Source organism: Eretmochelys imbricata, chromosome 12 (assembly GCF_965152235.1).
Source record: "Eretmochelys imbricata isolate rEreImb1 chromosome 12, rEreImb1.hap1, whole genome shotgun sequence".
Classification (NCBI taxonomy): domain Eukaryota; kingdom Metazoa; phylum Chordata; order Testudines; family Cheloniidae; genus Eretmochelys; species Eretmochelys imbricata.
This window is the reverse complement of record NC_135583.1, coordinates 1,890,239-2,017,762: the sequence shown is the minus strand read 5'-3', so window position 1 is coordinate 2,017,762 and position 127,524 is coordinate 1,890,239. Positions and strand designations below refer to the sequence as shown.

The following is a 127,524-nucleotide window of genomic DNA, read 5'->3' as shown; positions in this document are numbered from 1 at the left end:
GCATTTTTGCCACAGTAGGGGCACAAGTAGGGGTGACCTGATTTAACTGTCGGTAATCGATGGTGAAACGCCAAGAACCATCTGGTTTCTTAATGGGCCAAAGTGGGGAATTGGCTGTAGAAGTGCATCTACGCAGGACTCCCTGTGCCAGTAATGATTTGATCCCCTTGGATATGTAAGGCGTGGCCTGGTCTGGATAGGAATGTTTTGGGGCAGGCACATCTCCCCCATCCACATCAACAGTTACTGACATGCATCCGCAATCATATTTGTGATTAGCAAAGGCATCAACATGTTTGTGAAGTATTGCCTGTAACTCTGGATAGAGTGCATATTTGGCTATTAATGTGTCCAGGTGGTATTCGTCTGGTTCTGGTCCGTCTTGTCCTACAGTAAGACACAACAACTGACTAGCCAAATCAATAACGCATTCCTGCCTACCTAGGAAATCAGACCCCAACAGATTACTTTTCGGGTCTGACAATGTGAGCAATGCGAAGACATGGGTCTTGCGCAGCTGACCAATTTGTACTTCGTTAGGTTTAGATAGCATGGCCATAACTTGGTAGTTTACAAATGTTGATAGCATCTTTGTTTTTCCCCGATGCCAAAACAGAGGATCTAGGATCCTTCACATGAACGATACTGATTGCTGCTCCAGTATCTACAACAAAATGTAGGTGGCGGTTCACTACAACTAAATACACTGTGGGTCTTCCACTTGCGTCTCTTCCCAAAGGGGTTGTGACGCTCCTTGGGGCCAACTGGCATCATGCAGAGTAATCTATGGGATAGACAGGCGGGTAGCCTTCAGGCTCTTCCATCTCCAACTCTCAGGGTAGCCGACCTTGCTTGAGAATAGGTCACCCAATCAGGAGGAAGGGTTGAGTCCACAGAGGCCACTGGTTGGTTGAAAGGATTTGGACGTTGATCTCCCAACACCAACTCGTTCAGACGTGTCTGGAGTTCTTGGATATCCTGGTGTTGGGTCTCCAGTGTTTGCTGCACTGCCTTGAACATCAACACCACTGAGAGGTCCTCCTCCTGACGAGGCGGTGGTGATCTACAACCCTGAGGATAAGACGAGTTCTGTGCAGCACCTGTAAGAAAAGGAACAGGATCTCGAGGCCTCCTTCGGGGTCCAAATGTATATCCTTGTCGATTGTCTTGTGAATTGAAATTATTGGCCCAGCGCTGAGATCGAGGGGACCTGGGATTTGTTCAGTTCTGCCCTTAAGGTGCCTGGTAGGACCCTCAACCCTTACTATAGGAGCATCCTGTGGCTCTTGTAAGGTTGCAACGGGGGCTCCACATCGACCTAGTTTAGGGTTTCCCTGGATATGGCCTTTGGCCAGCACATCCAGAGCCTCCTCCAGAGAGGTCTCATCATGGATAAGCAAGTTAACCTTTTCCCTGAAGTAGGGAAGAGAATTAACCAACAAGCTAACATACTGTGTATTCTCTGTGTCTTTTTTCATGTGACTGCGTCAGGCTGCACTTAACCGTCGATGAAATTGGTGAGGAGACTCATTTGGCTTTTGCTTCAAGTTAGACAAGATAGCCACTCCAGCTTGTCCAGGATGCTGATTATGCTGAAGCATGGCCACTGTTTCTGAAAAAGACTTTTTACCCTTCCTGAACTCTGGTGACAAAGTGCTCCATTAGGCTCGATTTACTGTAAGTTGTAAGATTTTAACCCAATCATCACTTGGCAAACCAAATATTTGTGCTGTTTCCCGAATCCACTGTGCCTGTACTGCAACTGAAGAATCTGCCATCATTCCTACTTGTTTAGCTACCAAATCCAGACTTTTAAAATCTGTAACCACTACTGTGGGACAGTCAGGAGTTACTGAAGAGTTTGGTCGACTCCCACTGTAATCAGTATCTGAAGTGTCTCCCACAAAACCTGGACGCCGTCTCCTTACCCAAGTCAGTATTTCCTTCATCAGAACTATCTGATATTTCCCGTGAGTGGAACCTGGGAAATATATGGTTAGTGTAGTGTTCTGGATAACTCCTATGGAAGGTACTTATATACTGTACTGACACTTCCCCTGGTACACGTGCTGACGTTAACACATACCATTTAGTCGGAGTTCCCAGGTATTCCATGAGCCTTGGTGGTGCTGGTGACTGGCCTGGTTGCCAGGGCAAAAGACCACCCCCTTCAGGTAATCCTGAAAAACCTCCTGAACTGGATGGTGCCACCACATTAGGTGGGGGAACGACATCCCTAGGCTGCTCTCTCTCTCCTGAATCTTGGTGATGATTGTATCAAACACATTAGATACCTGAACCACTTCTGTTACAGCACACTCCATTTCCTGAGCAATTTGAACCTCCAAAAGGTGCTTCTTCTGCTCCACTAAGAGCTGAGACAGTCTTTTCAGAATCATCTTCTCTCTCTCCCTCTGCAACATCTACTTGCTTTTCTAAGATGACAGTGTCTGGTTCACTTAACTCCTCCTCTTCGGGCACTATAGCTGGAGGACTTCCCTTTTCTGCTGGCAAACTGGCCTCCTGTACCTTCACTGTCAACTTCCTCTTCTAACTCACCAGGTTGTTCCACTGCGTTCTCTGCTTCAGAAGCTAGTTCTCTCGCTCTCCTTCTTGTCACTGGCCGCATGGGCCAATCAGTTTCTGTTGGTTCCCCTAACCCTATAGGGATAGGAACCACTGCTGACTCAACTCCTGTCTCTCCCAGCTCCTTGGCCATAATCCGTGGGGACTCTTCCTTATCTACAATCTGTCTGGACCAGGTGCTTACGGTTACAGGAGCTCCTGTGGTCTCTCCCATACACCTTGCCTTATCCTTTCTTAGTGAATCACAAATGCCTTCTAACTTTCTGATCCAATCCAATAACCGGCCACGCTCTAGTTTATAACCTTTCAGTGACTTTAAACTGGCAGCTGCTCGTTTCTGACATCCGTACCCTTCCTCACGCAACTCATGGTTGTGATGCTGACTCCGTTCTAACTTTCTTTCCAAATCTTTTCCTTTACAGAAAAGAGAAAAACGCTCTTCAGAAGCAGTGTATAACTGCTCCTTTAACTCCTGAATTTTCTTATCCTTCTTCTCTACAACTTTGTGTCTTATTGAGCAGCTCCACTTTTGCATTTAATTTCTGTTCTAGAAGACCACACGCTGTCAACAAATACTCCATTGCAATCCCTCTCATTTCACTATATTTTCTTTTCCTCTCAGTTTCAATTTCAAATACCCGACTCATGAGACTCCACGGGTTACTATGCTTGAAGAGAACTTCTCCATCTTTCAATTGCTCCAGTCCTCCTCCATATTCCCTAATGTAACTTTTGACAAAAAGTTTTTAAGGCTATATCGCAGGCAGTCCCTACAGGCTCTGCTGCCTTTCTCTCACTCATTTTTGCTTTTACACTGAATATACTTAACCTTTAAAATAACAAAGGAAGGAAACTTAACACTATAATTTAACTTAATCTTAAATCTAAATTAAGAAATCTAAAGGCACCTTACAAAACTAATAGTAATAAAAAATATACCCCAGACCGGTCCAACAATACTTTAAACAAGTCCCTGAAGAAAGGATGGGGGTAGGATCCTTCTCTTCCCTCGATGGCCAACGTGTATTAGCAAAATCGAGAGGTAAAACCCGTGGCGGGACCTACTGAACAGAGGGGCAAATACTGCTCAGGAACAGCTCAAGGGGGGCAATCCAGGGGAGCTGAGGGGACTTCCAAGGGGCAACTGGAACCGTACAAGTTCTGAGCTAACCACGTTAATCAACTCCACAGCCACCACGAGTGTGGGTCATTGGGCCCAATGCAATTGCCTAATCAATACTCAATACTAAAACAAAAAACCACCCCTTATCTCACGTGTACTACTATTACTCCTAATATTTGGCCACATAAAAACAAACAGACATAAAACAGTTAAACCATTTAACCCAAAAGCTGCAAGGAGAGAGAGAGAGAGAGAAAGAAAAAAGGAAGTTCTCTGGGATCGATGCCCAGAATTTGTCTGTTACAAAGGAAACTTACCACACTATGCCCAGTGACTAGGTCACAGAGTTTTGCTTTTTAAGCTCTTAAGTAAGTGCTTGCCACGCACACCTCGAGACTCCTGCCAGCTCGCCAATCTGTTGACCTGAATTTGATGGGTTAGTTGTTATGGCTCGCCACTGATCGCATCTGACCAGAAGATTTATAGGTTCTTATCCAATTCAGACTACGGAGTTCAAGAACTCAGAGTTCTATATCGGGAGAGGATTCTTGGGGTGGTTGGCAAGAACATGTACACTGAGGACAATATCAAAAATCAAACCTTTATTGAAATTAACAAAAATAAGAAATGCAATGATGCTTATAACAGCAAAACAGTAAAAGAATTCCAAAACTCCTGGTGGTACCATTTCTATTGTTAGGTTAAGGTTAACATACTCACACCCTTCCTTGAGGACCCGGTAATGGGAGGTGAAGGACCAGCCTCACTCCTGGCATGCCCGATTACGTGATGGTGCTGGCTTCCCCAATGGTTAGGAATGTTAAGTAGTTATACTATACGGAACAAGCTGAGCTGATAGCGTGATAGAAGATAGAATAGATAGATGAAAAGATCTAAGAGGTAGAACTTTGTTTAAGAGCTTAAGACCCTAAGAAGTCTAAGAAGAAGAAGTTAAGTAGAAGAAACCTAGCAGAGCTTAAGAGCTCTCTCTTACAAGGTATTTTATACGATCCTGACCTATGTAATTCAGGCCCAACCTACTATACCCAAAATCTTATTTCCATACCCTAAGAAATTTATGGGTACCCTTCTCCCATAGAAAAGGAGTACTTGTGGCACCTTAGAGACTAACCAATTTATTTGAGCATAAGCTTTCGTGAGCGATAGCTCACTTCATCGGATGCATAAAGTGGAAAATGCAGTGAGGATGTTTTATACACACAGACCATGAAAAAATGGGTGTTTATCACTTCAGAAGGTTTTCTCTCCCCCCACCCCACTCTTCTGCTGGTAATAGCTTATCTAAAGTGATCACTCTCCTTACAATGTGTATGATAATCAAGGTGGGCCATTTCCAGCACAAATCCAGGGTTTAACAAGAACGTCTGAGGAACAGTGGGGGGGCGGGGAGGGGGGGTTAAAAAAACAAGGGGAAATAGGTTACCTTGCATAATGACTTAGCCACTCCCAGTCTCTATTCAAGCCTAACTTAATTGTATCCAATTACATAGAGACTGTCCAGTTTGACCAATGTACATGGCAGAGAGGCATTGCTGGCACATGATGGCATATATCACATTGGTGGATGTGCAGGTGAACGAGCCTCTGATAGTGTGGCTGATGTGATTACGCCCTGTGATGGTGTCACCTGAATAGAGATATGTGGGCACAATTGGCAACGGGCTTTGTTGCAAGGATAGGTTCCTGGGTTAGTGGGTCTGTTGTGTGATATGTAGTTGCTGGTGAGTATTTGCTTCAGGTTGGGGGGCTGTCTGTAGGCAAGGACTGGCCTGTCTCCCAAGATTTGTGAGAGTGATGGGTCGTCCTTCAGGATAGGTTGTAGATCCTTGATAATGCGTTGGAGAGGTTTTAGTTGGGGGCTGAAGGTGATGGCTAGTGGCGTTCTGTTATTTTCTTTCTTAGGCCTGTTCTGTAGTAGGTGACTTCTGGGTACTCTTCTGGCTCTGTCAATCTGTTTCTTCACTTCAAGCAGGTGGGTATTGTAGTTGTAAGAATGCTTGATAGAGATCTTGTAGGTGTTTGTCTCTGTCTGAGGGGTTGGAGCAAATGCGGTTGTATCGTAGAGCTTGGCTGTAGACAATGGACCGTGTGGTGTGGTCTGGGTGAAAGCTGGAGGCATGTAGGTAGGAATAGCGGTCAGTAGGTTTCCGGTATAGGGTGATGGTTATGTGACCATTGCTTATGGTCATGTGTTATTGGTTATATGACCGGAAACCTACTGACCGCTATTCCTACCTACAACCTCCAGCTTTCACCCAGACCACACCACATGGTCCACTGTCTACAGCCAAGCTCTACGATACAACCGCATTTGCTCCAACCTCTCAGACAGAGACAAACACCTACAAGATCTCTATCAAACATTCTTACAAATACAATACCCACCTGCTTGAAGTGAAGAAACAGATTGACAGAGCCAGAAGAATACCCAGAAGTCACCTACTACAGGACAGGCCTAACAAAGAAAATAACAGAACGTCACTAGCCATCACCTTCAGCCCCCAACTAAAACCTCTCCAACGCATTATCAAGGATCTACAACCTATCCTGAAGGACTACCCATCACTCTCACAAATCTTGGGAGACAGGCTAGTCCTTGCCTACAGACAGCCCCTCAACCTGAAGGAAATACTCACCAGCAACCACATACCACACAACAGACCCACTAACCCAGGAACCTATCCATGCAACAAAGCCCGTTGCCAATTGTGCCCACATATCTCTGTTCAGGGGATATCATCACAGGGCGTAATCACATCAGCCACACTATCAGAGGCTCTTTCACCTGCACATCCACCAATGTGATATATGCCATCATGTGCCAGCAATGCCCCTCTGCCATGTACATTGGTCAAACTGGACAGTCTCTATGTAAAAGAATAAATGGACACAAATCAGATGTCAAGAATTATAACATTCATAAACCAGTCGGAGAACACTTCAATCTCTCTGGTCACGCGATTATAGACATGAAAGTTGCGATATTACAACAGAAAAAGTTCAAAACCAGACTCCAGCGAGAGACTGCTGAATTGGAATTCATTTGCAAATTGGATACAATTAACTTAGGCTTGAATAGAGACTGGGAGTGGCTAAGTCATTATGCAAGGTAACCTATTTCCCCTTTTTTTTTTCCTATTTCCCCCCCCGTTCCTCAGACGTTCTTGTTAAACCCTGGATTTGTGCTGGAAATGGCCCACCTTGATTATCATACACATTGTAAGGAGAGTGATCACTTTAGATAAGCTATTACCAGCAGGAGAGTGTGGTGGAGGGAGAGAAAACCTTTTGAAGTGATAAACACCCATTTTTTCATGGTCTGTGTGTATAAAACATCCTCACTGCATTTTCCACTTTATGCATCTGATGAAGTGAGCGGTCGCTCACGAAAGCTTATGCTCAAATAAATTGGTTAGTCTCTAAGGTGCCACAAGTACTCCTTTTCTTTCTGAGAGAGTAGTTGTTGTTACAAAGTATTGCTTTGAGAACAGACTGTCTTAGGATGTACTAACACAATTAGCAGCCAAAAACTAAGAGACCTCCCTCTTAATTAGTAATACCCTGGAATTTAAACTATGGGGAATCAAACTCATGTGATTTTAATACAGAACTTCTTTAATATGATCCAACATAATCCCCCTTTTGACACTAAGATTTATAAATCGTCAGTGTCACTTTCTATGTAGCCTATTCAAAAGAAGGTACTATGAGGCAATTTGAGTTTGTGATTCCAATTCATCCCACATACATGATCCTAGTGATGTATCTTTACTACAAGGTTCTGGGGAAACAGGCAAGGTGAGGCACACCCACTTTTGAGGAGTCCATTCGATACAACCTCTAGTGTCCAATAGCTTCCCTCCCTCCCCAGCCCACTGGCTCGAGGTCCGGGGTAGCCAGAAGGATCCCATGTGTAATATGGGGGGAGGGCTAACCTTCCATACCTCTGCCTCCAGAGTCTGTTGGTGTGCAATTTTGACAATTTCCCCAATTAACAGGTCTGGTTTTACAATGCTAGGAACATACTGCATCCATTTGTACTGATAAGTATCGAACAGTGTTTCTTCCTCTTCCTCTTCGTTTTTGTATTAGGCTGTCCTGTAGCTGAGCTTAATTCGGGAGATGGTTGCGGCAATGGAATTTGGAGGGCTCTCATGCCCTCAACCAGCACTTCAAAATGTCTGTCTAGAAGTAGAGGGATGGGACGTGGTGGATTACCCCGGTGTCTGTCGTCGTCTTGGCTGACCTTCCCAAGGTTTACAGCGTGGCACAGGAGTCCTTGAGCGTATGCAAGGCTGCATCCGTGTGTTTACAAAGAGTTTGTCCTCAAAAGGTAAGTCCTCGGTCATGGCCTGGATTTCCTTGGGGAAGCCAGAAAGGTGGAACCAAGAGGCCCTCCACATGACTACTGATGTGGCGATGGAGTGAGCCGCCGTGTCTGCAGAATCCAATGACACCTGCAAGGCAGTTCTGGCAATCAGGCAACCTTCTGAGATGCTTGTTTTGTATTGTTCTTTTTTGTCTGTTGGGAGATGCTCAATAAATATAGGCATCTGTGCAAAAATGTTGTCAGTGTATTTGGCTAATAGCGTGGAGTAGTTAGCAATGCATAACTGAAGAGTCACTGAGGAATAGGCTTTTCTACCAAAACAGGTCAAGGCGTTTCCAGTCTTTGTTGTAAGGGGTGGTATGAGCCAGGTGTTTTTCCCTTTGATAAACTGCTTCCACAACTAGTGAGTTTGGGCTAGGGTGAGTGAAGAGGAACTCAGCCCCTTTTGCTGGCACATAATACTTCTTGTCTGAATGTTTACAAGAAGGTGGGGCCATGGTCAGTGTCTGCCAGACCGTTTTTGCCAGGTCCATAATGCAATCTTGGCCATAGAAGAGGAATGGAGAATGTCAGTGAGCTTATGCTGTGTCTCTGGCAGCTCTTCTATGCAGATGCCTAGGGAATCAGCCATATGCTTGAATAGGTCTTGGAAAGATTTAAAGTTGTCCCTGGTGTGGGGGGAGGCATGATTGTGTCCTCCGGGGATGATGAAGAAATATGGGTAGGAGGTAGGATGTCACCCTCTATTAAGTCCTCATTGCCCTCATGCTCCACCCCAGCAACTTCAGGGGAGGCTGGGGCAACCAGTGAGGTAGATTTAGCTGATCTTGGTGTTCTGGACCTGGATTGCATGGAAGGGCTGAATATTATGAGCCCTGTACAGTGCCCATGGGTCCCAGTATGGCCAGTTTGGAGGGAGGGCCATTGGGGGGGCATCCACTGGGGGGGTTGCCACACTGTGGGCTGTAGCCCTGAGGTTCCAGGTTTGGGCGATGAATGACATGGGGTCCCCATCCCTACAGCCACTTCACCCCCCTCATCACTTGAGGGAGGAGGGGCTGAGCCAGCAGGTGTAACTGAGACTCATGGCTGGTCTACCTGGGGTGCCATCTGTGCTGAAGAGAGGCATGCCCGGGGTGGAGGCAACGAAAAAGGTCTGCCTGGCTAACTAAATGCTGCAGCAGCGGAAAGCCAGGTGCAGGCACAGGAGGCAGGCAGCGGTTAGTCAGCATGGGTGCTGCGGGCTTGCCGTAATGTACAGGAACAGCAGGCGGCGCCACAGCACTGCTCCGTGCCGAGGACTTCAGCTCTCTAGGCTCTGAGGGAACAGGCAGCCACGGCAAAACTAAGCCTGTCTAGAGCTAGACTGCACCAGGTCTTTTGCTCCTCGGGTTGCCTCTGCACTGGACGGACCCAGTGTCACGTGGTCCAAGACTCTGCATGCTGATGGTACCACGGCAGATTTAGTGGTCAGAGATTGCTTTTTGCATGGCGATTCTCCCTGTGGGGAGGAGTGAGACCGCTTCTTTGTTTTCATGGGGGCTGGATCCTTTGTGCTCATCTTAGAGGAGGATCCCATGTCCGACATGGCAGTTGGTGAGTGAGCGAGCTGGTGGGGAGGGGTCCCCTGCTCAGGGTCAGAGGCAGGACGCAGGGATTCTCCCTAAGCATCAGTTTGAGCTGGAGTTCCCTAGCCTTTCTGGTCCTTGCCATTAATTTTTTGCAGCGGTGGCACTTCTGCGTAACGTGAATCTCCTCCAGGCAGTGAACACACTGGGAGTGACCATCAGAGACTGGTATTGATAGTCTACAGGCGAGGCAACATTTAAAGCCTGGGGAGCCAGGCATAACCACTTGAAGAGAGTGATTGGTTTTTTTTTTTGTTTTAACCAGGAAAGGGAAGAGACAGTAACCTTGCAGGGAACAGGAAGAGGTAATTTCAGGCAAAAAAGGAAGAGAAAAAGTATTCTGAGGAAGATTATTCTGAGGTACTGCTGTTGTTCCGACCGAAGCCAACAGCGGCAAAGAAGGAACTGGGGGATGGTTGGCTGCAGGCGATACCCACTCAGAGCAGCGCGTGCATAGCCAAGCAGGGCACTGATACCTTAAATCTCCAACTAGAAGCACAGGGGTGCTCGAATACCTAAAAGTGGAGCACCCACAGGGACATTCCTCGAAGAAGACTATCATCAATTGTCCCTCTAGGCAGCTGTCCATGCCTTCAGATTTTCCTGTACAATCCCCAATCATTTCTAAGATATCGTTTTGCTTTGTCAATATAAAAATCTGCAGCAAAATTGAAAGATGGAGGTCAGCGTAAGACAAATTGAATTGATATTGAAGCCACCACAGGGGACTCAATTTTCATATTACATTCACTAGAAGCCTCTATTAGTAAATATACTTGAAACTCCCACATCCAACCTGGAAGTCCTATCAGATGTAGGGATCCTTGCCAGAGTACACGGAGCCTTGTTTATATTCATCTAGATGGAAGCACATCTCTGTACCACACATTTCACAAGGTCAGACAGTTACATCAGCAGAAGCAGGGTTCTATAATGATAAATGCTTTATTTTTCACATCACATAAAAAGAGAGGAACAAAATATCACACAAAAATAGATACAATTAAATGGAGATGTGTATATTTTACATTATCTTGTTTTTAAAGAGAAGACTCAAAGAAAATTCATATCCCTGCAAGTTTTAGAAAGGAAAGTTGTTCTGTGGATTTAATTAGCGACACCCTGGATCTGGTAACAGAAAAGATGCCGTTTACACAGGTTTCATGCAAGGAACAGTGCCCAGGGACAGGCTCCCCATGCAGGGAAACTGTCTTGCAACCTGTGTAACATTCTTGATAGTCTGTCTTTGGCAAATACAAACATGAAATGTAAATCATGTTCATCCCCAAGTCAGAAAATGAAATGTCCTTACTCACAGGAACACATGTGGGCTGAGAATCAGTCTGCATACTTGGCACTCAAACCCTTGGCTCACCCCCCACCCACCAACTCTTTATGGGGAATTCTGGTTCAGACTCACATCTAGGATGTGAAGAATTGTGCCACAGACAAGGATGACTGGGACCATTCTGTGACCCTCTGGTGAATCAAACCTCAGGAAATCCAACAGTTTTTATTACATTTGGTACAAAGCAGCCAACATTTTCTCTTTCTTCCTTTTCAATTCAAATGCTGTTCAGCCACCTGAGCCTTAGGCAAGGTTAACATGAATTGCAACTAGTATCAAACAGCACAAAAGTCTCCCCACCCCACCCTATTGCCAACTTTCTCCAGACAAAAGACAGTTCTACGATGTTTGGACTGGGCTGCGCCTAAAGAGGAGGCAAGGTTCATACTATATGCATATGAAAATGCAGAAGAGAAGTGTTCTCACTCCAGTCCCAAAACTATCTTCTCCATGGCAAAGACTAATGGCATAGAGTTGGCTTTACCTGATTGATGGAAAAGCCCCACCAAGCTTGTTTTGCCCAGAAGCCTCAAAAAGCGCATAGGAACAGCTGAGTAAGTCCTTTACAGGACATGTCCACAACATTCCTGGGAAAATGCCCATCTAAGTACAAGGTAGCAGCCAAACTGCTACTTGAAGCCCCTTTCATCATGGAGCAAGGGGAGGAGGACTGCAAAGTACAGGGGGAGTCTCAGAAATTCCTTTCCTTTGGGTCATTCTATGAAGTGGTTTGCAAGTCCCAGCACTGTGTTAATGCTGGGTGGGGGTGCGGGTGGGGAAGAGAGAGAGAGTTATAACACTGTGCAGCTGGAGACAGGCCAAGAGTGAGCACTGCATTGAGGCAGGCTGCCAGTTTGCCTGAGAATAGAAAAAACTGACCTTGGGATCAACTGAAGGAATAAGGACAGATACAAATTAGGGTGGGGAGAAAAGACAAAACACCAGTGCTCCAGTTCCTGAATGCACCAACATGAGAGATGCTGTGGCAGTTCCTGTCCCATAAACAATTCAGGCAGGAAAGCAGAGCCTGGGGTTGTGCTGTGGTGGTGGGACAGCAGAGAATTTGTTGGAATTGGTAGTTTGTTAACAGCACATTTTGGAAGCTCCTCTCTGCAGAAGGCTTACAGAGCCTTTTTCAATCCCACTTGTAGAGCTTCACCATCTTCTCAGTGAGAGTGGCCAGGAAGTTATTGTGGTTCACCGTGAAAGGGCAGATGTCCAGCACAGGTAGGTCAGTTTGTAGCTTCTGCCGTAAGGAGCCACTTCCAGCATCCCATACCTGTGAAGTACAAAGGGTCAGGCACCATGGTGCTCTCCTCCCACTCAGTCTTGGTTCTAATGCTGTTGGTGGGAAGGAGCCCCTCCTCAAAGAAACATCCCAGCTAGCTCAGCCATTTTCCAACACCTTCTCCAGCCAGGAAAGACTCACTTCTGAGCCACTAAACTTGCCATTAGTCTCCTCTCGGGAAGGTCAGATAATCAGGGACATAGAATCATAGAATATCAGGGTTGGAAGGGACCTCAGGAGGTCATCTAGTCCAACCCCCTGCTCAAAGCAAGACCAATCCCCAACTAAATCATCCCAGCCAGAGCTTTGACAAGCCTGACCTTAAAAATTTCTAAGGAAGAAGATTCTACCACCTCCCTAGGTAACGCATTCCAGTGTTTCACCACTCTCCTAGTGAAAAAGATTTTCCTAATATCCAACCTAAACCTCCCCCACTGCAACTTGAGACCATTACTCCTTGTTCTGTCATCAGCTACCATTGAGAACAGTCTAGATCCATCCTCTTTGGAACCCCTTTCAGGTAGTTAACAGCAGCTATCAAATCCCCCCTCATTCTTCTCTTCCGCAGACTAAACAACTAACTCAGGGAAAATGGAAAGTGGGCAAGGCTGGTCATTTGTGATGAGGCAGTCTGAATTCCGCTTTTAAAAGTTTTTCTTAAAACATGTCCCATGGCTCAGTAACCCTGTACAAAGTTCCTTTAGCTTGCATATATAAATGCAACACTTACTATTGCAAAAGTCATCTTCCAGACATGAACCAAATATGGCCAGTACTGCCTAAGTCCTACCAAAAAACCTTGTGCTTCTCTAGAGTATTCCTGTTCTTTGATATAGGATTATGTGTACAGGTAACAGAAGATCTATAAACCCATGTAATTTAGGAATATTACATGCTTCATTAAGAAAAGATCTCTATTTATCAATAGCGTGTGTGTGTTCTGGTTACTCTTATTGGAAAGAATTTTAGTAATACTATTTAATGCATTAAAAAAAGCTTGTGCACAGATTTTGCAAGGGGAGGGGATTTACGTTAAAACTGATTTTTCCTAACCCCCACCACTGCTTTAATAATAGGATATGCAGCCTCTTACTTCTGTGACTAGTTTAATTTCAGCCTGGGTTCACTGTGACTATGAGCTACCAACTAGCAGCTCTTCCTTCCAAAGAGGATGGATCTAGACTGTCATCTGGTACCAGTGAGAACAGAACGAGGAGTAATGGTCTCAAGTTGCAGTGGGGGAGGTTTAGGTTGGGTATTAGGAAAAACTTTCACTAGGAGGTGGTGAAGCACTGGAAAGCGTTACCTAGGGAGCTGGTGGAATCGCCTTCCTTTGAAGTTTTTAAGGTCAGGCTTGACAAAGCCCTGGCTGGGATAATTTAGTTGGGGATTGGTCGTGCTTTGAGCAGGGGGTTGGACTAGATGACCTCCTGAGGTCTCTTCCAACCCTGATATTCTATGATTCAGCCTGTGGGAGATAATGGATTGAGATGTACCAATTTCCCACCTGGCTGGGATCTACAAAGCCACCTGGCAGCAGTAAGAACCCTTGTTGTTTGTTTCATAGATATTAAGGTCAGAAGGGACCATTATGATCATCTAATCTGACCTCCTGCACAATGCAGGCCACAGAATCTCACCCACTCACTCCTGCAATAAACCTCTCACCTATGTCTGAGCTATTGAAGTCCTCAAATCATGGTTTAAAGACTTCCAGGTGCAGAGAATCCTCCAGCAAGTGACCCGTGCCCCATGCTGCGGAGGAAGGCGAAAAACCCCCAGGGCCTCTTCCAATCTGCCCTGGAGGAAAATTCCTTCCCGACCCCAAATATGGCGATCAGCTGAACTCTGAGCATATAGGCAAGATTCACCAGCCAGATACCCAGGAAAGAATTCTCTGTAGTAACTCAGATCCCACCCCATCTAACATCCCATCACAGGCCATTGGGCCTATTTACCATGAATATTTAAAGATCAATTAATTGCCAAAATCATGTTTCAGAGAAGACATGGAGAATGAACCATCTTCACTCCTAGAGATGATCCCTGCAAGTCAGTGTTTAGAAACAGTGGCAGGGCAATGTGGATGAAGCACTATAGCTTCTTGTGCTGTAACTGTTCTGTGGCTCGAGAACAGTCGTCTCCAACACCTGTTAAGCCAGTTTTCCTCATTATTTTACTGCTCCCAAGGAAGGCTGGATGGACCAATTCTCTATCACACCCCTTATGTAACAAGAGGTTTGCTTTGGGGCTGTAGCCATAGCATTTTAACCATAGCTAAATGCCAAGGTACACTCTTACCTTGGAGGCTGAAGTCCTCCTTCGACCTCAGAACAGACACCGCACAGATGGCAGCAGTACAAGTCTTCCTCCACTGTCCCCTGCCAACCTGTCTCAACCCTAACCTGAAGAGACCACCTCTAGGAGGGAAGTTCACTCCCTGGTTTCCATAGACCAGATCATAAGAAGTGATGTTGCGACTCAACAGGCTTGAACTCTTCCCTGTGAGTTGGTATTGAGCTAGTGTGCCAGCATGCTGCTCCTGTAAGTGGCACTGTACTGGCCAGGTACCATTTGTACAACAGGACATTTTCTTTGGAGGAAAGTGTTAATTCCTAGGCCCTGGACAGAGTCTATCATGGCTAATTACATTCTGCCTACCTATATTCCTCAGGTAGGAAGCAGGCACAAGTTCACTACAGGGGCAACCTGCCTATATTTAAATTACCTTAAGGACACAGTATCTAGTTTTGTGCATTACTGGTTTACAGCCTGAAGCAGTATCTCTAAGTTGCCAGGGAGTTAGCCAGTCCCACAAGCAAAGTATGGAAAGTTAATGTACACACACAAACACCTCCCGGCCCACTCACATGTTACCTACGATGCAAATTCCATCACACTGGATTTAACAACATGGGACAGATAAGGTTTCTCTCCTAAGCACTGCAATAAAACGCTGCCTGATGAAAATGAAAGGAAAAAAGAAATACCATGGCAGAGTTTGAGGCCTCATCGCCAGCGCACACCAAGATGCTGCCATCCTCTTCTGGACTCTGAAAGATGGCATTTTTGGTCAGCAGTTTGCAGGTGGGCCCAGCACTGAATGTCTGAACTGGGTGACAGGAGCAGACCATGTCGACAGATGCATCCGTCAGTTGGCTACAGGACAGTTCCATCACTACACAATGCAGGCAATTGTTGCTCTTATCTGTGGGATGTAGAGAAAGGGTAACTCCACTGACAAGCTGAGTCACTTGCCAAATACAGGTTTCAGAGTGGTAGCTGTGTTAATCTGTATCAGCAAAAAGAACGAGGCGTACTTGTGGTACCTTAGAGACTAACAAATTTATTTGACCATAAGCTTTCCTGGCTAAAACCCACTTCATCGGACGCATGCAGTGAAAAATACAGTAGGAAGATGTATATATACACAGAGAACATGAAAAAATGGGTGTTGCCATACACGCTATAATGAGAGCGATCAATTAAGGTGAGCTATTATCAGCAGGAGAAAAAAACAAAACAAAAACCTTTTGTAGTGATAATCAGGATGGCCCATTTCCAACAGTTAACAAGAAGGTGAGAGTAACAGTGGGGGGCGGAAATAAACATGGGGAAATAGTTATACTTTGTGTAATGACACATCCACTCCCAGTCTTTATTCAAGCCTAATTTAACGGTGTCCAGTTTGCAAATTAATTCCAATTCAGCAGTCTCTCACTGGAGTCTGTTTTTGAAGTTTTTTTGTTGTAATATTGCCACTTTTAGGTCTGTAATCGAGTTACCAGAGAGATTGAAGTGTTCTCCGACTGGTTTTTGAATGTTATAATTCTTGATGTCTGATTTGTGTCCATTTATTCTTTTACGTAGAGATTGTCCGGTTTGGCCAATGTACATGGCAGAGGGGCATTGCTGGCACATGATGGCATATATCCCATCGGTAGATGTGCAGGTGAACGAGCCTCTGATAGTGTGGCTGATGTGATTAGGTCCTATGATTGTGTCTCCTGAATAGACATGTGGACAGAGTTGGCAACGGGCTTCGTTGCGATGATAGGTTCCTGGGTTAGTGTTTTTGTTGTATGGTGTGGTTGCTGGTGAGTATTTGCTTCAGGTTGGGGGGGCTGTCTGTAAGCAAGGACTGACCTGTCTCCCAAGATCTGTGAGAGCGAGGGACTGTCCTTCAGGATAGGTTGTAGATTCCTGACGATGCGCTGGAGAGGTTTTAGTTGGGGACTGAAGGTGATGGCTAGTGGCGTTCTGTTACTTTATTTGTTGGGCCTGTCCTGTAGTAGGTGACTTCAGGGTACTCTTCTGGCTCTGTCAATCTGTTTCTTCACTTCAGCAGGTGGTACTGTAGTTGTAAGAATGCTTGATAGAGATCTTGTAGGTGTTTGTCTCTGTCTGAGGGGTTCTCGTCCCCTAACGCCCCTACTCTACTTGCGCTACACTGATGACGACTTCATCATCTGGACCTATGGAAAAAAGCTCTTGAGGAATTCCACCATGATTTCAACAATTTCCACCCCACCTCAGCCTGGACCAGTCCACACAAGAGATCCACTTCCTGGACACTACCATGCAAATAAGCGATGGTCACATAAACACCACCCTATACCAGAAACCTACTGACCGCTATACTTACCTACATGGCTCCAGCTTTCAACCAGACCACACCACATGATCCGTTGTCTACAGCCAAGCTTTAAAATACAACCGCATTTGCTCCAACCCCTCAGACAGAGACAAACAACTATAAGATCTCTATCAACTTATCCTTACAACAAAGCCCGTTGCCAACTCTGTCCACATATCTATTCAGGAGACACCATCATAGGACCTAATCACATCAGCCACACTATCAGAGGCTCATACACCTGCACATCTACCTATGGGATATATGCCATCATGTGCCAGCAATGCCCCTCTGCCATGTACATTGGCCAAACCGGACAGTCTCTACGTAAAAGAATAAATGGACACAAATCAGACGTCAAGAATTATAACATTCAAAAACCAGTCGGAGAACACTTCAATCTCTCTGGTAACTCGATTACAGACCTAAAAGTTGCAATATTACAACAAAAAAACTTCAAAAACAGACTCCAGTGAGAGACTGCTGAATTGGAATTAATTGGCAAACTGGACACCATTAACTTAGGCTTGAATAAAGACTGGGAGTGGATGTGTCATTACACAAAGTAAAACTATTTCCCCATGCTTATTTCCCCCCCACATACTATTACTCTCACCTTCTTGTTAACTGTTGGAAATGGGCCATCCTGATTATCACTAGAAAAGGTTTTTTTCTCCTGCTGATAATAGCTCACCTTAACCGATCACTCTCATTATAGTGGGTACAGCAACACGCATTTTTTCATGTTCTCTGTGTGTGTGTATATATATATAAACACACACACACACCCCTACCTTCCTACTGTATTTTCCACTGCATGCATCCGATGAAGTGGGTTTTAGCCCATGAAAGCTTATGCTCAAATTTGTTAGTCTCTAAGGTGCCACAAGTCCTCCTCGTTCTTTTCGCCAAACACAATTTTTCCCCACTGTACAATAGCCTCTTCAGGAAAGGGCCAGAACTAAGCTGCAAAGAGACTAGAATCCTAATACAAACCCACTCAGGGTCCCCACAGGGATGGAAGCCCTAGGCAAGAGGCATTGTGAGGCAAAAGGAACGGTCCATTTGCAGCCAGGCATACCAGGCTTCTCCTCCCAACCCCACTCTCAGCAGCATCTCTTTTGTATATGTGCAGCCACACAAAAAGCTTTACTGTGTCCAAGGGGAAGCATGGTACTAGTGTGTTATCCAGGCCTTCGCCTCTGAAAAGTAAAAGCATGATTTCTGCTATGCTCTCAATTCCCTGAGGCGCCAGCTTTCCAAAGCTACCACCAAACCCTGGCACCTCGCAGGGGCTTAGGTGGCAGGGCAGAATTACGGCAAACTGATAAAAGCACTGCATAAAGGGTGTTGTACTTGCACAAAATTACTTACTAGGCCTGTAAGTTGCAAGGCAGTGCCGAGTGCTGATTTCAGTCTGAATATCGATGCAGCCTCCAGACTCTAGAGGCAGATGGTGAGGCCGGTAGGAGTTGGTGGCCTTCTGTTCCCAAAAGCAGCCTCCTTCTAAGGTCCCAGCTATTACCCCACCGTATGGCAGTGTGGTGGAGGCCATTCGGGGCAGGTAGGACAGGGAAACCACAGGACACCTGAAAGGAGAATTTGCAAGAGCGTAACGCCAGCACTTATAACAATAGAATACCAATTTAAATTTATTAAATATTTATGGATGTTCTTCTACATTTTTAATATTGATTTCAATTCCACAGAATACAAAGTGCATAGTGCTCACTTTATATTGCTATTTTTGATTACACATATATATGCACTGTAAAGTGATGAACCAAAAAATAGCATTTTTCATTTCACCTCATACAAGTACTGAAGTGCACTCTCTTTATCGTGAAAGTGTAACTTACAAATGCAGATTTTTTTTGGTTAAATAACTGCACTCAAAAACAAAACAGAGTAAAACTTTAGAGCCTGAAAGTCCACTCAGTCCTACTTCTTATTCTGCCAATCTCTAAGACAAACAAACAAGTTTGTTTACATTGACAGGAGATACTGGTGCCTGCTTATTTACAATGGCACCTGAAAGTGAGAACAGGCGTTCGCATGGCACTTTTGTAGCCAGCGTTGCAAGGTATTTACATGTCAGAAATGCTAAACATTCATATGCCCCTTCATGCTTCAGCCACCATTCCAGAAGACACTTCCACGCTGACTATGCTTGTTAAAAAAATAATGCATTGAATTTGTGACTGTACTCCTTGGGGGGAGAATTGTATGTCTCCTGCTCTGTTTTACCCATATTCTGCATAGATTACATATTACAGCAGTCTCGGATGATGACCCAGCACATGTTCGTTTTAAGAACACTTTCACAGCAGATTTGACAAAACACAAAGAAGGTACCAATGTGAGATTTCTAAAAATAACTACATCACTCAACCCAAGGTTTAAGAATCATAGAATATCAGGGTTGGAAGGGACCTCAGGAGGTCATCTAGTCCAACCCCCTGCTCAAAGCAAGGCCAATCCCCAATTAAATCATCCCAGCCAGGGCTTTGTCAAGCCTGACCTTAAAAACTTCTAAGGAAGGAGATTCCACCACCTCCTTAGGTAACGCATTCCAGTGTTTCACCACCCTCCTAGTGAAAAAGCTTTTCCTAATATGCAACCTAAATCTCCCCCACTGCAACTTGAGACCATTACTCCTTGTTCTGTCATCTGCTACCACTGAGAACAGTCTAGAGCCATCCTCTTTGGAACCCCCTTTCAGGTAGTTGAAAGCAGCTATCAAATCCCCCCTCATTCTTCTCTTCTGTAGACTAAACATCCTCAGTTCCCTCAGCCTTTCCTCATAAGTCATGTATTCCAGTCCCCTCATCATTTTTGTTGCCCTCTGCTGGACTCTTTCCAATTTTTCCACATCCTTCTTGTGGTGTGGGGCCCAAAACTGGACACAGTACTCCAGATGAGGCCTCACCAATGTCGAATAGAGGGGGACAATCACATCCCTCGATCTGCTGGCAATGCCCCTACTTATACATCCCAAAATGCCATTGGCCTTCTTGGCAACAAGGACACACTGTTGACTCATATCCAGCTTCTCGTCCACTGTAACCCCTAGGTCCTTTTCTGCAGAACTGCTGCCGAGCCATTCGGTCCCTAGTCTGTAGCGATGCATGGGATTCTTCCGTCCTAAGTGCAGGACTCTGCACTTGTCTTTGTTGAACCTCAGATTTCTTTTGGCCCAATCCTCCAATTTGTCTAGGGCCCTCTGTATCCTATCCCTACCCTCTAGCGTTTCTACCTCTCCTCCAGGTTTAGTGTCATCTGCAAACTTGCTGAAGGTGCAATCCACACCATCCTCCAGATCATTTATGAAGATATTAAACAAAACCGGCCCCAGGACCGACCCTTGGGGCACTCTGCTTGATATTGGCTGCCAACTAGAAATGGAGCCATTGATCACCACCCGTTGAGCCCGACAATCTAGCCAGCTTTCTATCCACCTTATAGTCCATTTATCCAGCCCATACTTCTTTAACTTGCTGGCAAGAATACTGTGGGAGACCGTGTCAAAAGCTTTGCTGAAGTCAAGGAACAACACGTCCACTGCTTTCCCTTCATCCACAGAACCAGTTATCTCGTCATAGAAGGCAATTAGATTAGACAGGCATGACTTGCCCTTGGTGAATCCATGCTGACTGTTCCTGATCACTTTTCTCTCCTCTAAGTGCTTCAGAATTGATTCCTTGAGGATCTGCTCCATGATTTTTCCAAGGACTGAGGCGAGGCTGATTGGCCTGAAGTTCCCAGGATCCTCCTTCTTCCCTTTTTTAAAAAGATGGGCACAACATTAGCCTTTTTCCAGACATCCGGGACTTCCCCCAATCGAATCTGAAGTGCCCTCCAAAATCTGAGAGGGACAAGGTATGGAGCATACTTTTAGAAGTCTTAAAAGAGCAAAATTCTGATGCGGAAACTATGGAACCCGAACCACCAAAAAAGAAAATCAATCTTCTGCTGGTTACATCTGACTCAGATGATGAAAATGAACAGGCGTCGGTCCACTCTGCTTTGGATCATTATCGAGCAGAACCCGTCATCAGCATGGAAGCATGTCCTCTGGAATGGTTTCTGAAGCATGAAGGGACATATGAATCTTTAGTGCATTTGGCATGTAAATATCTTGCAACACCAGCTACAACCGTGCCTTGTGAAGACCCATTCTCACTTTCAGGTGACATCGTAAATAAGAAGCAGACAGCATTATCTCCTGCAAATTGCAATCAGCTTTGTCTAAGTGATTGGCTGACCAAGAAGTAGGACTGAGTGGACTTGTAGACTCTAAAGTTTTACACTGTTTTATTTTTGAATGCAGGTTTGTTTGTTTTTTTAAACCACATAATTCTACATTTGTAAGTTCAACTTTCATGGTAAAGAGACTGCACTACAGTACTTGTATGAGGTGAATTGAAAAACACAATTTTGTTTTTTACAGTGCAAATATTTGTAATAAAAAATATAAAATGAGCACTGTACACTTTGTATTCTGTGTTGTAACTGAAATTAATATATTTGAAAATGTAGTAAACATCCAAAAATATTTAAAATAAATGATATTCTATTGTTGCTTAACATCACGATTAATTGAACAATTAATTTTTTAAATCGCTTGACAGCCCTACAATTTATTCCAGTGCTTAAACCACCCTGACACAGTTAGGAAATTTTTCCTAATGTCCAACCTAAACCTCCCCTGCTGCAATTTAAGCCCAGTGCTTCTTGTCCTAGCCAAAGAGGTTAAGGAGACCAATTTTTCTCCCTCTTCCTTGTAACATCCTTTGTACTTGAAAATGGTTATGTCCCCACTCAGTCTTCTCTTTTCCAGAGTAAACAAACCCAATTTTTTTTCAATCTTCCCTCGTAGATTGTTTTCCAGATCTTTAATCATTTTTGTTGCTCTTCTCTGGACTTTCTCAAATTTGTCCATATCTTTCATGAAATGTGCGGCCAGAACTGGACAATACTTCAGTTGAGGCCTAATCAGTGCAGAGTAGAGCAGAAGAATTCTTGTGTCTTTCTTATAACACTCATGCTAATACATCCCAGAACGATGTTTGCTTTTTTTTGCAACAGTGTTACACTGTTGACTCATATTTAGCTTGTGGTCCAATATGACCCCCAGATCCCTTTTTGCAGTACTCTTTCCTAGGCAGTCACTTCCCGTTTTGTATGCGTGCAACTGATTCGTCACACTAAGGGGAGTACTTTACATTTGTCCTTATTGAATTTCATCCTATTTACTTCATAGTATTTCTCCAGTTTGTCCAGATCATTTTGAATTTTAATCCTATCCTCCAAAGCACTTGCAACCCCTCCCCGCTTGATATCGTCCACTATCTTCATAAGTGTACTCGCTGCGAAATCTAAATCACAGATGAAATATTGAACAGAACCAGACCTAGAACTGATCCCTGCAGGACCCCACTTGATATGCCCTTCCAGCTTGACTTTGAACCACTGATGATTACTCTCTGGGAACAGTTTTCCAACAAGATATGCACCTATCTTATAGTAGCTCCATTTAGGTTGTATTTCCCTGGTTTGTTTATGAGAAGGTTACGTGAGACAGTATCAAAATCCTTACTAGAGTCAAGATATACCACATCTACCGCTTCTCCCCATCCACAAGCCTTGTTACCCTGCCAAAGAAAGCTATTAGGTTGGTTTGACATGCTGTTACTTATCACCTTATTATCTTCAAGGTGTTTGCAAACTGATTGCTTAATTATTTGCTCCATTATCTTTCCAGGTATTGAAGTTAAGCTGAGAGGTTTGTAATCCCCTGATTTGTCCTTTTCCCCTTTTTATAGATGGGTACTACTTTGCCCTTTTCCAGTGCTCTGGAATCTCTCCAGTTTTCATGAGTTTTCAAAGATAAGATAAATCGCTAATGGCTCAGATATCTCCTCAGTCAGCTCCTGAACAAGTGAGACACTTGGCACTGATCACAGCACTAATCCCCAGGACCTAAGCACAAGAATAGCAGCCTCTGGAAGTCATTTACACAATACTACTCAACCTTTCTCGGTTATCCAATGCTAATTTTGGCTAAGATTCCTGTACTTCCCCACATCTGAACTAGCAAGGGTGAAAAAATCCAGAGAGGTAATGATCTTAGTGTTTCAGGGCCTTATGCAACAACTTTACTCTATCAAAAAAAAGAAAAAGTAGTCCCATAATTAGGGCCCTACCAATTTTACAGCCGTGAAATACATGTCACTTCCCTGTGAAATCTATCTCCCCAAAATCAGCTGGATTGGTTAGGGACAGGACTTGTCCTTCCCCTGCACGCCTGTTATCTGAGGGAGATCGGATGAACCTCCACAGGCAGCGCAGAAGTGAGGGTGTATCACCCTCACTTCTGTGCTGCAGTAGCTCCAGAGCTGGGCTCCAGGCTTCTACCCGCGTGCCCCACCCCCATGGCTCTGGTCGAGGCTGGGGGCTGCAAGGGCTCCGGCTGGGACTTGGGGCTTCCACCCCTGGGGCTCCTGCCCGGGCTCAGGGACCTGGGCTGGGGGCTACCACCCCCCACAGCTCCAGCCCCCGCAGCTCCTGCCTGGGCTCTGGGTGCTTGAGCTCCGGGACCTCTGCTCCCTCTTACCCCCCCGCCCCCGCCACGCCATGTCTCCAGCCCAGGGTCAGGGACCTGAGCTGGGGGCTGCCACCCCCTGAAGATCCAGCTCAGCTTGTGGGGCTTCACCCCGGCCTGACTCCTTTCCGAGCTCCAGGGCTGCTGCTGCCACAGTCTGTCCCCACCCCACCTCTTGACGCTCAAGCTCCGGGGCTTCCACTCCCTCCTCCCCAGGGCGGCTGCCTGCCCCCGCATGGCTCTTCCCTGGGCTTAGGAAGCTTAGCTGGGAGCTGCCACCCAGGACTTGGGGCTTTTGCCCCACACAGCTCCTTCCCTGACTCCGGGCCACCCAGGTTCAGGGCTTCTGTCCCCTCTTGGGGCTCCTGCCGGGGCTTGGGGCTTCAGCCCCCGTAGCACCTGCTGGGGTTCGGGGCTTCCATCCTTGGCTCCTGCCAGGGCTGGGGCACCCGTTTTTCAAATTATCCGGGGCCCTGGGCATGGGCCCCATGGACCCATGCGTTAATCCAGTACTGGTCCTGACTAGCAGCTAGGAGCCCCTAGTTGGGGTGATCCCAGAAGCACTGGGGAGATCAGACCTACCTCCACCTCTGGGAGTCTCCTCCAGATGCAGGAAACTCAACAGCAGCTGCCTTCAGAACTGGGCTTTGAAGGCAGCACAGACGTGCGTATAGTAATCCTGTAACCCCTCTACAACAGCTTTGGGATCCCCCCACAATCCTCTTTTAGACCAGGACCCCACAGTTACAACACCCTGAAATTTCAGATGTAAACATCTGAAATTGTGAAATTGACTAATTTTAAGACCCTGTGGCCATGAAATTGACCAAAGTGAACCCAGAATTTGGTAGGGCCTACCCATAATGACGGACATGTAGACACGCTATGTTCCAGGACTATGGGTAACAATTTACTAATCCTTGAAGAGGTGATCACAAATCAAAAGGCTGCAATGCCCAAAGAAGAACTTGCAAACACTTTAAAAAGACCTGCTCCACCATGGAACTTACGGGAGCAGAAGAGCCAAAACACTAAGGGAACCCTGAAGAAAACTATTTGTAGTTTGGCACTATTCCTGTGTGCTGGCTCTCCCTGGGAAAACCTTTTGTATGCCACTACGCATACACTCAGAACATGTCTCTTAACGTGCTTAGGAACCGAACAACTTGTCCCTGCTACCTATGAAAGAACAAAGTAGGGAGGAAGAACGTAATTAGTCACATTAACCCTATGCCCTTCCCAGAGTCTAATATCTTACACCAGTAGAAGTGCAATGTTGTGAAAAACATCTAATAGCACTCAGAGGCTCAAACTCAAGTTTCCTGGTATAAGACTTCTCAGCATGCTCCAGCCATTGGCAAGCATGGCCTATTTTAGTGTCCAAACTACACCACACAGCTCCCAGGGAATCCTGACCAGACATCTGTACTAACGTTTAATTCTCAGATGCAGAACTGCAGAGGTGACAGTATCTCAGATTGTTCCATCCCTGCTCCTAGTTCTGAATCTGCCCTGGTTAAGCCACGAGCCAATATTTTTACAGCTTACCGTTAACGTGCACAAAAGATGCTCTTTAATCAGGCAATTATACTCATCTGTTTAAGACGCTACATTTAACTGGCAGTACACTTGTGAAATTCTGGGATACAGACTGTGAAATCATACCTGGACTTCTGAGGGGCTAGTTCCTGGACATGAGAGCTTGTGTCCCTTAGATCATACACCAGGATAGAGCCATTGACAAGCCCAGCATAGATATAGTTGGTATCATCAAGGCACCAGCAGCAGCTCCAGACAGGGCGGCCGGCATTGTACGTCTGGACCACGGTATTTGTTGTCAAACTGTGGAGGGAAAGGAATATAGTGACAATGCAAACTTATACTGTGGGATGAGAAGACTCAGTGTAACACACCCAGCTAACAAGTCTAGAATAAATCTCTGCCTAAGGAACTGAATAGGAGGCTGTTCCCCACTACAGATTTTAATCCCCATAGTCCAGAAAAGAATCTGAAGAATATAGATAGTATATCACTGTGAAACTGTCAAGATCTAGCATTCCACCAAAGCATATACAGATGCTGAAAAAGGTAAAATAACTCCTTCTCTCCGACTTTTTGGTCTGATCCTGGGGAATAAAAATCACTTTATATTGGCTGCAGGGATAGGAGTATCAGACTGAGCTCCTAATTGCTTTGTTGGGAGAGCAGGGTTAAATTACTTGTCTGGAAATAGTTAGGAGGAGAACGCATTGCACTGTGGTCCCAGAATACTGTATTTTCCAGAAATTAGGAGCCTCATTCATTAAGATTCTTCTCCCTGCTTAGTTATTCTCTTCTGCCTGTTTATCTGAGAGGGCTCAAGTTCTGAGAAACAGCATTTAACACCTAAAGGAACTGATTTAAGCAAGTGTTAGAGAGCAAATAGGGTAAACAAAACAGTATACGTATACACACACACACACACACACACACAAATATGAATGTCAAAAAATTCTTAACAGTTTGCAGAACGCTGTCATTGGGGGAAGTGTATGCTGTGTTTGGGACAAGGCAGAGGAGCTGAAACAGCAGCTGAGGCTGGAGTCACTGAAGAAACTGGAAATTAAAAATGGATTTTGCATGGAGGGACGTATCAGAGACATGTGGCAAATTGAGATTCAGTAGGGATGAAAGATAGAGATGATATCAAAAAAGGGAATCTGTAGAGTCATTTCACCCAAGACACCCACAACAAGTATTTTGCACAGAAGGAACCACCCAGGGGCGGGCGGGGCGGGGCAGGAGGTCAGGTGACCCTGATGAAGATTCTAATAGTTAGGAACCAGAAAACAGTGATTTATGCAGAGAACAATGTGTTATGTTTTCTTCCATGTACCAGAACAGGAGATGTAACAAAGGACAAAACACATCCTGGAGAATTATTAGGGATATGCAAATGGCAATAAGTGATTAGAAAAGGGAGGTTGACACAGTCAAGCAACCTCAGGGACCAATGCAGGGAAAGCGAAGAGTAGGTTGAAGCAGGCAATCTTCTGAGAGAACATTCTGGTATCAAGCAAAAGTGAAGACTGGATACAACTTGTTAGAGACCAACTGATGGAAGTATCAGTAGTGTAAAGAGGAAGGTTTGCGTATCAAGCATTGGTATAAATTCTGTGATGAGTGGCAACTACTTGCATTAAACTGTCTCCATTTATGCAAGAGTACCAACCTTACAGGCTCAGAACTTACACACTGGCTTTAAAGTAGGCAGGAAGGAGTAACTTGTTTAACTCAAAAATATCTGACATATTCCACCATATAGACAATAGGAATGGGAAAATTAGAATTAAATTAATCTTATTGCAAAACAACTCTACTTTTTTAATTATGTATATAGGTACGCCATGAGCACGAAGAACTGGAAGAGACATCAACCTCACAACCTAGAGGGCATAACTGTAGCCTGTCCTAACTGAAAAGAGAAACATAAGTCGAGTAGCACTGGATCTCAAGATGTTTAGTCAGCCAGTGAGAAATACCAATATAGGTAGTATGGAGTAAGGAGATAAGGAGTGACAAAAACCCCCAACACCACAATACTCAATGGGCATCTGCTACAGACCAGGACTGGAGGAATCCCACCTATCCTGTGGGATTCCTCTACCGCAGGGGTGGGCAAACTTTTTGGCCTGAGGGCCACATTGGGGTTCCAAAACTGTATGGAAGGCTGGGTAGGGAAGGCCGTGCCTCCCCAAACAGCCTGGCCCCCACACCCTATTTGCACCCTCCCTCCCACTTCCCGTCCCCTGACTGCCCCCCTCAGAACCCCTGACCCATCCAAACCACCCTGCTCCTCGTCCCCTGACCACCCACTCCCAGGTCCCCTGTCCCTAACCCCCCCCATCCAACCCCGCGCCCCGCTCCCTGTCCCCTGACTGCTCCAACCCCTATCCACACCCCCGCCCCCTGGGATTCACACCTATCCAACCACCCCTTGCTCCCTGTCTCCTGACTGGCCCCTGGGTCCCCTCTGCCCCTTATCCAACCCTCCCGCTCCCCACCCCGTTACCATGCTGCTCAGAGCACCAGGACTGGCAGCCATGCCGCCACGCAGTCTAGGGCACTGGGGCAGGCTGGAGGATCTTGCAGCCCTGCCATCCAGAGTGCTGGCGGCACAGTGAGCTGAGGCTGCGGAGGATGGGGGGACAGCAGGGAAGGGGCCGAGGGCTAGCCTTCCCCAGCTGGGAGATCAAGGGCCAGGCAGGACAGTTCTGTGGGCTGGATGTGGCCCGCGGGCTGTAGTTTGCCCACCTCTGCTCTACCCCAACATGTCCTTTTAAGTCTCCCAGCACAGCTGTAGAGATGTATTGTTCCTACATTAGTGGAACAGCAGTTCTCAGGAGTGCTGCTTAGCGCTCTTTCCATATACTTCAGCTGTGTGCAGTTCAACCTTGATTAGAAGTTTCAAATCAGAGCAACCTTCTGAGGAGTAGGGAACAGACAGAGGAAAACAGTAAAAACCCTGATCCTAGATCAAAGAGAATCAAGCAGGTAGTAAAAGTCACACTAGCAGATAACGCTACATCTGTGCCACAAGATACAGCGGATTTGTGCTGGCTTACTTTCAAAGCTGTACCCAACAGAGATGCCACTGAGAGGCGGCACCAGGAAAAGGTAGGGACATAATCCCTCCTTCATTAAAGGGACTAGGAAGTGAGAACAATTCATCACGATAATGCACACATTCCAGAGGACGGATGAAGTTCAAACTGAGATCTGTTCTCAACTCCCTGCGAGAAAGAAAAAATGGGTGCTCCAAAGCGCACACAGAGGTGAGCTAGAGATAAAGCCAAACCTGGAAAATGTGAAGGGCAGATAGGGCTGGCTGCCCTTGTTTAGCAGCACACACCTGGTAAGTTTGAGCGTATGGTCCAAAGCAGCAGACAGCAGCAAGCCATCTGTCCGATTACTGAAGGCCAGTCCCCGGATCTGCTTACTGTGGATGGGAATGTACTGACTGCTCTTCAGGTTGGCAGCACTTATCATCTTAAAGCCACAACCTGTCATGAAGAAAGGACAAAGCTGATCAGATACTATGTATGCTGGTGACCACATCAAGTTATTGGGGTGTCTGATTTTAAGCTATGGTCTCACTTCAGTATTTATGCTGAACTTGTGGACTTGTGAAGTGTGCACAGAAAGGGTAGGTATCTTGTTCTGGAGATCAATCACTACAGAACTCCTTTTTCTGCTCCTCCACGCGTTCTGGTCAGTGTGACAGAACTCATGAGAATTTCAGCATTAGTATCATAATCTGTCAGTTGCTCTCGACCCAGGTCCTAGACATTCTAGCCAAATTAAACAAATCCCAATGTTCAGTGTGGCTGGAGCGCTATACAGGATGATAATGTACTTTCAAAGAATAGTTACAGGTTACAGGTAAACTGTTCACTTGTACTCTAGAAATGTCACTATACAGAGCTGCATTCCGATATTACTGAGCCAGAGAGCTGTCCCTATATAGAAGCTAAGATGACTAAGGTGAACTGAGAAGTTGTTCAGAAAGAGGAGGAAGTTACTCACCTTGTCCAGTAACTGACTTTCTTCGAGATGAGTGTCCTTGTGGGTGCTCCACTCCAGGTCAAAGTGCATCCCTGTGCCTTCAATCAGAGATTTTCACAGCAGTTCCCATATGGGCCTCATGCACTGTCAGTGCTGGAACAGCACGTGCATGGCCCAGACTCCTCAGTTCCTTCTCTACAATGGAGCCTGCTCCAAACTCCGAAGTAGAGGGGAAGAGGGTGGGTAGTGGAGCATGCCACAGGGATGCTCATCTTGAAGAGCATCAGTTACTGCACAAGGTGAGTAACCTCTTCTCCTTTGAGAGACGTCCCTGTGGGTGCTCCACTCCAGATGACTGAAAAGCAGTATCTCTTATGATGGTCGGGACTGCGGATCTGGTAAGAAAGTGGTTGATAAGACAGCTCGACCCAGTTGGGTGTCTGATGAAGGACCATGCATGAGAGCATAACGTTTAGCAAACAAAGGTCCGACGCCTGAGTGGCCACCTTGCATATGTTGGAAAGCAGGACGTTGCGGAGAAATGCTATGGAAGTGGACCGGATCTAGTAGAGCAGTGGTTTTCAAACTTTTTTCCTGGTGACCCAGTTGAAGAAAAGTGTTGATGCCCGAGACCCAACAGAGCTGGGGATAAGGGGTTTGGAGTGTAGGGGTGAGGGGTAGGGGGTTTGGGGTGCAGGAGGGGGTCAGAGCTCTGAAGTGCAGAAAGGGGCTCTGGGTTTAGGGGGAGCTCAGGGCTGGGGCAGGGGATTGGTGCGGGGGCAGCTCCCGGTCAGTGGGGTGCTAAGGCATATTTCCTGCCCATCCTGGCACCGTGGACCACACTGCGCCCTGGAAGTGGCCAGCAAGAGGCCCGGCTCCAAGGCGGAGGTGCGCAAGTGGCTCCATGCAGCTCTCGCCTGCTGGCACAGCCCCTCCTCCCCCCACTCCCATTGGCCAGGAGCCAGTGCTTGGGGTGGGGGTGGCGTGTGGAGCCCTGTGGCCCCCCTCCTGCCTAGCAGCCGGACCTGCTGCTGGCTGCTTCCAGGGCACAGCGCAGTGTCAGAACAATTAGGGACTAGCCTGCCTTAGCTGGGCAGCACCACCAATGGAACTTTTAATGGCCTGGTCGGCGGTGTTGAGGGGAGCCGCCGTGACCCAATGCCTTACAGTACTGGGTTGCGACCCGCGCTTTGAAAACCACTGTAGTACAGTGAGCCTTGATTGCCACAGGAGGTTGGACTTATTTCAATTGGTAACTGATGTATGCAGTATGATATCCATTTGGATAGTCTCTGGGTGGAGATCGCTTTGCCCTGAGATTGTTGAGCGATAAAGAGCCTAAGGATCTGTCTAAATGGCTTTGTTCTATCATGATAGAAGGATAATGCTCTATGAACGTCAAGCATGTGCATTGCTGCCTCAAATACATTAGCATGTGTCTTTGGGAAGAATGTTAGTAGGTGAATAGGTTCATACAGGTGAAAAGATGAATGCATCTTAGGAAGGAATTTAGGATGTGTACAAAAGTGTAACTGTCTCTGAAGAAGGTAGTATACAGAGGTTCGGCCATCATTGCTCCGAGTTCCCCCATGCGTCTGCCAGATGTAAATGCCACTAAGAAAGCGGTTTTCATGGATAGGTGTAGAAGGGAGCAGATAGCCAAGGGTTCAAAGGGTTTGTACATCAAAGCTGTGAAGACCAGGTGTAGATCCCATGGCTCAGCCGGTGGTCTTATGTCCGGGTAGAGCGTTTGGATACCTCTGAGGAATCTTTTGGTGACAGGATGGGAAAAAAACAGTGGTGTTCTCTACCTTGTGGTGAAATGTTGTGTTTGCAACTCAGTGAATCTTTACCGAGCTAAGAGAAAGGCCGGCTACTTTGAGTTCTAGAAGGTAGTCTAGTATCGGTGGAAGCTGGAGGGGTGTGTCTGGCAGAACATCAAGTGATGAGCCATTTCCATTTCTGCAGAGAGGTAGTGAGCGTGGAATGTAATAAAACTGCATGCTTAGAACAAGTCCAGGCTAGTTTCTCATTAGAGAACCATTGAGTAGCCATGCTTTGAGGTGGAGCATCGCTATGTTGGGGCGATATAACTAGCCCCTGCATTGTGATAGTAGGTTGGGGAGTGGGAGAAGCAACATTGGGGGACGGATGGACATCCTTGTTAGAAAGGGGTACCACGGTTGCCTGGGCCATGTCGGAGGTATTAGAATGACCTGGGACTTGTCTTTCCTTATTTTCTGTACCACTCTGTACAGAGGTATTGGTGGGAATGCATACAGCAGTGTCGAACCAAGTGATCATGAATGTCTCTCCCAGAGAATGCTTTTCCAGACCTGCTCTGGAACAGAATGTTGGACACTTCTTGTTGACTGCAGTTGCGAAGAGATCCAGTTGGGGATAGCCCCAGCTCTGGAAAATGTCGTGAAGAGTGGTGTCATTTAGCTTCCACTTGTGATGGAGGGCGAAGGATCGACTGAGCTCATCCGCTGGGTGTTCTGAGAACCTGGGACGTGTGAGGCCGAGATGTGAATATTGTGTTGGAGGCACCAGTTCCAAAGTTTTATAGCCTTAGTGCACAGGAAGTGGGATCGAGCTCCCCCTTGACTGTTTATGTAAAACATACATTAGATGTTGTCGGTCATGACTGATCTTGTAGTTCTTGATGAGGGGAAGAAAATGGAGGCAGCCATTGCAGACAGCTTGGAGCTCTAGGTTTATATGAAGTGTGATTTCTTTAGAAGACCGGAGGCCTTGAGTTATGAGATGGTCCATGTGTGCTCCCCAGCCAGTGAGGGATGAATCTGTCGTGATGATAATAATGGAGGCAGGATCCTGCTGGAAGGGGACCCCAGAACACAATTTGAGAGGAAGGGTCCACCATATGAGCAAATCTTATACTTTTGAGGGGATAGTTAGCAGTCTGCTTAGTCTGTGCACTTTGGGTTTGTAAACTGTGGCTAGCCAGCCCTGTAGGCATCGCATGTACAGGTGTGTGTTCATGACAATGAATGTGCATGCAGCCATGTGGCCTAAAAGTTGTAGGTAGTCTTGAGGGGTGACCTGTGGGCTGCTCCTTACCCTCATGATGAAGGTTGCTCAGTGTGCAAAATCTGTCCTTTGGAAGTGATGTGAGACCTGTGGTGGAATCATGAGGAGCTCCTATGAAGTCTAGCTGCAGGGTAGTATGTAAAGTAGATTTGTTTATGTTTATTTGCAGGCCAAGGCTGTGGAAGCAATGTACGGGTGTGTAGGTCGTTCGAATGTCTCCTGAACACACGGTTGGAAGCCAGTCATTCAGGTAAGGAAAAATAATTATTCTCTTTTTTCTGAGGTGTGCCATTACAACAGCTAGAATTTTGGAAAAAACTTGGGGAGCAGTTGAAAGACCAAAGGGCAAAACTTGTACTGGTAATGATCCATGCCCAACACAAATCTGAGAAAGTGTCTCTGGGGAGGGTGTATAGTGACATGAAAATACGCATCCTGCAGGTCGAGGGCTGAAAACCGATTTCCCTGCCCCAACACTGGAATCATCGTTGACAGGGTAACCACCCTGAATTTCAGGATGAACATGTTTAGTTGTCAAATATCGAGAATAGGTCGCCATCCCCCACTTTGCTTTTTGGTCAAGGAATAGTGGGGAATAAAATCCCTTCCCCCGTTGTGGAGTGGGTACCTGCTCCACTGCTCCTGGTTGTAGAAGATGGTGCACCTCTTGACAGAGCAAGTGGTTGTGAGAAGGGTCCCTGATGAGTGATGGGGAGCGAGGGTGGGTAGGGGGCATGGAGAGGAAGGGGATGGCATAACCCGATCGGATGATTTCTAGGACCCATTTGTCCGTAGCGATAGCTTCCCAGTTGGTGAGGTATAGGAGCAGACGGCGTCCAAAAGGATGGATGGTTGCAGTAGGCGCTGGAGTGGGTGGGAGGTCTTCTATACCCGCAACCAAAGCCTCAGATCTGCTGGTTTGATGGAGGGGGTTGAGGCTTCATTGGGTTCTAGGTCTATGGCGTTACTGTTGTTGTGGATCGTAATGTCTTTTCTGTTGCTGAGTGTAGGAGGGATATTCTGGGCCTTGGCAAGGCTGATAGCTGTTTTGTCTCATCCTTGTCCCTCTGCAACATATGCCTGCCACCTTAGTGTGGCACACGAGTCCTTCATGGTATGGAAGGCCTCATTCGTTTTTGCTGCAAACAGCTTCTCGCCATCGAAAGGGACATCGTCAACAATGTTTTGGTTAGGGTTAGGAAGGAGGAGGAGGTGAACCATGAGGATCACCGTGTGACAACAGCCGTGGCGGTGGATCTGATGGCTGTGTCAGCAGCATCAAGGGGAGCCTGAAGAGCCATACGGGATATTATCTGTCCCTCAGAGACCCCAGCTTTAAATTGTTGTCGCTTGTCCTCAGGAATGTCATTAATAAATTGCACGAATTTAGCATAGTTCCTGTGGTCATACTTTGACAAAAGAGCCACATAGTTCACCACCCTAATTGTAAGGTGGAAGATTAATACACTTTGTGGCCAAATAAGTCCATCCTCTTGCTCTCCTTATCAGGTGGGGTAGCCCGGAAATGTTGCTGGTTTTTTTTCTGGTCGGCTGCCTCAACCACCACCAAATTGGGCGACGGGTGTGTACAGAGAAACTCAGAACCTTTGGAGGGGACGTAATATTTGCAGTCTGCTTTCCCGGAGGTTGGGGGTATAGTCGCGGGAGTCTGCATTATGGTTTTAGCTGGTCCCATGATGGCCCCATTGATTGGGGATGCTATTTTGGAAGAGGTGGTGGGTTATAAAATGTCAGTAAGCGCGTCTTGGTGTTCAGACACTTCCTCAAGAGTAATCTTGAGCTCATCCGCAACTCTTTTAAATAAGTCCTGGACATGTGTGAAACAGTCAGCTGTTGGTGGTGGCAGAGGCATAATAGCCTTCTTGGGCGAGACAGATGAGTGTTTATTAGTTAGAGAGGTGTCAGGTGTGATATCCTCTGCTGGCTGAGCTGCTGGTTCATCTTGTAGCTTGGCATCATTGTTTGTGGCTGGGGGAGGAGATCTAAGATCCTCTCTGCATGAGGTAGGTAGAGTGCTACAACGTCTCTTATAAGATTCCCAGGGATTCCAGTATGGCCAATGGCTGGGGAAATGTATGAGTGGTCCCACTCAAGGGTGGCCATACTAGGGTGGGAATTCCCTGGAATATGAGGAGCAAGATCTAAGATGTCCCCCAGTCACAGGTGTCTTAATGGGAAGAATAGCATGGAGAAAAAATGCCGTCAATGTCCTCCTCACTCAAGAGGTGTGAAGGGGCAGGAGACAGTTGCGAGATAGTCCCGGTGAGAGGTCAGTGCCTAGTAGAGGAGAGACTGGAGTGGGAGCGATAGCTAGGTCTCTGTGGTGGAGAAACTGGGGCTGTGCAGTGGCTGGCAATGCTGAATGGTGAGGCACTATAGGCAGGTGAGGCGCCATGTATTGAGACTGTGCCGATGCAGGAGGCGCAGTCCATGCCGGCGGCGCTTTGGGCTGAGCTGATGTAGCTGCCAATGATGAAGGTGCTATAGACTCAGCGAGTGTCGTGCGCGAAGTCGGCGATGAGAAGTATGACACAGGGAGCATGGTCGGTGGAGCTTGTGGTGTCGGCACCGCAGCAGTAGTTGGTGACATCAGTGCCATCACACTAGTCGGTACCAGGTTCTTGTTGGTGACCAACTGTGCTGCATTGGAGGCAGGCAACTCAAAGCCTTGAGCCTCGGCACCAGAGCGCGTGGCTGCCGACGTGTGGTTGGTGCCAGAGATGCCTGGAGAAGTGTATGTGCTAAGCCATGGAACGGCCAGCACTGACAGAGCCGAAGTAGTCAGCGATTGCTTAGAAGAGGTGTGCCTCCTGAGACGGGAGGAAGCTGGTCATTTCTTTGCCATTTTTTTATCCTGTGAGGATTTTGGTGGTGAATTCTATCAGGAGGAAGACTGCTGGCCTGAGTCCGATGAGGATCTGAGGGACTTTTCCAGGAGGATGAGCTTCAGTCTGAGGTCGCTGTCCTTGTGGGTCCGAACTTTAAGTTTACTACAGTACGCATTTTTGGAGTACGTGGGATTTCCCCAAACATTGTATGCACTGAGAATGGTCATCAGAGATGGCGTCTTTGCATTATAGGCATCTCTAGAAGCCTGGTGAACCAGACATATTGGGAGTCACTAACTCTGAAGTAAAGAATTTTTTAAAATTTTTTTTATAGGAGGTAAGTAATAAACATCTAAATAAGTAACAAAAACTAATTAACTACTAGAACTGTATCTAAACAATGGCTATGAAGAGTGAAACTGCTAAACTCTATCTCTGGACGGGGATGGTGGAGAAGGAACTGAGGAGTCTGGGCCATGCACACACTGTTCAAGCACTGTTGAGAGCATGCAAGGCAGGCACTGTGTGTGCACGGCCCATACAGAAACTGCTGCAAAAAAATCTGGGATTGAAGGTGCAAGGACGCACCTTCACCTAGAGTGGAGCACCCACAGGGACATCTCTTGAAAGAGAAGTTTAAGATCCCAAATCATTAACCACATAAAATAATTTGTACTTCAAGTGTCAGAGAATGTCAAAGCTCTTTGCAGTGAAAGCCGGTATGACTGTGTACCTATTTTACAGACAGGAAATAGCTCAGAGAAGACAAGCAACTTGTCCAAGGTCACACAGCAAGTCAGAAGCAGAGTTGTGACTACAATGCAAAGGGGTTCCCAGTCCTCTTCACCCACAGGGTAATACTGCCTCTGTACATATATGCACTTAGTTACAAACGCATTCAAAAACAATATTTGTTTGTTCCCACATTTACTGGCCAATCCACGCTTCCGAATCTGATGTTTTCTATATGAGAGATTGCATTTAAATCTTTTACCTGATTCCCTTAGGTGCTTGTCTACAGCTCTTGCAAGGGTGCAATAGTCTCTGTGAGAGGCATCACACAGATCTTTCTGCACCCCTCCCAAGGGGATGGGATTTCATAACGAAGAGGCAGAGCTGTAAAAATTAATTACTGGGAGAGTACAATTACCAGCTGCCAATGGGGAGGTAAATTACACTACTGGGAAAAAGCGGAGTTGGGGTCAGGTGGAATGTGGTAGTTGTATTAGTGAGGGAGCACCCCTAATCCACAGGGAGGTTGTGTGGGTGGGGTAGAGGAAGAAAGAGCAGAGAACATATTTAACTTTTTTAAGCCTGCAGATAAAATTTTTTTGATTCTTTCTATAAAACCCAGAATGTCTTTAGTTATTTGCTGATTTACCAGGAATAAGTGTGGCCTGCGGAGAGGGCTGTGACACCACTAGACAGCTCAGTGAGTCACAGTAAGCCATAACCCGGCAGCTCCCTGACTGAGAAACCAGGAAGGCCTTCTCAAAGTGGTATTTGTGCTGGCTCTGACTGGAGGAGACGCAGCCTGGGAAACAGGAACGGGAGCTGCCAGGTTGCTGAGAGGCGCTAGTGCTGTGCTGGGCCATCAGTGCTTTCAGCTCCTGAAAAGAAAGAGGACAGTTTTATTACTCCCTTAAAGTTGTAACTCAGTGTGCTGTGTATTAGGGCTAGTCTACACTAGAAGTGCTGCAGCTGTGCCACTGTAGCGCATCTGGTGAAAAAACTTGATGCGGATGGGACAGAGCTCTCTCGTTGGCATAATAAATGCACCTCCAAGAGAGGCAGTAGCTATGTCAGTGGGAGGTCTCCCACCGACAGAGCTGTCCACACTGGTGTGTAGGTCGGTGTAATTTCCTTCACTCAGGGAGGTGGCTTATTAACACTTGAGTGACACAAGTTATTAGTGTAAACCTGGCCTTTGTTACTGCTTGCAGATACAGGAGTCTGATACGCCTCAAAGGCAGGGATGTGGGAACATGGGCTGTTCCATAACAATGAAAACTACTGTACTCCATTTCCATGCTATTACTGGAGTGCTAGATTTCCAGTTTACTCTGACTGTAAGTACAATAGAAATCTGCAGACTACTCCAGCAAGCTCTGTTGAAATCTTTAGTCAAAATCTCTTAATATTATGTGTATTAGAACCAGTAAGAAAAGGGACCCATGGGCACCACACAAAATCCAGTCACCACCAGGTCAACAATGTTTAGAAAAGAATGGAGTCACCATTAAAAAAAAACCACAACCAATTAGAACCATTTTCAAGAGTTTCTAGAACATCCCAGATGGAATGAAAATCCTTGGTTTCAAGGTTAGAAGCGTCACAGGAATTCACCACCATGAAGATAGTGCAGATTAAAGGAACTGACCTACACAATGGTTTTTATAATCCTGGCCAGCAGAGATTCCAGGAATGATTGAATTTTGTAAGAACCCAAGACTTGTTCACTTTCTCCAAAGCCGAAGAACTATGGTTCAAAATGTTCAGTACTGTAGCTCTCAAAAGAGTGACTTTTAATCCAACAAAGGAAGAGCCACTTTCACACTACTGAAAGGCAAAGACTCACAGTGTGTTAACAGATGTTCACTGGATAATTTTCCTCCCCACAAAAGATCATCCACAGAAAGTATGAGGGTATGGCAATTTTGAACATTATAACTCTGACAAGAATTCTGCCCAAATGGTTATAACCCAACCCAAAGTCATGACCACCAGCACTAATCCCATGATTCTATACTATTACATAGATATTTACAAATACCTAAAGCAGACAGATAAAGAGAGATGGGGCCTGCTTTCCACAGCTTGGATAACTTAAGATATACTCCAAATACAGTATACTGTCTGCAAAACAATTAAGCACCATAGAAATGATATTATAGATTTAAGATCTCCAAGCTCCTAACGTATGCATAAACTAGCTTTAATAATTGCACCAACTAATCTTGCTCAAACCAGAAATAGTCAACAGCAACAGTTCTAAAAAGACAAACATTAAAAGAAAATAGGAGTTTCAAGGTCAAACTAATTTATAACGATCCTCAAGCCAAAACACAACAAACAAACAAAAAAAACCAAAATAAAACAAAAAACCCTTTTAGGAAAAAGGGTTTGAGAGCTTAAATATAGGTTTCACTTCACATCTCCCAAAAACCTTCTCTGATTTGCCTCAAAAGCCCAGATTCTACCCCAGCATAAGACCAAACATGTGATGTTTCAAGGGGATTGGAGTAGCAATAGGCAAAGACAGAAGGATTTGGGGAGGGAAAGGAGGCCATAATGATGTTAATGGAATTTCATCCTTAACTAGAGAGAGTGGTGTCTTTCAGGGAAAGATGCAGGTAATTAAAAAACAAAAAAACAGAAGTGACAAATTTTCACCACATTAAAGACTTTATTCAAAAGCCTCACCAGTTAATTTTTTAAAGACAGGAAGATAAGGCAACTGGGGAGGAGAGGGGATTCAACAGATTTTCCACAACAAGCAGCTACCAGACCCTGCCTATCACCTGAGTTTAGCGGAGTGAAAAAGTAGATACTGCTGTCAAACAGGAAGGGACCCCTGTAAATGAGCTGCAAACACAGTTGGGGTAGTGGAGAACAGAGGGACCAGGATAATCTCCCCGTGGCAGAGGCCGGGGTTGGAGAGGTTGTGGAATGAATAGAGGCGGAGGAATGAACTGAGAGCGCAAAGGAGTGTCATCTGGAGTGCTGAAGCAGAAGAATCAAGATCTTAAAGGAGAGAATGAGAAGTTAGGGCGCAGCTGCAGGCATGAATGATTAGCAAAGAGTGTCAGAAGAAAGAAAATAAGGCTGTAACAAAGGTTGCTAAAGCGACTGTTTTGGCTTCTGGATTGAACGATCCTGTGGTTAGCGACCAGCTAGCATAGGACAGCCCTCCCAGAGACTCTGAATGTGTTTTTCAGCAACCCATGACAATAGATGTCAGGGGGCACCCGCTCTTAAGCATCCGAGTTGGGGATGGGCTTGTAAATTTTCTACTGGACATGGGGGCAGGAATCCCCATAGTAGAAGACATATGTAGTGCATACCCAGTTACAGACTGTACAAATACAGGCAATATCAGGAAACAAGCAAAAAATGTAAAAACACCTTCTCTACAGTTTGGTGCTCATGCCATTCAGGAGAAGTGTGCTATCACAGGGAGAGAACATTTAGTGGAGCGGAAACAATAGAGCGATTGGGAAATTTTCCATCAAATAATTGATATGTTAAAGTAGTGGTCACCAACCAGTCGATCGTGATCGACTGGTCGATCCTGGAAACTCTCCCAGTCAATCGCGATCTCCAGTGGTGCAATGGGGTTGCCAGCTGCTGCTAAGGCAGGGTCCCCGCCTATCCCGGCCCCACGCCGCTCCCAGAAGTGGCCTGTGGGCTGGGGGTGGGGGCTCAGGTTTCAACATGCTGCTCCTGCCTGCAAGCACTGCCCCCAAGGCTCCCATTGGCCGGGAACAGGGAACTGTGGCCAATGGGAGCTGCGGGGGTGATGCCTGTATAGGGGGGCAGCGCAAGGAGCCATATGCCCCCCCCAGGGAGAAGCATGGAGCAGGGGCTGCCCAAGTTAAGTATCGCTCCCTTCAATGGGCAGGTGCTGAATGGCTCTGCAGCATTAAGACCAGAAGTAGCATGAATACAGCAGGCCCAACTATGCTGGATCAGCACTTCTCTTCTACCAGCCAACCTGCATCCTCCCATACTTCCTTCTGCACCCCAAGACCCAGCCCTGAGCCCCCTCCCAGAGCCAGCACCTCATACCCCCTCCTACACTCCATACCCCCTGCACCAGCCCTGCCTCCCTTTTCAGAGGCAGCACTCTGTACCCCCTCCTGCACCCCAACACTCTGCCCCAGCCTAGAGCTCTTTCCTGCACCCAAACTCCCTCCCAGAGTCCACCCCCTGCACTCCCTCCTGCACCCCAACGCACTGCCCCAGTCTCAGGCTAGAGCTCCCTCCCACACTGTGAACCCCTTGGCCCCAGCGCAGAGCCTGCACTCCCTCCTGAACCCCAACCCCCTGCCTGGTGAAAGCAAGCGACAGAGTGGGGGGAGAGAGTGAGTGGGGCAGGGCTTCGGGGGAAGGGGCAAGGTACCTCGTTGGTTGCCCTTAAATTCAAAAAGTTATCTTGAGCGTAAAAAGGCTGGAGACCACTGCGTTAAAAGTGTCATCATTGGGCTTAGCATTAACAGACCAATGTGATAAATAGGGACAGAATTCACATCTGTTAGAGCTATTGTTGCAATCTCTGTTTGCAGACTCAGGAAGACAGCACTGCATCAGTTCATATTTGGTTCACTGCTGGAAGGTGTCCCCCCCCTCTCCCCAGGACATCTAGAAACTTTCAGCAGAATATTTTAAAAACTCAAATCTCAATCTGTCATGTGAGGCACAACATATATACCCAGAAGGTTGGCATTTGACACCACTGTTTTAGATGTACATAAGCAAGGTGCTGTATACTCTGTCTTGCGCATTGTTCGTGGGATCTACCCCTTGCTACAGAACTGTACTCCACAACTTAAATTTTCATTAAAAACCTCCACGCATTTCCAGCCCTTACAGGTATGACAGTAACTCTGAAAATATAAATGAAGCAAGGCCATCGTTGTGAGCCTGAAACAATAGCTTGAGAAGTGTGAGCTGCCCCGTTCATCTCAAAGGACTGAAAGCGCTGAAATCTTGGGATGACAATTTAAAATGTTAACACTAATTATTATTAGTGCTGATTATTTTAGCAAAACTATCCAGATGCATGCTTAGTTTCACACTCCCACATACACATTTCCTGATTTGCAAATGAAATTGCTGCACAATTTTCAGTCCGTCTCAGAATGCCACAGAATCCAGGGACCTTGCTAAAGAATTAAGTTTCAGCTTGCCACAGTGAACAAGGGGCTATGCACTTAAGGTAGCCTTTTCTGACTATAAATGCGCAAGCAGCTAATTAATATGCTTTTAATGAGAATGCCACAAAATTTTATTATATACAGTGGTTAAACTACAATAAAAGCCAAGATACATTGCACATATGCACTCAGTAGCTCAATTTTAATACCAGAAGTATGACTTTATAAAAACTGAAATGCTTAAGAATTTCTGTTTAAAGCAAGAGTACTATTTAATCTTAGAAAATTCTAATACCAAATGTACATCTATTACTGCATAGGGTTTCAACACTGATTTTGATAATGCAGTTTAAAATTATGGATATTAGCAACAAAAAAACTAGCTTACACAGTAATTTTAATAAGGGGAAATTTACATTAGTTTCCATTAAGATTCCTAGAAGTATATGACATTGTTCTATATCTACTGGTTTTGTACCATATCCCCCAAGAAACTTCTATGCAATTAGAGAATTTGCTATTATTGAATATATTCTTCATATTTTTAAATAGATTCATAAGAGCTTGTGTTTACATTATACTTAATTTTATAAGCTTAATTACTTCATAGCTTTTTATGTCATTTAGATACATCTAAGTGTTCAGTAACACTATTCTTATTAAAATATAAATTGCATATTTCACTATATAATCTCAAATTAAACATGTAGCACTCTTATTCCATATACTTCTAGTATAAGGCTACACAAATCACATAGGACTCCACTTCTGAACTTTCCGCCAAATGTTAATTTGTTAGTGACATTATCCTTCACTTCATTCGGAATGTAAAGTACGTACAGTACTGCACTTTAATGTTGGTGTGTAATTTTAGTCACTTTGATGCCCCACTGAGGAATACAGTATAAATACGAAGATATGGCTGGAGTATGTGTGGTAATAAACCTGTATAGTATTTCTGACTTATCCTATTGGCACTGTTAGTCTGTATACTTCATCAATGTAAAAACTCAACAGAACTGCAGAAAGACATTACACTGTGGAATCTAAGATTTATTGCATCCATGATTTTCCTTGATCAATGTCCATGGTGAACCAGATCCTCTCATTAGCTCATGTGACATGCAATCTGACATAGGAAGTCAGCCAATTAATTTGTGAAGCCTTGTGTCATGGTCTTGCTGGCAGACTGTAGCACAGCAGGTGCCACCTAACCCCACAGACAAGGAGAACATAAAAACAGGAGAAATTCAAAAAGCAAAGAACAAAAACAAAAGTGAAACTAAGTGGAAGGCTGAATAAAATATTTGTATCCCTTGATACATCAAGAAATGAGTTGACAATGGAACAGATAACCTTTTTTTCCCTCTCCTGCTGGTAATAGCTCACCTTAACTGATCACTCTTGTTATAGTGTGCACGGTACCACCTATTGTTTCATGTTCTCTGCGTATATAAAATGGTCCTACTGTATTTTCCACTGCATGCATCTGATGAAGTGAGCTGTAGCCCACGAAAGCTTATGCTCAAATAAATTTGTTAATCTCTAAGGTGCCACAAGTACTCCTGGAAGCTGTGTGTTTGTGTTGACAAAGATTTTTTCTTGCTTGGAAGAACACACACAAGCTCGCTCAGACGACACATGGGAGGAAGGCAGGCACATCATGAGGCAGGGGCTGGAGAGAAGGAGGGCAATGAAGAGCCCATCATCAACAGGCAGCAGCTGAACTTACCTGGACCTGCTTGCGAAGTTTACTGCATTCATCTGTCAAGACCTGCAACTGGAGACGGCTCTGTGCGGATTCCAATTCCGCCTGTCTCCGCAACAACTGCTCCTTTTCTAAAGAACTAAATAGAGGAGGAAAAAAAAGAAATGATCATGGGTGGAGACAACTTAGGATGTTCCTCCCGGTTGCAGCTCTATCACCAGTGTAGGTTAAAACACAGCCACGCTCAGGTAAACTTAACAGTTTCAGTAAATCCCACTTAATGGTCTTGCACTCTATCTCCTTGCCCTGCCTCCTGGCCATTAGCAGGTAGCCAGTGTGACACTGCACCCCATAATGCTTTATAGAAATATGCTTATGAATATAAATATGACATAACTGGAATATGTTTTATGCTACATATGCCATGTAACGTAACTTTTCAAAAGTTATGTTCTACTGTATTCATCCTATTCGTATGCATGTATCATTTTTATATCTGAAGTTATGAGCATTGGCTCTATGCTTGTATTTAAAGTGTTTGCTGTAGGAAGCACAAGAGACAGATTTGGTCAACATAGTGTGAAGGGGTTATTCAAGTAATTGGGAGTACTTAACTAAATGAACATTGAAAGATGCCAATCCACATCTAAGCTTTCCTGGGGACGTTCAAACTAACATGTAGACAATGTAAAGAACTGAGTCATGCATGGACATGTGACTTTCCCATGTGACTCCAAAACTCCATCTTGTAGCTGACAGGTTTCAGAGTAACAGCCATGTTAGTCTGTATTCGCAAAAAGAAAAGGAGTACTTGTGGCACCTTAGAGACTAACCAATTTATTTGAGCATAAGCTTTCGTGAGCTACAGCTCACTTCATAGTCTCTAAGGTGCCACAAGTACTCCTTTTCATCTTGTAGCTGTGATTCTACACAGGAGAAAGAGGGGTTTCCACCCACAAGAGAGACTATAAGAGCCCCTGGAAACCCCTCCATTTATCTTCAGCTGGCTCAAGAGATAGCCTCTCCACCCCAAAGAGACGCCTGAAAAACTGGAACAAAGGACAGTAGCTACAGGGGTGAGAGTGATTGCTGGAAGGAATCTAGTCTAGTCTGTCAAAGAAGCTTATTGGAACACCTCTGTGGATGAGATTTACCTGCATTTAGTTTCCTATTGTATTAGGTTTAGACTTGCGTGTTTTTGTTTTATTTTGCTTGGTAATTTACTTTGTTCTGTCTATTACTTGGAACCACTTAAATCCTACTTTTTATATTTAATAAAAATCACTTTTTACTTATTAATTAACCCAGAGCAAGTATTAATACCTGGGGAAGCAAACTGCTGTGCATATCAGTGTTATAGAGGGCGAACAATTTATGAGTTTACCCTGTATAAGCTTTATACAGAGTAAAAGCTATTTGGGGCGTTTGGATCCCATTGGGAACTGGGTACCTGGGTGCTGGAGACAGGAGCACTTCTTAAGCGGTTTTCAGTTAAGCTTGCAGCTTTTGGGGGATGTGGTTCAGACCTGGGTCTGTGTTTGTAGCAGGCTAGCATGTCTGGCACAACCAGACAAGGTACTGCAGTCCCAAGCTGCTAGGGAAAAACAGGCTCAAAGGTAGTCCCAGCACATCAGGTGGCAGTCCCAAGGGGGTTTCTGTGACCAAAGCGTAACAGCGAGTTGGGTTTATTTTTTGGGGGGTGCATAAACAACTCTCTCATCCGAGTTGCCCTCCTAATGATTTATTGGAGGGGAATAGCAGAGGGGCCTTAGTTATGCTCTCAGTTATGCACAACAGTAACTGTGACCTTTTATCTAGTGGTTCACAAGGACTGTTTGATTACTTTTCTAAAGCAGACGAGCCCTTTCCATCAATCCCAAAATAAAGCGAATACGGAGGAAAAAAATATTCTGTACATTTTCTATGTAAGAATTCAACAGGTACTGAATATTAACAAGCCTACAATACAGCCAGACACTCACTTGTAATAATACTGTGAGCCTCGGGTCCTTTTTTCTATTACAAGTGACCCTAATACTAAACAGCAGGAAGATGTTACTAATACAGCTACATCAGAAAGTAGATACTGTTGTGATGCCTAAGACATTGTCCAGAGATATCATAAACCACCTCTCAGACTAATCTATGCCATGTTGTATATTTAGTGATAAGTTTTTGACAGTAACACATTTGTAACTTTTCTTTTAAGTGTCCTTTACATAAAGGGGGAACAAGTATGTAGCATATAGGAATAGAGTAGTAACACTTTAAATAATTTGGGAGTTTTTAGTGCTACTGTGTTCTGTTTCAGAAGCTGCTGCAAACCAGTCAGAGCAGCAGCATGTGCATACGTAGGCTTTCATGTTTGCGTCTGTTTAGTAAACACTACTATGTGGGACCTAACTGCACCTCTGTGATTTTGTCACATGATTTTTGTTGTGTAAAAAGCAAAATACAACTGCATTTGTTTTAGTATCGGGGCTGATATTAAGGAAGTTTCCATTACAAACATCTATAGCGAATATCTATATTGATGATATTATGAATTACATATCATAGAATCACAGAAGATTAGAGTTGGAAGAGATCTCAGGAGGTCATCTAGTCCAACCCCCTGCTCAAAAGCAGGACCAACCCCAACTAAATCATCCCAGCCAGGGCTTTGTCAAGCCAGGCCTTAAAAACCTCTGAGCCCCTAATCATTTTTGTTGCCCTCTGCTGGACTCTCTCCAATTTCTCCACATCCTTTCTGTAGTGGGGGGGCCCAAAACTGGACACAGTACTCCAGATGTGGCATCAGTGCCAAATAGACGGGAATTATCACTTCCCTTGATCTGCTGGCAAGGCTCTTAACAATGCAGCCCAATGTGCAGTTAGTCTTCTTGGCAACTGTTGACTCATATCCAGCTTCTTGTCCATCATAACCCCGAGATCCTTTTCTGCAGAACTGCTGCTTAGCCAGTCAGTCCCTAGTCTGTAGCAGTGCATGGGATTCTTCCGTCCTAAGTGCAGGACTCTGCATTTGTCCTCTTTGAACCTCATCAGATTTCTTTTGTCCCAATCCTCCAATTTGACTAGGTCACTCCTGACCCTATGCCGACCTTCCAGCATATCTACCTCTCCCCCCAGCATAGTGTCATCTGCAAACTTGCTGAGGGTGCAATCCATCCCATCCTCTAGACCGTTAATGAAGATATTGAACAAATCTGGCCCAAGAACTGACCCCTCAGGCACTCCACTTGATACTGGCTGCCAACTAGACATGAAGCCATTGATCACTACCCATTGAGCCCGACGATCTAGCTAGCTTTCTAGCCACCTTATAGACAATTCATCCCCCATATTGTGCTTTGCAACATCACATCCAGTGTTCACAATGAATTGTAACATTACAGAGATCAAAAACACAGCATCAGGCAATGGCATGTGTGACACATGGCCAGAAAGGGTTAAGCATTCTGCAGGATAAATTACCCAAATTCAACCTTTCGGGACATACTGGTAGATAATGTTTGTGTTTTTACACAATATATTGTTAGAGGTTTACAATGTAACCCAAGAGTTCCTATCTATGCTGTATTCTGTTACTTCAGAGATCAAAAGAAGATCTTAGCATTTAAATGAACTGTAAATAGTGATATCACTTTATTGATCTCTTTGAAATGCATAGAGAATCACCTGCTAATGGTGGAAAACAGGCAACTGCTTTATATTAATTCATGTAGCTAATTACCAGTGATACTTAGGAAATAGGTCTACTTTAAAAGCTCGATGATTGCCTATTGTTCGCCTAAGGACTCTGCTGTCAAGAGAAGGCCTGGAACTGTATAAAGGTCTCTTGGGTCCTGATCCTTTTTATCTCAGATTTGCTTGATGCTTAATGCAGGGGAAGCTTGAGTTAGAAGACCACGATCTCCAGTCCCACCCGGATCACCCTGAACATGAACACTGGACTATAACCTGTGGACTAATTCTGAAAGAACTCTTTGCAACTACAAAATTCATTTTCTCCACTATGAAACTAATCTCAGAACTGTACTCATGTCTACGTATACTGATCTTTTAACCAATACTCACTCTCATTTCTTTTAATAAATTTTAGTTTAGTTAATAAGAATTGGCTGTAGCTTGTATTTGGGTAAGATCTGAAATATTCATTAACTTGGGAGGTAATGTGTCCAATCCTTTGGGATTGCAGAACTTTCTTATATGATTAATAAGATTTTCAGTAATCCTGATCGATTTGGGTGTCAAGGCTGGGTTGCTATAAGGAAACTGTGTTTTGGCTTCTGTGAAGCAAGTAAGGTACTGTAGAAGCTGGTTTGTGCTGGCTTGGTAAACCTAAGTATTGGAATATCCACCAGCTTTGGACATTGGCTGCCCCATTCTTTGCAGTTTGCCCTAATTGAGTACCCTCAGTGTGGCCCTCCCAGGACCTCGGTCACAGAATGCCAGTTAAAATTCCTTCCTCACCCATTTCTGATTGGCAATTAGGGTAACGCAGGAAAGCTATATTAGGAGATAATGAGCTCACTTGGACGTTTCACCATGGTAGTGGTATTTTAAATAAGTACTGAGTTGAAAAAAAGAGTTTGAAAGTTTCCTGAAAGGGGAAATGATCTAAGGAAGCTGAAATGATGTTTTGCTCAGCAATACTAAGATTTAGGAAGGACCTGGGATTCTGTAACCTTTAACCTTTATTGGATTTTACTATACTAGTTGTAGTTGCGTATAACAGAAATTTAACACTGTACGTGAACTTACACCATAGAAATTACAATGGCTAATTTTGTCCTGGTTTTTGGTTTATAATGAATTCTAAATGTTCAGCTTAGATGTCGTCAGACTGACTTCAAAATATCAGTTTCCATATCATAATACATTTCTGACAATGAGATGAGACCACTTTTTAATTCGTATCTAAAGAGATAAAGTTAAAGTCTACTGTTCACCCTCACTGCATTTCTGGACAAGGTGCTTCATATCACATTTAAAGATGAATTAGCAGTTAGTTTGTTTGGGATTTTTTGGAAGGACTTGGCACATTCTTCAGCTGTGGTGTTTTAACATACACTACCTAAGCTTGCTTTAGTCAGCTCTCAATAACATGTGCAAGGACACAAAACCCAAGAATTCAATTATAATAGGGATCCTTTGTTCCTGATAACAAATGCTGAACCCAGCATGATCTCCATATTTAAGGCAATCCATAATACTGGTACTCGCAGTTAAGACAAAGTGCATAGCCAGTTTCAGGGAGCATAGCTGAAAAAAGGCTTCGGTAAGAGTCACGCTGCATGAAATCAGTTTTCTTTCTTAGGCATTGTGAGGGAAATTGCTATTAACCTTGCTGTTGAAACTGACTCCATCCCATTCTGCAGCAAAATCTATGCACTATATGCAACATATGCAAGAGCTGTAACGCAAGAGGCCTATAGGCCTGTATCCTGTAAGACTTGGCTTAAGCTAAAGCATTTACGTATACTAGGCTGTGGCATTTGACCCAGATAATGGACTAGGCCAATCTCTAACTAGAAAAGAGCCAAAGGGCCTCCGGAAAAGTCCCTAGCTGTCCATTATATGTACCCTCCACCCTGCAGAAGTCCCTAGTCAAAACGCTGCCATAGCAAACCGTAGATCCTGATAACAACACGGTGCGTCAACACTATGCTAATTATGAAACTGCCCTTCCATTAATTCCTTATAAGGCTTTATTAAGAATGCCTGAGTGGTAAGGAAATGTATCATTTGGCTTGAATTTGGACCTACATAAGTCTGGTATTATAGGGGCAGAGCAGAGAGACCAGGGTGGCACCCGTGTGTGACCATCTCTATCTCCCTCTCCCTGCATGCTTGTATTCAATAAAAGACCTCAGGCTGTTTGAGCCAAGCAGATGGTCTAACTTGTTTTCTACAACAGCATGTACATGTGGGACAGAGATGGTACATCTGAGGTGTATGCTCCATACCTTTTCATGCGTTCCTGTTCGCTGGTGTCCAGTGCTTTCAAAGTACGGGCATACAGGACCACAACGTCTGAGCGCTTTGCCTTCTTATTGCACTAAAATAAAAAGTGGGTTCAGTTTATCCCTGGGAAATTAACATTCAATTCAAACCCAAATTAAATATTCCCCACTCTGTTAAACCCAGATGTTAAATATTTTGAAATTCCCCTTCAAACATTGCTATCCATGGGTCATTAGAATCTTAATCAGGATTGCTATTTTGAAATTTTAGATCTGATTTCCCAGTGCAGCATTCACCTTTCAGAAAGCATCCCTCTGCTGCCCCGGGTCTTGTGATTCAAAACCACCAAGTACCCAGGACTGCCAGACAATCCTGTGATCAATTCAAATGCTCATGCAAACAGACAGTCCCCACCTCTACTTTGAGAGCAGCACAAATCAGGTACTCCTTGAGTCTATTCACAACTTTATCTTGTACGTGCTATGTGGTGTTGGCAAAGTCACTTAACCTCTCTGTACTTCAGTTTCCCCATCTGTAAAATTGGATTAATACCACCCTGATGTGGGGATTGCAAGGCTTAGTGTTTAGAAAATGTGTTGTTGGCATCAGATAAAGGGGATTAGAGACAGACCATATCAAGCAGCCTTTGGGGAATCCCACATTACTTCATGTCTTTTAAATGCAAGTATATTTACTGTTTAGTAGTATAAAGACATACATCATGGTCACGGTTTCCATGTCTGGCAAAAGATTGAGTGTGAAGAGTAGTAAATGCTTACGATTGCTTCTCTAGCACCCAACAGAGGTCACTAGTAGGATCTAGAATGTTAAAACTATAATAGTAACTTGCACTCAAACCACCTTTTCTACAAAGCCACATGCACAGCAATGATGTACAAATCAGTTAAAGAATATAGCAACTGGGACTGCAGAGTAAAAACCCCCAAGGCTAGCTCATCTCTTCTTTAGAGCGAGAAGCCCATCTCAGACACTTCTCAGGTAGCTGTGTCACTAGAAGACACTCACCAGCCAGCCTTAGGCATCCTTAAGATCATCACACAAAAACACATAATGCACCACTAGAATGTTTAGCAGAAATATATAAGAGACACCAAAAGTCTAATCACTCAGGATATCAACTACTGTGTTTCCTAGAGCATCTCTCCTCCTCCCTTTGAGAGAGAAGTAAGTGATAGCAAGAATGAGAAATCACAGAAGTTTAAGAACAGAAGTCCAAGTCTGAGGAATGCTCTGAGGATTTTGTTCTGAAAAAAGTTACACAGATTTGACAAGGATGAGAAGCGAGAGGCAGATCTGAAGAATGAATCCTTTTGTTTAACTACAGTGTAAAACACCAGACTGCTTCAGCAGGAATCCCACTCAAAAGCAAGCAAATCTAAAAAACTATACAATGGCTTTTTCATTTGAGAGCTAATGAAACCTTGGCCCTCAGGTAAGAAGGCTAGGAAGTGACAGTTGGCTCTTTGCATTGTAAATTGAACACTATTCTTGATCTAAAAAAATAGTTTTAACAGAGTTAGGAGTGAAACTATGTTTCAGAGGAGTGCAGCTAACACCGACACAACATTACACTCTGCAAAATCATAACAAACCCCCCAAACTCAACCAACTTTACAGCTTTATAAAACCTCAAAACATTAGGACCACCAGAAATGAACAGTTAAATGATCCAGCCTGTTTCCCAATACCACGTAACTTCATTCACTTAGAGTACTATGTCTACTGTGCAACTAAAAACCTGCTGCTGGCCCACACTAGCTGACTCAGGCTAAGGAGCTGTTTAATTGTGGTGTAGATGTTCGTGCTTGGGCTGCAGCCTGGGCTCTAGGACCATGCAAGGAGGGAGGGTTCCAGAGCTCAGGCTGCAATCTAATCCTGAATTTTTACACCACAATTAGACAGCTCCTCAGCTTGAGCCCCACAAGCCCAAATCAGCGGGCATGGGCCAGCCACAGGGTTTTTTTATTGCAGCATAGACATACCCTTAGGTTATGCCTACACTTAACACACTATAGCAGTGCAGCTGCAGCGCTTCAGTGTAGATACTACCTATGCTGATGGGAGGGGTGGGGTAGGTAATCTACCTCCCCAACAGGTGGTAGGTAGGTCGATGGAAGAATCTGTCTACCAATGTCTACACCAGGGGTTAGATCAGTATAGCTACATCTCACAGGAGTATGCATTTTTCACACTCTCAAGGTGTAGCTATACTAATGTAAAATGTCTAGTGTAGACCAGGGCTAAATCCCACACAACTTAATCCTGCCCAAACTTAATACTGCCCTGTTAAAAACTGGAAAAATATATGTTAAGGTCAAAATAAATCAGATATTGGAAATGATCTCTCAAATGGGTGGGGAGAGAGTATAAGGAATGAGTGAGTGAAAGGCTAGTGAATAGTAGGGAACAGGCTGAATCCCTTAATTGTTAATTTACAAGCATCCAATCACAAGACATTAATGGTTTAAGAAGTTGATGGTTATGTTTTAACCTCTCTCTGGTATCTGATAGCTCAAATGCTATCAAATATCTGAGGCTATTTGACACCGCATTTCTAAGGAAGCAAAAGCTGAGGTGGTTTGTTTTTTTACTTACAATTAGGTTGACTAAAGTACTTTTTCACCCTTTGAAGCAGTGATGGATATTGGAGTGCAGCAGCAATCCTGAACTTAGCAGTGATTCTCGCACAGCCTTGAACCTTAGAACCTCCTTTAGGTGCCTGACCAGGAAACCAGAGCTCTCAGCCATTAATTTAAAACACTGCCAGACATTTCCATTAAGGGTAATTAATCTTATCCGACAAATGGCACCAAACTGGGCAGTCCCCTCCACTACTGCACCGGAGTGTCCTGACACCAAGTTGTTGAACAGGACTTGAACTCTGCCATTTGCCCCACGTGATGCTGCTACCCACTGAGCAACACTAATGCTCTAACTCATTTCAGCAAAATTGTGCTGAATTAGGTTAAGAATTTAAGTTCTCCTTCAGATGAACAGAGCGAGCTGAACCTGGTGAAAATCACTTCAAAGCAGTGGAGATTTTATTCATAGAATATCAGGGTTGGAAGGGACCTCAGCAGGTCATCTAGTCCACCCCCTGCTCAAAGCAGGACCAATCCCCAACTAAATCATCCCAGCCAGGACTTTGTCAAGCCTGACCTTAAAAATATCTAAGGAAGGAGATTCCACCACCTCCCTAGGTAACGCATTCCAGTGTTTCACCACCCTCCTAGTGAAAAAGTTTTTCCTAATATCCAACCTAAGCCTCCCCCACTGCAACTTGAGACCATTACTCCTCGTTCTGTCATCTGCTACTACTGAGAACAGTCTAGAGCCATCCTCTTTGGAACCCCCTTTCAGGTAGTTGAAAGCAGCTATCAAATCCCCCCTCATTCTTCTCTTCTGCAGACTAAACAATCCCAGTTCCCTCAGCCTCTCCTCATAAGTCATGTGTTCCAGTCCCCCATCATTTTTGTTGCCCTCCGCTGGGCTCTTTCCAATTTTTCCACATCCTTCTTGTGGTGTGGGGCCCAAAACTGGACACAGTACTCCAGATGAGGCCTCACCAATGTCGAATAGAGGGGAACGATCACATCCCTCGATCTGCTGGCAATGCCCCTACTTATACATCCCAACATGCCATTGGCCTTCTTGGCAACAAGGGCACACTGGTGACTCATATCCAGCTTCTCCACCACTGTAACCCCTAGGTCCTTTTCTGCAGAACTGCTGCCGAGCCATTCAACCCCTAGTCTGTAGCAGTGCATGGAATTCTTCCGTCCTAAGTGCAGGACTCTGCACTTTTCCTTGTTGAACCTCAGATTTCTTTTGGCCCAGTCCTCTAATTTGTCTGGAGCCCTCTGTATCCTATTCCTACCCTCCAGCGTATCTACCTCTCCTCCCACTTTAGTGTCATCTGCAAACTGCTGAGGGTGCAACCCACACCATCATCCAGATCATTTATGAAGATATTGAACAAAACTGGCCCCAGGACCAACCCTTGGGGCACTCCACTTGATACCGGCTGCCAACTAGACATGGAGCTATTGATCACTATCCATTGAGCCCGACAATCTAGCCAACTTTCTATCCACCTTATCGTCCATTCATCCAGCCCATACTACTTTAACTTGCTGGCAAGAATACTGTGGGAGACCATGTCAAAAGCTTTGCTAAAGTCAAGGAATCATAGAATCATAGAATATCAGGGTTGGAAGGGACCCCTGAAGGTCATCTAGTCCAACCCCCTGCTCGAAGCAGGACCAATTCCCAGTTAAATCATCCCAGCCAGGGCTTTGTCAAGCCTGACCTTAAAAACCTCTAAGGAAGGCGATTCTGCCACCTCCCTAGGTAACGCATTCCAGTGTTTCACCACCCTCTTAGTGAAAAAGTTTTTCCTAATACCCAATCTAAACCTCCCCTACTGCAACTTGAGACCATTACTCCTCGTTCTGTCATCTGCTACCATTGAGAACAGTCTAGAGCCATCCTCTTTGGAACCCCCTTTCAGGTAGTTGAAAGCAGCTATCAAATCCCCCCTCATTCTTCTCTTCTGCAGGCTAAACAATCCCAGCTCCCTCAGCCTCTCCTCATAAGTCATGTGTTCTGGACCCCTAATCATTTTTGTTGCCCTTCGCTGGACTCTCTCCAATTTATCCACATCCTTCTTGTAGTGTGGGGCCCAAAACTGGACACAGTACTCCAGATGAGGCCTCACCAATGTCGAATAGAGGGGAACGATCACGTCCCTCGATCTGCTCGCTATGCCCCTACTTATACATCCCAAAATGCCATTGGCCTTCTTGGCAACAAGGGCACACTGCTGACTCATATCCAGCTTCTCGTCCACTGTCACCCCTAGGTCCTTTTCCGCAGAACTGCTGCCTAGCCATTCGGTCCCTAGTCTGTAGCGGTGCATTGGGTTCTTCCATCCTAAGTGCAGGACCCTGCACTTATCCTTATTGAACCTCATCAGATTTCTTTTGGCCCAATCCTCCAATTTGTCTAGGTCCTTCTGTATCCTATCCCTCCCCTCCAGCGTATCTACCTCTCCTCCCAGTTTAGTATCATCCGCAAATTTGCTGAGAGTGCAATCCACACCATCCTCCAGATCATTTATGAAGATATTGAACAAAACCGGCCCCAGGACCGACCCTTGGGGCACTCCACTTGATACCGGCTGCCAACTAGACATGGAGCCATTGATCACTACCCGTTGAGACCGACAATCTAGCCAGCTTTCTACCCACCTTATAGTGCATTCATCCAGCCCATACTTCCTTAACTTGCTGACAAGAATACTGTGGGAGACCGTGTCAAAAGCTTTGCTAAAGTCAAGAAACAATACATCCACTGCTTTCCCCTCATCCACAGAACCAGTTATCTCGTCACAGAAGGCAATTGGATTAGTCAGGCATGACCTTCCCTTGGTGAATCCATGCTGGCTGTTCCTGATCACTTTCCTCTCATACAAGTGCTTCAGGATTGATTCCTTGAGGACCTGCTCCATGATTTTTCCAGGGACTGAGGTGAGGCTGACTGGCCTGTAGTTCCCAGGATCCTCCTCTTTCCCTTTTTTAAAGATGGGCACTACATTAGCCTTTTTCCAGTCGTCCGGGACTTCCCCCGATCACCATGAGTTTTCAAAGATAATGGCTAATGGCTCTGCAATCACATCCGCCAACTCCTTTAGCACTCTCGGATGCAGCGCATCCGGCCCCATGGACTTGTGCTCGTCCAGCTTTTCTAAATAGTCCCAAACCACCTCTTTCTCCACAGAGGACTGGTCACCTCCTCCCCATGCTGTGCTGCCCAGCGTAGTAGTCTGGGAGCTGACCTTGCTCGTGAAGACAGAAGCAAAAAAAAGCATTGAATACATTAGCTTTTTCCACATCCTCTGTCACTAGGTTGCCTCCCTCATTCAGTAAGGGGCCCACGCTTTCCTTGACTTTCTTCTTGTTGCTAACATACCTGAAGAAACCCTTCTTGTTACTCTTAACATCTCTTGCTAGCTGCAACTCCAGTTGTGATTTGGCCTTCCCGATTTCAATCCTGCATGCCCAAGCAATATTTTTATACTCTTCCCTGGTCATTTGTCCAATCTTCCACTTCTTGTAAGCTTCTTTTTTGTGTTTAAGATCAGCAAGGATTTCACTGTGAAGCCAAGCTGGTCGCCTGCCATATTTACTATTGTTTCTACACATCGGGATGGTTTGTCCCTGTAACCTCAATAAGGATTCTTTAAAATACAGCCAGCTCTCCTGGACTCCTTTCCCCCTCATGTTATTCTCCCAGGGGATCCTGCCCATCACTTCCCTGAGGGAGTCAAGCTCTGCTTTTCTGAAGTCCAGGGTCCGTATTCTGCTGCTCTCCTTTCTTCCCTGTGTCAGGATCCTGAACGTGACCATCTCATGGTCACTGCCTCCCAGGTTCTCATTCACTTTTGCTTCCCCTACTAATTCTTCCCGGTTTGTGAGCAGCAGGTCAAGAAGAGCTCTGCCCCTCGTTGGTTCCTCCAGCATTTGCACCAGGAAATTGTCCCCTACACTTTCCAAAAACTTCCTGGATTGTCTGTGCACCGCTGTATTGCTCTCCCAGCAGATATCGGGGTGATTGAAGTCTCCCATGAGAACCAGGGCCTGCGATCTAGTAACTTCCGTGAGTTGCCAGAAGAAAGCCTCGTCCACCTCATCTCCCTGGTCCGGTGGTCTATAGCAGACTCCCACCACGACATCACCCTTGTTGCTCACACTTCTAAACTTAATCCCGAGACTCGGGTTTTTCTGCAGTTTCATACCGGAGCTCTGAGCAGTCATACTGCTCCCTTACATACAGTGCAACTCCCCCACCTTTTCTGCCCTGTCTGTCCTTCCTGAACAGTTTATATCCATCCATGACAGTACTCCAGTCATGTGAGTTATCCACCAAGTCTCTGTTATTCCAATCACATCCTAATTCCTTGACTGTGCCAGGACTTCCAGTTCTCTCTGCTTTTTTCTCAGGCTTCTTGCATTTGTGTACAGGCACTTGAGGTAACTCGCCGATCGTCCCTCTTTCTCAGTATGAGGCAGGAGCCCTGCCCCCTTAAATGCTCCTGCTTCCTCCCGGTATCCCACTTACCTCAGGGCTTTGGTCTCCTTCCCCTGGTGAACCTAGTTTAACAGGCTGAAATGGTGGACTTTTTGCACAGTATTTAAAACCCTGATGTCATTCCCTTCTGAATAATAACTCTCTTAATTACGGTCACATTTGGACCAGAGGCTGAGAGCAAGTCTGTTCCAACACAAAAGGGTGCACTTTACCTGAGGGCATTTTCCTGCCTGTCCCTTAAGCCACCTTACGATGCAAGTATATCCGAACAGGTGTCCACACCGCAATGCTGAGAGCCGGTGCTCCCCAGCATTAGTCCATTGCTCAAAGCAGATGGCACAGGTGTCCCCTTCTTCCTCATCCAGTGGTACAGTGGGAACTGTCACATCAGGTTTCTTTAGTGGAGTTCTCTGAAACAACAACAAAGATCAGACAAATGCAATATTTGCCATCTTTATTCTCTGTCCAAGGACTGTTGGTTCACTTTACCTGTTTGTGCTGGACTTCTGCTTCTTCAGCATCACGACCTTCATGCTCTGGTGGGACCTGATCAGAAACTTCAGAGCAGACATGAAAAAAAGGAAGAATAATTTATTTGAACTGGTGAACTCTCTTCCTTGGGTTCTAGTCTGAATTTTCTTTTGCAACTTTAGTATTCTAGGACACCAGAACAAGCACTGATGCAGTAACTAATGTGGATTGCAAACAAAAACTTTACTCCACATACTAGAAGTATAAATGATGATATGTACTGAAGCAAAAAGATAATTAATTAGCACAATCAACAAAGTGTTTTTGTAACACCTTCATAAATCATTGAAATGTAAGGCTGGAAAGGACATCGAGAGGTCATCTAGTCCAGCACTCTGTGCTGAGGCAGGACCAAGTAAATCTAGACCATCCCTGAAAGGTGTTTGTCCAACCTGTTTTTAATCCTCCAATGATGGGGATTCCATAACCAAACACTGAAAGCCTATTCCAGAATTTAACTACCCTTAGAGTTAGAAAGTTTTTCTTAATATCTAACCTACATCTCCCTTGCTACAGATTAAGCCCATTACTTCTTATCATACCTTCAGTGGACATGGAGAGCAATTGATCACTGTCCTCTTTATAAGAGTTTTTAACATATCTGAGGAGGTATCAGCCTTCCCCCATCAGTCTTTTCTGAAGTCTAAACGTGCCCAAGTTTTTAAATCTTTTCCCACTGGCCAGGTTTTCTAAACCTTTCATCATTTTTCTTGCCCTCTTCTGGAATCTCTCCAATTTATCTACATATTTCCTGAAGTGTGCCACCCAGAACTGAAAACAGCACTCCAGCTGAGGCCTCATCAGACCTGTGTAGAGTGGAACAATTACATTCACGTGTCTTACCTACCCTCCAGAATAATATTAACCTTTTTCACAATCGCAGCACGCTGTTGACTTGTTCAATTTGTAATCCACTACAGCCCCCAGATCCTTTTCAGCAGTACTACCATCTCATCAGTAACTCCCCATTTTGTAGTTGTGGATTTTATTCCTACTTTTAAGAGTAGTACTTTGCACTTGTATTTATTGAATTTAATCTTGCTGATTTTAGACTACTACTTTAATTTGTTGAGGTCATTTTGAATGCTAATCCTGTCCTCCAAAGGGCTTGCAACCCCAGTGTAGTGTCACCCAAAAGTTTTATAAGCACACGCTCCACTCCATTATCCAAGTCATTAGTGAAAATGTTGACTAGTACCAGACTCAGGACTGACTCCTGCAGGACCTCACAACATACACCCTCCCACACACAATTTAATAGCCAACAACTGATCTTATTTTTACTGATCCTAAGTGTTCACTCTGGAATTTGGAGGTAGAGTAGGGATGTTATGTGGGTACCTGAAGATTAAATAAGAGGACAGCAAAAAAAAGCAAGCTCTGGAAGGGAGAACAATAGAGAGCAAAAGAGGGGGGAAGGGCAAAATGATGCAGCTATCCCTTGGTAATGAGATAGGTGGGTTAAGATTGATACCCTGTAAATTTTCCCAGGAGACAATTGCAAGGTGTTTGCTTTTTGTGTAATAAAATTTAAGAATCTCATTCCCCTACTGCCCACATCCTCTTACCTTTCAAGATCAAGTATTTTCTGTCAGACTCTTGAAACGCACAAATTGTGTAGATTGAGCATTATTATATTTATTATAAAAGAGAAAAACTAAGGGGTTCATGAACATTTTTGAATAAGGAATACCAACCCGAAAAGGTTGAAAAACACTGAGTGATCCACTAAGTAAGCCACTATCCCCAAAGCAGCTAAGGGAAGGGAAGTTACATGGAGCAAGGAATAACCACTTGAAGCAGATGAATTCCTCAGCAATAAAAAATCCTGGGCCAGATCCTCCACTGTAAATTGGTTTCGCTGGTTTACAATAATTAATTGAGGCCTTCCGTTTTGGAGATGATCCCTGATAATAAAGATCAGGGTAGGAAGGAGAACTGCAGAAAGTAGAAAACAGAATAATCTCTAAATCAGCTATTTTGAAGAAGATTGCCAGGAGGCATCAGTGGGTATGTAAACAGCTTTAAAAAAAAAACCAACAACAACAAAAAAAACACTTGTTCAAGATTATATTCATGCACTGCTGCATTATGGCAGCAACCCATCCATGTCAGCCATGAGCATACTGATCTTAGACCTTTGCAGCTCTGCTGTAAAGCTTGAAAAGATTCTCTATGAAATGTTGTCCTGTCTGACAGTGGAAATGCAGTGACAGGAATTTCTGGCATTTCAGGGCGCCCAGTGATGTGAAACCAGCACAAACCTCCCAAACTGTCAGTTATGGGTGCCGCCTCCCGGGGTACTGCCACATCCTCCTCCTCAGTGGAGCTGCTGCTGTCAGAGTCACTCAGCTCCAGGGTCTCCTCTGAGCTGTGACCACTGTTGCCAACTGGAAGATGCAAAGTCTCCAGTGGTGGAGATGCTGCTGTGGTTGATCCTTGGGTCCTGCTGACCATGAAATAACTATCCAGTGGTGCCCTGGCTCTGAAAAGCAAGGAGTAAAACCTACAGTGTTTCTTCATATTGATTATTGCAGGTAAAACGTACAGGAGAAAATTCTATCATTTCTTTGCCACAAACCCAAGACTCTGTTTATCAACATAAGGGATACAACCAAACTGACCAAGAAATGTCTCACCCAGAACAGCATCAATCCCCAGGCAAGGCAGTGAATTAACAATTCTAAGAAGCAAACATAACATGCAGCTATGATAGTGCTTCACCGCTTGGGTCTAGAAAATGCAGGTGCCTGATCTGATTAATAACATAGGAAGCATGACACTTTAGATTTCACCTAAAGTGAAATCATTAAGTTGGGGGAAAAAAGCACTCAGACTTGACTCCATTTCAGTTTTACCTGGTACTGATTGTCCTCTGGGATCCACCACCTCTTCGTTGCCGGCGAGTTCTCCTTGTTGGTGGCTGTCGTGTGATCTGTTGTGCAGCCTGTAGTTGAAACAGCTCCAATACCCCATGCAGCCTCTGCAGCCCATCCAGGCTAGGGGCAGCATGCAACTGGGGGTCAGACTCAGCAACTGTCACTACTTCATCAGCACCAGAGACCACAATGACTTCCTCATCAGCAGGAGGAACCATAATGCTTTCTGCCTCATCACTGGGTACTGGAGAGTTGGATGGCAGTGACAGTAGAGCATGACCGGAGGCCTCTGTGGGAAATGCCTCATGGTGCTCCACAGAATAAGTAACTGCTGGCTGGAGATCCACTTCCATTTCTTCCTGTGCCATTTCTGAGAAAGGCATGGGATGGAGAAAACAAAGATGTGGGATTAGTGCAAACACTTGTACACAAGTCCACACTTCAAGTAAGGTACAGACACATTTGACTCATGCCAGCATAAAGACACACGCTGACTGCAATATCCTTTAGGATTAAGATCCAGTGCTTCTTAGAGTCCATTTCTCTAGCAGCTGAGATGATTTGAGAATTCCAGTTTAACAATGGATTTATATCTCAGTTGGTTGAGAGCTAGACAAAGCATTTTCAGAATCCTCGACTCTGGAAGTCTCTGACCCAACACAGCCTGAGTTCTCTAGCCTCATGGACACATTGCAAGTCCTGTCTATTCAAATTAGCCTTTTGATGGGAGTAGGTGAGTTAGGAAGTTCTTCCTGGTATCTTTGTTAGCTAATACGTATTTACAGATTATTTTTGTATTTTGGGGTAGAGATTTTGGCAGATGCTACGTATTTAAACCCCCCTTAAAAATAATAATAAAAAAAAAGAGCGCTACATTAGTCTACAGTGCTTAACAAATAATAATATATATGGCCCTTAGTATCTTTAATCTATGATCTCAAAGGACGTATCTGAGCATCTCAATATGATCATCATCACAGAAATGGCTGTAAATAAATATTAATAGAGCACCACATACACGGTAGAGGACTCACAATGTTCATTTTTGGGATAGATTTCTTTTTTTTTTCTTTTTTTAATAAATAGAGTTTCCTAGTAAATGAATGAGATTCAGTTAAGGTAACAAGTTCACCATGAACCTCACCTGGCTGCGCCATCTATTGTGCATACACCACCTTACGTTCACTAGTATTGCATAAACCTAAGCAGTATACTCTAGCAATACCTCCAATCAGGAATTATAGAATCATAGAATATCAGGGTTGGAAGGGACCCCTGAAGGTCATCTAGTCCAACCCCCTGCTCGAAGCAGGACCTATTCCCAGTTAAATCATCCCAGCCAGGGTTTTGTCAAGCCTGACCTTAAAAACTTCTAAGGAAGGAGATTCCACCACCTCCCTAGGCAACGCATTCCAGTGTTTTACCACCCTCTTAGTGAAAAAGTTTTTCCTAATATCCAATCTAAACCTCCCCCACTGCAACTTGAGACCATTACTCCTCGTTCTGTCATCTGCTACCATTGAGAACAGTCTAGAGCCATCCTCTTTGGAACCCCCTTTCAGGTAGTTGAAAGCAGCTATCAAATCCCCCCTCATTCTTCTCTTCTGCAGGCTAAACAATCCCAGCTCCCTCAGCCTCTCCTCATAAGTCATGTGTTCTAGACCCCTAATCATTTTTGTTGCCCTTCGCTGGACTCTCTCCAATTTATCCACATCCTTCTTGTAGTGTGGGGCCCAAAACTGGACACAGTACTCCAGATGAGGCCTCACCAATGTCGAATAGAGGGGGACGATCACGTCCCTCGATCTGCTCGCTATGCCCCTGCTTATACATCCCAAAATGCCATTGGCCTTCTTGGCAACAAGGGCACACTGCTGACTCATATCCAGCTTCTCGTCCACTATCACCCCTAGGTCCTTTTCCGCAGAACTGCTGCCTAGCCATTCGGTCCCTAGTCTGTAGCTGTGCATTGGGTTCTTCCATCCTAAGTGCAGGACCCTGCACTTATCCTTATTGAACCTCATCAGATTTCTTTTGGCCCAATCCTCCAATTTGTCTAGGTCCTTCTGTATCCTATCCCTCCCCTCCAGCGTATCTACCACTCCTCTCAGTTTAGTATCGTCCGCAAATTTGCTGAGAGTGCAATCCACACCATCCTCCAGATCATTTATGAAGATATTGAACAAAACCGGCCCCAGGACCGACCCCTGGGGCACTCCACTTGACACCGGCTGCCAACTAGACATGGAGCCATTGATCACTACCCGTTGAGACCGACAATCTAGCCAGCTTTCTACCCACCTTATAGTGCATTCATCCAGCCCATACTTCCTTAACTTGCTGACAAGAATACTGTGGGAGACCGTGTCAAAAGCTTTGCTAAAGTCAAGAAACAATACATCCACTGCTTTCCCTTCATCCACAGAACCAGTAATCTCATGATAAAAGGCGATTAGATTAGTCAGGCATGACCTTCCCTTGGTGAATCCATGCTGGCTGTTCCTGATCACTTTCCTCTCATGCAAGTACTTCAAGATTGATTCTTTGAGGACCTGCTCCATGATTTTTCCAGGGACTGAGGTGAGGCTGACTGGCCTGTAGTTCCCAGGATCCTCCTTCTTCCCTTTTTTAAAGATTGGCACTACATTAGCCTTTTTCCTTTATCAACAGGACACTGTTGATACATCAGCCCCTTTATATGCCATATGTAGGTACATACTCCTATTGAGAGTGAATTTCATTGCAAAATTTCATATATATCAATGTAGGGTTTTTGGAAGCAGGAATGTTAGTTAAAAACAATCATATTAAAAACTCAGGAAATGCAGATTTCTGATTAACTCTCAAGAATGAGCATACAGACTACTTTAACTCTGTTCCCATAGCTATGCTTTAAAAAATTAAGGAACTTGTTAGGATATAAATATTCAGGCCTGTCTGTAAAGGCCTATACTCTAAGAATTTAGGTGTATTCTTATCACTTGGCTAGTTATAGAGGTATAAAAGAAAGAATCAAAATCACTGTCTGCCAGTGTAAGGGCCTTCTCTTACTGTGACAGTCTGAGGCCCTGTTCTTAGGCTAAGGCCTTTGGCTAAGCCATAAGCTGGGAAGCGACCGGTCACATCCTCACATTTCAACCTAGTCACATTGAAATAAGGTGCTATTGGGTTGTTAGGAATACAATCCTGTCCTGATAATGCCGATCGCCTCCAGAGAAAGGGAAGTGCCTAGAAGATGTAAAAGGAAACTTAGTTTGATAGCATCCTGTCTGGCAAGAACCCACTTATCAATAGCTGGGATGTGAAATCCTCCCTTTTGTATTGTTTTGCCATTATAGTTCCCACTTTGCTATTGTTTGTCTGTATAATCTCGGTCTGGTTCTGTGATTGTTCCTGTCTGCTGTATAATTAATTTTGCTGGGTGTAAACTAATTAAGGTGGTGGGATATAATTGGTTACATAATCATGTTATAATATGTTAGGATTGGTTAGTTAAATTTCAGGAAAATGATGGTTAAGATATAGCTAAGCAGAACTCAAATTTTACTATACAGTCTGCAGTCAGTCAGGAAGTGAGAGTGTGGGTGTGTGTCGGGGAAATGGGAACAGGGAATGGGGGTGAAGAAATTGGAATCATGTTTAGCTAAAGGGGGAAATGGGAACAGGGACACAGGTAAGCCTCTGTGGTGTCAGAGCTGGGAAGAGGGACATTAAGGAAGGAAACTGGAATCATGCTTGCTGGAAGTTCACCCCAATAAACATCGAATTGTTTGCACCTTTGGACTTCGGGTATTGTTGCTTTCTGTTCACGTGAGAAGGACCAGAGAAGTAAGTGGGTGAAGGAATAAGCCACCTAACAGAACTCATTCTATTTTATTTATGGAGACAAGCTGGGTGAGGGAATCTCTTTCAATGGACCAACTTCCGATGGTGAGAGACAAGTCTTTGAGCTTACACAGAGGGTTAGGGTTTTGATTTAGTTGGGGTTGGTCCTGCTGTGAGCAGGGGGTTAGACTAGATGACCTCCTGAGGTCTCTTCCAACCCTAATCTTCTAGGATTCTCCAGTTTCATTATATTAGTGCACACAAAACCACATTGTGACTACGGCGTTTTAGTTCATATTAATTCTGGATTTCTTCATGGTCGTAGAGAGCACAAACAAGAATTTTAGAAATTCCTGGTTAGACAAATAGCATACTTAAGACAATTTATTAAGGGCCCCTGTCAAGGTTTCTTCCCCACTCTGAACTCTAGGGTACAGATATGGGGACCTGCATGAAAGACCCCCTAAGCTTATTCTTACCAACTTAGGTTAAAGACTTCCCCAAGGTACAAACTTTGCCTTGTCCTTGAACTGTATGCTGCCACCACCAAGCGTCTTACACAAAGACCAGGGAAAGAGCCCACTTAGAGTCGTCTTCCCCCAATATATCCCCCCCAAGCCCTACACCCCCTTTCCTGGGGAAGGCTTGATAAGAATCCTCACCAATTTGTACAGGTGAACACAGACCCAAACCCTTGGATCTGAAGAACAATGAAAAATCAATCAGGTTCTTAAAAGAAGAATTTTAATTAAAGAAGAGGTAAAAGAATCACCTCTGTAAAATCAAGATGGTAAATACCTTACAGGGTAATCACACTAAAACAGAGAATCCCTCTAGGCAAAACCTTAAGTTACAAAAAGACACAAAAGCAGGAATACACATTCCATTCAGCACAGCTTATTTTACCAGCCATTAAACAAAAGGAAATCTAATGCATTTCTAGCTAAATTACTTACTAATCAATAGGGGCTCTGAGGCTGCATTCCTGATCTGTTCCCAGCAAAAGCATCACACAGAGACAGACACCTTTGTTCCCCCTCCAGATCTGAAAGTATCTCGTCCTCTCATTGGTCATTTTGGGTCAGGTGCGAGCGAGGTTACCTTAGCTTAACCCTTTACAGGTGAAAGTGTTTTGCCTCTAGCCTGGAGAGATTTTATAGCACTGTATACAGAAAGGTGGTTACCCTTCCCTTTATATTTATGACACGCCCCCCAAATCACAGATAGGGTGAAACACTGGCTGTGATTTTTTCCTGGAGCTCTAGGAGAAAACAGAGTTAATAAGACACATGCACCTCTAAATAGACTACCAACAATATTTTCCACATCTCAAGGACGATTTTAACCAGTTGATTCTGAGAAATTTTCACAGGAGACTGCATCAGCCACTTTGTTAGAAGCTCCTAAAATGTGTTGTAAGTTGAAATCAAAATTTGGAGACCTAAACTCCACCGAATAAGTTTTTTGTTATTTCCCTTGGCGGTATGAAGCCACTGTAGCACAGCATGGTCGGTTTGCAGATGGAAATGCCGTCCCCAAACGTATGGGCGTAGCTTTTCCAGAGCGTAGACAATGGCGTAACATTCCTTTTCACTGATTGACAGCTTCTTGCTTAGAAACACAACAGGACGGAACTCTTGATTTGGTCCTTCCTGCATTAAGACTGCTCCCACACCATGCTCGGATGCATCTGTGGTTACTAGGAACGGTTTGTCAAAGTCTGGAGCCCTTAGCACAGGGTCAGACATGAGTGTCGATTTAAGCTGGTTTAAGGCCCTCTGACACTCTTCAGTCCACTGAACTGCATTTGGCTGTTTCTTTTTGGTTAGGTCTGTCAGTGGGGCAGCGATTTGGCTGTACTGCAGTACAAATCGCCTGTAATATCCGGCCAAGCCTAAGAAGGATTGGACCTGTTTCTTTGACTTTGGGACAGGCCACTTTGGCCTGTAGGTGGTTGACAGTTCCTTGACCCACCTGGTGTCCAAGGTAAGTCACTCTGTTTAGGCCTATTTGACACTTCTTAGCCTTAACAGTTAGTCCTGCCTCCCTTATGCGCTCGAAGACTTTTTGTAGATGTTCCAGGTGATCTGCCCAGGAATCCGAAAATATGGCCACATCATCAAGGTAGGAAACTGCATATTCTCCCAGTCCTGCTAGGAGACCATCTACAAGTCTTTGAAAGGTGGCTGGTACATTCTGCAGCCCGAAAGGGAGCACATTAAATTCATACAGCCCGACAGGTGTGATGAAGGCTGACCTTTCCTTGGCGGATTCATCTAGCGGTACCTGCCAGTATCCCTTGGTTAAATCCAAGGTAGAGATGAACTGGGCTCATCCCAGTTTCTCCAATAGTTCATCTGTACGTGGCATTGGATGGTTGTCTGGGCGAGTTACAGCATTTAGTTTACGGTAGTCCATGCAAAAAAGTATCTCCCCATCTGGTTTGGGAACTAGAACCACTGGAGATGCCCATGCACTGCCAGAGGGGCGGATTACATCCATCTGTAGCATATCCTGGATCTCCCAGTCTATAGCAGTTTTAGCTTGAGGAGACACCTGGTAAGGTTGGGCTCTAATTGGGTGAGCATTACCTGTGTCAGTGGAGTGGTATGCCCGTTCAGTCAGCCCTGGGGTGGCTGAGAACGTTGGCGCATAGCTAGTGCACAGTTCCTTGATCTGGTATCGCTGCATACGCCCAAGGTCATGAAGAGGTTCACCTCTTCCACGCCACCATCACTTTTCCCTTCGTAGTAGGCACGTTCAGGCCACTCAGTGTCATCTCCTCCCTGGGCTGTAAACTGACAAACATTTAATTCTCTGGTATAAAAGGACTTTAGAGAATTAATATGGTACACCTTAGGCTTTCAGTTTGAGGTGGGGAATGCTATGAGATAATTAACAGCTCCCAGGCGCTCTTGGACCGTGAATGGCCCTTCCCACAACGCTTCCATTTTATGGGCCTGGAGCACCTTTAAGACCATGCCCTGATCCCCTACTTTGAAGGAAAGCTCTCTGGCATGTTTATCATACTAGGCTTTTTGCTCTTTTTGAGCATCCTTTAGGTTTTCTTTAGCAAGGGCTAAAGAGGTTCAGAGGGTGTTTTGTAGGTTGGTTACAAAGTCCAGAATGTTAGTTCCTGGAGAAGGTGTAAATCCCTCCCATTGCTGCTTCACCAACTGCAATGGCCCCTTAACCTCATGATCATATACAAGTTCAAATGGTGAAAACCTAAACTGGGATGGGGCACAGCTCTGTAGGCAAAGAGCAACCACTGCAACCCTAGGTCCCAATCATTGGAGCACTCATTTACGAATTTACGTATCATGGCCCCCAAAGTTCCATTAAACTTCTCCACCATGCCATTTGTTTGATGATGGTAAGGGGTAGCAACCAAGCGATTCACCCCATGAGCTTCCCAAAGACTTTCCATAATTCCTGCCAAGAAATTAGTTTCTGCATCTGTGAGGATGTCGGAGGGCCAACCTACCCTGGCAAAAATGTCCGTTAGTGCCCGACACACACTTTTAGTCCTCGTGTTGCTTAGAGTTACTGCTTCTGGCCATCGAGTAGCAAAATCCATGAAAGTCAGTATGTACTGCTTTCCTCTGGGTGTCTTTTTAGGAGAAGGACCCAGAATACCCACAGCTACTCGCTGAAATGGAACCTCAATGATGGCAAGTGGCTGGAGAGGGGCTTTGACCTGGAATTGGGGTTTTCCCACTCTTTGGCACACCTCACAAGACCGGACATAGGTAGAAACATCCTTGCCCATTCCCTCCCAGTAGAACGACTTTCCCAAATGGTCTTTGGTTCTGTTCACCCCAGCATGGCCACTAGGATGATTGTGGGCTAAGCTTAATAGCTTTCTGCACTACTTAGTTGGAACTACCAACTGTCTGAGGATGCCAGTTTTCCTGGTGTCCACCAGAAAGAGTTTTCTTGTATAAAAGTCTTCTTTCTACAACAAACCTGGATCAATTAGAAGAGCTGAGAGGCGGTGGGTTGCGCCGTGCCGCTGTCCAAGCTCTCTGCAGGCTTTCATCTGCTTCCTGTTCGGTCTGGAACCGTTCCCTTGATGCTGGAGACATCAGTTCCTCATTGGATTGTGGGCCTGGGCTTGGTCCCTCGGGAAGCGATGCAGGTGATGGGGCTGTTTCCGTTGACTGTGAACCGCTCTCCGCTGGTGCACTATGTTGGGGTTCAGGCTCTGGCTCAGCCTCTTGTGTAGGGTTATCTGCTGCTGCCGGTGCAAGTTCGGTGGGGCCTTCTGGTGTTGGGGTTGCAAGTACTGGATTCAGTGCTGCCAATGGTTCTGGTGCGGGTTGTTCTGCCGGTTCCGGCTCTGTCTGGGTCTCTGGGACTGGATCCACTATTGCTGTTGCAGACGTGGGCATGGGGTCCGGTTCCACCATCCCTGACTAGGTCCTGGTAGAAGTTTCCGGACTACAGCTAGGTGTGACAGCTTGCTTAGCCTGGCTGCGGGTGACCATTCCCACCCTCTTGGCTAGCTTCACATGATTGACCAAGTCTTCCCCCAACAGCATGGGGTTGGGATAATCATCATAGACTGCAAAAGTCCATGTTCCTGACCAGCCCTTGTACTGGACCGGCAACTTGGCTGTAGGCAAGTCCAAAGAGTTTGACTTGAAGGGTTGAATCGTCACTTGGACCTCTGGGTCGATTAAATTGGGGTCCACTAAGGAAGTATGGAAAGCCGACACTTGTGCTCCGTTGTCCCTCCACGCTGTGACCTTCTTCCCGCCCACACTCACAGTTTCCCTCCGCTCTGATGGTATCTGGGAAGTATCGGGGCCTGAGAACCTCTGGTGTGATTCCGGTGCAACGAACTGTAATTTGTTGCGGTTCTTGGGGCAGTTGGCCTTTACATGCCCTGGCTTGTTACATTTAAAACATCGTCCAGCTGATGGGTCACTGGGGTGAGGTGGGTTGCTGGAGAACTCTGGCGGTCTGGGACTGCTCGTATTGATCAGCATAAGAAGCAAGACTTCCTCCTGAGTCCATTTTCTTATCCCATAAACACTGTTTTATATCATCTTTGGACATATTCAGGAATTGCTCCTGTATCATCAAATCCCGCATTCCTCCAAAGCTCTCCTGTGGGCAGCATCCTGGGCTTTCTTATCAAGTCGTTTTAATTCAACCATTCTCTTTTGCTTCCAGTCTGGTTAACACCAGTTTATGTTGTGCCTTGCTTTCTGTCATCCTAGCCTCTCTGTTTTTAAACTTTCTTTACACCTGAGAGTTAGAAAGAAAAACAACAAAACAAAAACCTGGCTTGGAAAATTTTGCTGTGCTGTAACCTGATATCCCTGCCCCCCCCCTTTTTTAAACCTTTCTGATAGCTCTTCTCAGCCTACAGAAAATCTTTTCGTTATGCCTGCTGCTCTGTCCCCCAGGCAGACAGACTCTACAGCTGCAATCACCTTTTCCAAAACCTTTTAAAATCATGCTGTCCTTCTGGTTCAAAATGATCCCGCCACTCTGCCACCATGTCAAAGTTCCTTCCCCACTCTGAACTCTAGGGTACAGATAGAGGGTCTTTCATGCAGGTCCCCACAAGCTGATTCTTACCAGCTTAGGTTAAAAACTTCCTCAGGGTACAAACTTTGCCTTGTCCTTGAACCGTATGCTGCCACCACCAAGCGTCTTACACAAAGACCAGGGAAAGAGCCCACTTGGAGTCGTCTTCCCCAATATATCCCCCCAAGCCCTACACCCCTTTCCTGGGGAAGGCTTGATAAGAGTCCTCACCAATTTGTACAGGTGAACACAGACCCAAACCCTTGGATCTGAAGAACAATGAAAAATCAATCAGGTTCTCAAAAGAAGAATTTTAAATTAAAGAAAAAGGTAAAAGAATCACCTCTGTAAAATCAGGATGGTAAATACCTTACAGGGTAATCACATCCAAAACACAGAGAATCCCTCTAGGCAAAACCTTAAGTTACAAAAAGACACGAAAGCAGGAATATACATTCCATTCAGCACAGCTTATTTTACCAGCCATTAAACAAAAGGAAATCTAACGCATTTCTAGCTAGATTACTTACTAACAGGGGTTGTGAGGCTGCATTCCTGATCTGTTCCCGGCAAAAGCATCACATAGACAGACAGACACCCTTTGTTCCCCCACTCCAGATCTGAAAGTATCTCGTCCTCTCATTGGTCATTTTGGGTCAGGTGCCAACGAGGTTACCTTAGCTTCTTAACCCTTTACAGGTGAAAGGGTTTTGCCAGCAGGAATTTTATAGCACTGTATACAGGAAGGTGGTTACCCTTCCCTTTATATTTCTGACAGCCCCAATTCTGCAGGATATTGAGGGCACTCTGCACTTTCCTAGAGGTACTCAGAACCTCTCTGATCAGGCTCAATGATCCCAGATGTCATGTCATTAGGCAGCTCTAATGTCTCTCCATATACACACTACATACATGCTACCCAGGATCCTGAAATTAATGTACTTACAGGGAGAAAGCAAAGATTAGCACTGCAACAGCATAGCACACTTTGTTTTACACAAATCTCTCTCATACGAACTAGAAGATCAACACTCTATGTTGCACATTTGAGATACTCTCCATGCAAAGGAGAGAAGATGGGAGGCTGGTATTTCTACAAAGGATAGAAAGGTATGGCAGTTTGGGTCTTTGAGAATTGCAACATTGCATGTCCTGTGTTTCTTATAGCTTGTCTGTTTTAATACTAAGATTCTTGAAAGGCAATGTGTATTAAATCTACATATACATTCCTGCAACCTTAACTTATCCAACAAAAAACTTTACCTTTAAATAATGACAGGTTCCAGAGTTGCAGCTGTGTTAGTCTGTATCCGCACAAAGAACAGGAGTACTTGTGGCACCTTAGAGACTAACAAATTTATTACAGCCCATGAAAGCTTATGCTCTAATAAATTTGTTAGTCTCTAAGGTGCCACAAGTACTCCTGTTCTTTTTACCTTCAAAGTTAATTCAACTGAATTAAACAGTCTCAATTCATACAAGTGTATGTAGAGGAATAGGATGGAATCCTCTTCTATATGATAGAACTTCGGCTATATAATACGGATGATTCCATTTTAGAATAAAGGAATCCATAGTGAAATTCAAACAATATTTTAAATAAGTTGTCTTAGAGGGAAAATATAAAAACTTGTTAGATCAGGCATATCCTTTATGACACTTGCTATTTTCTTTAATGCAATCCAAACACTGCCTCAATAGGACTTTGAAACACTCAGTGTTGTAAATATTTTAAACTCCTCTTCAGTAAGAGGAAGTTCTCAGCTTGACCAATGGAGAAAAGTTACTATGTTAAAATAAGTTTCAGAGTAGCAGCCATGTTAGTCTGATTCGCAAAAAGAAAAGGAGTACTTGTGGCACCTTAGAGAAATGCTCAAATAAATCTGTTAGTCTCTAAGGTGCCACAAGTACTCCTCTTCTTTTTATGTTAAAATACAAATTCCATGGCTTTTGCTGTATCCTGCAAGACATGACTAGATTAGACCATCAACCTAGAAATGAATTTTATCTTAAAGTTAAGTCTACCACCCTGTTGTGAAGAGCCTGTACAATGTAAACACAGAAGGCCTGGCAGAGCTAACTCCATGTCACTTCAAAAGTCACTTCTATCACAGAAACTGATTGACGCTAAGTAACTGCATGTAAGAACAGGCACATGGAATACAAACGTTAGGAAAAACTCCCTATATTTTCCACTGACCGTGATATGTAATTTTAGCTACCTTTAGAAAGGGAGAATTGAGCACCACACATAGAAAAATAGAATATTAGGGTTGGAAGAGACCTCAGGAGGTCATCTAGTCCAATCCCCTGCTCAAGGCAGGACCAACAGTTGTTTATCATCTGTCCAATGGATATTTCAGTGCAGCCAGCTAGCACTGAAATACTTCAACAAAGTTACTTTGGCACTGTGACATTGCACTCCATGTTTTATGGAAATAAGCTAATGAGTGTGAATATAATGTAACTGGAATAGGCTTCATGCAAATGGTCTCTTTTAAGGTATCATTACCAAGCTTATAATCTACTGTGTTATTCCTATTTGTAGGGTTCATCCTATTTGAAGGGTTTCTACAGGTATGTTACCAACAAAAAGGTGGTCAGGGAAAGTGTGGGCCTCTTACTGAATGGGGGAGGCAACCTAGTGACAGAGGATGTGGAAAAAGCCAATGTACTCAGAGCTTTTTTTGCCTCTGTCTTCACAAACAAGGTCAGCTCCCAGACTACTGCACTGGGCAGCACAGTATGCGGAGGTGGTGACCAGCCCTCTGTGGAGAAAGAAGTGGTTCGGGACTATTTAGAAAAGCTGGACAAGCACAAGTCCATGGGGCCGGATGCACTGCATCGGAGGGTGCTAAAAGAGTTGGCAGACGTGATTGCAGAGCCATTGGCCATTATCTTTGAAAACTCATGGCGATCGGGCAAGGTCCCGGACGACTGGAAAAAGGCTAATGTAGTGCCCATCTTTAAAAAAGGGAAGGAGGAGGATCCGGGGAACAACAGGCCAGTCAGTCTCATCTCAGTCCCTGGAAAAATCATGGAGCAGGTTTTCAAGGAATCAACTTTGAAGCACTTAGAGGAGAGGAAAGTGATCAGGAACAGTCAGCATGGATTCACCAAGGGCAAGTCATGCCTGACTAACCTAATTGCTTTCTATGATGAGATAACTGGCTCTGTGGATGAGGGGAAAGCAGTGGACATCTTATTCCTTGACTTTAGCAAAGCTTTTGATACGGTCTCCCACAGTACTCTTGCCAGAAAGTTAAAGAAGTATGGGCTAGGTGAATGGATAGAAAGATGGCTAGATGGTCAGACTCAACGGGTAGTGAGCAATGGCTCCATGTCTAGTTGGCAGCCGGTATCAAGTGGAGTGCCCCAGGGGTCGATCTTGGGGCCGGTTTTGTTCAATATCTTCATTTATGATCTGGAGGATGGCGTGGATTGCACCCTCAGCAAGTTTGCAGATACACTAAACTGGGAGGAGTGGTAGATCTGCAGGAGGGTAGGGATATGATACAGAGGGACCTAGACAAATTAGAGGATTGGGCCAGAAGAAATCTGATGAGGTTCAGCAAGGACAAGTGCAGAGTCCTGCACTTAGGAAGGAAGAATCCCATGCACCGCTACAGACTAGGGACCAAATGGCTCGGCAGCAGTTCTGCAGAAAAGGATCTCAGGCGGACAAGAAGCTGGACAGGAGTCAACAATGTGCCTTTGTTGCCAAGAAGGCTAAAGGCATTTTGGGCTGTAGGAGTATTGCCAGCAGATCGAGAGACGTGATCATTCTCCTCTATTCGGCATTGGCGAGGCCTCATCTGGAGTACTGTGGCCAGTTTTGGGCCCCCCACTATAAGAAGGATGTGGAAAAATTGGAAAAGTCCAGCAGAGGGCAATAAAAATGATTAGGGGGCTGAAGCACATGACTTATGAGGAGAGGCTGAGGGAACTGGTGTTATTTGGTCTGCAGAAGAGAAGAATGAGGGGGGATTTGATAGCAGGCTTCAACTACCTGAAGTGAGGTTCCAAAGAGGATGGATCTAGACTGTTCTCAGTGGTAGCAGACGACAGAACAAGTAGTAATGGTCTCAAGTTGTAGTGGGGGAGGTTTAGGTTGGATATTAGGAAAACTTTTTGATTAGGAGGGTGGTGAAGCACTGGAATGCGTTACCTAGGGAGGTGGTGGAATCTCCTTCCTTAGAAGTTTTTAAGCCCAGGCTTGACAAAGCCCTGGCTGGGATGATTTAATTGGGGATTAGGTTCTCCTTTGAGCAGGTGGTTGGACTAGATGACCTCCCGAGGTTCCTTCCAACCCTGATATTCTATGATTCTATGTATGTATCATTCTTGTATACAAAACTAGAAATATCAAGTATTACTCTAAAGTCCCATTATAACTAGGCAAAGTGTGGGCCATTAATAATGGCTTGGTATCTTGATGGCTCCCATTAACCAGGACAATTGGTTGTAAACGGCTCTATTTACTCCCAAACCTTCCTGGCAGGCCAACCCTGAAAGAATGGAGAATGAGGTCTTACAGTGACACATGATCATGTCACCTCATTGATTTTCAGTGTCCTAAAAAACAGGGATTTGGTCCGTGCTCACTTTGTTAACCTGTTGGTTGGTAGATTATTCTCAAGCCTCCCCAGGAAAGGGGGTGAAGGGAGGGGGGGGAGATAGGGCTCCAAGTGGCCCCTCCCTGAATGTTTGTTTAAATCACTTGCTGGTGGTGGCAGCGATACCGCCCAAGGACAAGGAAAGGAATTTGTGCCTTGGGGAAGTTTTTAACCCACGCTGGTGGAATACAAGCTTAGGGGGTCTTTCCTGCGGGTCCCCACATCTGTACCCCAGAGTCAGAGTGGGGAGGGAGCCCGGACAGACACAGACAGCCCAGGCTCCGCTCCAACCCCACCAGCCAGCAGGGGGCGAGCAGCCACCGCACGGTCCCCCACCGTCGGTTCGCCCCCAGGCCCCCAGAGCCCGGGGGTCACAGGGCCCCGATCGTCGGCTGCAGGGCCAGGCGCAGGGCCCGCCGTACGGGGCGCCCGATCCGCCTCCAGGGGCCGCGCACCGCTCGGCGACGGGCCCGCGGACGTTACTGGCCGGCCTGGGGGCGCTGCGAGGGGGAGAGGCCGGCCCGGAGCACAGGAAAGAGCCCGGGGGCCCCCACGGGGCACAGTGCGTCCGCGCAGGCCCGGGCCCCCGGGGGCGCCGCACTCACCTGCAGCCGCGGGAGGGCTCAGGCTCGAGTTACCAACCGCCCCTAGAGAGGCGCCATGGCCTCCCGCCCCGCTCAATCTCCCCGCCGGCGCCCGACAGCCCGCCCCGCGGCCTCATTGGTGGCTACCGCCCTCACTGGCGAAACCCGTATTTCTATTGGGCGGTGTAATCTTACGTTATCAGCTCTTATTGGACACATTGGCTGCCAGTTTAGCGGGGGGCGGGAGACGAGAAAACCCAGGCGCTCCATTTTTATTGGCCAGAAGTCTGTCAATCACCTGGAGTGGGGGCGAGAATTCCGCCTGTGCCCCTTTGTGACTAGATGATCGGCCTGTCGATCAGAGGAAAAAGGAAGAGGCGGGACAAGGCCTCAGGAAGCACCTTTTGACGGGAGCAATGAACTGCCTGTCAAATAAAAAGAAGGGGACAGGAGCAAGTTCGAATGTTGTTGGCGGTAGAAAAGGCGCCGGGGAGGAGGGGCTAGAACCCCCAGCCTCATCCCGCCCTCAGGGCCGAGGGGGAAAGGGGGCAGGGCCCAGGAGACAGCCACCGGCGGGAGCGCCTCTCCCAGCATGCAGCGCGCCCGGCGGCCAGCGGTAGCTCCCGGCATGCCCCGCTCTGCCGCAGCGCGCGGCCGAGGTGAGGCCTCCCCGCAGCGCTCCGCCGCCGAGCCGCCCCCGCAGGCAGCCGGGGCCGGGCCCGGGCCCGTCAGCCGCGCGGCCGGAAGCGGGAGTGACGCCGCCGCCCCCGGGCAGAGCTGGCGCTGCCCGCTCCTGCCGGCCGGGCGGGTTCCTCCGGCGGGGCAGCGCCTCCGTTGGCGCGAGTCCGGCCACCGCCCCGTCGGGGCCCTGTCGGGCGGGCAGGGGCCTGAGGCCGCTCGCGCGTGGCTTCCTTACCGGGCCGCTTTTCTCCGCCGGCCCGGCCAGCGGGGGCCCAGTCGCCCCCCAGGTTCTGCTTCTGCGGCTCCTCCGCTGGTGCTCGCCGTTTCCTGCCGAGTCGGAGCCGCTGCCCGACCCCCAGCGTGGCCGGCCGGGCGCCAACGTGGGCCTCGGTGCCTTGGCCGCCGGCGGCCACGAGGGTGAAGGGTTCTGCTGCGTTCGTTTCAACGGAACGTTTGAAATGTCCCTAAACTCTCCGCTAAATTGCTACAGCCTGGGGACCATACCGCACTTCTTAAAGTGGTTCAAGACCTAGGGATGTGAAGCAGCGTGTGGAAGCGAATGACTCTTATTTACTGGGAGGCTGTAACACACAGTTGTGGACTTTCCAAATATAAAAAAGTACCAACTTTTTCTTCTTTAAAATTGAGGTACAGCTCTGCTCTTTTTCTGTTGGAGCCATCCCGTTGCAAGGTTAGCCTCCGCTGGGAGAGTGGGTAAGGTGATTTTTGGCAAGGGACTCCCAAGTTGAGAGAATTTGTTTGGGAGGGTTAACAAATGTATTTGATGCTAAGCTTCGAGGAAAACACTTTCAGGACTTTGCAGGAGCTGAATTTAGATTTCCTGATGATAGGCACCTTTAAAAATAAATATTATCAGTGCCCACCAGTCCAGTATTCCCACCAAGGAATTGTGACATCGGCTCCTTTGCACAGTCAGAGCCAGAATCATTTTTTTTTCCCATGGGTCACAGCAGGAGGCATCATTGGTTTTAGTTTGGAACTATTTTCAATTGGGCTGAAACAACACTAACTGAGGAAGAGTAGAGTGCACAAACAGAGGGGAGAGCAAAAGTAATTAATTTAAAATCATTTATTTGCTAATTACTCAACCTCCTTGAGGCTTCTATACTGTGGATAACCCTGCACAGGAAATTAATTAAATTTGAGTATTCCTTAAATGCCTGAAGTGTTACTGACAGGTTTCAGAGTAGCAGCCGTGTTACTGACATGCTGCCTCCACCAAATGGCTGCTGCCCTGGCCTGTGTGTCCATGCTGCAGTACTCTGAGTTACCACAAAACTATTGGCACTATTTTGGGGATGGCCAAAGAAGGAAATAATACTGTAAAGAGCTGGCTGGCTGTGTGAAGTTAAACTTCTCTGTGTCATGGGCCCTATAATGTTAACAGAGATTCTCCCATAGCTCAGTTGTTATGAGCTAGTGCTTTTGGATAAAATCCATCAGAGTTTTAACCCTGTTACCGCCATGAAGTTCTGAGTAATCATGCCTAGCAGTATAGTGACGACAAGAGAGTCCCAGGAGTGCCACCGCTGTGTTAAAACCTCTGTTTTTTATGCTGTTCTGTTTCAAATTCAACAGACAGACTTGGCCATCACTGACAGTTGGTGGTGCCTGATGCGTGGCTACAAGTGCCTCAAATAAAGAACATTTATTTAAAACACACATTTCAATAGCAGCATTAACATACACAGCGCTTTGCAAATGCCTAGATCACCTCCTGCATTTGGAATAGAGTAACTGGACAGCCTGTGTCTTGATTTTACAAGAATGTCCTAATTTCTCAGCTCATTATATTCACATGGGTATTTTGTCCCAAACTCTACTGCCCCTAACCTTCCTAGCACGCAGGGGTTATAATTTCCAAAGGCAGATTGACCTAGGCTACCTGGGGTGCTGATAGTATAGCTATTAAATGTTGTTGCTTTTTCTTGCCTGGGCTCAAATATTTAGTTTTGTCCAACCAGGCAAAGATGGAAATAATTGGCTAAACACTGCTCCACCCCTTTGGAGCAGAGGTGTCTGTCGCAGTGGATCCAGCAAAGGCCAACTCCTAACGTGGGACAATGAGGGTCTCTCTGCAGGGAGCAGGGGCGGGAAGAGGAAGATGATAGTTGAGCTTGGGGTGGGGGACTACTAGGGAGGGGAAGATTCTATACTAGTAGTAAGGATGCCTAGTCTGACATGTGATCCACTGTGTCTCTGGTCATGCAGGCTTCTGCTGCATTCCCCTTTCTCTTGCAGTGCTGGCTCAGAGGTGGACTTGGGTCCCAGATACTTATCCATTGAACTGTGCATGCTTCGAGGGACAGTGGAATGTGGGGCATGCCACGATCTGATGCTGGACTCATCTTACAAGTCTACAGTTTGGAATGTTACAGACTCTATGGCATGCCAGGCCTCACAAAGGGGGAGGCATTGTGCTGGAGCTGAACACGAAAGTAGCTGGGCCCCACATAAATTTCTGCTGCTTAGAAAACTAGCTAGTCCACAAGCAGATGTCACGTGGGGCTGGCAACTGTCTAAGCTTTGGGAAAAGTTGTTGGGATACTGTGCCTGGAACGGGGTGGGAGGGGGGAGGTTTCTGGCTACTGGGAAATCTAAGTTCACCTCCCACATGGTGGGAACCACCTGACTTTCCTGACCTGCCCTTCTGACACCCCTGCCGCCAGCCCCATCCACTCCTGGTTCCCAACTCCTCCCTCCAGCTGGGAATCAACAAAGGAGAGGCAGGTTCTTCTGGTTGCTGAGTAACAGCCAGCATGGAGGGTCCCCTCAGCTTGGGGTGCTCTGGAAGCTCACCTTGTTTGGGGGAGGAGAGGTACTACAGGACACTGAGGATGAGTATACTAAGTTTAATGTAGGGAGGGGCACTGCAGGGGAAGGGATGGAGGTCAGGAGTCCTTTGAGGGAGAGAGGCTAGAAAGTCATTTGGTTGTTGGGGAAGGGTAAGGGAAGATCACATATGATAACTCCCTCCAGTAACAAACACCTTCAGACTGACCCCCCTACCTAACCTGCTCCCTACCTCAGCTACAAAGCCCCCCTGCAGTGCCAGGGACAGGCACCTGCACCTCAGAGCCTACCACCATTTGCCAAACTCTCTCAAATTTCCACATCAGTATTAGCCCCCAACCTAAAGCCAGCGCCGCAGCTGTCACAGCCTTACCTTGACTCCCCCTACTCTGTTGACAGTACTAAGGGAGCTTCCCTTCAGGATTCTAGGCTGGTCCCCCCTACATGAAATAAAAATGGCTTTCTAATCTTGGGAGCATGCTCAGGAAGGGAGATGTTTAATTGCTGATGCAAAATTGCAGGCACAACTATTTAAAGGCTCAGAGTTGCACCCTCGAAGTTGGAGGGCAGGTCAAGATGCTGTTTAAAAAAAGCAGAGTATACAGATCTGGCAAAGTGTAACAAACTTCATGCTAGAGTGTCATGGTACACAGGGATGGAGCAGCCCGTGCTTTGCTCCTAAACACGCTTGCCTCTTTTCTTCAAGGGATGCCTTGAGTTTGTGTCTTGCAGCTAGCTTGCTGTATTTATCTTGCCGTAGATGGCTATCAGCGAGTCCACAATCTCTGCAGAAGACAAACAGAATTTGTTTTCAGATTAGAATACTCAGATTTTTTTTTCCTGGCAAGATGATTGATACGTACTCAGTAATAGTATACAGGACTATTACTGAGTACGTATCACTGGATCACTTCATTACAGGCTCAACCAAAGAAAATGAAATCTGACTGCTTTATACTGTGCAAGAGCAACAAAAGAGGAACAAGCATGTACAGCAGAGACAGATCCACATGGCGAAGGGATTGGGAGAAGCTGCAGAAAGTTTTTTTTTTTTTTTTTTAAATAATGTAAGCCAGCATGATGGAGCTATCAAGAAGAGAGGGTAATGTAGAATACTAAGCACCTAGGGCCAAATGCCAGAAGGGGCTGACAAATTTGATGTTCTTGAGTGCCCTTTAGTGGCAACTCTCATTATAGTTCTCAGCACAGGAAATTCCCTGGTCAATTATGCTACTGAAAATCTTTGTGCCTTTGGAGAGCATGGTGGATTACTAATGGCAAACCTCAAGGTCTCACTCTTTCCTTACAAAAGACTACTGAAATGGCTAGTGTATATGCCCCATATGGTGGGATGGTAGTGATTTAAAGAAAGTTGCCTCCTGTCTGATACACCGAGTGGGAGGAGGGGACAACCTCCCTATCACACAAGTCTTCATGGACAACAGTGGGTCCCCGCTCCCTTTTGTGCTGCTGCGTCAAGTATAAGAAGGATCGGTCATTTATTTTTGTATGTGCTAAAAGCAACAGCAGTAAGACATTCCCAGAGACAGAACAGCTCCTGCTACTAGGGACCATAAAATTAATAGGCAGCAGGTTTAAAACAAACACAAGAAAGTATTTCTTCACACAACATACAGTCAACCGGTGGAACTGTTTGCCAGAGGATGTTGTGAAGGCCAAGACTATAACAGGGTTCAAAAAAAAATTAGATAAGTTCTTGGAGGCTATTAGCCAGGATGGACAGGGATGGTGTCCCTAGCTTCTTGTTTGCCAGAAGCTGGGAATGGATGATGGGATGGATCACTTAATGGTACCTGTTCTTTTCATTGCTTCTGGGGCACCTGGCATTGGCCACTGTCTGAAGATAGGTTTCAGAGTAGCAGCCGTGTTAGTCTGTATTCGCAAAAAGAAAAGGAGTACTTGTGGCACCTTAGAGACTAACAAATTTATTTGAGCATAAGCTTTCGTGAGCTACAGCTCACTTCATCGGATGCATTCAGTGGAAAATACAGTGGGGAGATTTTATATACACAGAGAACATGAAACAATGTGTGTTACCATACACATTTTAACCAGAGTGATCACTTAAGGTGAGCTATTACCAGCAGGAGAGCTGGGGGGGAGGGGGGGACACACCTTTTATAGTGATAATCAAGGTGGGCCATTGACGTTCTTGTCAACAGCTGGAAATGGCATCCGATGAAATGAGCTGTAGCTCACGAAAGCTCATGCTCAAATAAATTGGTTAGTCTCTAAGGTGCCACAAGTACTACTTTTCTTTTTGCGAATACAGACTAACACGGCTGTTACTCTGAAATCTGGTTAAAGTGTGTATGGTGACACCCATTGTTTCATGTTCTCTATGTATATAAATCTCCCCACTGTATTTTCCACAGCATGCATCCGATGAAGTGAGCTGTAGCTCACAAAAGCTTATGCTCAAATAAATTTGTTAGTCTCTAAGGTGCCACAAGTACTCCTTTTCTTTTTGTCTGAAGACAGGATACTGGGCTAGATGGATCTTTGATCTGACCCAGTGTGGCTATTCTGATGTTCTCATATACTGCAGTTTATTGCTCAGAGTGAAAGGCCAAGCCCCAGATTCCACAGCACCAAGGAGCTGCTCTCATCAGAGCACAGTATTTTTGATGCTGTTGATCTCAGAAAACCAGTGTGTTAAGCTGGGGTTTCCCCCAGCTCTGAGTATGGCAGTGACTATGCGAATGAGTAGATTTAATGAGAGGACAGGTATGACTATGCTAACACCCATGTTAAGCCTCTGAACAAGCTCAGTGTGACCTTGATGTGAGCTGGCGGTTCCATAGTTAACAGAAGTGTCCTCTCCCCTGAAAAACCTGCTTGCTTCCTGGCTGATTATTAAACATTTCATCTTCCTCTCCATTCTTCTGCGGTTTTCCCCTTGTCTGGTCCTTCCTCATTCTCTCATTTCATCCCTTGCTCTTTCATTGTTCTCTATTTCCTCCAGTCTCCATTTCTGATCTCTTCCTTTAATTCCCCATTTCTTCTAGCTCAGCAGTTCTCAAACTGTGGGTCGTGACTCCAAAGTGGGTCATGACCTGATTTTAATGGGGTTGCCAGGGCCAGCATTAGACTTGCTGGGACCCAGGGCTGAAGCACTAGCTCCAGCTCCACCTGGGGGGGCAGGCTAAGGCTGTGACCCCCTCTCCACCCTACCTGGAGCAGCAGGGCTTGGGCTGCTGCCTGCTTCACCCCCACCCAGGGTGGTGGGGCTTGGGCTGTGCCTCCCTCCCAGGGTCATGTATCAACTTTGTTGTCAGAAGGGGGTCATGGTGCAGAGAAGTTTGAGAACCCCTGTTCTAGCTCCTTTTCTCTCCCTATACCTTCATTCTCCCAGAAGATGAAGCTTGACAAATTCAAACTGGAAACAAGGTGCACGTTTGTAACAGTGGGGGTCATTACTAAGGCTGCGAGTTTGTCACTGAGGTCATGGATTCCGTGACTTCTGCACTGGCCGGTGTGCCTGGCTCAGGGGCAGCTCAGGCAAGCCCCTGCATCAGTCACATGGGCCACTGCTGGGCCACTGCTCTCCTCCCCCCCGCAGCAGCAGAGTTTGGGTGTGGGAGGGGGCTGGGGAGCAGGATGGGTGAGGCAGCTCTGGGCAGTGCTTACCTGGGGGGCTCCCCGGAAGTGGCAACATCCCCCTTGCTCAACTGCTAGACAGAGGTGTGACCAGGCAGCTCTGCACACTATCTCCACCCAGAGCGCTGGCTTCACATGGCTGATGGGAGCTGTGGGAGCGGTGCCTGCAGGCAGAAGCAGCACGCAGAGCTGCCTGGCCACGCCTCCGCCTAGCAGCTGAGCAAGGGGGATGTCACTGCTTCCGGGGAGGCCCCCCCCAGGAAAGTGCCGCCCAGAGCCTGCCTCACCTTGTCCCATGCCCCAACCCCCTGCCCCCTCCCATACCCAAACTCTGCTGCTGGAGGGAGGGGGGAGGCATGGAGCCAGGTAGGGAGCTTGCTGGCCCCACCAACACCCACTGCCTCAGCACCAGTGGGGGTCCTGGTCTGTGCGCTGCCTTCTACCCCCACCATAGTACCCAGCTCCTCCCCACCCCCCGCCCATATAGTAAAAGTCATGGACAGGTCACAGGCTATGAATTTTTGTTTACTGCCTGTGATATTAAAAATACCTGTGACTAAAACGTAGCCTTAGTCATTACCCACTGGAACAATTTACCAGGGGTGTGGGGGATTTGCCATTACTTGAAATCTATCAAGCAAGACTGGATGTCTTGCAAAAAGATCAACCACTAGTTGTTATGCTTGATGCAGGAATTACTGGGTGAAGTTCTCTGGCCTTTGTTATACAGGAGGTCAGACTGGATCATCACTGGCAGTTTCAGGGTTAAACTGCACTTGACCCACCATCCTGGTTTTCCTCAAGGGCACCCACTTAAAGGTTTCAGTCTTTCTAGCCATCTCCTCTTTCAGGCAGAGACCCCCATCCCTCTCCCTCCAGACTGGGGGTTTAGGCTTGCAGTCCCTCCACTCCTCCCTGGGATTTCCTCAGCAGGTCTGACCGGGGACAAGCAGCGATCACCTGGTAGCTAGTATTGCTGTAGAGTAAAGGGAAGCAAACATGGGACTCCATCCTACCTTCAGCAGAAGGACGTTGCAAAGGCTCAAAGGCCCGGCACTGATTGATGACATCCCGCAGGTGGGAGGGGCAATCTTCCCCAACAGGAGCCTGGTAACGTTGCTCATAAACTTTCTGATAGATCTGTTGGGAAGTACAGCCTAACACAACACACACAAATTGGGACGTCAGGAGGCACCAACTTGTTTTGGATTCCACAAGAAGGTAGCGGAGAGGGAACCTAATTAAAGCATTTAAATGGAGCCTCATGCGGCCTGCCAAGCCCACAGCAGGGAAGAGGCAGGATTGAAATACTCATTATGCTGCGTCCATGAAAAACTCATCTGCTATGAACCCTGCCTTAAGGCCCCAATTCCACAGCACTTAACTTCAATAGTAGCGAAGCACATACCTAAGTGCTTTGTTGAATACAGATGGGATTACTTATTTGCTTACAATTAAGTATGTGTCTTTGTAAGTGCTTTGCTGAATTGGAGCCTAAATTCCAGGAAAGATTCCAGAGTTAAAGCTACTTTGCTGCCTGGTCCAAGTGGATACAGGCATGTTGGACAGTCGTTCAGTCATTTCATAGCCCCTCTGGATCTGAAGCTCCTGAGCACTAGGTAGCAATAGGGAACATTTGCCAAGAGGTGCATTTGATCCCAAATATCACCCTGCATCAGCAGAACACATCTGGACTGGACCCTGGGCCTTTACCCAGGTGCTTGCAGTATGACAGAAAACAAGCCCTTGTTGCTCACCTTCAAATGGAATTTTGCCGGTCGCGATCTCCCACAGGACGATCCCAAAGCTGAAAGGACACAAACAGGCCTGCTGAGCATCAAAAAAGCCTCCTCAACCTCCCTCTGATCCCTCCTCCTATGCTCATCAGCTCTGCTGCTTGCTGGATAAAGTGTTGGAGAAGGAGGGTGAACCACACCCTCAGCCACCTAACAAACACATCATCTCTGAGCACTCCCTCCTTCCCCGTTTGGGAATCAGCATGTCAGGCTGATTTGTGAGCTGCTCTCCCACACAGCAGACGCATCTTCCACTCTGGACCCACCGGGCTGGCTCTTGTGATTATTCCAGAGAGTCCATCTAACTTAATATTGACTTCTGCCTACCTGTGTGCCCAATCCCTTTGGGAAGAGAACTTGCCAAGTGAAATGTCAAAAGCTCTTCCATTTCCTATGTGGTATTAATTTGTACTTTGGTAGCAGCCTCCATCCACAAAGCCCTATACAAACATTAATCAAGCTCTGCCCTATCTGTAGGGTGTCTAAGTAACACTGTTCCCTTTTAACAGAAGGGAAAGCTAATGGAGAGAGAGGTTAAGTTAGTGGTAGAGTCAGGAATAGAACTCAGTCATAGAATCATAGAATATCAGGGTTGGAAGGGACCTCAGGAGGTCATTTAGTCCAACCCCCTGCTCAAAGCAGGACCAACACCAACTAAATCATCCCAGCCAGGGCTTTGTCAAGCCGGGCCTTAAAAACTTCAAAGGAAGGAGATTCCACCACCTCCCTAGGTAACGCATTCCAGTGCTTCACCACCCTCCTAGTGAAAAAGTTTTTCCTAATATCCAACCTAAACCTCCCCCACTGCAACTTGAGACCATTACTCTTCGTTCTGTCATCTGCTACCACTGAGAACAGACTAGATCCATCCTCTTTGGAACCCCCTTTCAGGTAGTTGAAAGCCGCTACCAAATCCCCCCTCATTCTTCTCTTCTGCAGACTAAACAATCCCAGTTCCCTCAGCCTCTCCTCATAAGTCATGTGTTCCAGTCCCCTAATCATTTTTGCTGCCCTCCGTTTTCCAATTTTTTCACATCCTTCTTGTAGTGTGGGGCCCAAACCTGGCCACAGTACTCCAGATGAGGCCTCACCAATGTCGAATAGAGGGGAGCGATCACATCACTTGATCTGCTGGCAATGCCCCTACTTATACATCCCAAAATGCCACTGGCCTTCTTGGCAACAAGGGCACCCTGTTGACTCATATCCAGCTTCTGGTCCACTGTAACCCCTAGGTCCTTTCTGCAGAACTGCTGCCTAGCCACTCGGTCCCTAGTCTGTAGCAGTGCATGGGATTCTTCCGTCCTAAGTGCAGGACTCTGCACTTGTCCTTGTTGAACCTCATCAGATTTCTTTTGGCCCAATCTTCTAATTTGTCTAGGTCCCTCTGTATCCTATTCCTACCCTCCAATGTATCTACCTCTTTTCCCAGTTTAGTGTCACGTGCAAAGTTGCTGAGGGTGCAATCCACGCCATCCTCCAGATCATTAATGAACATATTGAAGAAAACCTGCCCCAGGCCTGATCCTCGGGGCACTCCACTTGATACTGGCTGCCAACTAGACATGGAGCCATTGATCACTACCCGTTGAGCCCGACAATCTAGCCAGCTTTCTAGCCACCTTATAGTCCATTCATCCAGCCCATACTTCTTGAACTTGCTGGCAAGAATACTGTGGGAGACCGTGTCAAAAGCTTTGCTAAAGTCAAGGAAGAACACGTCCACTCCTTTACCCTCATCCACAGAGCCAGTTATCTTGTGATTCTTGGTTCCCATCATTTTGTGCCAAGCAAGTCACCTACAGAACCTGTCTAAAAATCTGTCTTCTGTAGGAAACTCTGTCTGCAGCAAGAAGAAAAGGAGTACTTGTGGCACCTTAGAGACTAACCAATTTATTTGAGCATAAGCTTTCATGAGTTTGTTTCACAGTTCACATATGTTTCACAGTATGCATCCAGTGAAGTGAGCTGTAGCTCACGAAAGCTTATGCTCAAATAAATTGGTTAGTCTCTAAGGTGCCACAAGTACTCCTTTTCTTTTTGCGAGTACAGACTAACACGGCTGTTACTCTGAAACCTGTCTGCAGCAGTGCATCCAACCTTTATGTATTATAGTCCAGTATCCCCATACCTGTATATTTCACTGGGCACGTCATACTTGTGGCTCAGGGAAGCTAGGCCCAGGGGAGAGATGTAAGCCGAAGAAGGGACATCTGTCAATTTCTTCTTGCAGCTCCTCTTAATGGATGACTCAGTTTTACTCAATTCAAATCCTGACAGCTGATCAAGGGAAGGAGAGAAAGACAAAGGGAGGAACAGCATGAGCTCCATGCAGTCAGGGCCATGCAGCAATGATTACATAACTGGTCCTTAGCTCAAGGTTAATGAGCTGACTTCCTTTGGGTTATATGGTGGTCTTTTCATTGCCAGGGGACCAAGCAGACCACTGCAAGAACATGTTGCAGGGCCCACCTGTTCTGCTGAGTCCTCTGCTTTGCCGTGCAGGAGGTCATGGGTTTGATTCCCACTCCTGGGTCTTATAAGTGTAAGGCTGATGTGCTTGACCCCATATTGAGAAGGGAAGAAACAAGGGAGAGGGCGTGTTTCCTGGTGCACCACCATGATCCTCTCTGGCCAACTGATGGAAAGAAGCTGTCTTATCTAATCCTTGTGTGGAGATATGATGGCCACAATATTGGTAAGATTAAAAAGGGGGTAGAAGCAGAGATCCTCAAGGATGCAGATAAATCATAGAAATGTAAGACTGGAAGGGACCTTGACAGATCATCTAATCCAGTGGTTCCCAAACTGAGGTTCGCAAACCCCTGGGGGTTCACAGAACGTTACAGGGGGTTCGCCAGAAAAATGTCACTCATGGCGGCCAGAGGATCCCGGGCATTGGAGGCAGCAGGTGGGACCCGGTTGCAGGGCAGACAGCCGGAGCCCCAGGGAGAGCGGGGCTGGGCAGTTGGGGCTAGCAGCTTGAGCCCCGGTGGTCACCGGGACCTGCAGCCCGAGCTCAGTGGAGCTCAGTTGACTGGGGCAGTCAATGCGGTCCAGCAGCAGGAGCCTTGTGGAGTGCAGAGGAAATTTAAACTTAAAAGCCCTGGAAATATTCATTTTTAGGAGGGGGTTCACAAGATTTCACAATTTAGTGAAAGGGGTTCGTGGGCTGTTAAAGTTTGGAAACCACTGGTCTAGTCCAATGGTTTTCAAAGTGGGGTATGCATACTGTCATCAGGGGTACACGAGAAAAATCCTGTAATGGCAGACAGCTCACTCTATTTAGAAAGAATTGGCAGTCATAGGTATATTATGACCCTATCTCAGATGGGGGTATGCAGCAGACTACATTATTTGGAAAGGGGTTCACAGCCTAAAAAGTATGAAAACCACTGATCTCGTCCAATCCCCTGCACTGAGGTAGGACTATCTAGACAATCCCTGACAGGTGTCTGTTAAACCTGTTATGAAGGAGATTCTGTGACCTCCTTAGGTAATTTATTCCCGTGCTTAACTATCCTGACAGGACATTTTTCCTAACGTTCATCTTAAATCTCCTTTGCTGCAATTTAACTTCTGTCCTCAGTGGTTAAGGCAAACAATTTATCACCCTCCTCTTTATAACAATATTTTATGTACTTGAAGACTGTTGTGTTCCCTCCTCAGTCCTCTCTTCTCCAACAAACCCATTTTGCCCCCCAAATCTTTCCTCATAGGTCATGTTTTTTAGACCTTTAACCATTTTTGTTGCTCTCCTCTGGACCGTCTCCACATCTTTTCCAAAGTGTGATGCCCAAAACTGGACACAATACTCCAGTTGAAGCCTTATCAGTGCTGAGTACAGTGGAAGAATTACTTCTTGTGTCATGCTTACAACACTCCTACTAATATATTCCAGAATGATGTTTGCTTTTTTTGCAACAGTATCACATTGGTGACTCGTTTAGTTTGTGGTCCACTATAAGCCCCAGATCCTTTTCTGTAGCACTCCTTCCTAGGCGATCATTTCCCACTTTGTATTAGTGCAACTGATTATTCCTTCCTTATTGTAGTACTTTGCATTTGTCCTTATTTTATTTCATCCTATTTATTTCACGCCATTTCTCTAGTTTGTCGAGATCATTTTGAATTCTAATCCTGTCCTTCAAAGCACTTGCAACCCTTCCCAGCTTGGTATCATCCACAAACTTTCTATTTTCTATGCCATTGTCCAAATTGTTTCTGAAGATACTGAATAGAACCAGCCCCAGGACAGATCCCTACAAGACCCCACTTGATATATCCTTCCTGAACCATGGAAAGGGTACATGCTTGGTACCAGGGATGGGGCTCTTAGGATACGTCTGCATTGAAAACATCCCACTGCAGTAAGTCCCAGAGCAAGGCCTACAGACTCGGGCTCACACTACAGCGCTAAAAATAGCCATGTAAATGGTCAGGCTCAGGCTGGAGCTTGGACTCTGAAGCCCATCTCCCTCCTGAAGCTTCAGAGCCTGAGCTCCAGCTGGATCCAGAATGGCTACATGGCTATTTGTAGTGCCATAGTGCGAGCCCAAGTCTGCAGACTTGGGCTCAGAGACTCATTGCCGTGTTTTTTGTATTTTTTAAAGTGAAGACATACCCTGAGGTGGGTACTGTGTGTTTTAAGATCCCATGTTGTTATGACAATACTCTGTCATTCCTCAACTCTGCTTCTCCTCTTCTTCGTGCCATTCATCCTCACCTTGCTTGTGGCAGCTTGTCTTTAATCAGCCACTATCCCTGCATGAAGGGCTGATGGAAACATTTTCACTGAGGCTCATATTTGCAAACCTGGGGTCTTAAAGCTAGACACCCACATCCATATTTAGGTAGCTACATAAGTGTGGGGCTGGGGCCATCCTTTTGTTCTGTGTTTGTATAGCACCTAGCATGAGGGGTCCTGATCCACAAGGAGGGCTCCTATGCACTACAGTAATAACAAATAATAAATAACAACGTAGCGGGCTTTTCAGAGATGATGTTCATCCAATATTCCCATTAAAGTCAAGAGGGAATTCCCCGTCAGAGTCTGCAGTGCAGCAGTGCATTTTCAATATAAAAAGCAGCTGCATGTTAAAAATTTTGGGACTGTGTAGAACAGCCTGAAGTTAACATCTAAATAAACACACATAGACTCCTGTGCTGCTCATACTGTCCTGGGAGGAGGGCTGGAAAGGGGAAGAGGTTTTAAGGGGGGTGGGGAGGAAGACTGTGTAATGGTAGGGGTTTTGGCCATATAATTCAGGTGTCCCAGCTGCATAGTAAATTAGCACTGAAAGAATAGATGCTTGAGGTGTTACTCCGGAGGCCATGGCGTCCTGGGAGGCAGGGAGGGAAGGTGAGATGGAATAGATACCCACAAAAGCTTTCAAACCTCTCAAAAAGTCTTCTCACAAGACAGCTCTTACCTTCACACAGTAACCTTTAGCAACCAAAAACTTGGTACTATTGATGCATCCATGCAATTTAGACTTCTCCCCCGTCTGGTGCAACCTACGGCCAGTCAGAACCAAGAGCAGAAAGCATTAGCAATGGATCCATTGCCACCTTCCCTCTCTCTGCTCCCACCCAGAACAGCGACAAGGACGGACCTTTGGACACTACTGAGCATTCAGAAGCCCCCCCTGGTGTGCCCAGTTATTCTGGGACAACAGCCACAAATCAGACCTTTCCAATGGCTACAAGATAATCATTTTTTGCCTGTAAAGTGGCAAGCCAGTAAATGCCATTGTCAGAGCCGCCTAGGAACAGTAGGCAGTAACCGGTCTGTTACTGGGCGGTAGTCCTAATGATCTAGTGATGTTCTATAAGGTACTTCTGGAAACAGCAGCACCAGGTATCTCAGGAGAAAGGCTCTTTCTACCAGGCTTCAGGCCAGATTTGCAAGCCAAGGGCATCTGAGAATCTGGGCACTTTCTTATCTAACCCCAGCCTCCCATCAGTTCTCCCGCTGCCTGTTTCGATATCATGGGATTTGTGGATGGTGAGGGTGACTTTAACCACGGTACCTACAACCCATCCACCCTTGCTCTTCTATAGACGAGACCAATTCAGGCATATAGTGGGACATCAGAAAATGAATTCATTTGTCTTCAGTCATGCTTGGTACCTTGTCACAGACCTAGATGCCATGCCATGCTTCCATTTCCCCTTTTTATCATATAAATAAATCCATCTTTGCCTCTCCCTTTTTCAGGGGAATCTTCATTTACCCACAACCATTGAGCCAACATCAGAGAATAGTCCAAAGCTTTGTTTCTTCCTTACCAGAATCTCTTGCCTCTTCTGACCACGCATTTGCCAGAAGTCCCTCTTGTCTCTCAGACTCCATTGCTCTGGTCCTGCCCATGCTGGGGTTTAGTCTCTGGTTTAGCTACTCTTCCTCAGAGCACTAACTTTTCAGTAACTAGCCTCACTCTAGGGCAGTGGCTCTCAAACTTTTTCACTGGTGACCCCTTTCACATAGCAAGTCTCTGAGTGTGATCCCCCTTATAAATTAAAAACACTTTTTTATATATTTAACACCATTATAAATGCTGGAGGCAAAGCGGGGTTTGGGGTGGAGGTTGACAGCTCATGACCCCCCATGTAATAACCTCACAACCCCCTGAGGGGTCCCCAATCCCCAGTCTGAGAACCCCTGCTCTAGGGGGTCTCTTTCCTTCTACAGCCTACCCTTCAGCCGTCCTACTCCCTTCCCAGAGCTAGGCACAGACTGTCAGGGAGAGATTCCTTTCCCACTGGCACTTTCCTTTTTATACTATCATAGCCTCCTCCTAATTCAGCTGTTTCAATTCTAATTAACTAAAGGGCACTCCCATGAGCATCGGATTGCTCCCTGGTGCAGCCCATCGGGTCATCATGGGTCAGCTGGGCTCTAATTCTTCTAAAGGGCCACTGGCCCCATGACATACCTGTATAGGCCTCTGGCCGCATCCAGCGCCATCCGAATGCGAGTCTCCCAGGGGAGCTGGGGTTTCCTTGTCAGCACGTCCCGCAGGGTCCCCTTTTCACAGTATTCCATGACAATGGAGAAACAAGGACTTGAACCTGATCAAAAGAGAAGCCCAGTGAATGGTGACCTGAGCTGAGGCAACTCACGTGTTTACTTCATTCTCCATTGGAAATGCAGAATCCTGGTTAATGCAACTTTAACTCTGCACAGTTCAAATCAAGCATTGTCAGGAGATTCAGGAGTGACAGTTCTTAAGGCCCTTTGATGTGCCCACGTTGTGGGCAATAAAAAATATAGGAATGGCCATACTGGTCAGATTAATGGTCCATCTTGCTCAGCATGCTGTCTTCCAACAGTGGCCAATGCCAGGTGCTTCAGAGGGAATGATCAAAACAGACAATCACCAAGTGATCCATCCTCTGTTGTCCACTCCCAAGAGACCAGACCTGACTTCTGCAACCCATGCAATCCCTGGAGTTGCTCAGATGTAACTGGGAAGAATTTTTTGTAAGGTTTACACGTGGACACCTGATGAGCAGTCAGAAATGCCCCAGGTAGCCAATGAAGGGAGTTAATATTGCTATCGCTAAAAAGCCTCCACAAATTATTGATTGCACAGGCCAGGCTGACAGGAGGGGGAAAAAGAGAGCACGATTGTTTCGAAAACCCGAGCTTGGGGGGCCTCCAAAACATTTGTAACATCTGTGTAAAAATAAAGTGAAATGGGAGAGGGTGGGACCCCAGTAAACATGATGTGTCAGGGCCTGAGGGCATGTGCAAAAACCCGAAAGCACACCTTTTTAATCTCTTATGCTGCCATTTAATTCCCTGTCCCCAATTTATCAAGGGCCCGATTCTGCCACCCTCCATTCACACCGCACAGTCCACACAGGCTGAGCTTCCCCCTTAATTTACCGATTAGCCATATTTACCTGGGGCTAGACCTGCCTTATAGCTGTGAGTAGGGGTGGTACGGAGCTGCACTGACCCAGTGGGAGCACAAGGAGGCATTGTGCTCAGGGAAGCAGTGCCTCCTGAACTTCCCACCAGGCAGGGAAAGAACACCCATTGTGCCACTCCTTGGGAGGGTATGATCCCTTCCATGGCTAGCCAGCTTCATGGACTGGTGCAGGGGGATAAGAGTGAAACTATTGGGCTGCCTCCTCCCTCCCCCTTGTGGGGTGGCTTGAGCCCCAGGGGGAGCTGGCAGGGAGCAGCCCCTGTGCTCAGTAGACCTCAGAGACTGCAGCTGTGGCTGGCCCAAGAGGAGAGAACACTGGGGTGAAGGAGCGTAGTGACCATGGACCAGAACTGAGGTCAGTACTTGGCTGCTGGAGTTAGCTTCACCACCATGGCTGCCACCCCCACTGTTTCCTGGGCTCTGGAGCCTTTGTCAGCCTGATCCTGAGTGATGTCCTGCCCAGACGGGCCAGAGAGAGGGACCCAGACGACGTCGCCCCCCGACTGGCTCCAGCTGAATCCCAGCCACACCCGGGGTGACACAGGATCAGACTGTAACAACAACAACTCCAGCCCATTGCAGGTAGCTGCTTCTCTTTTCCCCAGCACGAGCGTTATTACCACCTTTGATACCTTCTAAGGGACTGTCAGACACTTGGCTTTGCCTTCTCACTCCAGCTAAAGGGAAAGGGAACAAAGGATGTTGTTACAACAGAACCCTTATTTAATGTTTTTCCAAGGCTTCAACTGCTTTTCCTTCTTTTCTGTATCGTTAAGAAAAAAGGTTCAAGGGAATTTTAAAGGTGTGTTTGCCATGGTATTAAGCGGGCTGAGGTCTCTGTATCCCAACCTTGTCTAACCTTGTTTAATGCTGGACAGTGACTGGGTTATGTTTGGCCCATATATTCCATCTATATTCCATCTATATTCATACAACTTTATTGGGTCAAATGCTAAATGACATTTAGTATAAATAAGAATGCTAAAGCAGCTTTTATTTTAGGTGAAAGTGCACTGCTATGGGCCATGCACTCACTCTGGGCTTGGTCCCCCGCAGTGTCCACTTTCCCTTGGAATGCTTATGGTCACAAGGAATGAGTGGAAATGCATGAAAGAGTAATTGATGATGAACCTTTAATTATATTTAGCAAAATACTATATTATATATAATTTTACGTAGCCTTATTCCGTTAAATGGAGGTCTGTTTCCAACTCCTTCTCCCATTGGCCTCTCACATGTCCTGCTTAGAATGAGGGCATCTGCTTGTGGATCTCAACAGATTTTGCCAGAAAATGTACATCTCAGACGGGAATCTTCTACTATGTCCTCAGATCAAGAAACTGAATTATTGGTCCATGATGAGCTACAGCTGACATGCTGGAATCTCTGACTGGACAACAGTGTCCCCTGTGGCAGAGTAGGTGATTCAGTGAGCCCCACAAAACTTAATACTAACTATGCAGAGAGAAGTGTGTGGGTGTGGGTGTGTGGGGGTGTGGTATCTCTCTTGTACCACCAATGACATTTGGAGTTGTATCCTGCTCTCTTCCTGGCATTGGCCATCTAGAGAAGGGGAAGTGAAAGATTCCAAGTCTGAAGTACAACTCAGAGAGAGAAAAGACCAAACTTGCCACACTGCATGTAAAAGAGCTCCAAGTTACATCTTATCATCAATAACGCCACTGGTAAAAATCAACTTTGTTCCAAACTAAGACCAATCACATGAGCTAAAGAGTTTGAGAAGTAAAAGGTGCGAAAACCATTGTGGAGCAATTCAGAGAGGCTTGAATCACTTCAACACCCGTTAGAGTGTGTGCGTCTCTCTTTGCAGATCACTTAACTGTCCCCCAAAGTAGACACTACATTCCTAAGGCTGTTATTTAAACAGTAAGAGATCTCCAAACCAGGGTTGTTCTAAAGCGGCTACAAGCTTGGGACTCTTATCAATCATCCTGTGTCTGTGCCAGGCTGTCAGAAAGATGCAGGCAAATGTGTTAAAATGGGGAGGAGAAATAAACTAGATCAGGCGTTCTCAAACTTCATTGCACTGCAACCCCCTTCTGACAACAAAGTTACTACATGACCCTGGGGGGCAGAGGGGAGCAGAGCCCGAGCCCCACCTCCCTGGGTGTGGGGAGAGAGGGGCCCACATCCCAAGCCTCACCACCCCAGGTGGGGGTGCAGTTCAGACTTCAGCTTCTGCCCTGGGTCCTAGCAAGTCTAATGCAAGCCCTGGCGACCCCATTAAAATGGGGTCACAACCCACTTTGGGACCCACAGTTTGAGAACCGCTGGACCAAATAAACCAAAGTTTGATGTAATTTCTGTGAAAAGTGAAGTTAATGGAAGAAAGCAGTTTGAGAAGGAAGTTAACTGGCAAATCTGTTTAAGAGCTGTACTTCCTTAAGGGCAAGTAACAGGCTCTGAGCTAACTCACTTAAATAAAAGGGAATGGCCTCTCCCCTTAACTTTCCTCTAAAACCCGAAGAGAATTGTTTTCTAAACTTGTTCAATATGAATTCATTACTAATTGCAGTAATTGGCGAGCCAGATAAATTGAACCAGTGCGTTATCTCAATTACAACCTTAATTTGACCATTGTAAATTAGGTTAGGACAATTATAAGTTAAATTAACCAGTGACATGTTGCTTAAACTGATATTTGTTTGCCAACTACTTGCTTAATCTTTTAGTGCATTCATAAGAGATACACTGAACTGGTTTGTATCTCAAAACTTCAATGCAGACAAAGTAACCTACATAGGGGAAAAAGGTAAAATCATTAAAGATCATTCCTTAGCCTGTACTATAGTTTAGTTACTTAAAATAACATTGCATTGTTCCTGCAGGAGACAGCTCCCAGTGTCTTCCTTCTTGCGGAATCTGAGCAAGGTTCAGCCACAGGCTGGCCCCATGTCACTTAGGGGAATGAAAAGCAGACACGGCTCAGCTCCACTTTGCTGTATATGTACTATTGGAGTCATGAATTCCTGCGGAGAGTGGAAAGGGGTGGCCAGAGCAGGGCCCTATCCCTTCAGGTATTCTCTTGGCCATGCCAGCTGTGGTATTACATCATGGGCCTTCCATCCCTGTTGCCTGGCTTTGGCCATATCTCATCATACCCATCCGGGCTGTGGCTGTGTCACGTTTGATGTGACAAGTGTGGGCTGATGTCTGGACTCGTACATTCAGGCACCTCCACTTGTGCAGCAGCAGGGGTGACAAACGCTGTGCTAGGAGGTGGGTGCAAAGAGGTGACATGGGAGCCTGCTGTGGAGAGTCAGTGACTGAGATCCCACCACACCGGGGCCCCTTACCGCTCTCATCGATGCAGATCCCATACATACGAAGGATGTTCGGAGACTCAAACTTCTTCATGGTTTCAATCTCCTTCCTGAAAATCTCCCTCACCTTCCTGCAACAGGCAGTAGAGCAGTCAGGCCTCTGGGCAGAGTGGGTCTGTGAGAGCTGGTGGGGCAGGGACAACCCCCTCCTCCAGTACAGTCCAATGTGGGCTAATCTTGGTAACATGTTCTCCAACCCCATTCCAGGCTTCCTCCCCAAGCTTGAAGTATAGCAGAGAGCAAGCACACAAATCCCCCATTAACTGCATTTTGCTATCTTTGCAGTTCTCTAAAGAGTAGCCACCTAAGGATACCAGTGGTTTCCTGCTCTGTGAGACTTCCCAGCATGCACCTTGCTAGCAATGTGGCAGCCATCACTCATTGGCACTGGAGCCTGGTGTCCATGCTTGTGAGGAGTAATGCACGTCCATCCCCCTAGCATTCCCCTAGCATTTTCTTTTCAGTACCCTTCACCCACCAGGGTTCCTTAAAAACCGCAGAGAACCTCTGAATATTGGGAGGAAGAAAGCAAACAGCTCTGTCCCACACCCCCCACCATAGCAAGATGCCATGTCTGAAGATGAATGGCAGATGTGATGGCACCAGCAGAAGGAATGCTGGGATGTGTCAGCTGGTGAGTACTTGGGGCCTGATCTCTGGGGAAGGAAAACTAAGTTAAAAGGAGTAATGGGCTTAAATTCTCCCACAGCCTGTCAATTTGGGCATTCTGCATCCAACGAGGATGCCTATTTGTGTGTAAACTCCAATGAAGTCCCTTGTGTCCATCTCCAGGAGCTGCACTTTTGGGAATCAGATCCCATTGCATTTTCCAGGCAAACTAGGAGACAACCCCAGGATCCTGCCCAACATGCCCTCTCCCCACAGGACAAATTCTAGTGTTTAAGTCATGGGTGGGCAAACTTTTTGGGCTGAGGGACACATCTGGGTATGGAAATAGTATGGCGGGCCATGAATGGTCACAAAATTGGGGTGCAGGAGAGGGTGACAGCTCTAGCTGGGGCTGTGGGCTCTGGGGTGGGGCTGGGGATGAGAGGTTGGGGGTGCAGGAGGGTGCTCCGGGCTGGGACTGACGGGTTCGGCAGGCAGGAGGGGGATCAGGGCTGGGGCAGGGGGTTGGGGTGCAGGCTCTGGGCCTCAAGCAGCTCCTGGAAGCAGCGGCATGTCCCCCCTCTGGCTCTTATGGGGAGGCATGGCCAGACAGCTCTGCACGCTGCCCCATCCGCACGCACCATCCCTGCAGCTCCCATTGGCGATTCCCAGCCAATGGGAGCTGTGGGGGCAGCGCCTGGGGCAGGGACAGCATGCGGAGTGGAGCCCCCTGGCTGCCTCTACACATAGGAGCCAGAGGCGGGGCATGCTGCTGCTTCCGGGAGCTGTGCGGAGCCAGGGCACGCATGGAGCGGGGCAAGCTCCCGACCCCACTCCCTGGCTGGAGTGCCAGAGCAGGGCAAGCCCCGGACCCCGCCTCTTGAGGGGAGCTCGAGGGCTGATTAAAACGTCTGAAGGGCCAGATGTGGCCCCTGGGCTGTAGTTTGCCCCCCCAGTTTGAGTTATTATAGTTAGATTGCTGCTTTTGGTTTCCCTCATCTTTGTGGTTCTTACTCCACCTTCCCTGCATAACACCAGACCGGCACACACAGAGAGCAGCATGTTTTGCTATCAACTTTAGCAGGGAGAAAGCAAAGCTACTTTGTCAGTGCCCAGTTTGTCTCCCTGCTGAAGAACCCCCTTTCTTCAGTGTCAAGGCCTTTCTCAGTGATTGAGGGAGAGGATGACAGCAGTCCCCTCCTCAGTAGTTACATTCTTGTTGGGACCTTTGCTAAATAACTCACTCAGTGGAGGTGATCACAGGGTTTTTGAAGACTTTGATGGCAACAGGGTACTTGTAGAATTCTCCTTTGTAGAGCGTGTGGCTTTTGGATTCCATCAGGAAGGTCCATGAGGTTTTAGTGAGATCCTCCATCCTAATCTCAGTGATTTCCTCTCTTGGAACAGCATTGTCCTTTTTCATGACTGCGTCCTGCACTGGGACAAAGGGAAACAAAGAGGGGGTTTTAAATGATGCTCTTGGTAAGAAATCTCTTCCTCTGGCTATGCTATGGAGTCCATGCCAGCACACTGCCCTTTTGCTGATGCAGTGTACGACGACAGAAGGAGTTTTTCTGCTGGTGTAGAAATACCACCTCCCCAAATGACATTAACAGCTTTCATCAGCATAGCTGTGTCTATACTGCAGTTTTTGTCAACATAGCTGCGTCGTCAGGGTGAGGTTTTCCCCCGTATATCCCCGATTGATGTAGCTATGCTGCTATAACTTCTAAGTGCAGACCAAGCCTCTCTCTGCCTTCCCAGCCCGTAGGAGAAATAACTTGCTTATTTCATAATTTGTTGTATGGATGGAGGCACTTGACCTAATCTAGCCAACGAGTTTTTTATACGTGCTCATCACCACAGCATCCAGATTTAATGATTCAATGGCATCTTCCCACATATGTCCCTAGTTTGGAGACACAATGGCCTGTCATAATTTGTCTCTGGATAAACGAACGTGCGGTGGAGGGAGCTCCACATGTCCTATAAAGCTGCTATATGGCTTCCCTACGGCTTGTTGCAACTGTGCCATAATGGAGAACAAGGCCTATGCAGTGAGATTTCAGGGCTTTATCTCATAGACTGAGACTTTAAGACCAGAAGGGACTATCATGAGTCATTATGAGTCAGCAATGTGCCCTTGTTGCAAAGAAGGCTTACAGCATATTGGGCTTCATTAGTAGGAGCATTGCCAACAGATTGCGAGAAGTGATTATTCCCCTCTATTCGGCACTGGTGACGCCACATCTGGAGTATTGCGTCTAGTTTTGTTCCCCCCACTACAGAAAGGATGTGGACAAATTGCAGAGAGTCCAGTGGAGGGCAACGAAAATGATCAGGGGGCTGGGGCACATGACTCACAAGGAGAGGCTGAGGGAACTGGGCTTGTTTAGTCTGCAGAAGAGAAGAGTGGGGCGGGAGGGGAGATTTGATAGCAGCCTTCAACTACCTGAAGAGGTATGGATCTCGGCTGTTCTCAGTGGTGGCAGATGACAGAACAAGGAGCAATGATCTCAAGTTGCATTGGGGGAGGTCTAGGTTGGATATGAGGAAATACTATTTCACTAGGAGGGTGGTGAAGCACTGGAATGGGTTGCCTAGGGAGGTGGTGGAATCTCCATCCTTAGAGGTTTTTAAGGCCCAGCTTGATGATTTAGGGATGATTTAGTTGGGGATTGGTCCTGCTTTGAGCAGGGGGTTGGACTAGATGACCTCCTGAGGTCTCTTCCAACCCTAATCTTCTATGATCATCTAGTCTGCCCTCCTGGACATTGCAGGCCCATAACCTCTGGCTGAGTGACTGAAGTCCACAAATCTTGATTTAAAGACTTCATGTTACAGAGAATCCACCATTTACTCTAGTTCAAACCAGCAAGTGACCCGTGCCCCATGCTGCAGAGGAAAGTGAAAACACCCCAGCATCCCTGCCAATCTGACCATGGGGAAAATACTTTCTCAACCTCAGTTATAACAATCAGTTAGACCCTGAGCATGTTGTTGAGACCCACCAGCCAGACACCTGGGAAAAAATTCACTGTAGTAACGCAGACCCATCTAGTGTCCCATTTCCTACCCTTGGAGATATTTGCTAACAGCAGTAGTGAATAGGCCATATGCTACATTGTAGGCAGTCTCATCACACCATCCTCTCCATAAATTTATCAAGCTGAGCCTTGAAACAAGCTAGGTTCTTTGCCCCCACTGTTCCCATGGGAGGCTGTTCCAGAACCTCACTCCTCTAATGGTAACAAACCTTTGTCTAATTTCAAACCTAAACTTGTTGATGGCCACTTTATATCCATTTGTTCTTGTGCCAACATTGACCGTTAAGTTAAATAACTCCTTTCCCTCCCTAGTATTTATCTATCTGATGTATTTATAGACAGCAATTATATCTCCCCTCTGCCTTTGTTTTATTAGGCTAAAGAAACCAAGCTCCTTGAGTCTCCTCCCTTAAGGTAGGTTTTCCATTCCTCGGATCATCGTAGTAGCCCTTCTCTGCTCCTCTTCCAGTTTGAATTCATCTTTCTTAAGCATGGGAGACCAGAACTGCACACCGTATTCCAGGTGCGGTCTCATCAATGCCTTGTATAACGGCAGGTTTCAGAGTAACAGCCGTGTTAGTCTGTATTCGCAAAAAGAAAAGGAGTACTTGTGGCACCTTAGAGACTAACCAATTTATTTGAGCATAAACTTTCGTGAGCTACAGCTCACTTCATCGGCAATAACACTTCCCTGTCTCTCCTGGAAATACCTCAACTGATGCATCCAAGGATAGACTTAGCCTTTTTCACAGCGCATCACATTGGCAGCTTATAGTCACCCAGTGATCAACCCATACACCCAGGTCTTTCTCCTCCTCTGTCACTTCCAACTGATATGTCCCCAGCTTATAGCAATAATTCATGTTGTTAGTCCCTAAGTGCATGATCTTGCACTTTGGACTATCAGATTTCATTCCATTTCTATTACTCCTGCTATCATTAAAAGCGCATCTATTCCCACTTTCTCTCCTACCATGAGTCACTAATGCCCAATATCAAGAATTACCAGAACTATATTGCAGGAGCTGGGTCTCGGGAGCTAGCCAAGTAGCCTGGGGGTGACGCTGTGCCCTGCCAGGTGGGAATTGCTGAGTCTGCATGTGTCTGGCTCTTAGCGCTTACAAGACATAAAGGAGCAGACTGAAATCACATCATTGACGACTCAGGGTGGCCAGTATGTGAGCAGTACTGAAACTCCTTGAAGGTGGTTCAGCCCTGCCCTCCTGGAAGGGGTGGTGGGGAGGGATGCAAAGGCAGCACAGAGATGCTTTGTCGCAATGGAGAGATCTAGCCTTTAATGATTCCTCCCCTCCCATTCCACACCAAGGTAACCCCTCTGTGGAAGACTTCTGCTGTGGGGAGGATGAGGACCCTGGATGGATGTTGTGTGGGGTTTTGCAGGCTTGACAAGGTAAATAGGAGCCATCCAACATAGGAAGCAGAGCTGAACTTGAAAGGAGCCCATGGAGGCACCAAGTACTCCACCTATTCTTAATCCGATCCATCAGGACTGCAAATCCCTCCACTGAACTTGCTTACCCTGAGCCTGGAGGATGATTATTCATTGTCAGCAGTTCGCAGCCCACCCTTGCCCTGCCCTGGGAGGGGTATGCCGGAGGGGAGAGAGGCCTGATGGTAACTTACATTTTTGCATCATTTGGCGAACTTCTTCCACCCTGCTTCCCACATCCTCCACCTTTGTTCCCACATGTCTGACATCATTATGGACATTATCCACTGCATCTTTGGTCTCTGTACTTCCTAGGGGAAAGGAAGAAGCAGAAAGTCAAAGTCATTAAAGGAACTTGTGAGATGGATGCTTGTTGAGCACCATTGGGGTTTGTTGCATGGCATAGTCTTCCACATGGTCTGGGCACCAGGGGACTGACTGAGTGTACCCTGAGACTGGGCTGTGTGCCAGAGAGGTTTAGTGGGACTGGCCTTTCATGCTGTTAATTTTTCACCCGGCTTAAAGTGCAGTTCTGCTCTGAAAAGTGACTCCATGAGAATGGCCCTGCCGGGCTCCTTGTTTATTTTCTCTTAGCAACTCTAGAGCCAGTGTGCTTAGTGTACAGGGGAAAACATCTGACCTGCAAACTTGGATCTGAGAGGCACGCTAGGCTCTTCCCTTCTTCCATGTCAACACTGAGACTCAAATTAGGATCTCAGCAACACCTGTCCCAGCCCAATTGTCTTCAGTGTAACTGACTGGGACGTAGTAAATAATGCAGCGGATCTATCCATTTTCTCAGACACCTATCACCATGGTACCTAAGCACTGATGCAGAAGAAGGAATCAACTTCAGCTCCCTCTCCCATAGCTGTGTTGACTCAGCAGAGCCAACGCAGGAGTAAAAAGCAGAAGAACGTATCATTGTCAGCGCAATAACCTGGCAGCAGATCTGCTGAGTGTGAAGAGGCCATTTTTTCATCATTGCTTTTCAGAGTAGAACAGTGCTGTATAAGGCAGCTATCGCCCCCTCCATCGCTGTGCCAGTCTTAGAATGCTGCCAGCCCCCAATATCTTTTGGAAGGTTTGAGGGTGGCATTTTTAGTTGCACTTTTGTAACTATGGGACTTGGATTGCCTAGGTTACATAGACACCTGTGAAAATCCCACCCGCCAGCACCAGTCACTTCCTGGTTCACATCGAACAAACACCTCCTCCTTGTGGGCCATTATTTTGCTACTTTGAAACCTGAATCTGCGGCTGCAAGGTCACAGCTCTAGCGCTGTCCTTCCCACCACTCCAGGTCCAACCCCAGCCCCTTCTGTACCTGGAATGTATCACTTCAGAGAAGCCAGAGCCCTGAGGTTTCTTTTAGATTCAGAGATTCCAAGGCCAGGAGGGACCATTGTGATCATCTACTCTGATCCCCTGTAGAGCACAGGCCAGAGACCTGCCCCACAATAATCCCTAGGGCAGATCTTTTAGGGAAACATGCCATCTTGGTTTTAAAATTGTCTGATGGAGAATCAACCACAACCCCTGGTAAATTGTTCCAATGGTTAATAAGTCTCGCTTAATTAACTCCTTATTTCCAGTTTGAATTTGTCTGGATTCAACTCCCAACCATTGGATCGTGTTAGACCTTCCTCTGCTGGACTGAAGAGCCCATTATTAAATATTTGTTCCCCATGTAGGTACTTATAGATGGTAATCAAGTCATCCCTTAACTTTCTCTTTGATAAGGTACACATATTGAGCTCCTTGCATCTATCACTATCAGGCAGGTTTTCTAATCCTTTAATCATTCTTGTGGCTCTTCTCTGACCCCTCTGCAATTTATCAACATCTTTCTTCCGTTGTTTGGCACTAGAACTGGACACAAGATTCCAGCAGTGGTCACACAAGTGTCCTGTGTAGTAGGTGCCGGTGCCCACTAGCCTGCCAATAGACCTGCTGGTATGGTTAGATCAAGGGTAGAGGAACAGGTCTGGGTCCTGTGTTCTTGAAGGGCTCACAGAAGTGGTAGAACTGCATCAGCCAATATCACAACATTGTGACACAAATGACACATCATTGATCTGGGTCCCTTGTAGGCTTAGCCTGTTCCTGTTTGAAGTGCAACCCTTGGGCCAAAGCTGAACCTTGCAGCAGAAAGAGGAAGCGGAACCAGACATGCTGGCTCCAGCCGTCCCAGCTAATTCCCAATTGTAAGGTATGTGAGAGTCTTAAAAATGCATATTCACTTGTGAGCAGCTCCTCCCAGAGGGCTTTGTCATCCTTGGTGTCCTGGCTGTCCTCCCTGCTGCAGGTGTCTTGCTGAAAGGTCTCGAGGAAGGACTGTTTATTCTCAGCCTGCAGCAGGAGGGAGAGCCCTTGAGCAGCATCCCCAAGGCGCTCGTTCACTCGCGCAAACCCCTCCACGACATCGCTGGCTTTCAGGAACTTCTGCAGCCAGTTCGTCTGGCTGTACTTCTTCACCAGCTCCTGGGCCTTCTCCAAGGTCTCCAGCAGCTGCTGCAGCGTCTCTTCTACCTGGGAGGAGATTTGTTTCGGAGGCTGTGCCCTGAGGACCTCCACAGGCCTCAGCAGGATGTGAACGCGGTACACGAGACGGCGGCACTGGTGCTTACAGCACTTCACTTGTTCGCACTGGGCGTAGATGATGTGGGCCACATTCAGGACCTTCTCCACTACCTCCATATCTGAAAGGAATGGGATTCATCTATCAGTAACATGGCACGCCCTGTGCTGGGGATTCCTAGCTCCCAAGACCATTATGACCATCTGCTGTGACCTGCTGTATCCCACAGGCCTACCCCCTAATAGCTGCTGTTTGAGCTAGAGCCTCCATCCAACCTTGATTTAAAAATGGCCAGTGATGGCGAATCCACCACCCCTTTGGCATGGGAAGGGGATGTTATTTTCCTTTATTGCTTTTGTTTTGAAGTGATAGGATTTATATTAGATAAATCCCCCCTTAGTCTCTTCCTACCCTTAGGTGCAAGAGCCTTCTCCTCTGCAATCCCTGCCAGGTGGGACAGCATCCCTGTACCTCTGCCTCACTGACCAGTGACAGATGAACCTCCCAGGGAGCTGAAATTCAGGCCTATGCAGAGGGCTAGCACTAAGTCCCAGTGTTCTGTTTAAGTCCATCTTAAGTCCTGAGGGTGCCATGGGCTTGTGCAGGCTTTCTGCATGACTTTCACCCCAGGTTCGCAGTTGGGGTTCATTTTGGATGAGCATGTGAGCAGTCAGCTTCTTGTGCCAACTGAGTCTGAGCCACCCAACCTTTCTGAGGCTGGTAGTAGAAGCCCTGTGCACCAACTGAGGCCAACTGAGGCAAGGGCCAAAGATGTGTCCAAATATTTCAGAACCTTAGATGCAGAACTGGACAAGGGTCAGACTGGGTACATTGTGCAGTTACCACATTGGCATACATACACATACACAGAGAGAGAGAGTCACACTTTTTGCAAGCTCAATTCTAAAAATCAGGCCCCAGAGATTAGAAGGGGTGAAAGGGCTTCTGATATTTGTGTTTCCCCAGACCGATCTGCCCATCCCTCATAGACTTTTCCAACAGACTCTGAAAATACCTTTGCCTAACATATTTTTATATTTCTCCCTCCCTCCCTTATTCTTCTTATAACAGGGCACTTGATTTACCATACGTCTTCACGCAGTTGCGTTTTAGATATCTTTCAGAGTAACAGCCGTGTTAGTCTGTATTCGCAAAAAGAAAAGGAGTCCTTGTGGCACCTTAGAGACTAACCAATTTATTTGAGCATGAGCTTTCGTGAGCTACAGCTCACTTCATCAGATGCATACCGTGGAAACTGCCTATCGTGTACTATGTTATGTCATTTCTCACCATGTTTTGCGCTGCTCCTAGAGAATATGCTCTCTGTAGGAAGGCTATTCATTAACACGTGAATGCATTGTACTCTATAGCTGACACTATGCTACACCAATGAGGTGTCAAGGTTACTGAGTTACATTCTCAAGACAGACACATTTGCTGTGCCTTGGACATTCCCTCCATGAGGCTGCACACCCTGCTTGCCACAGGATGACTTTATCTTTCATTGTTCAAAGCAATAATAGTCTCCAGGGTCCAGATCCTCAGCTGGTGTAAATCAGCATTGGTTTCAATCAAATTACGCTGATTTAAACTAGTTGAGAGTCTGGTCTGATTTGCCCCAATCTGAGCTCCCCACTCATTTTTGTAATTCAGCCTTTACTCTGGTGAAACTCACCCTGGAGTCAGCGGATGTTTGGCCTGAGTCAGTACAGAATAAGGACCTCAGGGACTGGCCCATCATCAAAACAAATAGACCACACGTGCCCTTCTATTGGAGGGCCTGCTTTGCTGCCACCCTGCCCACCCCTCCGCCCAGCCAAATATGCACTGGGTGGGGAGAATTCCCTGTGAAGCCTGTCACTAGCAGGCCATATGGTCACAACTGAGTAATGCTTTGCTCCCCGCTGGCCCTCTGAGGGCACAGTGTGACCCTGCTTAGCCACCCCTTTTCTGAGCATCCTTGCAGTCAGCGATGCAAACATGGACCGCAGAAATCTGCATATTCGGAGCCCACCCACAGAGACAGGCTCACCAGAATCCCAGGCAGCCTTTCTGGGTACTTTCCCTTCTGTTGCCTGTCTGCCTTCTCTTTCACTTTTGAGGCTAGCCAAAGGGCTTGCAGTCAGAAGATGACTCCTCCAAAGCTGGGCAGAAAAGAGAGCTGTCTGGGAGCAGCTGTAGCCTATCCCAGGAGCCTGCCTGGCTCTAATAACTCCATACTTTGTGTCTCGGTCAGGGCAGAGGTTCAACAAAAGCATTTTAAAATTGTAACCAGTTTCTCTTCCCTTCAGAGATCAGCCTGGCACTTCCCAGCTCAAAGTTCCTTCCTCTCTTCAGTGTAGCAATCAAACAGACAAACTTACCTGATCCCCTGCCAAGCTATTTCTGTCCTTGATCCCTTCTCTTGTCCGAGAGACCTACCGAGTATCATAGTAAACTTTTGAGAAAGTCCCTCTGCTTGTCTCTCTCCCAGTTTGGCCCCTCCTCCCTGACGAAATTTTAGGATTATGCAATTCTGCAAATCTGTTTCCTCTTACAGCCATCTCTGCATTGGACGGAAGCTAGTGGCTTTTCTTTTCATGCAGGAAATTGTCTGTGGCTTTTCTCGCTCTGGCCCTCAAGAGAAAAGGGATAGGGCAGATCGCATCACTTGTTCGTTGTTATTGTTTTTAAATAAAAGAGCGCAGTAAGAAATAATGCAGGAGGAAAAGCTAAATTTAACAAGGACCTAGTTGGTGGCCAAGAGACCCAAACTCTCCAGAGAGATCAGCCCCTCTCTATGAGCTATAGCATGTTCTGATGTAGCTTAATGTCATTTTAAACTTCTTTAAACAGTAGGGGGCCAGGATTCACCAGATCAGTCAAGGAGCAGCTGGTGCAAGTCCTGTGGGGGTGGGCAAAGATTGATTTTAAGCCACCTCAGTGCCTCTCCAGTTTTGGAGCTTCTAGACACTGGGTCAGTTTCCTCTATAAATTAGAGCAGACTTTGGGCTGCTCTGCTGTACGCCAGTTACCAATGGCCCCTGAGGACTGATCCAGCAGCAGCAGATAATCAGCGAGACACAAGGGTGCCCTGTGCCAGGAGGGAGGGAAGCAGAGGGGGTGCTGCTGTGAAGAGTCTCCTGAACAGATCCTCCATCTCTTGGGCTGCTTTGCTATTGGGCACTGTAGGGTGAAAGATGTGGGTAAGGCTTGAAGTGGGCTGTTTCAAATGGGCTCCCAGACACAGGACAAAAACATAGGGCCAGATTCTGATCCCTTTACTCATGTTGGGTAGCACCTTAATGCACAGGTAACGCCACTGACCTCAGCAGCCTATTTGTGGGTGAAGAGACAACCCTATACAAGCACAGGTATCAGCTTCTGACCTACAGGGCACACTGGATCTGAAGTGGCTTGGCAGCTGTCAAAAGGCATATAACATCCATTTGAAGAAGTTGTCCTAGTTCTGCGTGTTTGTTCTGAACACATGAAATTTCAGCGTGTCCCTGCACTTCTCTAGATCCATACCGAGCACTGGCCACGGGCAGCACGTCTGGACTGACTGCTTGGACAGCAAGTGGGTAAACAGCCAAAGAGGACCACACTCCTGACATGAGAGATGGTAACAGGAAAGTTACATCCACAAACGTAGTGCATGGGATTTCCCAAAGCTCCCACCTCACTCAGGAGCACCTCAAATTAATCACTTCCAAAAATCTCATGGTTTTTTAAACCAGTCCTGTTAATTGGGGGTGGGACTCATGATTTTTGAACACTTGGCATTGGCAACACTGTCATCCCAGGCCCAAGGGGCTGAACTTGGAAGCCTTAGGGTTCAGGCAACTATGTCCATATTTGGGCACCCAGCTACACAGCATGACTTTCGAAAGTGCCGAGCTGCTCCCAGCTCTGTTGCTTCGCCCTGCCGAGAAGTAGGCTGAATACCTGGCAACCCTCCTGTCCGCAAAAATACAGCGGAAAGGAAACTTGCTAGACCCTACTCTTATGCTTGTTGTAGCTAGTGCATAAGAAAGAAGTTGCACCTACAGAACCAATAAACATGCCTTTACTGGTTGTACCAGGAACCCAGTTCTCAGCAGGGACCAATTCCTGACACACGTGACCTGAGCTCATCCCTTTTAAAGGGACCATGGCTGACAGTGCAGAAGGTCCTGTTCAGTGGTCAAAGCACATAACCAGGAATAGGAGCCAGGGTCAGAGCCAACACTGGAAGTCAGGAGTCAAAGCCGAGGCTCAGGCCTGGGTTACCTGGAGTGAGGCGAGGTAGGGCTAAGGTTGAGGCAGAAGCAAGGCCAGGAACAAGCAAGCTCAGGTGCTCTCACAGCCATGAGTAAATGCTTTGCGCAACCACTGAATGGCTGCTGCTGCTGGGCGTAAGAGCCGGTCTGCTGACTCATCCAACCAATCAGGCAGACTCCGACCGGCCAGATGCACTCATTAGGTTGCTCAGAGACTAGCTCTGCTGCAGGCCCTGATTCCAGGTCCCGAGTTGTGAAATGCGACAGTTGAGTGCAAAAGTGAGTCCCAGCCTACAGTAGCAGCCTCCATAGGTGACCACTGAGCTGTCTCACTGGTCCTCGTCTGCATGTGCTGTACGATGCAGTGGTTAAAGATGTAATGAGCAAATTATTAAAAAGAAAGAAGCAAAACCCAGTAATTCTCTGTGCAACACACACACTGCTGCTATCTGCTGAGATTCTGTCCATTAACCTGCGTGGGGGACTGTGGTTCCCAGCTGAGGAAACCACCCCTGTTCAGGACACTCTTTAAGCACTTTTGGGCTTAGTTGCTGTCCTGAAAAGGGGTGGACTTGAGCACACGTTTCAGGACTTTCCAGGAGCAAGGCCTATGTAAGGCTGGCAGAGCCCAGGGTGAGTCTTAGAGAGGTAGTTAATCATTCCCAAGTAGGAGGCCAGACGTTGGATTCTGAGGCTCCGCTAGGTTATAAACAGTATGGCTATTGGAGTGTATTGGAGAACAAGCCTGAAAGTCAATACCCCGGCAGGCTAACTGGCCAGGTTCTGGGCAGTGGGGAGGGGTGGCACCTGTTGGAAGGCCATGCAGATAAGCATCATTAGGAGACAGACTCCACTAGCCCTCAGGGGTGGATCGAAGGGGTCCGATCTCATTACTGATGTGTACTCCCGGAGATCCACTGCTCCATGGGAGTTTTAAATGCTGATCTATGTACCCAGATATCGTGTCAATAAGGCTGGTTAGTCCCCTCCAAGCCGAGCTTTCACCAGTGAAGTTGCTTCTTGTGTTAAGGGCAATGGCAGCACTATGACGTTCAGTCAACGCATGTCATGTCACTTGCATGCCTGCACGCTTGGCTCCTTGCATCGATGCTGTGCATCCTCACCGCCAGTCTTCGCATCAGTATAAAATGCATTTCATCACAGACAGGCATCCCAGTGTGTCTCAAGCTGCAGTCTGGCTCAGGGCCTTGTGGGATATTTTTGCAGTGCGTTGTGGGATGCCACTCATTCATTTAGAGAGTTTTGGGAGGTAGGAGGTCAAGTTCTCACCATGCCACTCTCTCCATCGAATAATGCCTGTTCCATCCCATAATTTTTGCACCATTTTTTAAAAACTCCCATCATCCTGCATGCAGATTTTTGGTCTCTGCCATTGCTCTGGCAGAAGCATGGACCCTGCACAGCTCAGCGCAATTCACATGAGCAATGCTAACACGGGACGTATAAGTCTACTGTATTTGCAGGTCCTAAACGACTACTGCCACAACAGAGGAGGAAGATACAGTAAACCTGAAAGCTGATGAACACAACAACATTAAAATGCCAGGCTGTTGCAAGCATTCATGGAGCAGCTGCACACAGCGGGTTGCTGCTTCTGAGAAATGAGCACTGCTTGGTGGTCCCTTTAAAGAAAGACTTGGGGGGCGGGGCGGGAACAGAACGAACAGACAGAGGCTATTGGAGTGAGTTTCGCTGTTATGGCTGCCACCCTCACTGTTTCCTGGGACCCCAGACTCTCTCTGTCCTAATCTTGAGGGATGTCTTGACCAGATCAGGCCAGAGAGAGGAATCCAGATGACACTGTCACCCCTCCTGGCTCCTGCTGCATCCCAACCACAACCTGGGATGAAATGGGATGGGACTTTAACAGCAGCTCCAACTCATCGCAACTGACTTCTTTTCCCCAAGCAGACCATTATTACCATATTTGATACCATCTAAGAGTCTGTCAAACCATGGGAGGTTTCTGTCTAAAAACTTTACTCCTGGGGGAATTCTGCACCACTGTGCAATGCAGAATTTTGCAGAAATTAACATGCACACAGAATTTCCATTCCCACGACAGAAGTGGGCTGCAGTGCTGCTAGCCGCCACTAAGGGACACTGGACCTGGCAGAGCCCAGCTCCAACATAGAAGAGACTGGCGGGAAGAGGGAGCCAGAGAAGGGGTGGGGAACCTATGGCCCGCAGGCCGGATCTGGCCCACTGCTTAATTTCATACGGCCTGCGGCAAGTCTCCATGCTGTGGGCAAGAAGCCCCAAACCTCAGCGCCCCCCTATGGGGCTGGAGCCGTAAGCACCAGCTCACCCTGCTGCGGGGGGAAGCTACGGTTGCCAGGCCGTTAAAAGTCCGGTTGGCTCCGTGCAGCTCCTGGAAGCGACCACATGTCCCCAGCGCTGGCTCCGCAGCTCCCATTGGCTGGGAACCACAGCCAATGGGAGCTGTTTGGTTGGTGCCTGCAGGTGCAGGCAGTGCATAGCGCGCAGAGCCCCCTGGCCCCTCCACCTAGGGGCCAAACATGCCAGCTGCTTCCTGGAGCAGCACGGAGCCAGGGCAGGCAGGGAGCCGCCTGAGGTAAGTGCTGCCAGGCCGGAGACCGCACCCTGAGCCCCCTTCCCCAGGTTGGAACCCCATCCCACACCCTAACTCCCTCCCAGCCCCGCACCCCACCTGTATCCCCTGCCCCAGCCCAGCTCCCCCTCGCGCATCTTGAAACCCTCATTTCGGGCCCCACCCTGGAGCGTAGGGGAAGCCGTGCACCTCTGTGTCTCCCCACCAGGCTGGAGCCACGAATGCTGGCTCACCCCCCTGTGACTGATTTTTTCTGTGGGTCAGTGACCCCCTGATAGAAAAATGTTCCCCACCCCTGAGCTAGAGAGTTCGTGGCAGCTGCAGTTCCCAGCATGCCCTGAGGGAAGGAGAGGGCGGCCCACAGGAAACTCTGTGCAAGCCTGGACCTGAGCATCAGACTGTTTCTCCCTCTGGATCCCTGGGCTCTGGGGGAAGGGACTGTGAATATCTGGGCCGGGGGAGGGAGCGCCACGGCTGAGCTCTGGTGTGTGGGGAGTGTGGGTATCTGGGCCAGAGAGGCCCTGCAGCTGGGCTTTGAGGGGGAGGGGGTTTGGGTGTATTGGCTGGGGGGAACCCCACAGTTGGGCTCCTGGAGGGAGGGGGTGCAGGTATCTGGGCTGCGGGGGGCCACCAAGCCTGAGCTCTGGGGGTAGGGGGTTCAGGTGTATTGTCTGGGTGGCCTCGCAGCTGGGCTCTTGGGGGGGAAGGGTTGTGGATGTCTGGCCCCCTGGCTGGGCTTGAGTCGGGGAAGGGGGCAGAGAAACAGGAACTGGATTGTCATAGGGGTTTCTTTAACTCTCTACTTCTGGGGGGATTTTTGTGTGTGTCTGTACCAATATATACTTGCCGACAGGTATTTTGAAATAAATCACCAAAATAATTGAAACTAGAGTGATTATGTAGTGTTATTTTGACAATAAAATTTGTAGAATTTGAAAATATTGTGCGCAGGACTTTGAATTTTTTGCCACAGAATTCCCTCAGGAGTAAAGCTCCCTCTAACTAGGGAACAAAACAAGCTGCTAACATAGAAGCCTTACTTAAAGCATTAGAGATGTAAAGCATTAACTGTTTTTTCTTCCTTTCTGTACCTTTAGTAAAACATTAAAACAATGTTTGAAGACGTGCCATGGTACTAAGGTGGCTGAGGTCTCTGTTTACCAAACCTGGTTTCATGTTGGACAGTGACTGGGTGATATTAACTGCTGTGGCCCATATATTCCACCTAAATTAATACAACAGGGCCACTGTCATCCAAATGTGTAAGCCAACTAATTGCCTCTTTCCACCCAGGTTTGTGACTCTCAGTAATGTGCAGGAACTAGTGGATGGCTTTGCAACAGTAGATTGCTGAATAGCAGTGGGACAATAGATAGCACATATCTCCTTATTCTTGCACCATGCCACCTTGCCCCAGAGTACGTCGACAGAAAGGGAGACTTTTCCATGGCAGTCCAAGCGCTGGTGCTCACCAGGGATGCTTCACAGGGATGGCTTGTGAAGGTACATGATCCTTGCACCTTTAAGGGTGTGACATTGTTCAGAAAGCTGCAAGCAGCAACATTCTTCCCCAGCTGGCACATTCACACTGGCAATGTTGAAATGCCGTTAGTGGGGACCCAGACTAGCCCTTGCTCACGAAGCGCTGCACTGGCCTGCTCAACAGTGCCAAGGAAAGATTCACCTGTGGTCTCATGTGCAGGCTGAATGTGCTTGTGGGAGCTTGAAGGGTCATTGCTGATGTTTGTTCAGTTAATAGGATCTCAGAAAGGCCATTGTTATCGCTGTATGTGCTGCACAGGAGCTGTGAGGCAAAGGGTGGGGTGGAGGGGAAGCTACCACCGCGGTGGAGGAACAAGCTGGACTGGCTGCCTGCGGGGCTATTGGAAGAGCTCACTGTGGAGCCAGGCACATTAGTTTGTGTAACGCTTTGTGAAACAGTGTTCCGGAGTGTATTACTGCCTCCTGCTTCAAAATGGGCAATGCTTGAGTAAGCTTTTGCAAGAGGTTGATTATTGCCTCCTGTTATACATTCTGTAATGTTTGCTGTACAGTCATAAAGATTCTCAGTTTCCAACAATAAAACTTTATTATGTGCAAACAAACAGCACAAGGGCAAAACACAAGGGTAAAGACAGTCTAGCAACAGTGTTAAAGGAGGACCATACTTTAAAATCCCCACCCATAGTTGACTTGTGTCTCCCCATACTGTGCTGGGGGGGGAGGGAGGAGGGAGAAGGGAGGTACAGTCTAAAGGGGAGGACACATGAATGTGCTGTGTGTGTCCTCTGCCCAGTGATCCCCCCATTCTGGCCCTGAACCCAGCCTTGCACCCGGCCTGGGGCCACCGTACTCTCCCCACTCCACCAGTTACCTCTGTGTGTGTGTGTGTGTGTGGGAGGGGGGTTGTCCTTCTCCTGCTGTGCCTCCCACTTGGCATTATTCAGCCACTCTCCCTGGACAGCTGGGCCCGGGCATGGGGCCAGATGGAGCCGCTTCTCATGCCGGCCGAAGCTGGCCACTCCGGGTCGATGCTCTGTGCAGCACAGCAGCTGCCTGGGAGAGAGCCTGGTTGGAGTGGTGGCAGTGATGGGCCACCCAGCTCCCAGGCCTGGCTGCCAAGGACAGGGGCCGAGTGAGCCAGAAACGTGGAGGGGGGCGGGGACTCTGGCTCACTCATAGGCACCGACTCCGTGGGTGCTCTGGGGCTGGAGCACCCACAGGGAAAAATTAGTGGGTGCTCTGCACCCACCAGCAGCCAAGCTCCCCGCCCTGTCCCACCTCACCTCTTCCTCCGCCTCCTCCCCTGAGCGCGCTGCGTCCCTGCTCCTCCACCTACCTCCCAGCGCTTGCCACCGCCAAATATCTGTTTGGCGGCGTTACAAGCTCTGGGAGGGAGGGGGAGGAGTGGGAACGTGGCGTGCTCAGGGGAGGAGGCAAGGCTTTGGGATCTGGGAAAGGAGTAGCAATAGGGGCAGGGAGGGGGCGGAGTTGGGGCAGGGACTTTGGGGAAGGGGTTGGAATGGGGGCGGGAGGCAGGGGCAGGAGGGGCAGGGGCAGAGAGGGGTCGAGCACCCACCGGCACGAGCAGAAGTCGGCGGCTGTGGGCGCACTTGACCTCTGTCCCCAGCAGCCAGGCCCAGGCCAGGGGTAGGCCGTCGTCACCACCTCCCCAGACAGGCTCTTGCAGGCAGCCACTGCCCTGCAGAGAGCAGCGATCTGGAGCAGCTGGTGTGAGAAGCGGCTGGCCCTGCCCTTTCAGCTCCCCGCCCAGGCCTGGGTGCCAGGAACAGGGGCCAAATGTGCCAGAGGGCAAGTGCAGTGGGAGAAGGACAGAGCCCCTCTCCCTCCCACTTAGCAGGCCAAACAGAAATCTGGCAGGGCACTTGACACCACATGCCGCCCCACATCCCCATCTACAAAATGGAATGAAACAAGTATTGTCTGATCCTGTGGTTTTCACATGTCTGTGTCGCTGTGGTTCTCCTTATTTCCCCCAGTCATGGAGTGGTCTGGTGTGCCTGTGATACCACCTGACGTGTTGGGGGCGTAGGGAGGAGTGACCATGAGTCTCGAAGACCTGGAAAGACTGCTGTGGCAGTGTTCTTTGGGCATGTAGGTCAATGCTCTGCAACATTCATGTTCGATGGCTTGGTACATTTCCCAATGAGCCTTTCAGTTCTTTTCCCTCTCCTGCAGCAGCTGATTCCTCCATTCTCAGTCCTTCTCCATGGTCTCAGTCCTGTGGCCCCTCAAGCCCTGTGTTCCCAGTCTGAAGCTGTAGAGGATTGGAAGAGTTGGCTGACCATATCCTTTCTGGTCTTCTTTCTCCTCCATTCTGCAGGTAGGAAGGGATGCCTCTCAAGGCCACCACACCAAAGGCTACTGATTGAGACAGATACAGCATTAGATTTATAGTCACAGAGAGGGAAGTCAGATCTCAAAGGCCCTTGCACGAGTCCTGTAGACAGCTTTTATTAGGCAAGGCTAACTGTCACTTTAGCTTTGGCTTGCTTTGATACAGCACCACTCCGCAGCTCGAGCCATAGCAATATGGCCTAGTCTACTATGGTATGTGTGTGTGTTCTCGTGCATGGAACCTTCAGAAGCTGGGTATAGGGCAAGTGCAGTGAATACTGACAATTGTCACACGCAGTGGTGATCTTGGCTGAGGGTGACAAAGGCACAGAGAACCTGGCTGCCACTGGGGTCCTGAAGCTGCCCTGGCCCCTATGCTGCTATCCCATTGCAGTGGTGCCAGCTGAATGCATTGCAGAATGGAGTGGGAAAGTCTATTGGGGGGGGGAAGACATTTCAGAGGGAGAGAATTTCAGAGTATTTCCATAAAAGTTCCAGCAATCTCCCTCAAAGGACAAAAGGGATGTCCCTCTTCATGTGATAAGTGAACTCTACATGGCCTGTCACTGCACAGCCCAACCAGCCAAAGAATTGAGAAGCGGACACCAACCATCTGTTTCTTCTATCTGTCCAAGCACAAGAAATTCCATCCTTAGAGGTTTTTAAGGCCCAGCTTGACAAAGCCCTGGTTGGGATGATTTAGTTGGTGTTGGTCCTGCTTTGAGCAGGGGGTTGGATTAGATGACCTCCTGAGGTATCTTCCAACCCTAATATTCTGTGATTCTATGATACTATGATTAACCGATGTGGGTGTGTAACTGGACTGCCTGTTATCTTTTGGAATGGATTCTAGGTTGCCTAGGGAGGTTGTGGAATCTCCATCACTGGAGATTTTTAAGAGCAGGTTAGACAAACTCCTGTCAGGGATGGTCTAGATAATACTCAGTCCTGCCAGGAGAGCAGGCAGCTGGACTAGAGATATCTCAAGGTCCCTTCCAGTCCTACAATTCTATGATCTCTACAAATTTTAATTTCTAACACACTAGTAAGTGAGTCAGTCAAAAAATGAGTGCCTTTGTTCTCTAAAGCTGCAGATAGAATGGTGTAGGGCAGTGGAGGGAGCATGGGGGCGGAGGAGGAGGGAAGTGAGATTTCAGGCAAACAAAAATGAGGGGAAGTTACTATAAGGATTAATTCAGGCACAAGCTTACCTCAAGGTCCTGTTCCCTTCATCAGCCAGCTCATCTGCTTTCATCTGGTGGGGCAGGCTTGATTTCAGAGGAATTTCAAACAGCTCCCTGCTTGCATCATGGTTTGAATCCCCTGCCACATGCCTCCCTGTCCCCCACCCCCCCACAAAGGACAGTAGCCACAGGGGGTGAGAGTGATTGCTGGACCCAGACTAGAAGGAGACTAGTCTGTAAAAAGAAGCTTACTGGAACACCTCTGAGGGTGAGGTTTTATCTGTATTCAGTTTCCTTACTGTATTAGGCATAGATGAGTGTTTTATTTTATTTTGCTTGGTAATTCAATTTGTTCTGTCTGCTATTACTTGGAACCACTTAAATCCTACTTTTTGTATTTAATAAAATAATTTTTCACTTATTAATTAACCCAGCGTATGTATTAATACCTGGGGGTGGGGGGGGGACAGCTGTGCATATCTCTCTATCAGTGTTATAGAGGGCGAACAATTTATGATTACCCTGAACAATTACCCTGTATAAGCTTTATACAGCACATTAACTCCCTGTTTCATATCTAGGCATGCATGCAGCCCTAACCCTCCTTGCCCCAAGAGCCCGCACCGAATAACTTCCTTCCCAAAATAAAAGCCACTTACTGGGAACCTCCTGTGGTGTTTGTCCTTCCTCAAGCACCGGCCACCGCCACTGGCTACCTTCCTCCTGGCTTGAGCACAGCTCCCTCCTCCTCAGCACTCTCGGTCCCACTTTGCTCCTCCTCCTCCTCCTGCCTTGTTGGACTGTGCTCTGAAGTGTCTATGGTGGTACTCAGAGTGGAGGTGGGGCCTCCCCCAAGTATCGCGTCCAGTTCTTTGTAAAAATGGCAGGTCGTGGGGGCAGCACCGGAGCAGGGGTTTGCCTCACGGGCTTTGCGGTAGGCATTCCGCAGCTCCTTCATTTTAACCCTGCACTGCAGTGCATCCCGGTTATGGCCCCTTTCCAGCATGTCCCTTGATATCTGCCCGAAGGTATCGTAATTCCTACGTCTGGAGCGCAGCTGGGACTGGACAACTTCTTCCTCCCAAACACTTACGAGGTCCAGCACCTGGTAATTGCTCCATATTCCTTCCAGTTTTTCCACATCCTTCCTGTAGTGTGAGGCCCAAAACTGGACACAGTACTCAAGATGCGGCCTCATCAATGCTGAATAGAGGGGAACGATCACGTCCCTTGATCTGCTGGCAATGCTCCTCCTTATGCAGCCCAAAATGCCATTAGCCTTCTTGGCAACAAGGGCACACTGTTGACTCATATCCAGCTTCTCATGCATTGTAACCCCTAGGTCCTTTTCTGCAGAACTGCTGCCTAGCCACTTGGTCCCTTGTTGAACCTCATCAGGTTTCTTTTGGCCCAATCCTCTAATTTGTCTAGGTCTCTCTGTATCCTATTCCTACCCTCCAGTGTATCTACCTCTCCTCCCACTTTGGTGTCATCTGCAAACTTGCTGAGGGTGCAATCCACACCATCCTCCAGATCATTAATGAAGATATTGAACAAAACTGCCCCAGGACTGACCCTTGGGGCACTCTGCTTGATTCCGGCTGCCAACTAGACATGGAGCCATTGATCACTACCCATTGAGCCCAACGATCTAGCCAGCTTTCTATCCACCTTATAGTCCATTCATCCAACCCATACTTCTTTAACTTGCTGGCAAGAATACTGTGGGAGACAGTGTGAAAAGCTTTGCTAAAGTCAAGATATATCACATCCACTGCTTTCCCCATATCCACAGAGCCAGTTATCTCGTCATAAAAGGCAGTTAGGTTAGTCAGGCATGACTTGCCCTTGGTGAATCCCTGCTGACTGTTTCTGATCACTTTCCTCTCCTCTAAGTGCTTCAGAATTGATTTCTTGAGGACCTGCTCCATGATTTTTCCGGGGACTGAGGTGAGGCTGACTGGCCTGTTGTTCCCCGGATCCTCCTCCTTCCCTTTTTTAAAGATGGGCACTACATTAGCCTTTTTCCAGTCATCCAGGACCTCCCCAGATTGCCATGAGTTTTCAAAGATAATGGCCAATGGCTCTGCAATCACAGCCGCCAACTCCTTTAGCACCCTTGGATGCACCGTATCTGGCCCCATGGACTTGTGCTCGTCCAGCTTTTCTAAATAGTCCTGAACCACTTCTTTCTCCACAGAGGGCTGGTCACCTCCTCCCCATGCTGTGCTGCCCAGTGCAGTAGTCTGGGAGCTGTCCTTGTTAGTGAAGGCAGAGGCAAAAAAAGCATTGAGTACATTAGCTTTTTCCACATCCTCTGTCACAAGGTTGCCTCCCTCATTCAGTAAGGGGCCCACACTTTCCTTGACCTTCTTCTTGTTGCTAACATACCTGTAGAAACCCTTCTTGTTACTCTTAACATCCCTTGCTAGTTGCAACTCCAGGTGTAATTTGGCCTTCCTGATTTTGCTCCTGCATGCCTGAGCAATATTTTTATACTCATCCCTGGTCATTTGTCCAATCTGCCACTTCTTGTAAGCATCTTTTTTGTCTTTAAGATCAGCAAGGATTTCACAGTTAAGCCAAACTGGTCGCCTGCCATATTTACTATTCTTTCTACACATCGGGATGGTTTGTCCCTGTAACCTCAATAAGGATTCTTTAAAATACAGCCAGCTCTCCTGGACTCCTTTCCCCCTCATGTTATTCTCCCAGGGGATCCTGCCCATCCGTTCCATGAGGGAGTCAAAGTCTGCTTTTCTGAAGTCCAGGGTCCGTATTCTGTTGCTCTCCTTCCTTTCTTGTGTCAGGATCCTGAAGGCGACCATCTCATGGTCACTGCATCTCAGGTTCTCATCCACTGTTGCTTCCCCTACTAATTCTTCCCGGTTTGTGAGCAGCAGGTCAAGAAGAGCTCTGGCCCTGGTTGGTTCCTCCAGCACTTGCACCAGGAAATTGTCCCCTACACTTTCCAAAAACTTCCTGGATTGTCTGTGCACTGCTGTATTTCTCTCCCAGCAGATATCGGGGTGATTGAAGTCCCCCATGAGAACCAGGGCCTGCGATCTAGTAACTTCCGTGAGTTGCCGGAAGAAAGCCTCGTCCACCTCATCCCCCTGGTCCGGTGGTCTATAGCAGACTCCCACCACGACATCACCCTTGTTGCTCACACTTCTAAACTTAATCCAGAGACTCTCAGGGTTTTCTGCAGTTTCATACCGGAGCTCTGAGCAGTCATACTGCTCCCTTACATACAGTGCAACTCCCCCACCTTTTCTGCCCTGCCTGTCCTTCCTGAACAGTTTATATCCATCCATGACAGTACTCCAGTCATGTGAGTTATCCACCAAGTCTCTGTTATTCGAATGACATCATAATTCCTTGACTGTGCCAGGACTTCCAGTTCTCCCTGCTTGTTTCCCAGGCTTCTTGCATTTGTGTATAGGCACTTAAGATAACTCGCTGATCGTCCTGCTTTCTCAGTATGAGGCAGGAATCCTCCCCTCTTGTACTCTCCTGCTCGTGCTTCCTCCTGGTGTCACGGAGTCCCCGGGCGATGCTCTGGAACTGCTCCCTACGAAGCCAGGCAGGACTCTGGGGAAGTCTCCTTTCTGTGAGCAGCCTGTCTTCAGGGCAAAAAGCCCACACAGCTTCCACCTTCCTGGGTCTGACCTTGGAGCATTCAGCAACCTCTGCCCCTCTGTGCGCTTCCCACAGCAAGTCCGCCCATGCAGGGTCCTGGGGAAGCCAGAGGGTCCTGCACCCCAACTTCGCAGTCAGACATGACTCTTAGCCAGCCAGTAAAACAGAGGTTTATTAGATGACAAGAACACGGTCTGAAACAGAGCTTGTAGGTACAGAGAACAGGACCCCTCAGCCGGGTCCATTTTGAGGGGCAGTGAGCCAGACAACCACATCTGCACTTCACTCCTTGTCCCCAGCCAGCCCAAACTGACTCACCCTTCACCCCCTCCTCCTCTTGGCTTTGTCCCTTTCCCAGGCCAGGAGGTCACCAGATTCCTTTGTTCTCCAACCCTTTAGCTATCACCTTGCAGGGGGGAAGGGCCCAGGCCATCAGTTGCCAGGAGACAGAGTGTCGGCCATTTAAGTACACTGATCCTTTTCTCTGCAACAATTACACCCCTTTATCCCACCACCTAGAGACTTAAGAAATGCACAGGGGAAACTGAGGCACCCCACAGTATTCAGAGGAAACATTAAGAACAGTCCCACTTCATCACACCTGGTATCCCACTTCCCCACTTACCTCAGGGCTTTGGTCTCCTTCCCCCAGTGAACCTAGTTTAAAGCCCTCCTCACTAGGTTAGCCAGCGTGCTTGTGAAGATGTTCTTCCCTCTCTTCGTTAGGTGGAGCCCATCTCTGCCTAGCACTCCTTCTTCTTGGAACACCATCCCATGGTCAAAGAATCCAAAGCCTTCTCTCCAAAACCACCTGCGTAGCCATTCGTTGACTTCCATGGTTCGACGGTCTCTGTCTGGGCCTTTTCCTTCCACAGGGAGGATGGATGAGAAGACCACTTGCGCCTCAAACTCTTTTATCCTTCTTTCCAGAGCCACGTAGTATGCAGTGATCCACTCAGGGTCATTCTTGGCAGTATCATCAGTGCCCATGTGGAGAAGGAGGAAGGGGTAGCGATCCGAGGGCTTGATGAGTCTCAGCAGGCTCTCCGTCACATCGTGAATCCTAGCTCCTGGCAAGCAGCAGACTTCTCGATTTTCCTGGTTGGCACGGCAGATAGATGACTCAGTCCCCCTGAGGAGAGAGTCCCCGACCACCACCACCCGCCTCCTTAGAATCATAGAATCATAGAAAATCAGGGTTGGAAGGGACCTCAGGAGGTCATCTAGTCCAACCCCCTGCTCAAAGCAGGACCAATCCAGGATGAGAAACAACACATCCACTGCTTTCCCTTCATCCACAGAACCAGTAATCTCATCATAGAAGGTGATTGGATTAGTCTGATGACATGACCTTCCCTTGGTGAATCCATGCTGACTGTTCCTGATCACTTTCCTCTTATGTAAGTGCTTCAGGATTGATTCCTTGAGGACCTGCTCCATGATTTTTCCGGGGACTGAGGTGAGGCTGACTGGCCTGTAGTTTCCAGGATCCTCCTTCTTCCCTTTTTTAAAGATTGGCACTACATTAGCCTTTTTCCAGTCATCTGGGACCTCCCCCGTTCGCCACGAGTTTTCAAAGATAATGGCCAATGGCTCTGCAATCACAGCCACCAATTTCTTTAGCACTCTCGGATGCAACTCGTCCGGCCCCATGGACTTGTGCACGTCCAGCTTTTCTAAATAGTCTCTAACCACCTCTTTCTCCCCAGAGGGCTGGCCGTCTATTCCCCATGATGTGATGCCCAGCGCAGCAGTCTGGGAGCTGTCCTTGTTCGTGAAGACAGAGGCAAAAAAAGCATTGAGCACATTAGCTTTTTCCACATCCTCTGTCACTAGGTTGCCTCCCTCATTCAGTAAGGGGCCCACACTTTCCTTGGCTTTCTTCTTGTTGCCAACATACTTGAAGAAAACCTTCTTGTTACTCTTGACATCTCTTGCTAGCTGCAGCTCCAGGTGCGATTTGGCCCTCCTGATTTCATTCTTGTGTCAGGATCCTGAACTCAACCAACTCATGGTCACTGCCTCCCAGATTCCCGTCCACTTTTGCTTCCCCCACTAATTCTTCCCTGTTTGTGAGCAGCAGGTCAAGAAAAGCTCCCCCCCTAGTTGGCTCGTCTAGCACTTGCACCAGGAAATTGTCCCCTACGCTTTCCAAAAACTTCCTGGATTGTCTATCCTTCTCTTGGGAGAGGCGGTCGTGGAACCCGCATCTCATACCTTCCAATCGTCGGAGTCTCCTTCTGTTCCCTTCCCTCAGATGTATCATCTAGTCCACTCTCCGCATTAGTACCTATGAAGAGACTGTGAAAACGGTTGCTCACCTGTATCTGCATTTCTGGTACATGGATGCTCCTCTTTCTTCTTCTGGAGGTCACATGCTGCCAATTTTCTTCACCGTCCTCCTGTCCCCACAGTGCAGCCTGCTCTGAATCTTCAGAACGTTGTGCCCACAGAAGCATATCTTGACATCAGTCCAGGAAATCTTCATTTTCTCTTATGCAACGCAGGGTTGATACTTGTTTCTCCAGACCTTGAACCTTCTCTTCCAATATGGAGACCAGCTTGCACTTTGTACAGACAAGCTGCTTCTGTCCTGTGGAAGAAAGACAAACATGGCACATCCTGTGCAGGTCACAACAGCTGATCACTCACCATCCATATTACCTTCCTTCTACGAGCTTCTTCAGCTGTTGCAGTAACTACTCAGAGAAGCCTGCAAGATGAAAGCCTCAGTGGGCTCTCCCCAGGTGAACTCCCAGTCACACTCCCGCTCCAGACTCTCCACTGTTTGCCGCTCAGCTGACTGCCTTTTTATAGCAGTCAGGCCCACTCAAGGTCTCCCTGGAACAAAGCACTCTCAATTCACACTTTTCAAACAATCAAGCACATGATCAAACTGACAAACTGTCCCTGCAACAGACACTCAGATACTCACCAGCACAGCCCCCTTACCACAGCACTTAGTGTACCTCCTCTAGAAATTTTATTTAAACTATAATACAATGGATGTAGAATAGGAGTGGGGAGCATTGGAGGAAATCCCTAAACCCCCTTGCCTAATAGTAATGTAGCTAGGTTTGCCTCTTTATTTCTAGTATTAGGGGGGCTGTGTTGGTGAGTATCTGAGTGTCTGTTGCGGGGACAGTTTGTCAGTTTGACTGTGTGCTTGATTGTTTGAAAAGTGTGAATTAGTAGTGCTTTGTTCCATTAGTTTGTTTGTTAGTAATAAAATTACTAAAATAATTTAAACCAGTGACTATATTGCATTATTTTGACAAAATATACAGAATTTTGCAGAATTTTTAAATATTGTGTGCAGAATTTTTAATATTTTGGCACAGAATTCCCACAGAAGTAAGATTTACACCTCTGCTGAACACGTACTGGAAAAACATTAACTACCTAAATCTTGGCTCGTTAGCTCACTAAAGCCTTTCCCCCATGTGGCTTGTGTTGCTTTTTTTGTGATATAAAGGATCATTGATCAGAATTGCTTGTAGCAATTTTGATCTCCTGGGATCAGCAGGATTTATTGTGGGCTGACAAGGCTCTGGTGCTATGAAAAGGAGACTAAAGGTTTCTCTCTGCCCTCACAATGACAGCCTAGCTGACTGCCCAGTGCTAGCAGAAATCCATGATAAGGCAGCATTTGTTGGAATTAACTGAGGCTATACATATTTAAGATAATGTCCTGCATCTCAGTGAGACGTTATGGCCCAGTCATAGTGGATATGGCACTGGCTTGGGAAATGGGCAGCCTATGTTCTATTTCAGGCTAGCTGTGTGACCCTGACTACGTCCCTTCCTCCCCTCTGTTCCCCCCCAGTCTTCTTTTTTGGCATGCCTTGTCTATCTAGATCAGAGGTTCTCAAACTGTTTGTACTGGCCACCCCTTTGCACTCTGCCAATAGCCAGAACTCACAGCTCTGACACCAGCGTCACCAGCACCAGCAGCGCAGAGGACAGTCTGCTGTGAAAAGTGATATTGACAAAGTTTCTTTGCCTGCCCTGCCCCCGCTCCTCCTGAGAACCTCTGGCGTGACTCCCAGTTTACACACCACTGGTCCCACCTCAGCTCCCACACTGGGAAGAGCCTGGTGCTGCTCCTGACTCACAACCCCCTGTGTAATAACCTTGTGACCCCCTAAGGGGTCATGACCCCCAGTTTGAGAACCCCTGCTCTAGATAGGGAGCCAAATGAGGGCGGTCCTCTCACTATGTCTTTGTGCCTTACAATCTCACTTCAGGCCTTTAGGTGCTGCTATAATACTACTAAGAAGAATACTGCCTAACTAAGTTTCCCTAAGTTATTTGCAAAAAGAAAAGGAGGACGTGTGGCACCTTAGAGACTAACCAATTTATTTGAGCATGAGCTTTCGTGAGCTACAGCTCACTTCATCGGATGCATACCGTGGGATGGGCGGAGGTATTGTTTCATATTCTCTGTGTGTATATAAAGTCTGCTGCAGTTTCCACAGTATGCATCCGATGAAGTGAGCTGTAGCTCACGAAAGCTCATGCTCAAGTAAATTGGTTAGTCTCTAAGGTGCCACAAGTCCTCCTTTTCTTTTTGCGAATACAGACTAACACGGCTGTTACTCTGAAATAAGTTATTTGTAACTCACATGATGAACTCAGCTTCACTGGCACTGGTTACAAAACTCTGCTTACTTCCTTTTACCCTCAAGCCATAGCCAAAGCTGTGCCCTCCCACTGAGACGATTTGCTTTGAGCCATTTGCTGCTGCTGCTTTACAGCTGTCATTTTCAATTGTTCACTATTGTGCGGCAGACCAACAACATGTAGTTGTGCTGTCAGGAGGTGCTGCTTCACCCTAGTGCGATGGACAGCTCTGCGTGGACACGGGGATCATGGTGGGGAGGGGAGGGGAGGACCGACTCACTTCAGTTGCTATGACATGTCACTCCTAGTAGATAGTTAATGATTAATGTCCACGTGTCTTATGTGTTCTGACCAGCAAGGAAATACTTGATGATTATATTGTCTTCATTAAACTTCAGAGTCAACATCTCATGGTGATAGTGGGCAGCTGACCTCTCTCAGAGCTACTGTTTCAGGTGGTCTGTTGACTCAGGCAGATCTCTACATTGGTTTATGCTTGGTTCAACATTCTGAATGTTTTATTCCCAACCTAGAGGTTATATTTCACAGAACACAGAAATTACATAAAACCAAGATGATCTTGCTGGAAGATTTTAGCGTAATATTATTTTCTTATGTAACCCTTGTGCCAGGTGGAGCCAGCAGCAACCAGGGCTGGGTTCAGTATCTAGGGGTTCCTTTTCAACAATACAACACAAAACCTGCTTGAGCCCCCACCCAGTGACCTGGGACAATTACACACCATCCTCAGGGTGCCTCTTAAGAGGCAATACTTCCCCTTTCACAAGCACAGAGCCTGAGTGTAGCAAAACTTTTAATAAAAGGAGGGAATTAACTCAACATTAATTTGGGAAAACACTGCAACTAGGGTTCATGAACACAAACTGTGAGGTTGCACCCCATAATGCTTTATAGGAATATGCTTATGAATGTAAATATGACATAACTGAAATAAGTTTATGCTACATATGCCATGTAACATATCTTTGCAAAGGTTATGTTCTTCTGCATGTATTCATCCTATTCGTATGCATGTATCATTTTTATATCTGAAGTTATAAGCGTTATAAGCGTTATAAGCGTTGGCTCTATGCTTGTATTTAAAGTAAATATTAATACCTGGGCGGGGTGGGGGTGGCAAACAGCTGTGAATAGCTCTCTATCAGTATAAGCTTTATACAGAGTAAAATGGATTTATTTGGGGTTTGGACCCCATTGGGAGCTGGGTACCTGAGTGCTGGAGACAGCAGCACTTCTTAAGCTGTTTTCAGTTAAGTCTACAGCTTGTGCGGGACATGGTTCAGACTTGGATCTGTGTTTGCATCAGGCAAGCGTGTCTGGCTCAAACAAGGCAAGGTACTGAAGTCCCAAGCTGGCAGGGAAAACAGGCTCAGAGGTAGTCTAGACAACACAGGTGGCAGCCAAAAGGGGTTTCTGTGATCCAATCTGTCACACAAACAATGAGCAAACTACCTACCCCCAAGTAAGTTGGGCAGTGTCCTTTTCCCCCTCAGGATCTTAAGTCCAGCAACCCAAAAGTCCCTTTAACATGCTTGTCCCTTCTCCACACCCCATTCAAAGTTGTTGTCCTTGGCCAGTACAGCCCCAGAGTTCAAAGATTCATCCACAGAGTTCACCTCCCATCATGTGGAAGGCAGGGGGTGGGCAAGGAGGCACCTTACACGCTGCACTCCTCGAGCACTCGCTCGTCACACCAACGGCTGATTGCCACACCTCTGCGGAGTTCTGCTCTGGCCCTCTCCACCAGCCTCCCAGCTGGCTGCTTGCCACGCCTCTCCCCAACACTAACCCTAACCTCTCCACCAGCCACCCACTCATCAAGATGACTTCAGGCCCCACCCGCACACTTAACACAGCTCTCCGTGATTTCAGCTGTTAGTGTGGGAGCCTTGCTGCTGGTGCACACTGGGCAGTCTCTTGCAATAGAGAAAGTAGGTCTAATGCTTAGAAGTAGGTATTATTGATCTCAGCTCTGCAGCATGTAACAAGACTCTCAATTGAATCTAAATTAGCTCTTTTATTATACTATGGCAAGGGGGGGGGGGGAGAGACCTCAAATGCTGTCTAGTGCCCTTAAATAGGACCCCACCCTCTCTCAATTCATTGGGCTTTGGAACCCATGTCCCCTGCCTAGAGAGTGCTGTTCAGTTGAGGGTGATTCACAAGTCATACCCTCCACTGGGGTATGCCAGGTACAGTTCTGCTGCCCTAAGTTCACAAAACAAAGATAGCAACCCTTTATTACTCCTGTCCCAATAACAAGGAGACTGGGGATCCAACACCAGGCACAAGTGATCATTCCGTCAAGCAGTCCTATCATGCTGAGCACCTAGGCAGGGTGGGTGTGTCCATGAAAATGAGATCTGTTTCTGAAGTCTTTTTCCACAGCTGGATGTCAGGGGAGAGCTCATACAGATTGCTTACACTTAGAATCTGAATGATAACACAAGAATCCCAGAACAGAGAGACAAAGCAGGCTTCTCCCTACAACAGGACTCCAATCACACGCTTTCCCACAGAGCATCCTGCCTGCATGTAGGAGAAGGAAAACTCCATAGAATTTAAAACAATAGACCACTGGTTTTCAAACTGTGGGTCATGACCCGGCACTGGGTCGTGGTGGCTCTGGTCAGCACTGCTGACTGGGCCATTGAAAGTCCCATTGGCTGTGCTGCCGGGCTAAGTTAGGCTAGTCCCTAACTGTTTTGACACCGCTCTACACCCCGGAAGCGGCCAGCAGCAGGTCCAGCTCCTAGGCAGGGGGACCACGGGGCTCTGTGCACTGCCCTGACCCCAAGTACTGGCTCAGCACTCAGGAGCTGTAGGGGGTGGTGCCCGTGGGTGAGAGCCACACAGAGCCACTTGCGTGCCTCTGCCTAGGAGCCAGACTGCTGCTGTCCACGGTGCCAGGACAGGCAGGAAGCCTGCCTCTGCACCCTGGCTGTACCACTGACTGGGAGTGGCCTGAGGTAAGCCCGTGCCCCAATCCCTTACCTGAGCTCTGAGCCCCCCCCAAACCCACAGCCCTCTCATGCACCCCAAACACCTTATCCTCAGCCCCACCCCAGAGCCTGCAACCCCAGTCCAGAACCCTGACCCCATCCCATACCTTGAGCCCCTCATTCCTGGCCCCACCCCACAGCCTTCACACCCCAACCCTCTGCCCCAGCCCTGAGCTCCTCCACACCCCAAACCACTCATCCCCAGCTCTGTGGGGTCACGGGCATCAACAATTTTCTTCAACTGGGTTGCCAGAAATAGAAGTTTGAAAACCACTGTGATAAGACCACAGCTTTCAATACACCACATTAGAGAGAATCAGATCTTTTTTTGACATGAAAACAGATTCTGGAACATGACAGAAAGCATCAGGGGAAGCATCTGTTTGCTACACTGCCCTGAGCCAGCTCTATTATACCCTGCCTGAGCATCTAAGTTCCATATAGCCCCTGAAAGCTGCCGTCCCACCCCTTAAGGGAGAAAGTGCAGATTCTTTCTAAAGAGACTCCTTCAGGAGCAGGGGCTGCAGGGAAGGAGCGATGATCTTTCCTAAAAGTCATGTCTATTGAGATAATACGGCAAGACAAGAAGGAGTCCATGGGAAGAACAGAGAGCTGGAGATGCTTCCCTCTCTATGGGTGGCAGGCATATCTGTGGAACAGCTCCTCAGCCTGGGCGAGGAGCCCATTTCCCCAATCCCTGCAGAGAAGCCTGGGTGGGTGGGAGGTCATGATTCAGCCCATGTGGTTTTGTTAAGGAAATCTCCTCTGAAAGCATTTGTACTTCAGGTGCCAAAGAGGACACTGCTAAACCCCACAGTCTGGTAAGGCAGACTGTGACGTTATTAGTGTAATATATCTCATTGAAAGGTGACATAGGGCCAGAATTAACTCACAGACTGACCTGACCCATGGTTGAACTTTAAAGACTTGTTAGGAAGAGATGTAAATGAATAGAGCTTTGAAATGCAGGCATCCCCTACAGCCTTCTGAGAAAATGAGATCCCAGCTGCCTGGTCCTTGCCACTCTCTTCAACCAGTGCAAGCAGGTCTGCTGGACTCCCAGCTCCTGGAAGAAGGCCATGATGGTGCTGGTATACAAGAAGGGCGAGTGGGATGACCCCAGCAACTGGAAGCCCATCTCCCTCTGCTCCACGGTGTACAAACTGTATGCCAGCTGTCTGGCGTCGAGGATCACGGAGTGGTCAGTGACCTGGGGAGCCATCAGCTCCATCCAGAAAGACTTCATGTCCTGCGAGGGCTGCTACAAACACAACTTCGTCCTCCAAACCACCATCCAAACAGCCAGAAGGGCATGGAAGCAGTGTGTGGTAGCGTGGCTCAACCTGGCTAACACCTTTGGGTCCATGTCCCACCACCACATCTTTACCACGCTACAGGAGTTTGAGATGCCATAGAACTTCCTTCGTGTGATCCAAGAGCTGTACAAGGGGTGCAGCACCACCATCCACTCAGTCGAAGGGGAGACTGCTGAGATCCCGATCCGAAGCGGAGTAAAGCAGGGCTGTCCTCCCAGCACCATCATCTTTAACCTCGCCATGGAGCCGTTGCTATGAGCGATCTCCAACAGCACAGATGGTTTAAACGTCCATGGTGAGAGGGTGAGCATCCTGGCTTACGCAGATGACCTGGTCCTGACCACAGACGACCCAGAGAGCCTCCAACATGTGCTAGATGCCACCAGTCAAGCTGCCAACTGGATGGGGCTCCACTTCAATGCAAAGAAGTGCGCAACTCTCCACATTGACGGTAGCAAAAGGGACTTGGTGCAGGCGACGGAGTTCCAGATCTAGAGGGGAAGGCATACCAGCACCTTGGCACGCCGATGGAATTCCATGTCCTGCAGACACCCAAGGACACCATCCAAGAGATCTTGCAGGATGCTACCAAGATCGACAACTCCCTGCTGGCACCATGGCAGAAGATAAATGCCCTGAACACCTTCCTGATCCCCCACATCTCATTCATCCTAAGAAGATCCGCCGTGGTGCAGGTGCCCCTCAACAAGGCAGACAAGATCGTCTGGCAGCTGGTGAAGAAGTGACTGTTGCTTTACCAGACAGCCAGCAATGAGCTGGTCTACATTGCCCACAGGCATGGCGGCACCAACATCCCCCGCATGGGCGACCTGTGTGACATCGCAGTGATCACCCACGCCTTCCGCCTGCTGACGTGTCCCAACTCCATGGTAAGAACATGGCGGCAAATGCCCTCCATGACGCGACAAAGAAGCGGATCGGCAGAGCCCCCTCCAACCAAGACATTGCCACCTTCCTGAGCGGTTCCCTGGATGGCGAATTTGGATGGGACAGGCGTGACATTGCTTCACTGTGGTCCCGCCCTCGCAATGCCACACATCGCCTGGGGAAGCGCATCGGCTGTCACTGGGAGTTGTGCGAGGAGCACCAGGTGCTGGGAGTCCTGGTGCCACAGATCAGATCCGACAACACCATCGTCACCCTGAGCCCCGAGGCATGCTGGAGAGGACCCTGAAGGCAGCCAGCCATTCACTGTATGTGGAAACCCTGAAGCATAAACCGGACCAGGGTAAAGCCTTTGAGTTGACCAGCAAGTGGGATGTCAGCAGCCACTTCCTCATTGGGAGCGGCTTCACCCATTTCACTGACTGACGGTTCATCCACCTTGCCCAGCTCAACTGCGTCCCGCTCAATGGAGCCGTCCGCCACAGGAACCGAGACAAGCATTGTAGGAAGTGCGGCTACTCCAACGAGACCCTGCCCTGTGTATCTGCAAGCCCCACTCCAGAGCCTGGCAGCTGCGTCACAATGCCATCCAGAACTGCCTGGTGAAAGC

General features: G+C 47.0%; 2 protein-coding genes and 1 long non-coding RNA gene across 6 annotated transcripts; 1 reads left to right on the top strand and 2 right to left on the bottom strand.

The window, feature by feature from the left end:
• Positions 1 to 10,614: 10,614 nt before the first annotated feature.
• On the bottom strand, positions 10,615 to 73,753 carry RFWD3 (ring finger and WD repeat domain 3). 4 transcript variants are annotated; one of them, XM_077831115.1, is made up of 14 exons: positions 73,667 to 73,733; positions 66,874 to 68,160; positions 59,059 to 59,449; positions 58,465 to 58,685; positions 56,159 to 56,226; positions 55,882 to 56,079; positions 48,562 to 48,653; positions 42,617 to 42,731; positions 36,390 to 36,618; positions 28,456 to 28,606; positions 25,230 to 25,406; positions 18,335 to 18,549; positions 15,315 to 15,532; positions 10,615 to 12,315 (listed from the first exon to the last, which is right to left on the bottom strand). In XM_077831115.1, the coding sequence occupies exons 2-14, from the start codon at positions 66,944 to 66,946 to the stop codon at positions 12,172 to 12,174; spliced, it is 2,292 nt and encodes a 763-aa protein (XP_077687241.1). In that variant the 5' UTR covers positions 66,947 to 68,160; positions 73,667 to 73,733; the 3' UTR covers positions 10,615 to 12,171. The 4 variants fall into 4 exon arrangements, with proteins under 4 accessions (XP_077687241.1, XP_077687238.1, XP_077687239.1 ...); XM_077831112.1 differs by lacking the exon at positions 66,874 to 68,160 and having other exon boundaries at positions 73,667 to 73,753; XM_077831113.1 differs by lacking the exons at positions 66,874 to 68,160; positions 73,667 to 73,733 and adding an exon at positions 63,861 to 65,761.
• A 325-nt stretch (positions 73,754 to 74,078) lies between these two features.
• Positions 74,079 to 79,607, top strand: LOC144272864 (uncharacterized). The gene is made up of 2 exons (XR_013347687.1): positions 74,079 to 75,040; positions 76,589 to 79,607. It is a non-coding gene; the product is annotated as an uncharacterized LOC144272864 (long non-coding RNA).
• On the bottom strand, positions 77,794 to 104,006 carry MLKL (mixed lineage kinase domain like pseudokinase). The gene is made up of 11 exons (XM_077831197.1): positions 103,892 to 104,006; positions 101,191 to 101,649; positions 99,142 to 99,258; positions 95,695 to 95,887; positions 93,815 to 93,912; positions 89,496 to 89,631; positions 87,990 to 88,074; positions 84,689 to 84,837; positions 82,519 to 82,568; positions 81,778 to 81,918; positions 77,794 to 77,925 (listed from the first exon to the last, which is right to left on the bottom strand). The coding sequence occupies exons 2-11, from the start codon at positions 101,645 to 101,647 to the stop codon at positions 77,873 to 77,875; spliced, it is 1,479 nt and encodes a 492-aa protein (XP_077687323.1). The 5' UTR covers positions 101,648 to 101,649; positions 103,892 to 104,006; the 3' UTR covers positions 77,794 to 77,872.
• Positions 104,007 to 127,524: the final 23,518 nt, after the last annotated feature.

Bases quoted from the DNA above. Each gene is read 5' to 3' on its own strand.
- RFWD3 (XM_077831115.1), bottom strand. From the start codon at position 66,946: ATGAAAGCCTGCAGAGAGCTTGGACAGCGGCACGGCGCAACCCACCGC. The intron at 18,550-25,229 runs GTATGATTTCAC...TTCTCCTTTCAG, and splicing joins CTAGCCCCTCAGAAGTCCAG to GTGTCCTGTGGTTTCCCTGT. The intron at 12,316-15,314 runs GTATTTCTTTTT...TGTACTTCACAG, and splicing joins AGGCCTCAAACTCTGCCATG to GTATGGGATGCTGGAAGTGG.
- MLKL (XM_077831197.1), bottom strand. From the start codon at position 101,647: ATGGAGGTAGTGGAGAAGGTCCTGAATGTGGCCCACATCATCTACGCC. The intron at 93,913-95,694 runs GTGAGTTATTTA...TGCCTGTTGCAG, and splicing joins CCTGTGATCACCTCCACTGA to GAAGGTGAGGGAGATTTTCA. The intron at 89,632-93,814 runs GTAAGGGGCCCC...TCTTTTGATCAG, and splicing joins GATCTGCATCGATGAGAGCG to GTTCAAGTCCTTGTTTCTCC.